Here is a 144,179-nt window from a genome sequence, read left to right on the forward strand (position 1 = left end):
ATGAAGACCAAAAGGCATAGTTACAAAGTGGAAGAGGCCTCGTTTAGGGATAGTAAATGCGGTTTTCTCTTTAGAATCTTCCTCTAACGGGATTTGAAAAAAAGCATCATTAAGGTCTAAAGTTGATAGATAACGTGCTCCTCCGAGACTATTTAAGATATGAGATATCAACGGTAGACTATAAGCGTCCCGCCGCGAGACCGCGTTGAGTTTTCTACTATCCAAGCAAAGTCTAAAAGAACCATTTTTCTTGGGCACTAAAACAATAGGATTATTCCACGAGCTATTGCTGGGTTTTACTACTCCCAGATTTAATAGTCTGTCAAGTTCTCTGTGAGCTTCCGGCAATAAATGAGGAGATATCGGATAAACACGTTGCTTAATAGGTTGACAATCACCCGTGTGAATGACATGTTTTTCAAGAGACGTTCTACCCAAACGATTTCCAGAAAAGGCTTCAAATTCATGTATAACGTTATTTAAGATTCATTGTTGAGATGAATCTAAATTCTCAAAGCTATCCAGTCCTCTTACCTCAGACACGCAACTTTTGTCAGAGTCAATAGTCATTAATTTAGTTAACTTGGGACAAATGTTAAAGACTTTCCAAAAGTCGCAACCAAGGATGATGTTAGATTTTATATCTGGCATAACTACAAAATTAAAAATTTTCTTAACGTTACCAAGAACTACCGGAACCGCAATTTTGTGAACGCACTCCACAGTATGACCCGTAGCAGAAGTGAGTGAAAATTTTTTCTTAAGATCAGAAAGATTTAACCCTAGTTTTAAAAATTGACGATGAAAAGTATTACCAATAATTGAGATATGCGAACCAGAGTCAAGAAGGCCAGAAAAGTTTGTACCCAGAACCTGGAAAATGATGTGTGGACGGCCATCCCTTTTAGCCGCACTCACCACCTTCGAAGTCCAAAGGTTCTCGAAGAAAGTTCTGGTTTCCGACAGCACAGCAAGCCGATGCCTGGCGGTGATGTCAGCGAACGGTGTCGACTTGCCGCTCGCAGACAAGACCCCCAGGACATCTAGTTTTTTGCCTACTGGCAGTTGCATGAAGGCGCCTTCACCCCAGGACGGCCACAGCGGAAACATCTCACCTCCCTAGAACTCATATTTGACGGGCTACGTTTATTGAAATCAAAAGATTGACGATGATTCCTGAAATTGGGATTATTCTGAGACATTCTGTTGTTCCCTCTGCTAAATGCATTATTTGAGGAGGAATGAGAAACATTATTATAATTAACAGTATTTGCATTTGGCGGGGAAGGTCTGGAATCAGACCGACTGTCTGCTAGTTCAATCATCTTTCCCAATCTTTTAAGACAATTAATGTCCGAGATGACAGAGAGCGATAATTTTTAATGTATCTCGGTAACATATTACATAGCAATATCTCCAGAATTTCGTCATCTGGTAATTTTGACGTCAATTGATTGTTTAAAGTCAAAACACGAGTTATGAATGAACCCAGGTTCTCTTTTTGATGCTGGTACGTGGCTCTGATCTGAGCAACTAAACGTCTTTCATGGTTCAGTAACTCAAATTCTTCCTTTAGAACATTTACAATATCCGTCCATGACTTAAATGAAGGACGGTTGACTCTAAACCAGTCTAGAGCATGACCTGTAAAAAGTTCCACCGCAGACGAAAAAAGAGAAGCTGTACTTACGTTCCGAGATATAGACAAATCGTTGACCCGTTCAATGAAATTATGTACGTTCCCAGTACCGTCGAAGGTTAAGTTCCATTTGTAAACCGGAACCGTGTTAGACGCGACCGCCGAATTTGCCGAAGTAGTGCCATCCTCTGGTTTAGACATGATTAACGCACGACTTCTTGTTAAAATGGTCGAATCCGTCATACCTAACTAACAGGGTAGGTAGAAAAAAATTATTAGAACATGCAAGCATACAACAACAACAATCGCCCCAAAACACAAAAAAAAATAACATAAAATAAGTGTGACGTCAGCGTACTAACGAACACGATAATGATAAGACGAAAAATGTCATGAGTTGTGCCGGATAACAAAGCTGCGTAAAATAAAAATTAATAAAAACCTCGGTGACACGATGTAAAATCGAACAACACCCGAACATCTACGATGCAACACGAAAGGTCTTTTCAAGGGATAATACAAGAAATTCATTAAAAAAATCAGACATCTCAATACAAGATTAAAACAAGGAAAGAAAAAAAATACTGCATTATTATTTAGTCAAAATTAGGTTCTCCCACAAGGGCTGCCATTTGTAACATTATTGCCAATGGATGCGTGATGAAAAGATTAATTGTATAAATTAATGATGAATCTAACGATTGTGACATTAATTAGTTTTTTTTTTTTTTTTTTATTTGTCTAAAGATTACATACAATATTATTTATACCCGCTAAGCTACTGCAAGTAGCTTGTCAGCAGGTGATTAGTTGCACCTATAATAATAGTATAGTACATAAAATTAAAATAATCATCAACGCTTTAGCGTAGTAATACATACATTTCTACAAAAAAACCAAAAAAAATATAAATAAAAAATTTTGTAATACCTTAAATTTGAAAATACAGAAACAGTGTTGTGGGGAAAAAAAACAGTTATTATTTTTCGGAATAACTTATTGAGTAAAAAATGGGTTAAAATTATTATTACTAATTTAAAATTATTATTACTAAATTATTACTAATTTCCTGGGTTCGAGTCCCAGATGTGACCGTTTCCTTTTCTGATTTTTCTGTTTCAGATTTTCGTTTGAAAAAATCACTAATATTGTCTTCAGTATTTAAATATTTAAAAAAAACAGTCTTAATACATGAGGTTACTCCTTAGTAGCCATGATTTTAATATTAAAGAGAATTTACTAATGGAGCAATTTTCTTTTAATTCATATGGCAATTTGTTAAAAATTAAAGGTATTGTGTATTCAAGAGTTCTTTGACCATATTTGTTTTGAAACACAGGTACTTTCATTCCTTTATTTTGTATGAAACGTGTATTGTGTACATGATCCACCATTGTTTTATACGGACTGTCAGATATATGCTGTAATACAATTTTTTGCCACATAAGGGCACGAATCGGTAATACATTTATTGATTTATACATAATACTAATGTCTCTCCTCTGGTTATAAACGGTTTTGCTTACTAACAACTTTACCATGGCATTTTGAATCATTTGTACATGTTTTATGTTGGTTTTGCACGATTGACCCCATGAAGTTATCCCATATCTTACGGTAGATTCTGCAAGAGACAGATAAATCAATTTCATAGTTTTTAAAGGCACAAAATATTTTATTTTATACAGTCTTCCTACAATAGACCGAAGGCGCTTACACAGTTTTGAAATGTGTACATCCCACTTCATGTTACAATCTACTGTAACTCCTAGATAGACATAGTGGTTAACCAGTTCGATATTTGTACACGCACAGGGCTGTGTGATATTGTTGTGAATGCAGTCAAAAGAGTGAGATATGATTAGAGGTGCCTCGCTATACTTGGCATGTGGTGATCTTATATGCATCAGTTTTGTTTTTTTAGAATTAATTAGTAAACCATAATCATGTGACCACCTTAATAAAGAAATAAAGTCTTGCTGCAACAATTTCATTGCAATAGATAAATTTTCATGGGATATGACAAGTGCAGTATCATCAGCGTATACATAATATTTAACAAACGAAAAAATTTTTGTCATAAGAGATACAAAGATAATATAAAATGTTGGTCCCAAAATTGACCCCTGTGGAACTCCAGTTTTGACATTTTTTATTTCACTAAATTTATCTGATATTTTTACCTTGATTTGGCGGTTGGTTAAAAAGTTTTTGAATAGTTTGAGTGTATTTCCTCTTACCCCTATTGCCTCCAAAATATTTAACAATTTCGTCGTATCTATAGTATCAAATGCCTTAGAATTGTCTATGAACAGTACCAAAACATGTCTTTTGTTATTCAATTCATTATTTATAAAATTAGTAAAATCCTGTAGTAACATTTCGGTACTTTTTTTTTTTTGGAAACCATATTGATTGGGATCTATTATAGAAAAGAAGTCCAAGTATTTAGTTAGTTTTAAAGATAAGTATTTTTCGAGAATCTTTTCTATAGCTGGTAGTATACTAATCGGTCTATAGTTTCCTATATCGGTATGTTTTCCACTTTTGTAAATAGGTCTGACAATACTACACTTCAGCTCATCCGGTATTACAGCCTGAGTTAAAATTATGTTAATTAGATGTGTTAATATAGGGCCTAGGATATCTATGTGTCTTTTTATGTCAAACATTCGTATGTTGTCTATGCCAGGAGACTTTGAATTTTTGAGGAGCTTCACTATGCTCACTATGTCTGCGAGTGACGCTCGTGGTATATATAAGCTATGTTGCAATTCTAGCGGGACGATATTTGATGCCCTAAAATCACATTTGTGTACCATTGAAGAAATGCTGTCTGAAAAATAGTTTACAAATTGGTTTGTCACAATTTCCACTGATTGATCTTTTAGCATATATCTAGATATAACATCATCACAGTTACTCTTTGTGTTACGTCCTAGAATTTTATTTATTTCATCCCAGGTTTTTTTGCTGTCTGTAAAATGATGCTTAAATCTATCATTATAAAATGCCGTTTTATTTTTGATTATTAATTTGGTGACATAATTACGAAATGATTTATATTGTTTTTCATAAATTGTATTTGTTGGTGAATTTTTCCATCGTTTAAATAAAAAATCTTTTTTTTTAATATGTGATAAAATATCTTCGGTCATCCATTCTTTTATTATCCAAGGTCGAGCTTTAGGTTTGACATCTATAATTAATCTACTATTTTCATACAATTCGTTAAAATTGGATTTTATTTGATTATATAAATTAGTGCAATCGTTTGTCTGTAGTAAAGCACTCCAGTTATAATTTCTAATAGAGCAATCTATACGTTTTTGGGATAAAATTGAGACCTGCCGTACTTCATTTACAATACGTTTATTCATTTTATAATATGGAATGCTCACACCTGTTGTAAAGTGATCAGCAATAATGAAGTCACATACACAAGCACGTAGCATGTCCGTGTCTTTGTGCTTATTAATATACCTAACAAATATATGATCCAGGCACGTACGTGTCACTTTACCTTTAGCTATGGCTTCCCTCATAACGTCACTGATACATTTAGTAAAATAATTATTTGAAAGAGTGTTTTCATAGTTGATCGTTATAGCGTCAATATAATTTAGCAAATCAATATTTATATCACCAAATATTAACATATTTTCATTACGGTTCGAATGTTTGGTTAGTAATGAAGAAAGCTCATTTATAAAAGATTGTTTACTAAGATTTGGTGGTCTATAAATAGCAAGAACATTAAGTGTTGTATTATTAGGTAATGTTATTAGGCATGAGATATTTTCGAAAAACATTGTTTCATATGTATTTTGTGTAAAAATTAAAGTATCCCGGATATATAAGCTTATAACCCCTCCCGATTTGGATGTGCGACAGTAACTGATGCTATTATAACCTGGAATTTCGAAAAGACAAGTTTGTTCACTTTTTATAGATGTTTCACATAACATTAATAAATCTATATTTTTCCAACAATTTTGGAGGTTAGCATGTAAAACATCCCAATATTTAGAGATTGATCGTATATTAACTTGCACACATATAAAACTTCCCACTTCACTGTTTTTTTCTACCATTTCTTCCGTCCATTGGTCTAACCTATTAGTTCTCTTAAAGTCAACATCATAGTCTTCATCTATGTAGTTAGACGCCATAGCTGATCGTGGAGAAATCCCTCGAAAGCGCTGCTAGGTATGCTGGGCAGTTCTCCCTGTCTCCGGTAGGATGAGTGGCGGGCTTTCCAAATCTGATGCAGGTGGCGCAAACTGCCTTCGCAGCAGTATTTGGGCAACTTTCGCGGGAGTGACCATCCTGGCCACAGTGACCACATCTTGTTTGATCTTTACAGAACTTGAAAGAGTGACCGATCATTTGGCACTTGGAACATACTGTGAGGCCAATAAAATCACCATACCAAATACAATAATCTAGTCATCTACGCACACGCACTGAACACAATGTATGTAGGTAGAGATGAGGTCTGATAAGGAAGTTAAATAATAGAAGGTTTTAAATAACAACAGACGCTAATTTATTAAATAACAATTATTAAAATACTTGATCAATAAAAATAAACATGAGACTCTAATAAACATCTTATCTCCGGGCGTGTCAAGAATGTACGTAAGTTTAACGCCATCTTGATAAAAATATGACTAAGAGCAGGTAACATTATTAATTTAAAACATTAACAATCTTGTAAGGAATGTCTGAGCGGGCGCCAGCGTAGTATAAAATAACTACCCAAGAAGTTAAATAAGTAATCCCTCTTAGAATGATAAGTTACATGATTAAAAAGTTAAAAGAGAAAAAGACCTTTCGTGACTTGCAAAGTAGTCCCTCATTGTTCCAGTGTCGCACGAACCACACCGTAGTCCCCTGAGTACAGCCAGCAACTGAGCTCGACTAAGTGCGCTCCGGACCAATAGCTCGAAACAGTAGTGCCAACCGGAGAAAATTGACCAATGTTTATTCTAATCGGGTAGGAACTGCGCCGCCCAGAATTAAGCACTGCTACAATTGATGCTGAAGCCTAGAGGCTGGCTGATTCCCGCTGGCCACCAATTGAACTGGCCACTGCTCCAGCAGTCGCCTACGCCATTTGCTGTATCGTATGGCGCGATGATGCACAACGTTAATTAATCTGAAACTATCGCTGAAAAAAATCCGATTGTCTCAGTTTTCTATCTGTGTTTTAAATCTCAGTTGTATTGAAGTATATATAACTATTTCTTTTGAATTGGGATGGCTGTAAAAAATAGGAAGTACCTATAAGCTACACCCCTTTGTACGTTCTGTATACCAGTACAATACTTGTAATTAAAATGTGAATTTTGATTTGAATCGTCTTTCTTTTATTATGGTTTGGATAGAACACCTCACGGTGTTTTACTTAAACATTACCCAGGTTGAGGACTGATGTGTGCCGGTGCTTATTATTTACAGTCTTTTCTTGTGCAGGCAAACACGTCCCGTACAGTTAGTGTGCGTTGATTGTTGGGTAATTTGTAGGATGGCGCTCGTGATTTCATGTTTGAGAAGGACTGTGATTGGAAGGATACACATAATTGAATAGATGTCCTTGACATGCGTGCCCCATGGAAGACCAAGAACATTTTTTAGAGCTCGGTTTTGGACCACCTGCAGGTCAGATATCAGTTTCTTCGATGCAAAGCCCCAGATATAGCAGAGATAGGATAGGTGTGAATATACCATAATAAATTTATTTTAATAACTTTATTTTTCTTAATCATTTTATGAGTTCAAATTTTTTTCACATAAATCCCTACAGGGCTATTTTTGCTTTGCTATTTACAGATATTCTTAATTTTATCTTTGGTTTTTTATATGTTAATAATAATTTCATTGGAAATCAAGTTTTTTATTTTGTAATATGTAGTCATATTCTCAATTTGAAACACATTTTACCTTTAAATACATTCCCTTGCATCTACTTTGTACGTCATCTTTATGTTAAGTAATTTACATATTATATTACATGCATACATTTTTAATCTCTGTACTAATTACAGGATAGCACTGTTAACTTTTTTATTTACATATGTAGGATCTCGGTAGTGTGAAAATGAAAGATAATGATGGTGTTGTGTCACAGTGTTTATTTTGAGTCAGTATAATTGCGCAGTTGGGAGATGGCTCTGTGAGACTGGTCTGCAGATGAGCGGGAGCGGGACGATGCCGCGGGGTCGAGGCGCAGACTAACGTTATGTCAAGTCAGACTTTTGAATGGAATGATGATATACTTAGGTCTTCCTCCGTTTATATAGGTACTGATTCCTTGGTTCTCGTCTTCCACGGGTTGGAGCAGCGTCTGGACATCGAACCCGCAGGACCGCTGACTGAGTTCATCGTATGAACGTTTTGCATCACCCTACATTCCTTCCATTCGCATTATCAGCAGTTTATGTATCAAATGTCGATATTTTAATTGATGTTTCGTAAGTCTGATTGTTGATTTAGCTTTTTTTTAGCAGCGGTGACGCGGCTGCTAAACATATATTTTGTTCTTAATTTGTATTTTCTATTATTTGCTGTTATACGCTCTCATAACAGCTGTTTATTACTTTTCAACTTGAAATATTTTACACCTACCTATAAGCATTTTTACTGTATACCTCATCTATCTTAAGTAAACTTATTTGTTTGATCCCAATATTGTATATTAGTTAAATATGATCTCAATTTGATTTGTTATTTATTCATGTTTCTCATACTATAATTATCATGTGTAAAAGCCAAAAGGCGTTAATTATATAAATGTGTTATTGTTAAACACATAAATGGGAAATCACATAAGACTTTCAAACTGCTCCTAACCATCTGGAGCCAGTGAGTACTGTGGGCCATACTTGGTTATTCGGTTATTCGGTTATTTGGTTATACCATACTTGGTTATTCGGATCTGGTCACCAAACACGGCCAAAGACATTTCAAGCAACGTTTAAATTCTAAATGGTGGTCTTAAACCAGGGCGATACCAACAGTATCTTCCAATGGAACGTGTCGCAACTATGCAATATATTATTCAAATGAGAAATTTGAGAAATAATACAATTAATCAAATAAAATCTACTCGGGCACGCCGAGATCTGAACCCGCATCCTATGGCTTGCTAGTCGAGAGCAGTAGTAGTTTTCTCCAAAGCACGTTTGTGCGGTGAGACCCGTATTTATTTAAGACAGACATTCATTATAATAGTATCAGCCAATTATAAACAGTGCGCCATCAAAATCCACGCGATTGAAAAATCCGGTCGAAGATCAACCCGATATTCCTATTTTGTGCCTTGTAGAATCACCACAAAATGCTTCTTAGAAAAAATCACAACAAAAAAAAATGCAAACATATGCCAAATTAACACTAGCCTATTACGCCACGACGTATAGCATTTAAGGCCACGTTACCTCTGGAGATTGACGGATGTCACCGAGATTGTCCAAGATCTGTCGTTCGCTGCGATGCGGCGCGGCCGGCCGGTCAGATTTTGCACGATACGGATGCAAGTTTTTTTTCTTTATTCAGTGTTTTTATTGATTTTTACAGTTTTTAGGTGTGTTAAAACTACCAAGCTAGGCACATGCCCGTGTTATGGTGGTTGATTAAATTTACAGTACAAAAAATAATACATCAAGTATGAAATAAAGAAGAAATTAAAATAATATAAAAAGGATACAATTTAAATAAAATAAAGAGTATAAAGCTTAAGATAGTGATATATTTGATAGATATATTTGTAAAAAACATTAAAATAATTTGAAGGAATGTATCAAAAGATTGAAATATAATAGAATATTTAAAAAAAGTATAGAATATTATACAGCACTATCGCCACCTTGGAAATTCAGTTGCGCCGGCCGGACCTGTGTTTCCCGCTCCTCCGACGTAAATAATTGTTTCTAGCACTTATTTAGTAAAAACAAAGTGTTATTCAAATTACTAAGCCGTATTTAGAAATAAGCGGAGAATGGAAATTTTACCAATATTATTACCGCCATCTTGTCTTTCCTGGGTCGTATACTAATGCATTCGGTATGAATGTAAACGCCCAATCTTTGCTTAGGCGCCAATTTGGGCTCAGGTGTCTGTCAATATGTGTTCAGGCGCCAATGTCTAATAGCCAATATGTGCTCTCACGCCAATCTGTACTCTGCTCAGGCGCCAAAATTTGCTCAGGCGTCACTTTGTGCCTAGGTGTCAATGTGAGCTCAGACACCAATTAAGGCTTAGGCACCAATATGTGCAAAAGTGGCAATTTGTGTTCAGGCGCCAATCTGTGGTCACAGCTCAGGAGGTATTTATTTTCTGCTCGGTTCCATGATAACTCAACACAGTGATTATTCAACACACATTTAAAAAGTGATATAAAGTCATTAAAAACGATGATTTTTTTAACCTAATCTAACCTAACCTACTTAACCCAGTTAAAAAAATTACCTTTTTTATTTTTGTTTTATCACTTTCCATGAGTTAATATAACTTTTTTTTAAATGTGATGAATTGTCATTTTGATGATTTATCCGGTCACCCTCTGCTCATGTGCATATGCCAATCTTTTCCTCTGTGATGATGAATTCAAGAGAATGCAGCGGAGATTTTGTTCGTCAGCAGCGTTCGCAAGTATTAGTGTTGCAATCTATGCAAATACCTATGACATTTATACAATAGTGAAATGTCAACATGAGGAAAGCCCTACTTCAAAAAATATTTTTTCATTTGCAAATGCTATGTGGAATTCGAATTTTTGGAATAAAAAAATAGGCTACAATAATTGTACATTCCTGTACTAAGGTATTATGTAACCAAGCGGGTAGGTAGGTACCTACATCAATAAACTTTTCCAAATTACTAATAGTACTTTTCTTTCTGTCCGACCCAATCTATTCAGAAAGGCTGCCCATGTGTTCATAGTTTTCAGATTTATTTAATTATTGTTCCAACTTCTCCGAACTGTTTTTACATTAAATTCTGTGGTTTTTAAGTTCATTGTAAAATGAGTTACGTAGTTCGCACGTAATCGTAGTTGTAATCCGCATTTGGTAGGGTAGGTACCTTCCTACCCGACACTCGCACCTAAGTATTGGCGGGAAAGCCAGAAAACCACAGAAATTCCCGCGCGAACATACATATTAAACCTGTTTATCATCCGGAACAAATTAAACTAAACGTGTGCTCCCATGAGTATACAAACACAACCCTCCCCCATCACCGCGTCTCATTACAGCCGTAATATTCGCTTTGATGTCCTCATCTTGGATTATTAAATTTCGGCAAACACGCGGCGCAAGGGCTGTTGTAATTCTGTTCAGGAGCGTGATTCTCGGAATGTTCTGCCGTGGATTGATGTACAAACATCTTCTGAATATGGAATAATACGAATTCAGTTGGGGACCTAACGAACCTTTCTCATAGTAATCGGTTTTCTTAGGTTTCAGAAGTAGGTACCTAAGGTGGAACGATAACGACAATGGATTTTTTTCTTAGTAAGGAACTCCAGTCCAAGTCAATTTTTATTATTTTGTAAGGGCGCCCGCAAACGAGAGACTTTAGTCGCGGCGACAGTTGGAAACTATAACGAAATTCACTCAATGTCTTCATACTCCTAGTGTCGCTCGTGTGCGCACCTCATGTACGAGTATAATGGATTTTCATGCCCGAAACTATTGCAACGCAATTGTCGCCGCGACTAAAATCTCTCGTCTACGGTCGCTCTAAATAATGACATTCTAACTTAAATACCAGTATTTTTAAAACTATAGAAGATACACATATTACCTAAACAAAATTTGCATATAAAATTCTTCATACAACTTCAGAATGGAAACCTCTGATTCAGTAATGCCAACCAAGCAGTGGTGCTTTATTATTTTTTAAAATTATTTACTTACCAATTTATAATTTATATTTTTGTAACCACCTCACTAGTCTGAGCCCGTTTCGAGGTGGCAGAAATATGAAATAATTCTATTATCTTAAGAAAAAATAGAATAAGAAGTTAAAAAAGATGAAAGAAATAAAATATAGACAAAACTAAATAAAAGAAAAGAAAAGGAAAGAAACGAGAGAAATAGATAAATCATTTATAAAAAAATCGATAATTCTACCAATAATAATATATTTAAAATTCAAAAACTAAATGCAGAATTGGCGTTGTTAATCTAACTATGTGAAGAATATTTTTTAAGCATTAATATTTTTCACTGGTGTTCCAGGAACTCACCAAAACGATATTTTCCAAATCAATCACTCTCATAACAATAAAGACACCCCCACCCCGCCACTTTTTAATAAGTGGGTATATATTTTGTTATTCTCCACATATGAGGCCCATTTCCCTCAGGGTCTATGTCGTCTTTGGGGATGCTGTCTGGAGGGTCTTTTTGAGGAATGGAAGGAATACACTTGGGTCTTGAAGAGCCCCATGTTGTTGGAGGGAGGAAACACAGAGGCTGGAAAATCATTCCACATACTCCATTTTCAATTTATAATTAGTCATCTTCACGGATGGCAGCCATTTTTCAGTACACACACGAATGTTATGAGTCGTATTGGCTTGTCTCGACTGTATGATACCCGATAGCAACTTGACGAATGTGAATATTTCTAAGCTTAAAAAGCAATTAAAATACCAGCCCTTAACGCAGGTAGGTAGGTACCTAACCCTAACCTTTCAATAAAATTGAAAATGTAAATAATGTTATAATTTTAAAAATTTGAAGAAAACATTTTACGCCGTACGTAGGGACGCAAATGCTCAAGCTGTTGAATTAGTTATCTAGGTACCTACGCTGATGTTCCCATGTGCGCAAGATTACGAACATAACGAATTAGGTTCCGAAAGGACCTTCCGTAACTAGATTTTTTGCCAGTTAAAACAAAACTCGAACCCTTTTTACAAATTGACGACTGAGCGAAATTGAAACGCGGCACCCATTCCGTTTCATTTGCGAAATTCAATAACGCCTAGCAATAATCACCATTTCGGCGGCAGCTGCTAAACAAAATTAGTAACAAACACGCCTGAACATTGAACTCCGTGACTCGGTGTGTACTATAATTTGGTTTACATTAAATTTAAGTGTGTACAGTCTGACATTTAATAGTAGACCAAAGTTGATGGCGCTGCGGTCCTTAAAAAAAATAAAATGGGAACAGCGGATATAGGATAATGAATGTGAGTTTAAAAAAACACAATGGTCCAAGTGCATATTTTGTTATATTAAATCATATAACCAAACTATGTTCAGAAATAGTGAGAGTAGACAGAGCCAGCCCTTAGCCAAATGGTACAATAAAATGTTGTCAAAGCCTCGGTAGGTGATCACTATAATAGCAGTACACCATCCTAGTACATCAAGAGGACAATTTCACTCTCGTTTATGTACCCGAACGTAAGAAGTCTAAAATAAACTTGAAAACATCGAGTCTACTCAAATTTACAAATTCAAACTTCAATATTATTCTGATGAGTGAGACTTGGCTTAAAGAAAGGGAAGTAAAGTACCTAAGTCTAGAAGGCTACCGATAGAAAGCATCCTGCCGCCCCCAGGGAGCTGGTGGTGGAGTTCAAAACTAGTGTTAACTCTCAAGACCTAACTTATTAGCGTATTTTAATTGCTTTTTAAGCTTAGAAATATTCACATTCGTCTAGTTGCTATCTGGTATTATACAGTCCAGAAAAGCCAATTCGACTAGAAGCACACAAAAGGTGTATAATCTTTGGAGATTTCAACATATATCTAATTGAATCAACAAATACACAAACACGTAAGTACACAGAAAAAATTTGATTAAATAATTATAGCATTGTGAACAAAATAAACAACGAACACCCGACACGCATCACAGAAAATACTAACACAATCATAGATCACGTACTCTCCGATATAACACTATCGTACCCATTAACAAACTGTGATAATGCAATATCAGAACACAATATACTACTTCTTAATGTCCTTTACACATATATCTATAATGTCTTCATACGATTACAAACATATTAATTTAAATAAACTAAAAAATTATATCCTCCAGGATACCTTTGATATCAACGTAAATGACGATTCGATATCAAATTCTAACAACTTTGTAAACTACCTCATAAGTAAAATAAAGTCTAATAGTACAAAACAACGAAAAATGAGCGTCATCCGTATTGGATAACCAAAGACCTTTTAAAACTAATTAAAAAAATACACCTTAAACTAAAGAAACAACCAACAATCTTATCATTGAAAACTAAATTCCTATGTAAACTACGAGTATAATAGTAGTAGATATATAATAACAGTAGTAATACTAAATCTGCCCATGTCTAGTTCTGTCCAAACTAGACATGGGCAGATTCATTCACAATAATGAATGAATTCAGTCTTTTTCACCTGGTCAATTGAACAAATTCGTTTAATTCATTCATTTAATTCTTTGATTCGACACTTCATTTTGGTTTTGTACCTAGATTGCTCACACTTAGGAACCTTTTAAGCTTTTTTTTTAGAAAGCAATAATAAAGCATTTTTTCGCATTCGCATTAACTGCCATTTCCCATGCAGCCTGTTCCAGCGCTCTAAATTGTGGAGCAATGAATCTCTCCATCTACTTCAGAAAAGTGACACCAAAGTTTGCTCCTTTTTCTGGAAAACATCTTGGCTATTCATTATGTTGCTTTTTCCTATAAAAAACGAAGGTAAAACATCATTAAACGATACCAAAAATAAAAAGTCCCACTCGGTTTTTCTTTTTTTGCATAGAAATGCTGGCAAACTGAATCCCTGAATGAAAATTATTACTATCTTTCTTCCTAAAACTATCTACATATTTACTACAAAAAGTAGGTACCTCAAGATAACCTTAACAGAAAAAAAATATTATTTTAGGGGCGATGAGATACGTTCTTAAAGCAATTATAAGAACTAAATTATTATTATCCCACTTTTGTATATCCGACCCGGTCACCTGGAATATGCTTCAACCACATATATATTATAATTATTTATTTTAATGTTTGTAGGTACTTACCTCAATGGTAATGTTAAATCCATGCGCCAAATAAAAACTGATTGAAAGTCTGAAATTGAGTGGCATACAATTCAGTACAAAAATACAGAAATCAAAACAAATTACTTGTTTTCATCACACACAATTCGACAGTCAACTGATCGCGTTTTACGTCTACAAGTAGGCAGGTACATAAAAAACATACTTAAAAGAACAATAACGTACACATCGTTTTGTTTCTAAGCGTATTGCATAATTTTCGCATCTGGAAGGGAGAAAAATACAGGAGATACTTTTTACTCGCTTTTTTAGTAGGATTCAAATTCCGAAGTAAAAAGTTTTCACCTGACTAGGTACTAAATCGAAGGTTTAGCCATGCGGGGACTAACGACGAACCGATTGACAGATGGCATAGTGCAATGAATTAGGAACTTCTGACTAGTAAGTGTGTTGTGTCTAGCTGCGGCATTAATGACTTGCGCTCTTGCAGACGGTGCGGACGGACCTGTAACTAGTAAGGAAAGGGACTCGATAACGAATAGGGAATTGGGAACTCTGTCTCGGGTGTCTATGTCTTTGTTCTATTTCACATATTTCCTGAGACTGAGATTGAGCGCTTGTCCGGACAGACTTGGTACATGGGACATAGGATTTGAGTCTACGACGCGTGACGTCACAACTGAATACGGAATCAATTCATTAATTCTTTGACTGGGGACTCAATGAAAAGAGTCTTTTGGATTACGGCGCGGGACGCGGGATACTAGATACGTGATTTAGTGCGACAGAGCACAGTACATATAAACTCCGTGGCGCGCCGCCATAGTACCGTAATAATATTTTATTAGATTTCTATGAAACACTAATATTTAAATCATTTAAAGTGCACATCATTATTAATTGTCACCTTATTATCATGAAATAATTTAACTGCAAAATATATTGAAAAATATGCCAAGGATAAGGAATGAAGATTCAATTCCTTTTGAAAATGAGAATAAGGTCAAGTGTGTTACAAGATTACCGAACTACTGGCTTTTCCAATATCAAAATTAATTAATCATTGCAATAGAGAGGGAACTTTTCCACATTGCTTTAAAATTGTGAAGGTAATACCAATTTTAAAATCTGAATCTAAAACAGATACCTCAAATTACCGGCCCGTTTCCATTTTACAAATGTTATCAAAAAATTTTGGACATGTGATTTCTGAAAGGCCAAAAAAACAGATATATGAAAAACAATACGGTTTCAGAAAAAAATCAAATACTCTTTTGGAAACGAATGACCTGTTAAATAAAATAAGAACCAGCAGAGACAATGGAAATTATGCTATAGCAAAACTCGTAAACCTACACAATATACTACTAAAATAATAGGTGTGACTGGTCCTACTCTCCAACTCATTAAATCGTATCTAAACAATAGAATGCAATATGTCTACTTAGATAAAAAAAAAGGTCAACACAATAACATAAACTATCGAATTCCTCAAGGATCCATATTAGTGCCACTCCTTTTTCAAATATATATACATATATATGTATTTGATATATGTCAATAAAACCTAAATTATGAAATTTTCTTATACGCGTATGATACTGCTATATTTTTCGTCAGCAAAATTTATAAAAATATTAGTAGAAAAATATATTTACAATTGATATTAAAAAAACGAGTTATATGATTTTAAGTTCACCAAAAAGAAAAACGCCATCTCATAAACCATTGCAAATAGAAGGAAAAAACCTACAAATTTCAGATGAAGAAAAATATCTTGGACTACATATCGATACATTTAAGAGGAATATGAAAGCCAAAAAATTTTTTTTTCTTTCAACTTCCAAAATAATAATCGAGCTACACATATCGTTAAGATTATCTGTGTTGTCTGCGCGAGGCAAGGAATTTTAAAATAATGAGAATCGAGTTGCAGTAAGTCCCTGCAATAGGTAGAAAGCTCCCGGCAGGATGTCCTTATGTTAATCCTGCCGCACGCTCGCTAAAACCCTTTTTAACTGGTGGACGCATACTAGCGGAGTTTTTGTGAGAACAGCAGTCGTGAACGCGCTGATTTTCAACTCTCGGGTCGCTTCTACGATTCGTCCTTAAGTTCGACAGCTCGGCTGTGGAACGAACTGCCGGCCTCTCTCCTACAACATGGGACTCTTCAAGACCCATGTTCACTCCTTCCTCTCCACAAAAAGACCCTCCACACAGTATCCCCAAAGATGTCATAGGCCCTGAGGGAAATTTTTTTCTTCAGAGCCTTCTGTATGGAGTTAATAAAAAAAAAAATAATTCTTCATTCTATCTATAAATTTGTGGATAGACACAAATTAATATATTTATTTTTTTAATTCAGGAAAAACTATATTATAAATCAAGGCTGCCCAACCTTTTTAACAGTTGGGCGAAATTGACGATTTCGAATCACTGGCGGGCCACTGCATACCTGACGGTTCCTATTTCCATGGGGGGGGGGTTGTTACGGAACTTCGCTGAGAAAAAATTCCGCGCACCCAAAAACATCATATGTGATTCCCCACAACAATTTTTCGATTTCCATGGGGGGGGGGGGGGTGGCTACAAGATTCAATTTCGGACGCAAAAAATATTATATCAAAAACCGGTGTATTTTTGTTTAAAAAATGAGTTCAACAGGTTAGATTTTTTCGTCGCTGATTCTCGTTCTTTTTCAAATTGGCGGGTTTTTTGAAAATGGTTCATGCGGGCCACTTATAATTAATTCGTTCGTGGGCCTGGGGTTGGGTAGCCTTGTTATAAATGAACTCTCACACTCTTCTCTGAGAAAAATTAAATTCGTAGTTTTTCTTCTATCTCTAATAGGTACCGAGATAAAGATGTAAAAATGCCAACATTTTAATTGCACGACTAGGTTTGGTTTTTCATGAATTTCAGTGCAACTTTATAAAAAAAATTACTAAAAAACTTTAGTAGAGCAGTAATTTTTTATCTTTTTTTACCAATGTTGAACCTATGAACCAAAATTAGGTTGAAAATTGAAACGGAGATAGGTACGTATAATGTTTAAAAGTTTCTTGGAATTTATTATTGTTTATAGAAATTTTATATCTTGAAATTAGAAGTGCGGGCGCAATAACAATATCGAAACAAATTTTGCCAGCTAAATTTCGTCTTATTAAATAAAAACTAAAAAAAAACCGTTAATTGGATTACACACCTATTGTACTGCTACAGATTTCCTGAGAATACTTTTTGGTTTTCTTAGGTTGCTTACATTTGGATATTTGTTTTGTTTTTACTCCCCATTTTCAAATATGGACCTATAAAAACTCATCATTAGTAATTATTAATACAAACGGAAAGCATTTTTCCATAAGAAATAAATCATTAACTCAGGTAAACACGTAATAAAAACATCGATTAAAAAGTAGTATTTTGAGATTTAAAAAATGAATTTGTACAAAACGAAGTTTTTTTGCTATAAATACATCTGTTTATATAGATAAATATATATCTAGATTTTACTAAATAATAAATCTTCCTCCCCAGGGACTGGAGTCAACCACGCTAGCAAATGAGTCAAATCCCTATCTGGTAGGACCGACATTTATTGCGTATATTAACTGTTGTGATATCATTCAATTTCAGATAAATGCGTATAAGTCCACTTCAATGGATTATCATCGACAACGAGTCTATCTGCCGAGTTTCAGCTAGATTGGATGTCAGGTAGTTCATACATACTTTGAAAAAACGAAAGTGAATTTCAAATAGATGTATTGAAAAGGTATGATATTTAGGTCATGAAAAATAATAATATCAGAAAAAAAACACAAAATTTCCCTCACGGTTTGAGAACTAAAAATGCCCCTAGCTAAAATTATGTCACCAGGAAAGAAACCGTTAAAAATACTGGCACAGATCTGACGTATGTTCGTTGCCGCTCTCCGCGGGCTTCTGAAGAAATAATAGAATTAAATACAATGTTTCACTCAAAAAACTATTACGTAAGCGCCAAAGTGGATTTTAATTTTCTGTGAATAATTTAATACAAACGGAAAAAAAGTTAATCTAGTCAAGTTGTTTCTTATACGAGTTCATACTAAACTCTTGAAAAAGAAATCTATTTAGTAGTTTACGCTTATATTTTTCATGACGTAATTATTTTTTTAATTTTAATTCTGATCAAGCCAAGCAATAGAAGAAGCTAAAATATATCCATGGTATATTTTTGGTATTGATAACCTATACCGATTTTTAGGAAAGATTAATCTAAATAGTGCTTTCACTTATAGCTTCACCTTAAGCAGCACACACAAAAACTAGAAAACTGTATCCCATTAATTGGTGTATTCGGTAGAATAGCCAATCTTCTAACATCACAAGTAAAAAAGGGATTATTCTTTAGTTTAATCCAGTCCCGTATAAATTATTTGATTGATATATTGGGAAACACTTACATTACATATTTAAACGACCTACAAATACCACAGAATAAAGTTATAAATTTAAAAAAAAGTATAACCCATAAACCCCCACCAAAAAAGTATACCAAGAAACGAAATTAATAAAAAATAGAAAACTGTACAAATATAACATACATTTATTGATGATTTATACACACTAACACAACACTTATAAAAACATTACAAGTAAATGAATATTAAATAAGACAACTTAATAAACCGTATACACAATATACACATTCAGCGTTTCTTTCATCACATAAAGTTAAAGACTTAATGTGGTAAAATAAACTACAACCTCCTTCCCAATAGCCTGATATTAAAAAAACTGTTTGCTCTTAAGATCAACGAGCAAAAGTAAAATGTACTTATGTAAGTTAGGTAGTTCACAATTATATATAAATGTTTATTTTTAATATGTACTTTCAAGTAAACAAAGTGAAATGTATATATACGTATCTTTTAACTTAAAATTTAAAAAAAATAATAATAATATATTTTTTTGAATTTTTGTGTAGAGCCGTTTTTATAAAAAATAATCTCAAGAGCAATGTGTTAGGACGGCGCACGGAGCGGACTTCTCTAATTGCACCCGTAAAGGACCGGCCCTGGCAGAAGACCTACTTTCCGAAAGGAGGTGATTCTACAACATAATCTCAAGGGTGATGTGTTCGGATAGCGCCGGGAGCGGACTGCTCCAATTCCACCAGCATAGGCCGGACCTGGTAGTAGACCTACTTTCCGAAAGGAGGTGATTTTACAACATAATCTCAAGGGTGATGTGTTAGGATGGCGCCGGGAGCGGACTGCTCCAATTCCGCCAGCAGAGGCCAGCCCTCGTAGTATACCTACTTTCCGAAAGGAGTTGTTGGAAATATTATGCCAGCCGAAATTATGTCTGATTAGTTCTCGTGCCCGACCACAACCGAAATGTAAACGTGATAAGATGAAAAAAATACCATTATGATGGTTTGGATAAGCGCAGTGATCGGGAGAATGTTTTACTCGCAAGTGAATGTGAGGTCGGGTTAAACAAGGTTAAGTTAAACAAATTATCGACTCGTTTCTTGTCAAAGGTGAAATAAAAAAAGAGTATATTTATTATTCATAATATATTTATTATATATTTATATAATATATTTATTTATTATTCATAATAGATATATTTTTTGATTCTCTCCCTCTATTTAAGAAAAACTTTTTTAGCACACTAAATTCGCCAACATAACACATACAACCACACACAGACACACACGCACACGTACACACGCACAAACACTCACACACACCTCTCTCCTTCCCCAGCACACTAATTAACTTAACTTGAAAATGTAACTTAACCGTAAATGTATAATATACCTCCTATGTATATATGTCAGCGACATGTCATTGGTACCAATTATTATACTAACTTTTATAACTTTGTAACTATTGTCATCTATGTAATTATGTACTGTTTGTTTCTGCAATAAACAAAAATAAAATAAAAATAAATAAATAAATAACTTTTTTTTAGGAATGCCCCCAAAAACCAATGCCGAAAGGCAAAAAGCTTACAGAGAAAGACTGAAAAAGGAAAAGCCAAATAAATATGAGGAAATCCGAATTAAGCTTTTAACAAAAGTTATAGAAAATATCAAAAATAAAAAAGAAATTCTTACAGAAGAAGAAAAAGAAGAGCTACGAGCAAAATGGAGACAAGCCAATGATAAAAGAGCTGAAAGAAAGAAAAAGGCTAATCCAACGACACAAGACAATAATACATTTGAACGTAGAAAAAATAATAATAAAATCCTAAAATATACATACAAAAAAGAAAGTGGTTTGTAAGGGCCTTATCTCTAAATCTCTATCACTAAATGACTATATTCATGCGCCAAAGCGGAGTGATAAACCAAAGACTGAAAAACTGACCAAATGTGTCTCGGAAAGATTTCAATTATTATAAAGATGAGGAAGAAATTTATAAAACGCTAATGGATAGTGATTCAAACTAAATAATTGTATGTTATTAAATTTTTAATAGTTTAAACAGTGCCTCTTCTTTAATTTCTTAAGATTTGTTGCATATTGTGTTAGGTACTTCTATTTGGGAGCTGATAATTTGATTAAAAAACATTTATTTATACTCCCTTGTTTTTTTTTAAACCCCTTTGGTATAACAAAATACAAATATTTGGGTCGTGAGTTTATGTATGTTTGTAGTATGTACAATAAATAAAAAAGTAAAGGATAATTACTTACATTTAAAAAAGACGACAACTAATTAAATTTAATAAATAATAAAAAAAAAGTAAAATAAAATTTGCCATTGTGTAAACAAGCCTTATGTTTACTATTTAGTTACGTCTTATGACTATTTCGTAACACTATTTCGTAACTAAATTTTCGTTACGTACATTTATTTTGAGAAATACTCATGAGTCAACTACCGCGCAAGTTTGTTTCTTCCTCTGTCTGATTGTCTCGTATATTTATTTGAATGTCCACCAAAACATGAAAGAAATAATTTTATTGAATATGAAATTTACTCAGAATTTAATGAAGAAGTTTTGTATAATATTGCAACAGCCAACGTTTAATGTATTGTGCTTCCTGCTATATATTTTAATTAGTCAGCAAAAGTGTGGGTGCCATCGACTGTAGACTGCGGAGTGTTACTGAAGGGCTGTAAGTCAACATTATATGCGGGAGATGAGTTCAGTGAGACTAATCGCGCTGTATAACTCGCGCCGGCAAATTGCAAATGCTGGCAAAATGACGAGAGATTAAACTCCGTGGAATAGGTCTGGCACTAAGCTTGTACGAAGAGTATATAGGGTACCTACCTATTTATGTGTCTTATAACTAGTTACCTACTTCCGCTATCAGAGTTTATTTAGCAAGAAATGTATAAATTAACTTATTCAGATCAACTTATCAGTTCTGGCTGTTGGTTTAGTATCTATAATGTTATTTATTTTATTTACCAGGTCGAAAACTATTTCGTATATTATGAACGAATTATCGATTGCACTGAAATAATAGAGCGTAAGATACTCGTGAGAGTATTCAGAATTGAAACGTTGCTTAAAATGGCTTGAAGTAACTATATCTAAATATCCAAGTAATCCCCCATCTTCCTCTCCCCCATATCTTTTCCCTCCCCATTATCTTCAACCTCATAGCATACCTCAATTGGGGATACTATAGTCTCACTGGCTCCAGATGGTTGGGAGCAGTAAAATTGTTGGCTATCGGGAATAAAATTTGTAAGTCACATCGTGATAAGTTTAACACTGTGTAAGTTTAATATTGAAATACTTTTATGGTTATTTCAAGAACCGGTTCCTACCTAAATTGCCATTTCCCTTGTTTTTATTCCATTTTCATAAAGGTCATACCTTCGAAAAAAGAAGCAAGAATATTTCAAAATAGAAGGAAAAAACAAATGTCTTTTGTCTGATTGATGTTATTTTCGTCGTTGCATATCGTTGTATAGTGATAAACACAATTTGTTCAATCTTATTTTCTTGTTAAAAATTACAGATCATTAGTCCAGTACCAATCGATTTGGTACGCACTATTTTTTGGTCCATCTCGCTGGTTGTAGAACAATCGGTTTTATAAGTAAGATTTTTGACCGGTCGGTGGCCGAGTTGACATCGCGCTTGGGTCCCACCCAGGCGTAGTGTGTTCAATTTCTCGACTGGCTAAGTCCTCCATCACAACACAAGTATTACCGCTTACTGTGGTGGTATTAGGAGATTTTCAAATATTGTCAGGTTATTCGCAACCCGGGAATGTCTGTCTTTCTTTTAAAAAAAAGATAACAATGGTGTTTTTAAAATCGCAACCCTGTTAACCCATTCCAGTCGTAAAATTGTTTCAATAAGCTTAAAATCATTAACCAATAAAATTTATTTCGCATCGGCCATTTTAAATTTCTTACAAGGTATAATTCGAATCGAATACGATCGAATCGAGTTTCGGTAAATTAGGTTTCTATTTACCATTCAGTATTTGGGTGTTCTACTGGTCAATTCGTTGGTACTTAGGTAGGTACCGTTCCAATTTATAATAGTTAGTGTCGGTAAGTTGGTATCTTCACATGAAAAATACTCACAATCCAAATCTCGTATAAGTAGGAATCTGTTTTGGTGAGTGGTTTATTTGTGCTGTTTTGTGTCGGTAATCAATCAGCTGTTCACCTGCAAACATTTTGAATATTCTGTTTCTTTACCAATTAAAGTGCCAAATCGTTTGTTAAATATTTTAATTCTACAATATTTTAATTTATTTAATACCTACGGTATAATATACCACACATACATACATATAATGGCGTAGAGAATGATAAAATATAAATTAGCATAGCTGGATATCGATCAATTATTATCGATGACTTGAGCAACTAAACAGTAAATAATAACTCGACTAATATTTCGTTAAGTTAAAATTGGAATTGAAATTTTCTGGAATTTCAACGGATTGGATAAATTATATCAATACATTTGACTCGTTATAATACATACAAATGCTACATTAAATCATGTTAAAAAATGCAGTCTTTAATTACTAGTCAAACATCTTCCGGTTTCGGAAAAGAAACATTTTCTTCGCTTACAAACTTTTAAATGAAAGATTTGAAAATACACGTCTCACTGTAGATATTCACGTAGAATTAATATAATCATGTCAACCTGTCGGAGCTCAGGATAATTAAAGACAATTTATTTCAATATGGAAAGAAAATATCGCAGCTTTGTTAACATTACATTTTCCAGTTCACGAATGGATTGTTACATGTTGTTTTACGCAAATTACCTATATATCTGCGTATTGATTTTGAAATACAACATAAATTGGAAAATATCCCAAAATTCAATCAAATATAGAAGTACATAATTGAAAGGGACAGTGTTTGGCTAAAAATAAGGCGTTGAGCGTGTTCTTTCTAAAATTGTGCGAATAATAATAAAATTGATTCCTTTGTATCAGATGTCGAAGTTAAATACCTTGCTTGTAAATCGTCACATTCTCTGCATAAATGTGAGAAATTTCTACCGTTTTTCTCCGAAGGGCATTTTGGTTTGTTAAAGAACATAATCTATATTTAAATTGTGTCACCAGTGAACACCATTCTAAAAATTGTAATTCTTTTGCAAGGAGTGCCATGCAAGACATCACACCCTTCTGCATTTTCCAAAGAAAATGTCGAAAAAGCTCAAGCAAGTTCGTCGGAACTAATTGCGTTGACAACATTATAGGTATAATAAATAATAATAATCGGTGTTTTTCTGCCGTCGCGTCGTAACTAAAAACGCAGTAATTACCAAAATTAGCAAAATTGAGTGGAGTACGGGTAGTTATTAAGTATGGAATTTTTTATGTTTTACCAACAATTTTTTTTTTTAATTTCTTGGATATTGTTGTTAAAAAAGATGAAATTGTTTTTGATGTTATCGCAATTTTACCTCTCTTGGTAGGCAAAGACTTTAGACAAATTACTGCTTCATTCAAATCACCAAAACCACCAAATACACAACACTACTACAACCAGCACCATAACCGCCAAAAAACTACCACCACAACATCACCACAATAACCACCACCATAACCACCACCACATCGCCAAACATCTACCACTACAACTAGCACCACTACCACCACTACCACCAAACAATCACAAAACCACAATAACCACCACAATAACCACCACCATAACCACCACCACAACAACCACATAAACCACAACAACCACCACAACAATTACATAAAATAAAATGTATGAGCACGCTATTAAATTAAACAGACGAAATTGAAACGTTGCTTGAAATGTCTTTAGACGTGTTTGGTGGCTAGATCTGAATAGTGAGGCACTTTGCAAAGTTCTCGTTCCATCTCCTTCCCCTCCCCACTCCTTTTACCCTACAAAATACCCCAATCGGGGATGCCATAGTATTACTGGCTCAGAGTAGTTGTGACTCTAGTGACGTATTCACTTTATACTGCCCTTTCACTTAGAGGCACTACCGTTGGTAATTAAAAACAGAAAATCGAATATTTTCAACTAATATATTATATTATATTTTACAAAATTTTTAAAACAAATAATATAGAACAAGTTTCTACAAGCGTTTCCAAAAATCAGTTCATTAGGCCAAGTATAAGTTTAAAGACGCGCATTCTCGACGATATTTTCTGTATTTGGACTGAGACAGAGCGGCAACTAACTAAATTCCTTCTTCTTATAAATTCATTCCATAAAAATATCCAATTCACTTGTATCGAACATGAAAACACGAATGTATTGCATTTAATATTATAAAATTTACGAGTTGAAAAATGCACCACAATAATCTGTTCCTAGGCGAATCGGGCCGGAGAAAAATCAAAATATTGACAAACCAGTCGCTGTGCGAAATTATTATTCTCACCTAAAAACACCTGCGTCTGAAACGAAAACAAGTTGTGGTAAAAATATTGACGTCACACGAGGGCTTACTAGAGAAATTATAAATAGCTAAAAACACTACAATATTCAGCAGTCAAATTTCAAAAATTAACACGAGTGGCCGGAAACCTCCAGTTAAAACGCGATCTGTTAACTATAATTATAAATTCCTGAGTGTCAACTGAAATCTGTAGTCGCTTCTGTTCCTCCATCACGGCACAATCATTTTAAAGATTACAACTATTTCTAACGAGCTGTTTACGGCCGGCACTTTATCAGTTGAGTCAGACGCATCTGTCATAATTACAAGAATGGGGCGTCTCCGTGTGCCGGCTCTTATAATCAAACGACTGAATTGCCCACTGCCGGTGATCACCTCGAGGCTGGCCAATCTCGCTGCATTGATGCTGACAACCTAAAGGCTGACGAAAACCTGCTGGCTACCGACTGAACTGCCCACTGCCAGTGATCGCCTTGAGGCTGGCCAATCCCTGCTGCATTGATGCTGACAACCTAGAAGCCGGCCAATTCTTCCAGGCTACCAACTGAATTGGCCATTGATGCTGATAACCTAGAGGCTGACCAATTCTTCCTGGCTACCAACTGAATTGGCCATTGATGTTGAAAACCTAGAAGCCGGCCAATTCTTCCTGGCTACCAACTAAATTAGCCATTGATGCTGAAAACCTAGAAGCCAGCCAATTCATCCTGGCTACCAATTGAATTAACCATTGATGCTGAAAACCTAGAAACCGGCCAATTCTTCCTAGCTACCGACTGAATTAGCCATTGATGCTGAAAACCTAGAAGCCGGCCAATTCTTCCTGGCTACCAATTGAATTAACCATTGATGCTGAAAACCTAGAAACCGGCCAATTCTTCCTAGCTACCGACTGAATTAGCCATTGATGCTGAAATCCTAGAAGCCGGCCAATTCTTCCTGGCTACCAACTGAATTAGCCATTGATGCTGAAAACCTAGAAGCCGGCCAATCCTTTCTGGCTATCGACTGAATTAGTCATTGATGCTGAAAACCTAGAGGCTGGCCAATTCTTCCTGGCTACCAACTGAATTAGCCATTGATGCTGAACACCTAGAGGCTGGCCAATTCTTCCTGGCTACCGACTAAATTAGCCATTGATGCTGACAACCTAGAAGCTGGCCGATTCCTGTTGGCTACCAATTGAACTGACCACTGCTGCAGCAATCGCCCATGCCATTTACTGTATCGGATGGCGCGATGATGCACAATGTGTTTCAATCTGAAATTATCGCTGAAAGGATTCCGGTTGTATCAGTTTTCTATCTGTGTTTTAAATCCCAGTTGTATTGAAATACATATAACAATTTCGTGTGAATTGGGCTGGCTGTAAAAAATAGGAAGTACCTATAATCTACACCCCTTTGTACGTTCTGTATACCAATACAATACTTGTAATTAAAATGTGAATTTTGATTCGAATCGTCTTTCTTTTATAATGGTTTGGATATAACACCTCACGGTGTTTTACTTAAATCATTACCCAGGTTGAGGACTGATGTGTGCCGGTGCTTATTATTTACAGTCTTTTCTTGTGCAGGAAAACACGTCCCGTACATCACTTTAGAGATAGGCAGTAATGCATCGATTAATTTTTTAGATTTAACGCTAACTTCAGTAAATAATAGAATTGAATTTAACATTTATCGTAAATCAACATACACGGATACAACCAAACCATCCGGTAACACATAAACATTCTGCCTATCGTTCGATGGTACGCCAACTACTAAAAATCCCCTTATCATCTGTTAATATCACAATTGAATCTAAAATTAAACAAATTGCTCTTAATAATGTTAATCCATACACTAAATTGATACAATCCTGAATAAAAAACTTAAACTCATTTCAACAAATATTTTTTTTATTTGCTACACCCGAAACTAATAATAAAATCACAAATCCATAGGATCTTATATAAATATCCAATTTTTCTTCAGTTAGTACAAAAAAATTGCCTTCCCACATTAAGCCCGCGTTCTATACTGAAAACACCTTAGGTAAATTATTAAAAAACACTAAAGATAAAGATCATAAATTGAGCCACTCAGGCATTTACCAACTATTTTGCAATGATTGTCCATCATTCTACATAGGTAAGACAACCAGAAATATAAATATTAGAATCACGGAACATTTAAGATGTTTAAATAAAAATAATTTTTCCGAGTTTTCCAATCATCTTATTTTCACCAACCATACTTTTAATAAGGACGCAGGGGTTAGAATTCTTCACCGTAATAATAAAAGCAAAAAATTAGATAACTTAGGAGCACTTAAAATCAAAAAATCCCTAAATATTGAATAACCAAATTAATCTATCGTTTAGTCCCATTCTAGATATATTTCCAGTCAACCGCTCTGTTATTGCCGAAATTCCCGTAATTCCCGCAATTACCCCTCCCAATTTGTTAACCTCCCACTCCAACACCTAAATTATATGTTTTTTATATATATCTGTCAATATTTTGTATCAAAGGTTAGTTTTAATATTCTCCTGACGAAGGAAGGGTGCTTCCGAAACCGGTAGAGTGTAATTAAAATTAAAGTGGTCTAAAACAAATTTATATATTTTTATTGTGTATTATTTTTTAAATTGAATTTTCAAATAAACATAAATTGCTCATACTTTTAGAGAGCCATTGAATGCACCTATATTTGACCCCTTATCCCATATTTTTAGAATTCATAAAAAAACGTTATACCTATTTATAAATGCGTTAATTCTGCATATTATTTACTTTAAAATTGCCGTTTGTGGTACCTACTTGGAGCTATATTAAGTATTCCGACTTCTGTGTGATGGATGTGGCCTGGTAGATAATCACATATATAAATTTAAATTCGATCATGCATTTTTAAATATGTAAACACATGATTTGTTGGTAAAATATTTTAATATTTTTTTTCCTGAAACGTCAATAACAAGTAATTCAGAAGATATGCGCGACTTTTCTTGTTCAAGTGTGAAAATACTCAGTTAGCTTTGTGATTAATCGCTAAAACTTTTGAAATAATTCCAATATATGTTTTCAAATTGGCCGGACCATCGCAAGTATTTTCAAATTGGCCGAAATGTGGCCAAAAACGCTCCAGTGGCTAACTGCAAGCATAAAGTTATAACAATGAAAACATTGCGTTAATCGGTTGCAGTCCTCAATGTTTACCGAGTGCTAGAAGATTTTATCGTATTTTGCCACTAGTTTTCTTAAGTTTATTAGTTTTTTGTCTTTTTATTATCACTTTTCAATTTCTTCCGCCTTTGCAGCATTTTTGGTTGATGATACGAGGATAGAGAACTTCTTTTATTTTCGAGTAATAACATTATTTGTTGATGAAACCTGGGCACAAGATAGTGCCATCGCATTTATTTCAATGATTATTTCGATCTTATTTTTGCAAAAAAACACTACAAAGTGTTGCGGTTTGAGCATACGCTAAGCCAGTGGACATGATTTCACATGATCTCAGTTCACTTTTATGTCATTTGACACGATTCGAGATGTAGTTTGACATGATTTCGACACGATCTGATATTATTACACATTATATTTGACATAATCTGATTGATTTTTCATATCATTTGATTTGATTTAACATGATCTGATCTGATTTGTCAATGTGATTGTATTTGACGTTCTGACGTGCAGTGACGTGTGCCTTTCTGACTTACTATTGGCAGACCAAATGAACATCAACATGACCAAATTAAATTAATCGATTTGAAGTTATCTTTGTGCTGTATGTTATTTTGGAGCGAAGCATGCTACTACTTACTACACCGGAATTCGATATTATGAAATTACTCAGCTGTGGGTCGCATTCTTTTTGCAAATTTGTATGACACGCATTATCTAGCAGTAACAATCACACTGAATATTACCCAATATTGTAATAAGTATGTATAAAACCAGTTGTAAAAGAATGAGAGAAATGTATTAAAAAAATTGTAATTTATTTTTTCTGTCAATTTTTATTCCACCTTTATTGTGGCCCAACTAGTTATATAATACTCATGTGAGTGCAGCAGGTTTATGCACCAATTAACATACTGAACGAAACCCTGGCGGGCTTGTTACGATAAACACTATGGTCATCAACATATTGTGCCGTCTCGTTTATGTAAATTCCTCTTGTTTACCTTTAACAGCCAAATAAACACCAGTATATTGGCTTGCATGATGGTCACTGTATAGTGTGTTTACGTGTCTCTAAATCAGTTATGGGATACCAATTTTTATGGAACTACAAATATAATATGCATATTTTTAGAATGACAATTTTTTCTCCCTAATAATAATGGTGGGTTAAGACGGTAAGGTAAATGAAATCCTGATACATTGGCTTTCGCATACACAGTATATTTTATTACAAACGATAGGGTAGATATATTAAAATGTACATAAAGTACCTATATACCTATTACGTGTGTCCATACAATGAGAATACTTCTTTATCTTGACTAATGAATTTGTCGGGGCGAGTAAAAAAATATCTACATGTTCGGCATAACACACCTTCAAGATTGTTATATTGCTTTCATGCCTTCTGTGCGTGCGTGCTTAGAGTTGGTATGACTACGGTCATATATGCGAAATTTGATCAGGATCATTTGATCATTTGCTTTCCGGTTATTGTAGTATGAAAATGTCCATTCGCTAATTATTGGAAAAAACATTTTTTTTTCAGAAAAACGGTGCTTTACAAATTATCCGACTTTTATTATTGTACATGAAAATAGTTGTAAGTTCAAATAAACATGCGTGTGTCGAGTTGTGGCGTTTCTTTGTTTGAGGATGTTTTAGGATTTTTGTCTGATGAACAAATTTTCTGCCAAATTTTTTTATTATATTTTATCACATAATCAATTTATTTCTGATCCATCGCTGTGTGATTACCTCTTCCACCCCACGTTTACAGAATGGTGGGTCTTCGGAGCTAAATCAGACATTTCTTTATCTCATTACAAAAAAGAACTCCTGTTCAGTATTTCCCAAGTGTAAGGTTACTTTAAAACGAACTCAAAGAATAATTTTATTGAATAGTTTCACAGAGTTTTTTTTTAAATATGAGTTGAGAAGCTTCAAGAGAGGCACGTACAGCATAATTGCGTTGCTTGGAAGTGCTCAGGTTTGTGTACAAGTGCGCTACACGCACAATACTTTACACGGCCCCCTCAGTGGAGCACCGCCTTTTATGTGAAACTATTTTTTAAGTTAAGCATTTTTTTTGGTGCTGTATTTTTATTCAGAGGAAACAACAAGTAAAATATTAGACGCATTTGGAAGTGTGGAGGCCCCCCTTTACCAACCAGCGCAAGCGCTACACCATTTTACACCCTGTCCAGTTTTAATTTACACAAAATAATAACAATGCTGCAAAAATGAAATAAGCGAGTTTAATAATAAGGTGGTCAGTGGTCATATTATGTATAATAACAATCAAAGCGTATTTAAATCAACATTTTTCTTTTTTTTTTGCATTAACTCCACGTAGGAAGCCCTGAGAAAATGGATGTCATCTTTGAGGGTGCTGTGTGGTGGGTCCTTTTGAAAATAGGAAAGAGTGGACATGGGTCTTAAAGATACCCTTGTTGTAGGAGGGAGGAAACACAGAATCCGGAAGCAACTTGTGCATGAGTCCGTCTATCCAAACGGTGTCGAATGCCCTTCTCAAGATATAGGAGCGCAGCGGCGGTGAAGCGGTATTCGTTGAATTTTCTGGGCTGGGGCTCGGACTGCTGTTGGGCGGGGACGGAGCCTCCGGCTTCATGAGCCTGCATGCTGGGGGCCCTGTTGTGTAGGGCGTTGGGACTGTCTGGGTCGCTGCTGGATTGAGGCCACGTATGCTACCCGCTTTGGGCAGCCTCTGTAATTGGCCGGATATGGGCCTTCGCAGTTGCAGTATGCGGCGGGCTCGTCTTTTGTCGTTTTCGAGCATTCTGCCAAAGCAGATTCACCTGGACTTCAGGTATTGGAGAGGGTACATATAATTATTGTTGTATTTAGGTTAGCCTTGCCTGAAGGATGTATCATGATCGACTATGCGGACGATAAAATGTTTCTTGTCTCTGGGGACAGTAGAAGAGAAGTTGAACGTAAGGCTGGTGAAGGTTTGGACACCCTCCTTAAATGGGGGGAGAGGAATAAAATGACCTTCGCTCCCCAGAAGACAATGGGTCTCCTGATGAAGGGTTCTTTCAGTAAGGAAAGAAACCCTACCATCCGTATGGGAGACACTAATATCAAATTTGTGGATAAAGTCAAATACTTAGGTGTCACTCTAGATCGATCGTCCTCCTTTCTGGCTCATGTCAAAGATGTATCCAGCAGGGCTCAGGCGCTTTTCCTGAAGCTAAGAAGAATCTCCACGGCTGAGTGGGGACTTCGCAGACCGGCTCTGCACGCTCTCTACAGGGGGGTATATGTTGCGCAAGTCTCATATGCTGCCTCTGTTTGGGAGCACCGCCTGGATAACTGCTTAATACTTCTAGCTCTCAATAGGGGTCAACGCACTCCCCTGCTGGCACTATCTGGGGCATATCGAGCCGTCGCCTCGGACGCTTTGCCAATTTTGGCTGGTGTACTACCAATTGATCTAGAGATTAGGGAAGTGTTAGCGAAGCAGCGATTAATCCGAGGATCCCCGGCAAACCACCTTGGTGTCGTTCTGACACCGGGTGGACCAGGAACTCTCCCAGGACTGCTCCGAACGATGAGGGACCTGTCGCTCAAAGAGTGGCAGGTCCGTTGGGATAGGTCGAGCAAGGGAAGATGGACCTTCTCCTTCTTCCCTTCAGTTAAACTCAGAATGGAAGGGGCCTTCCTCAAACTGGACCATCACGTTACGCAGCTCCTTTCAGGACATGGGGAATTCAGGGGAAGGCTTCACAGCCTTGCCCTGTCCACCCACCCCAATTGCGCTTGTGGCAATAATTACCAGTCGGCCGAGCACATTCTGTGGCACTGTGAGATTTTGAAGGATGCCAGAGACGAAATGATAGAAGGTCTGAATGTCCCCATTAGACCGGTGTGGAACACCGATCTTGTTTCTAACACTGTGAATTTCAAATGTTTGAGGAAGTTTACTAGGATCTGGGTTGAGAGATGGCCTGTGCTTAGAGTCGTTGACTAGTGATATAATTGGGAACCCCCGGTGTACTGCTCCTGCTCCATGACTTATTCTTTTACAACTCTTTCATTATTGTATATGCTATTCAGTTTTTCTTATTTTACTATTCTTATCTTATTTCTTTTTCTTACTGTACCAGCTGTTGCAGATGATTTCCATTCGTTTATATTTTGTTTTTTGTTTTTTTTTAATTAACTTAATTTTAATTCTTATTTTCTGTTTTCTTTTCATATGTTTCTTTTTCCCTGTCTAAGGATAACACACTGTTTTTCTTTTTACAGACACTGTAAGCACTCTTATATATTTGTGTTTACTAATTATCTCTCTTACTTCTTATTCTTATTCAATACTTACTGTCCTCTCTACAGACCATGCAGATCTTATTTTTACACCTTTACTTTTGTTTTTACTTATTTACCGTTGCCCTTATGTGGCACTTTTTGGATTGATTATTGTTTTTCATTTTTCCTCTTATTTTCTCTTCTCTTTGCATGTATTTTTTCCGGTTTTCTTTTCTTTTTTTTTAGTAACAGCAACGAGTTTACAGGCGAGAACTGAACTCCGTTGTCTGTTTTGTTTTGTTTATTTTCCCCATTAGGGGTTGGATAACGGGCCTCGTCCCCGCATGCACGACTGAAGCTTCTTATTATTCTTTCTTACCGGGGGACTCCGCCAATCACCTGCGCCACCCCTGATGAGCGTTGGTGGTCAGAGGGGTGACTGTGCGGGCTGGGGTAACCTCCACCCTGCCTTCGACCTCCTGACGCTTCTTTCCCCTAGGTTCTTTAGGGTTTTATCCCTCTTTTTCCAATACTTATCTTCAGGGCACCACCGGGTGGTCGGCTAAGGGGTGTGGAAGTCCTGACCTGCACCAGTCGCCCCAACCACCACCAATTTCTCAACAGGACTGCCAGTCGTGGTTCGGCGAAACTCCCCCGTCACTCTATTGTTTTCTTTACTTTTATGTGTTTACAGGTACTGGAGTGTGGGTCCCCTCCACTAACTATCTGCCTGACACTTGAACTTGATTGTTTTGTTGTTTATTTTTCTGTGTTGTCCTTAGTTTAGTACTTGTAAGCGCTTGCATACCGCTTCATAACACTGTATGCGGGGACATTGAAGGCCTAGCTTCATTTATATAAATTGTAGAGCCGTTTATTCAAAAAAATTAGATTCATGCGAGAGCTCCGAAGGGGTGACCATAAGTCACCTATACCGGGGTGGGACAGGGTGGGTGTACCTTCAATGTTGTATTTATAACCGAGGTACATAAAACATTTATCATGTATGCGCTCTATATTATTGACACAATAAACATATTTTTTTTTTTTTTCGGTTAGTTTATAATTTCCTTGTATTTTAAATAAGTACCTCAATGACTGTGTTCTTAACCTCCACGTATTTATAATGTGCAGTAATCTTGTAGGTGCTTATTCAAATACACAACAAATGGCCTAGTCTATTTTGATAAAATACTTCAAAAATAGAACTTTTTGCCATCGTGCTTTCGGTGTTCTATTGTGTCTTATGTCGTTGTTTTGGTTAATTTGGCATCTGCAATTCCGAATAATTACCATAATTTCTTCTCCTCACCACCAAATATCAAATTGATTGATGTGCCACCTGATATGAGAATAATCTGTTGCCTATATTGCATGGGCCAGACGAAGCCTTACTTTTGCAGTAGGTTATGCCTTAGGTTAGTGCAATTTTTTTTCTTATACGTTTAGGCAATTCTTGACCATTCTTTGAGGTGAGAACGCCGTTTAATAATTTATCATTTGTTATATTTTCTTAGGTATTAAGCCCTCCTTTGTTGGGGCTATTTACACGCTACAACAAAAGATGAAATCAAAAAAGTTATCCTTCAAAACCAACTCGAAATGTGTTGTCGATTCACAAGTTTCCGCTTATACTACGAGTTTCCCTACACCGTGTATTATATTACGTATATTTTCATGTACAGGGTGTCCTGGGGTAAAGCACACAAACTTTGGAAAGTGAGTCTACACGATGGAAGAAGTAAAAAAGGTGAATTTTTTTTTCTAAATTTCAACGTTTTAAGGTTTTCATTTCCAAAAATGTAGAATTGTTTGTATAAGAAAAATAATATTCTTCTATGGAAACTATTTTTGTATTGGAAAAAGAACAACGGTATTTCAAAAAAAGGTAATTTATCTTTTTTACTTCTACCATCGTGGGTATTAATTATTTATATATGTAGATGTTTGTAATTTCCAAACCAAACCTTGACGTATGAACAGTTACTTTGTTTGGGATTTTTGCAGCTAGAACGCTCTTTGGCGGATCTTTGCTGAAATTTGCGTAGGAATAGTACTGAGTCGAAGTGTAGACCTGGTTTCAAACTTAAAAAATAGAAATAGAGAGATCGATTTTTTTGGATTGTCTATGTGATGAAGATTCCACAGTTTCCGTTTTTAATACTATTTTTCAGACACCGTGATTATTATACATTATGGGGAGGTCATAGACATTGCGTAGAACATACACTAGTTTGTGAACAAAGCTTTCATTTCACAAATTGTTTATATCACTCAAAATCGGAAAAAAATCCTAATGGTGATGATTAGTAACCAAAAATAACAATTACCTGTAATGGCTAAATAACAGGTGTTTGGTCTTGTGAGATATGAGAATATGCTTGGTTCCTACCGGCATGTAATTGATACAGTTCGTACCTCTCCGTTACCATAACTTTGCTGAAAAATTAAAAAAAAAACTGGGTGTGTCAAGCCTACGCAAGACAGAAGTGAAACTTCTAGTATTCCTCTCTCTCTATTTTCATTTCATCATCTCTATTTTTTCTCTTAGGTTAGTTTGAAAATTAGAGGTTAAATAATTCAACGACGAAGCATGGATTTGCTTTTTCTAATATTTTCTTATAGATGAATGACGTTCGATTAATGTATAGTTCCAAAAATTTTCAATTTATTCACAAGTATACAATATTACATAAATAACAATATTACAATTAAAAATTACAAAGAAATTACAATGACAATTTACCAATCATGTGCCATTTTCATTGTCAATTTCATGAATATCATTTCCTAATGTCGTGATAATTGGGTTATGGTAACTAAAGTGCGAGATATATACATGAGCACTTAAATCCTTAATGAATCGTGCAAAAACTGCATCGATTGTTGTCCCGTGTCTAGTCGTGCTAGTGTTCCTATCATTAACAATATCCAAATTGAGGGTGTTTTTGAAAAAGTTCAATAACTCTACAGATTCTTCCCTCGCAAAATTAACATTAAAATCTCCCGAAATGATCATAGGAATTTCGTGATAATTCTTATTCAATAGCCTCGAACCACCCTCTGTGTATGGCAGAAGCACATGGTGGATAAAATCTTTGATATCAGTAATCGATTTACCTGGTGAGATATAAATTGACACCATAATAATTTTTTCCCCATTAGCCAGAGAGCATTCTGCAGCACACAAATCCCCAACGGAGGATGTATGACTAGAAACGAATTCATGGTTACGGGCATGAACGTCATTATGTTTTACCACAACATGTTGGAGTCTATTTACATTTTGATATATACCGACACCACCCGCTCTAACACTGGGTCTCTTGTATTGTACAATGCAATCAAAATTTTCAACATTAACATGCCTGTCATCGTCAAGCCAAGTTTCGGAAAGCATCAATATGTCCGAATTTTTTAGAACATTACCTCGTAAATCTGTTGCATGTTTGTTAATACTTTGACAATTGAATGAGAATATCGTCATATCTCCTTTCTCAATATTTTCTAACAGTACTAGATCGAGAGTTTTTAAACGAACCGTAGAAAGTCTGTCAAATTCTCTTCTCAATTGAGCTACTGATGTGTCTTCGCGTCGTCCGTGATGGAATAAAACCTGATTTTCTGCAGGCACAATATAGAGACCTTGAGGACTTGTAACTCTTGATAAAGCTACATAAACCAAGGATTGCAAATGTTTCTTGCTATACGTATACACAACACTATCGTACGTTCCTCCTTGCGACTTGTGAATAGTCATTGCGCATGCTGGCTTAAGTGGAAAATGGTTTCTCTTTGCTTGGATTTTACTGTGTGATTTAGTTTTGTATAATGGGAAAGTCGCTGACCTACGACTTATCGGAGTTGCGTCATTACTTATTCCTAGTCGAGTAGCATATTGAGCTGTTTTACTACGTGTCCGTCTTCCTACACCTTTTGGAAAAATTAGCCAAACTCTGATAATTTTGTGGCTTTGATCATCTAACTCAACATAGACCAATTTACCGACTGCTCCATTTGCTAATCCATCTGTTACATCGATATTCGTTGTGATTAAATATGGTTTGTTCAAAGCAAAAACGATTTGGTACGGGAGGCCACCAGTATCAATTGATGACAGTTGATGTAGTTTGAGTCTTGCATCTCGTTCTTTTTGAAAATCATTACCCCAACCGATTATTTCGTCGTCAGCGATAGAATCTTTCTTATTCTCACATGAGTTCAATACAGAAAGATTGTAAGTATCGGCAGAATAATTATCATAGTATAATCTAACTCCATTGGGACAAAGATTATGGGCATCCTCATTCGTAACGAACCTTGATTCAATGAGTTCCAGTTGTTGTCTGGTCAAAATTTCCCCGTTACCAATTTTCGTTAAGGCTGATGAGAAACATTCATTTTCTTGTCTCATAACCTCTGTCAGTTCATAAAATTTAATACTCCTCCATAACTGATTACCACCTATTCTTTGTATTTTTTGCTTATAAATAGGAGTTGCTCTCACTGGTGGCAATTGTCTCAAATCTCCGATAAAGATCATATTCATACCACCGAATAAGGAATCATAATGACCTGTTATCTCTCTCAGTCTTAAATCTATTCGTTCTAACATCTCAGCACCAATCATACTCACTTCATCGATAACTATTACTTTCACGTACTTGAAAAGTGTTCGATATAAAAATTTCAGTTCATTTGATAGTGGAATTCGATTCGCCGGTGATATTTTGAAAGCCGTATGAACTGTTGTGCCCCCAATAGCTACTGCTGCCTTTCCTGTTGATGCGCAAGCAATATAAGCGTTTAAATACCCATCAGTATTAGAAAATCGGTTGAAAATCTCCATTAATAATTTGATGGTGAATGTTTTTCCACATCCTGCTGGCCCGGTTAAGAATAAGTGTAAGGGTAATGCGTTTTCTGTTTGATTTAAATGTATACAGTGTTGTAACAATTCGAATTGCTTCTCATTTGTTAATCTCATTAAATCATTAAACTTGTCATTCTCCATAATGTTATCTTTTTTCCTGGCAATTGCACCAAGTTTGTTCAATGATGCTTGCCGCAAATCAAGATTGGCAATTGAATGGGGATCATTCAGGAGTTGTTCATACGGATCAGGCTCTTGATGGACATTCACTTGATTTCGGTCGTCATCATAAAGAAGTTCTTCACGACATAACTGAGCGCATATTTCCATAGTTTTAGCAATGTCTAAATTTGACTCGAATTCTTTTCTACGTTCCATTATTAATGCCTCATTCTGTTCAAATAATTGTAGAAATTGCATGTCTGCTAAAACATCTGTTTCTTCAACTCTAAACTTGAGGTGTAAAGTAACCATCTCCCTCTTATAGTCTGCCAAGTCTTTTCCCATGTCGTAATTTCTATACCTAATTATTCGTGGTATTCTCCTTTCAGAAATTTTTCCTTTAGGACCTACATTATATTTCGAAACAAATTGTGCTAACGTTACGTCTTCGAGTTCTTCCGGCCTCTTCTCATATTTGTCAAACCAATTTTGTTTCCAAATGTCAGTGCAATCGTAACCAAGTTCTTCAAGTTCTTTATTTGTTTTCCTAATTCGTTCACGCTCTTGTGGCCAGAGTGTTGGTATGTAAACGACTGCTACTGACGTTTTAGACATTGGCAACCGCAATAAAAACCAAGCGGCCTCTTGACTTGTCATTTCAACACTATTGAGCACGTTAACACTAAGTTTTCTGAGTGCCTCAACGATATCAAAGTCCGGATTTTCGTCAATAACCTCTACAATTTGTCGCTGCAAATTGCTGATGCCTCTATTAGTTTTGTTGACATATTCTACAACGTATTGTGCGCACGAATACTCTTCAATAATATATTGAAAGTCCATGTTAGATCCTAATACATTTAACAAGAAAGGATTGAAGAAATTATACCATTTTTCCGAAGGAAGTCGTTTAACAAATACTCGTGGTCTCATTATGCCGGCTCGTATAATGTTAATGTACTCTTCATCCGAAGTAATTAAGTTGCAGTCATAAAAATGATTAATGCTGTCATAATCAATGTCTTCTAGATTTTTCCTGATTAATTTATAACGATTCTTTAGCTCTCGAATTTGTGGATGATCTATCTCCAATGGTGTGAGAATGACAGTTTTACGCATGGGCATAAAAGGTGCATCAAAGCGGCAAGTGGGAGAGTGATTCGGTTGGTTATTTTTGTAGCACGTAAATGTATGTTTGTGAGTTTGAAGTCTAATATTTTCTGAAGCTTCAGCTGGAGAGACTGAGATTAGAGTATCTATGAGGGATACAGTAGCCTCGTAATCTGCGCCTAGTGGATCGTTCGGAGCATTGTCTAACCATATAAGTGAATGAACATGTGGACTACCTCGGTGCTGAAATTCGATGCGCTTGAAGAAATTGATGACTCTATATTTTCCAAATGGACTACATTTTTTCGATTGTAAAATTGAAAAGATAACGTTAATTAATTTATCGAAATGGAGTGCGCAACTAACTGCATCTTCATTAATCAAAGTTGTTTTATCAAAGTAATTTAAATTTTCTAGTTGCTCTTCTGTCAATTTTACACGTTCTTTCAAGAAATGCAAAGTCTGTAACAATTTTTTCCAACCGATTTCATTTGCACTCATTGTTAAAAACATTGTAGGTCTCCCTAACTGACGCATCATTGCAAATAGATTCCGCTTGCGCTCAGACCAATATGCAGCTGAATTTGGAATCGGTTTTAAAAAAGCTAAGTTCTTATCTAAGCAGTTGTTAATGTAGTCCGGAGACATAATAGTCTCTTTACTTATATTTGTATTTGTCCCAATGTGTTTGAAAGTAATCTTTAGAGACTCGCTGACCCTCAAACGCATAATTTTTGCCGCAACGTAAAGAAGTTTATTAGGCGTAACTCCTCTCCTGTCAGAACGCCGTAATTCACTCGTGGCAATCATGAAAGGCGTAACACTAATCTCTGGGTTGAACTCTCTAAATTGTCCGAGGTAGATCGAAGGGAAAGAAAGTTCTTCTGCGTGTTTATCGAATAACAAACTTTTCGGTACGTTTCTTTCACCCGGTGCGATTTGTAAGAATTTGTCTTCGTTCCAGAGCAAAGTATGCTGCTGCGCGACAAGACTTTCTTCGATTGGGATATGTTCGCTCAATTCCTCAATGTTAACCACTTGAGGAGCATTCCTATGATCAAACATCTGAGGAGAGACATTCTCATCACTGTTAAACGTTGTATTGCTAGATTCTCGTACAGGCGTGTAGTCTATTTGAATATCTTGCTCAATATTCCCGAGAAAAGAGTTATTTATGGATATTTTATAAAATTTATACATTGGTTGATCAACTAGATACCGTAACCAAGCTTTAATTTCACCTTTTTTCACCAACCCTTGCAAATAACTCGACTTATGGATTAATTTCTTTTTAATGTGTACGTTGATGCAAAAATCGTCATCCACATGTCTTGGCAAAACGCTCACCATATTATCTACCGAGACAGGAACATTGATGATCTGGCCACTTATGCAGAACTGACCGTTAACGTGTCTTATTCGCCGTATTTGCATGAATGGTAGTCTAGGCGAAATTAATCTTTCAGCAATGAGGTTGAGTTGAGGCAAATAGGCTGGTCTTTCCGGATATTTGAAGCCATTGAAGGTCGCTAGCGTTGGAATTTTCTTATTCTGCATACTCCTTTTGCATGTAGTACATAGTTTTGCATCAGCAATGTTCGCAAGAGCCTGGAAAATATGTTAACCATTAATTTCAAACATTGATTAGAGTTACGACATTAAGAAAATTATGATAATATCCACATTATGCTTTAAACATACCGTTATTTTTTTAAGCATCGTTTCATCAGCGGATGTCGCCTTTTTTAAATCCTTTTCGAACCAAAGCCGATCGCAAACGCTACAAGCATAGCCGAAAGGATTTTCCACAAACATTTTTTGAAATTGTTTATGTGCAAATTTGTGATTCACATAGCCACTATAGGGAGGCACAAAGTCATTATCAAATTCTATCGGTGGCCCATCGAAATGCTCTCCAATATCCATGTCGGAATCAACATCACTCAGTGATTCTCTATTCGGGAGTTCATGGTCATCGTGTACATTCTGTTAACAGAAAATATAATTTACTGGAAAACTCATTCGAAATCAATTTTTTCATCTATAATGCAATTTTTCAGAAATTGATACGTACAATATTGGCATTATTCGCATCATCATCATTCGGTTGTGTAGTTATGGCTTCTTGGACAGGAGCCTCTTGTATCTCATCAAAATCCTGGAAAAATTAATACATATACTGTCTTACTCATGAAAAATCGCTAAATCGCCGTTCCAGCGTTGTACTAGCTATACTGGAGTTGGGGCCTAAACCGCTGATTTAATATATTATACCCATAGAGAGATTAGATGGATTATTTGTTATGGTTTTTTTAGAGTGGCAACACTCTGATTTATTTCGCATTCCGCGGCGTGCAACCAACTTCACGTTTATTTATATGTCAGATTCTGTCATCGAATGCCGGGCAATATGATTAAAACCGAATTGAAAATTAGAAGGAAGCGGAATAAAAATTGGGGTGATGTTGAAAAGGTTTGTTTTTAACCTCTTATCTTGGCTGTAATGTTTTATTTATTTGAAATTAGTGTTTAATGATTGTTTTCCGTGTAGGCGTTATTAAAGGATTGCATGGCTGATCACATTAAAGTGGTGGAGAATAAAAATTCTAATACAAATACCCTAATTTCTGGAAAGGAAAGGAGATTCTACTTCCACGTCTGTTGTCGCTGACATGCAAGTCTGGCCGTACTAGATCAATTATTCGTCTCATATTGATTTTGGTGAATCTATATTTGCATCGAAAATCTAATTCTGAGAGAGCTTCAAACGGATCGTATCGCTTATTGTAGGTTTTACGTACGCGCGGTTGACGTACAATTCGTATAAGATCGATGTTTTCCAAACCCGACCGCAAAATGTCGAGATTATCAAAAAAGTTTTCCATTTCGAGAGAGTTTGGTACGCAAGTTGACGCGAGTTTAGTCTATAAACCTAGGGGACCCGCGATCTAAAATCTGACAGGTCGATAATCTGCTGTATTACCCACCCGCGCATGCGCGCGGCCGTGAGTAAGAATTTGGAATAATCCGTTCATTTATGTGTACATTTATTTTCATGAGTAAGACTGATTGAATGTAAATTTCCAAATTTAATTCAATGTTAATTAATAAATAAATTTATTCGAACAATGTAATCATGGCATATCAACTTACAATTTCGGAGGCATTAGTTTTTTTTTGCAAATTTTTATTTTGCTGCTGCCTTATTGAATTCTGGTGAATATTGTCGGGTTTTGGCATGGAATGTTGGTTATGTATTTGTGCTGCATGTAGGACGTATTTTGGACCATCATTGGGACTCAATAAATTCGCAGTACACGTAGAATTTAGAACGATTTTCCGTTTTTTTGATGGAACTGGAGCAGGTGTTATAGCTTCAGCTACCGCAGATTGCCGAAGTTTTTGACGGTCTCTGTGTGCTTTACAACGTTCTGCTCCCGTTTTAGCTTGAGGTTTGGGAGGCTTTAATTCTTTTTTCCGCTGTCTGTACCGCCTGTTGGCCATTGCTTTGATTGTAACGACATTCCTACATCATATTTCACTGTTAATATAATCTCGCCAATATATTAAACAATCCTATTCCAACAATACAACTATATTGTGAAATATTTATCAACTCTTATAGGCTATATTTACCTTATGTTAATGTCATCACTGTGTGAATCAGACTCTCCTCTTCTTTGGTGATTCTCAGGGGATATTTCCTCTTGTGCCACTGATGTGTTCATCACCTCTATCTCGTCACTACTCATTTTTAACACTGAAATTCTGTACCAAACCGTATGAACCACAATCAATTACGTATTTCACTCGTATTACACTCACGACGCAGTATACTAACCAAGCAGCTGATGCTTTGCGTGGCGCAGTTCGCTGGTGTCTGAGAGAGAGGAAAGAAGAGAAGAAAGAGAACGTTCGTGAGCGGCTCCCCCACCTCAACAAGGTTTCACTTCAAAAATGCCACAGCCGAGAATCGAACCTCGCTTAACTGATTGAAAGCCAACCACGCTGAGCACCAACTGTAAGCAAAGCCGCATAAATTGATTATATTATGTAGGTTCTGAAAATATGAGAGCTTGTTATGTTTTATAATGTTACCTACATCACACCCAAAATATAATATATTTTTAAAAATAATGTACAATGTACAGAAATAGAATCCCACACAAGATCGCGTAGTGCGCTCTAGCGAACGGATATTTTATCAGAGGGAGATAGTTTTAATTTTTTTTTCTGTAAATTATTACATATTATCAAAATAAATAAATTAATTAAATAAATGTAATACAATTATCATAATATACGGATTAGATAATAATTTTAATCCAACACAATAACGCAAAGCGCGCTCTAGCGGAGTAATGTTTTATCACAGTGAGATAAGTGTTTTTATTATTTTGCAATATTATTTTCTTTTAAAAAATGTTCTGACCTACTAAAAAATAAGATATTGAATGAAAAAGGCGTTAAAAACAAAAAAATAATGTGCGATGGCCGAGAATCGAACTCGGATCAACTGCTTGGAAGGCAACTATGCTGACCATTACACCACCAACGCCAGTTGTCGGGATGAGCTAAGAAGCATTTATATGTTACTTCAAAACTTTGAAAATTATTACATATTATCAAAATAAATAAATTAATTAAATAAATGTAATACAATTATCATAATATACGGATTAGATAATAATTTTAATCCAACACAATAACGCAAAGCGCGCTCTAGCGGAGTAATGTTTTATCACAGTGAGATAAGTGTTTTTATTATTTTGCAATATTATTTTCTTTTAAAAAATGTTCTGACCTACTAAAAAATAAGATATTGAATGAAAAAGGCGTTAAAAACAAAAAAATAATGTGCGATGGCCGAGAATCGAACTCGGATCAACTGCTTGGAAGGCAACTATGCTGACCATTACACCACCAACGCCAGTTGTCGGGATGAGCTAAGAAGCATTTATATGTTACTTCAAAACTTTGACTAGATCAAATGAACTTTAATCGGTGGTGGGGGTACCCGCATTTTCGTTTCGATCGTGACTCGGTTTTACTCCGTCCCCGAAAATTCATTACGCGCCTAAAGAAGTTTCACTTCAAAAAAAAACCAAACAAAAAAATTGAACCATGCAATTTTATGTTTACTTCTTCAAAACAATATTAAATTACTATACCGTAACTTTAATGTTTACATTACAACTTGCTTGTTGATTAATGAGTTTATTCCTATACTTACCTCATTTTAACATTATTTATTTGTAAGTAAAATGTATGTACTCATGTGTAAAAAATATATATATATGTTGTGAGAAAATATATATGTATTCTCCTTACACTAATTTCTTCGTTCATCTGCTCAACGTGCTCAAACCGTCTAAGTGTCCTTTTCTTAATCTTACTCATTACGCTTATATTAGCCTTGCAATCGTTGTGAATCTCCAAAATGTTCGTACATTGTTTTACCACTCATGTCTTTAAAAACATAAAACAAAATTATTCCCACAGGAAGTGGCTGTGCCGATACTTTTTACGTAAAGCTGTTCCGTTTTCTAAAATGTTGTCATCATCAGTTAAATAGTAAGTATTCGATAAAATTGTATTTTATGGCTTTTGTCAAAATGATTTATCAAATAACTTCTATCTCCCAAGTTAGATGTTTATAATTGGTTAGTATTTAGTTATGGTCAGTTATGGCCGGAAACTTAGCGTATACACCATATAGGTTATAGGTGTTACATAATTCATCACTTCCGGTCAAAGGCTTCCATCAATTCAGTAACCGGATGCGGAAACTTCTCGGGACTTCCGGAACAATCTTGTTGAATGTTCCCGGCTACACCGGTGTCGGATAGACAAATTAACGAAGCATGATAATTATAATAATAGTAATGTGTAATTTCTATCACCTAAGAAATTCTAAAAACGCCCTGGAAAGAATCTCAGACTAGTGATGTCCCGAAAGAAACCATTCATCTGTTCTGAATGCAATTACTATGTTATCCAAATTGACCCTGGTAATAGATTACATATTTGCGATTCTTTCAAGGATAAAGAAACCATCCTGTCACTTTGAATGCAATCAACAATGTTCTCAAAATTGGTTTTGGCAGCATCGCCATTCCATTGTAAGAATATTATGTACTAAATACACAATTTGGCTGTCCTGAAACGGGAATCCTTCCCAGTTGGACAGACAAAGGTTCATTTTGTTTGTAATTTTTATATTTATCAAATAAAATAAATAAATAAAATGAACTGTTAAAAATGACATTTTTAAGTTTCCAATTCAATTTAGTGCTTAACACAAAATATCTACTATACAATTAAGTTAAACATTTATCACTCATCACCTGTTACTGATCATAAAATCTGCCCTTAGTGATTTAATTAGATTCAGTGTCGCCCTGGTGAAAGATTTCCATTCAGAATCGTAACATTGCTTTAAATGCCCTCAAAACAGTCCTTCCTAGTGATGTGGACTGTGAACATTTTGAATTCATACTTACATCATCTACAAATTTTTTCAAAGAAACTAATAAAAAATTAAATAGTTTTAAGTTATTTAGATATAAAAATTCAAGTTATTTAGTATTGAAACGGTTTTGGATAATACCTACCATTTTTCCATCATATACTATCATACGTACTATCCATTTCCTTCCTTAAAAATGGCCTTACCCACATTGGAAAGAAGAAGATGATTTGTTGCATTGTATATTGTCGCAAGTCGGTATTCGTATTTGTATCGTATGGCAAGCAGGTGCATCGTCGTGTCCTCGTTAATTGGAGTCGTATATTCACATGCTTTGTGATCTGTTTGCAATTATTAAAATAAGATGAAATATTATCTCGTTTTGGAGGAAATTTCACCCTATGTACAGTGCCAGTTCGTCGAGAGCCCTACTGTCGGGATTCGTGGGAATTCAAGGTAGGCTGTTTCCTTCATTCCACATTTCCCGTCATTTTCAAACCCAATTGAATGTGCTTTATAGTGTCGTAATCTTGTAATAAAACACGTTACACAGGTACTTCCCAGCGATCCTCTTCCCCATCTCTATCCATTTCCCTCTCCCTTCAGCCACATAACACATAGCAATTAACAATGCAAATAGTTGTCCCACTGACTTCGGGTAGTTGGAACTCTTATACGGTATTCACATTAAAAAAACTATTTCATTAATTTGACACGTAATTAAATATTCTAAGCATTGAAAATAATCCTGTTGTTGCATCCGAAACTGCGAATGAAGTATAGCTTCAGATGTACTTGAAAATGTACTGCTAATAATTTAGAACAAATGATATGCAATGGTGTTTGCTGAAATTGGTGATAGTATGTGTAGGAATGAACAAATAATGGAAGCAAGGAAAACGGGATGACCAATCACTTAACACTGTATCTTTGCGAAGAAGCACACAACATAATTACAATATAGTGAGTTCCACCGCGATACCTCTAGGTAATTATCACCACGACAAAACGAATAAGTACACAAAACGACATTATACTGCCAAGATTCCATTAAATCTTCCATTAAACTTCCTTTTTTTTAATTTTCGACGAGATTATATACACGATAAACACCAACAAGTTGCTTCCAAGATAGTCCCAATCCTTCTGTTTTCAAAAAACAATCGCATCAGAATTAGTACTATTTACTTTCAAGTGTTATGTTATAATAATTCAAGTTTTTGAAGTGAAACTTCTTTAGGCGCGTAATGAATTTTCGGGGACGGAGTAAAACCGAGTCACGATCGAAACGAAAATGCGGGTACCCCCACCACCGATTAAAGTTCATTTGATCTAGTCAAAGTTTTGAAGTAACATATAAATGCTTCTTAGCTCATCCCGACAACTGGCGTTGGTGGTGTAATGGTCAGCATAGTTGCCTTCCAAGCAGTTGATCCGAGTTCGATTCTCGGCCATCGCACATTATTTTTTTGTTTTTAACGCCTTTTTCATTCAATATATTATTTTTTAGTAGGTCAGAACATTTTTTAAAAGAAAATAATATTGCAAAATAATAAAAACACTTATCTCACTGTGATAAAACATTACTCCGCTAGAGCGCGCTTTGCGTTATTGTGTTGGATTAAAATTATTATCTAATCCGTATATTATGATAATTGTATTACATTTATTTAATTAATTTATTTATTTTGATAATATGTAATAATTTTCAAAGTTTTGAAGTAACATATAAATGCTTCTTAGCTCATCCCGACAACTGGCGTTGGTGGTGTAATGGTCAGCATAGTTGCCTTCCAAGCAGTTGATCCGAGTTCGATTCTCGGCCATCGCACATTATTTTTTTGTTTTTAACGCCTTTTTCATTCAATATCTTACTTTTTAGTAGGTCAGAACATTTTTTAAAAGAAAATAATATTGCAAAATAATAAAAACACTTATCTCACTGTGATAAAACATTACTCCGCTAGAGCGCGCTTTGCGTTATTGTGTTGGATTAAAATTATTATCTAATCCGTATATTATGATAATTGTATTACATTTATTTAATTAATTTATTTATTTTGATAATATGTAATAATTTACAGAAAAAAAAATTAAAACTATCTCCCTCTGATAAAATATCCGTTCGCTAGAGCGCACTACGCGATCTTGTGTGGGATTCTATTTCTGTACATTGTACATTATTTTTAAAAATATATTATATTTTGGGTGTGATGTAGGTAACATTATAAAACATAACAAGCTCTCATATTTTCAGAACCTACATAATATAATCAATTTATGCGGCTTTGCTTACAGTTGGTGCTCAGCGTGGTTGGCTTTCAATCAGTTAAGCGAGGTTCGATTCTCGGCTGTGGCATTTTTGAAGTGAAACCTTGTTGAGGTGGGGGAGCCGCTCACGAACGTTCTCTCTCTTCTCTTCTTTCCTCTCTCTCAGACACCAGCGAACTGCGCCACGCAAAGCATCAGCTGCTTGGTTAGTATACTGCGTCGTGAGTGTAATACGAGTGAAATACGTAATTGATTGTGGTTCATACGGTTTGGTACAGAATTTCAGTGTTAAAAATGAGTAGTGACGAGATAGAGGTGATGAACACATCAGTGGCACAAGAGGAAATATCTCCTGAGAATCACCAAAGAAGAGGAGAGTCTGATTCACACAGTGATGACATTAACATAAGGTAAATATAACCTATAAGAGTTGATAAATATTTCACAATATAGTAGTATTGTTGGAATAGGATTGTTTAATATATTGGCGAGATTATATTAACAGTGAAATATGATGTAGGAATGTCGTTACAATCAAAGCAATGGCCAACAGGCGGTACAGACAGCGGAAAAAAGAATTAAAGCCTCCCAAACCTCAAGCTAAAACGGGAGCAGAACGTTGTAAAGCACACAGAGACCGTCAAAAACTTCGGCAATCTGCGGTAGCTGAAGCTATAACACCTGCTCCAGTTCCATCAAAAAAACGGAAAATCGTTCTAAATTCTACGTGTACTGCGAATTTATTGAGTCCCAATGATGGTCCAAAATACGTCCTACATGCAGCACAAATACATAACCAACATTCCATGCCAAAACCCGACAATATTCACCAGAATTCAATAAGGCAGCAGCAAAATAAAAATTTGCAAAAAAAAACTAATGCCTCCGAAATTGTAAGTTGATATGCCATGATTACATTGTTCGAATAAATTTATTTATTAATTAACATTGAATTAAATTTGGAAATTTACATTCAATCAGTCTTACTCATGAAAATAAATGTACACATAAATGAACGGATTATTCCAAATTCTTACTCACGGCCGCGCGCATGCGCGGGTGGGTAATACAGCAGATTATCGACCTGTCAGATTTTAGATCGCGGGTCCCCTAGGTTTATAGACTAAACTCGCGTCAACTTGCGTACCAAACTCTCTCGAAATGGAAAACTTTTTTGATAATCTCGACATTTTGCGGTCGGGTTTGGAAAACATCGATCTTATACGAATTGTACGTCAACCGCGCGTACGTAAAACCTACAATAAGCGATACGATCCGTTTGAAGCTCTCTCAGAATTAGATTTTCGATGCAAATATAGATTCACCAAAATCAATATGAGACGAATAATTGATCTAGTACGGCCAGACTTGCATGTCAGCGACAACAGACGTGGAAGTAGAATCTCCTTTCCTTTCCAGAAATTAGGGTATTTGTATTAGAATTTTTATTCTCCACCACTTTAATGTGATCAGCCATGCAATCCTTTAATAACGCCTACACGGAAAACAATCATTAAACACTAATTTCAAATAAATAAAACATTACAGCCAAGATAAGAGGTTAAAAACAAACCTTTTCAACATCACCCCAATTTTTATTCCGCTTCCTTCTAATTTTCAATTCGGTTTTAATCATATTGCCCGGCATTCGATGACAGAATCTGACATATAAATAAACGTGAAGTTGGTTGCACGCCGCGGAATGCGAAATAAATCAGAGTGTTGCCACTCTAAAAAAACCATAACAAATAATCCATCTAATCTCTCTATGGGTATAATATATTAAATCAGCGGTTTAGGCCCCAACTCCAGTATAGCTAGTACAACGCTGGAACGGCGATTTAGCGATTTTTCATGAGTAAGACAGTATATGTATTAATTTTTCCAGGATTTTGATGAGATACAAGAGGCTCCTGTCCAAGAAGCCATAACTACACAACCGAATGATGATGATGCGAATAATGCCAATATTGTACGTATCAATTTCTGAAAAATTGCATTATAGATGAAAAAATTGATTTCGAATGAGTTTTCCAGTAAATTATATTTTCTGTTAACAGAATGTACACGATGACCATGAACTCCCGAATAGAGAATCACTGAGTGATGTTGATTCCGACATGGATATTGGAGAGCATTTCGATGGGCCACCGATAGAATTTGATAATGACTTTGTGCCTCCCTATAGTGGCTATGTGAATCACAAATTTGCACATAAACAATTTCAAAAAATGTTTGTGGAAAATCCTTTCGGCTATGCTTGTAGCGTTTGCGATCGGCTTTGGTTCGAAAAGGATTTAAAAAAGGCGACATCCGCTGATGAAACGATGCTTAAAAAAATAACGGTATGTTTAAAGCATAATGTGGATATTATCATAATTTTCTTAATGTCGTAACTCTAATCAATGTTTGAAATTAATGGTTAACATATTTTCCAGGCTCTTGCGAACATTGCTGATGCAAAACTATGTACTACATGCAAAAGGAGTATGCAGAATAAGAAAATTCCAACGCTAGCGACCTTCAATGGCTTCAAATATCCGGAAAGACCAGCCTATTTGCCTCAACTCAACCTCATTGCTGAAAGATTAATTTCGCCTAGACTACCATTCATGCAAATACGGCGAATAAGACACGTTAACGGTCAGTTCTGCATAAGTGGCCAGATCATCAATGTTCCTGTCTCGGTAGATAATATGGTGAGCGTTTTGCCAAGACATGTGGATGACGATTTTTGCATCAACGTACACATTAAAAAGAAATTAATCCATAAGTCGAGTTATTTGCAAGGGTTGGTGAAAAAAGGTGAAATTAAAGCTTGGTTACGGTATCTAGTTGATCAACCAATGTATAAATTTTATAAAATATCCATAAATAACTCTTTTCTCGGGAATATTGAGCAAGATATTCAAATAAACTACACGCCTGTACGAGAATCTAGCAATACAACGTTTAACAGTGATGAGAATGTCTCTCCTCAGATGTTTGATCATAGGAATGCTCCTCAAGTGGTTAACATTGAGGAATTGAGCGAACATATCCCAATCGAAGAAAGTCTTGTCGCGCAGCAGCATACTTTGCTCTGGAACGAAGACAAATTCTTACAAATCGCACCGGGTGAAAGAAACGTACCGAAAAGTTTGTTATTCGATAAACACGCAGAAGAACTTTCTTTCCCTTCGATCTACCTCGGACAATTTAGAGAGTTCAACCCAGAGATTAGTGTTACGCCTTTCATGATTGCCACGAGTGAATTACGGCGTTCTGACAGGAGAGGAGTTACGCCTAATAAACTTCTTTACGTTGCGGCAAAAATTATGCGTTTGAGGGTCAGCGAGTCTCTAAAGATTACTTTCAAACACATTGGGACAAATACAAATATAAGTAAAGAGACTATTATGTCTCCGGACTACATTAACAACTGCTTAGATAAGAACTTAGCTTTTTTAAAACCGATTCCAAATTCAGCTGCATATTGGTCTGAGCGCAAGCGGAATCTATTTGCAATGATGCGTCAGTTAGGGAGACCTACAATGTTTTTAACAATGAGTGCAAATGAAATCGGTTGGAAAAAATTGTTACAGACTTTGCATTTCTTGAAAGAACGTGTAAAATTGACAGAAGAGCAACTAGAAAATTTAAATTACTTTGATAAAACAACTTTGATTAATGAAGATGCAGTTAGTTGCGCACTCCATTTCGATAAATTAATTAACGTTATCTTTTCAATTTTACAATCGAAAAAATGTAGTCCATTTGGAAAATATAGAGTCATCAATTTCTTCAAGCGCATCGAATTTCAGCACCGAGGTAGTCCACATGTTCATTCACTTATATGGTTAGACAATGCTCCGAACGATCCACTAGGCGCAGATTACGAGGCTACTGTATCCCTCATAGATACTCTAATCTCAGTCTCTCCAGCTGAAGCTTCAGAAAATATTAGACTTCAAACTCACAAACATACATTTACGTGCTACAAAAATAACCAACCGAATCACTCTCCCACTTGCCGCTTTGATGCACCTTTTATGCCCATGCGTAAAACTGTCATTCTCACACCATTGGAGATAGATCATCCACAAATTCGAGAGCTAAAGAATCGTTATAAATTAATCAGGAAAAATCTAGAAGACATTGATTATGACAGCATTAATCATTTTTATGACTGCAACTTAATTACTTCGGATGAAGAGTACATTAACATTATACGAGCCGGCATAATGAGACCACGAGTATTTGTTAAACGACTTCCTTCGGAAAAATGGTATAATTTCTTCAATCCTTTCTTGTTAAATGTATTAGGATCTAACATGGACTTTCAATATATTATTGAAGAGTATTCGTGCGCACAATACGTTGTAGAATATGTCAACAAAACTAATAGAGGCATCAGCAATTTGCAGCGACAAATTGTAGAGGTTATTGACGAAAATCCGGACTTTGATATCGTTGAGGCACTCAGAAAACTTAGTGTTAACGTGCTCAATAGTGTTGAAATGACAAGTCAAGAGGCCGCTTGGTTTTTATTGCGGTTGCCAATGTCTAAAACGTCAGTAGCAGTCGTTTACATACCAACACTCTGGCCACAAGAGCGTGAACGAATTAGGAAAACAAATAAAGAACTTGAAGAACTTGGTTACGATTGCACTGACATTTGGAAACAAAATTGGTTTGACAAATATGAGAAGAGGCCGGAAGAACTCGAAGACGTAACGTTAGCACAATTTGTTTCGAAATATAATGTAGGTCCTAAAGGAAAAATTTCTGAAAGGAGAATACCACGAATAATTAGGTATAGAAATTACGACATGGGAAAAGACTTGGCAGACTATAAGAGGGAGATGGTTACTTTACACCTCAAGTTTAGAGTTGAAGAAACAGATGTTTTAGCAGACATGCAATTTCTACAATTATTTGAACAGAATGAGGCATTAATAATGGAACGTAGAAAAGAATTCGAGTCAAATTTAGACATTGCTAAAACTATGGAAATATGCGCTCAGTTATGTCGTGAAGAACTTCTTTATGATGACGACCGAAATCAAGTGAATGTCCATCAAGAGCCTGATCCGTATGAACAACTCCTGAATGATCCCCATTCAATTGCCAATCTTGATTTGCGGCAAGCATCATTGAACAAACTTGGTGCAATTGCCAGGAAAAAAGATAACATTATGGAGAATGACAAGTTTAATGATTTAATGAGATTAACAAATGAGAAGCAATTCGAATTGTTACAACACTGTATACATTTAAATCAAACAGAAAACGCATTACCCTTACACTTATTCTTAACCGGGCCAGCAGGATGTGGAAAAACATTCACCATCAAATTATTAATGGAGATTTTCAACCGATTTTCTAATACTGATGGGTATTTAAACGCTTATATTGCTTGCGCATCAACAGGAAAGGCAGCAGTAGCTATTGGGGGCACAACAGTTCATACGGCTTTCAAAATATCACCGGCGAATCGAATTCCACTATCAAATGAACTGAAATTTTTATATCGAACACTTTTCAAGTACGTGAAAGTAATAGTTATCGATGAAGTGAGTATGATTGGTGCTGAGATGTTAGAACGAATAGATTTAAGACTGAGAGAGATAACAGGTCATTATGATTCCTTATTCGGTGGTATGAATATGATCTTTATCGGAGATTTGAGACAATTGCCACCAGTGAGAGCAACTCCTATTTATAAGCAAAAAATACAAAGAATAGGTGGTAATCAGTTATGGAGGAGTATTAAATTTTATGAACTGACAGAGGTTATGAGACAAGAAAATGAATGTTTCTCATCAGCCTTAACGAAAATTGGTAACGGGGAAATTTTGACCAGACAACAACTGGAACTCATTGAATCAAGGTTCGTTACGAATGAGGATGCCCATAATCTTTGTCCCAATGGAGTTAGATTATACTATGATAATTATTCTGCCGATACTTACAATCTTTCTGTATTGAACTCATGTGAGAATAAGAAAGATTCTATCGCTGACGACGAAATAATCGGTTGGGGTAATGATTTTCAAAAAGAACGAGATGCAAGACTCAAACTACATCAACTGTCATCAATTGATACTGGTGGCCTCCCGTACCAAATCGTTTTTGCTTTGAACAAACCATATTTAATCACAACGAATATCGATGTAACAGATGGATTAGCAAATGGAGCAGTCGGTAAATTGGTCTATGTTGAGTTAGATGATCAAAGCCACAAAATTATCAGAGTTTGGCTAATTTTTCCAAAAGGTGTAGGAAGACGGACACGTAGTAAAACAGCTCAATATGCTACTCGACTAGGAATAAGTAATGACGCAACTCCGATAAGTCGTAGGTCAGCGACTTTCCCATTATACAAAACTAAATCACACAGTAAAATCCAAGCAAAGAGAAACCATTTTCCACTTAAGCCAGCATGCGCAATGACTATTCACAAGTCGCAAGGAGGAACGTACGATAGTGTTGTGTATACGTATAGCAAGAAACATTCGCAATCCTTGGTTTATGTAGCTTTATCAAGAGTTACAAGTCCTCAAGGTCTCTATATTGTGCCTGCAGAAAATCAGGTTTTATTCCATCACGGACGACGCGAAGACACATCAGTAGCTCAATTGAGAAGAGAATTTGACAGACTTTCTACGGTTCGTTTAAAAACTCTCGATCTAGTACTGTTAGAAAATATTGAGAAAGGAGATATGACGATATTCTCATTCAATTGTCAAAGTATTAACAAACATGCAACAGATTTACGAGGTAATGTTCTAAAAAATTCGGACATATTGATGCTTTCCGAAACTTGGCTTGACGATGACAGGCATGTTAATGTTGAAAATTTTGATTGCATTGTACAATACAAGAGACCCAGTGTTAGAGCGGGTGGTGTCGGTATATATCAAAATGTAAATAGACTCCAACATGTTGTGGTAAAACATAATGACGTTCATGCCCGTAACCATGAATTCGTTTCTAGTCATACATCCTCCGTTGGGGATTTGTGTGCTGCAGAATGCTCTCTGGCTAATGGGGAAAAAATTATTATGGTGTCAATTTATATCTCACCAGGTAAATCGATTACTGATATCAAAGATTTTATCCACCATGTGCTTCTGCCATACACAGAGGGTGGTTCGAGGCTATTGAATAAGAATTATCACGAAATTCCTATGATCATTTCGGGAGATTTTAATGTTAATTTTGCGAGGGAAGAATCTGTAGAGTTATTGAACTTTTTCAAAAACACCCTCAATTTGGATATTGTTAATGATAGGAACACTAGCACGACTAGACACGGGACAACAATCGATGCAGTTTTTGCACGATTCATTAAGGATTTAAGTGCTCATGTATATATCTCGCACTTTAGTTACCATAACCCAATTATCACGACATTAGGAAATGATATTCATGAAATTGACAATGAAAATGGCACATGATTGGTAAATTGTCATTGTAATTTCTTTGTAATTTTTAATTGTAATATTGTTATTTATGTAATATTGTATACTTGTGAATAAATTGAAAATTTTTGGAACTATACATTAATCGAACGTCATTCATCTATAAGAAAATATTAGAAAAAGCAAATCCATGCTTCGTCGTTGAATTATTTAACCTCTAATTTTCAAACTAACCTAAGAGAGAAAATAGAGATGATGAAATGAAAATAGAGAGAGAGGAATACTAGAAGTTTCACTTCTGTCTTGCGTAGGCTTGACACACCCAGTTTTTCTTATTTAAAAATAATACAATAACATGAAGAGGCATGAAAATACTTTTAATTTTGAATTTATGGTAATGCTGTAGGTAGTGAAAGATGAAACATTTACCTGAACAGTTTTTCAACATCTAAATTGTACAGCCATAATTTTATTTTTTTACGTAGTATGATATTTTATTAGCGTTTAAAAAAATAGTTTTAGTAGAAGAAAACTGTTTGGATTAATTTGATATTGATTTGGGGGTCTAAAATTCATTGAGTTGATTTTGCACAAAAACAGCGTTATACATATCATCCAAATATTATTATTGGCTTATTGTATTTTCAATACATATGTCATGGTTTGCAGGATAAATAATGTATGAAAAGTAAATATTTTAGTTTCTTTGTATAAAATTCTCCAGTCTCCATCTTCTATTTTCGTGTCACCTGTTCCTATACTTCATTTTACTTAACTTAACTTCACTCTATTTTTGTAATATTTATATTTTCTGTAATACCTGCATCAACTGTAAAGCGCCCCTTAGGTGATCTCTCACAAAAGCGGCGCTATAAAAATTATTCAATAAAAAAAAAATAAAAAAAAGTCAGTCGAAAGTTTTCTATTTCTATTATATGTGTTATATGCCAATTCTGCATATCATTAGTGTAGGTAGCTTCCTGGGTTGGTCACACAATGCGGTGAGTCTTAAACTGTATTGATTGGTTTTGTAATAAGTGTATAATTTTTAATTTTTACCCAGACATACTGAATACGTTGTTGTATTGTTTCTTAAAGACATATGTTGGTTTGATTTTTACTATTAGTACCCAGCCTACCATCTTGTATCAAGGATTGCAAGTTAAGCAGTGCTCATGAGCCCTAACTAGACACTCATGCTCCTACCTTTAGAAGGTGGCATACGAGAAGCTCCCGTGAACATAATTCTAGGTTTCCCTCTTGGAATTTTAGAAGGTGGCATACGAGAAACTCCCGTGAACATAATTCTAGGTTTCCTTCTTAGAATTTTAGAAGGTGGCATACGAGAATCTCCCGTGAACATAATTCTAGGTTTCCTCTCGGAATTTTAGAAGGTGGCATACGAGAAGCTCCCGTGAACATAATTCTAGGTTTTCCTCTTGGAATTTTAAAAAGTGGCATACGAGAAGCTCTCGTGAAAATAATTCTAGGTTTTCTTCTTGGAATTTTAGAAGGTGGCATACGAGAAGCTCCCGTAAACATAATTCTAGGTTTCCCTCTTGGAATTTTGGCGCATTACGACTTTCGTAATAAAGTTCACGGGCTCTTGTGGTGACGCCGCTTTCATGTCAAGTATTTTCCCCGTCCAGCGATTCCAGCGAGTCCTGGAAAGTGATGAAGGCTACGTTAGGTTAGGTTTAATATAAGGCTAGGTTAGGTTAGGTTTAATTATTTTTTTTTGATCGTCTCTAATGACTTTATATCACTTTTTAAAACTGTGTTGAATTGTTATTGTGTTGAGTTATCATGGAACCGTTTTTTTATTCGTATTTTTGAGCTTTGTAATATAAAACGTAGGTACCTAAATCGACAAAAAAACTTAATGTTCCACTAATTTATCATATCGATTTAGCTAACATGTTATATTTTAAACGCGGGTTTTAGAATTTTAATATGTTTTAGACATTTAAAAGTCCGCGATGAAAATACCAAACCACGTACATCATTTGAATTAATACCACTACTATACGAGTTATTAATTTATTTACGTGGGAACACCTAAACTTTTAAATATAATTATAATTATTTAAATGTCAACAAGGGCGTACATCATAAATCTTCTAGATCACAAGGCAGGGACGAGGAATCAAATCGGTCTCCTAATTCTTAAACCAGCGCCATCTGTTGGACGTAAAAGCAATATGCGCTATTGTTTCTATATCTGTACAGACAGACTAAGACATAGAAACGCGTGGCGGGGTACAGCTATTTGATAAATAAATATGTTCAATATGTTGATTCTACGAAAGATACTGTCACAACCTCGTTCCGTTTCCTTCCAAGTTATTCTCGGTTCCGTCTATCACTGGTCATCTTAAGAGTAGTTTTATGATTTGGCAAAGCATAATGCAGTAGATAAAGGTGTTCAAGAAACGGCTACATAGAAAAAAAAAACATTTGTCGAAAGCCTTCCGTTAAAATGTATCCGCTAGGAAAATTAAATGCCTTATTAAGTTTTATTCTTTCCACGACAAACTGGGTGATATTTTATTTATTTATTCCACTGTTTATTTAATGTTGGTGGGCGATTCTCTTGTAGCATAAATATAGCCTTAGGGTTTTGAAAATAACGGTTTCCACAAACGGGTCAGCGTGCACTCACAAGAGTGTTTTTATAAAACATTTTTTGCTTGAATGATTTATTTCGCCCTTGATATAAATAATTGAATCACTCGGAACTACAAATACCTTTATCAATCGGTTTCGTTTCCTGTAAACAGAAAGTTATTTCTTACAAAAATCGATGAAACACGACTAAGGAATTGAAAAGTTGGGACGAGATACGCTTCCTGGTAATTTGTTAAACCCACGAAGGTGCAGGTTGAAATGGACCAGATAAAAATCTGTTTTTGGATTTAAGATGTTTTTAAGTACAAAACAAAATACGTTGAGTGCCCAGAAGGTATGCAATAGTTAATTGCTAAATTAGCTCCACTCCCGACTTTGCCCGGGTAAAGACAGTCTTATTATAAATATATATATTGAGTGGGCATAGCGCTTGGGTCTCACCCGAGCGTCGCGTGTTCGATTCCTCGGCTGGCTAAGTCCTCCATCACAACACAAGCAACATTTTCGGCTTTCTGTGGTGGTAGTAGGAGATTTTCAAACATTGTTGGGTTATTCGTAACCCGGGAATGTTTTTCTTTCTTTTTTAAAAATTAATTTAAAAAAAAATAATAATGTGTATTTCGAAGAATTGAAAAAACTCGAACAATTATGTCTAATTATTTGAGAGTAATCTAATCTAATTATTTGTAATGCTGTAATTCTAAATTGACATGTAATTGTCTAGGTTCTGATACCACTTCAAAAAATATATAATAATTTGATAGTGAGTTTGGCATAGAAAGAGACAGAGAGAGAGAAGAGATGATATTTTCTATAATGTCAGTAGAATTTAGAGAAATGCCAGAGACATGAAGTCATGTAAAGATATCACAGAATAGAAGAATCGAGGCATTAAACTCGGCTAAAGCCACTTCAAGTGGTGTCAAGATGAAAGTACACCAATATTAATTCCACTGCCAGAATAACATAAGGATGATATTACGTAGTGAGAATTACAATAAAATATACTTCATAAGTAGTGTCCTAAATAAAAAATAAAAGAAAACAGTAGTTAAGTTTGATGGTAAACCTGTCTAATTTAGTATTTTTGCGCATATTAAACATTAAAACAGTTGGGGCATTTTTTGATTGGAGAGTACTTTTTGAGTTAGTTTCAAACGTCACGTGCTTTAATGTGTTTTGTGTTTATTTTTTCTTCAAATGGTAACATTGTTTACATTTCAAATTTTAACCTACCTAGGATTGGCCTGTGTTAAAGTTAATAATTTTATGAAATGATAAAAAATGACACAAAATAATATATTGAAAGAACAATATTGTTGCATTAATGTTTATTTCAAAAGGATAAATACTTCTAAGCTTGGGGACGAAGCTACCAAGCTGTGTGATACTATATATTTCCAAATGTATATGTGTGATACTTTACTTAAATTTTTTTTTCAAATTTTAGACAAGGCACATTTCAGTTGAGTACAATTACTGAATAATTATATTTTCTTTAAATGTACACAGACAATATATCATTATACAGAGTTATCGGGGTGTTCCTATATGATAGTACAATTAAAAAAGGTAAATAACTTTTTTTGAAATTCAAAAGGATTTAAGGCAATTTTTATGTGAAGAAGTTAAATTTTTTGTACGGAAAATAAACATTGGTACGCCAAAAAATTTACTCGTATCATTATTTTTACTTTTACCATCATGTAGAATCACCTCCCGAAATATTCGCAATTCAACCCCGGACATCCTGTATACATCAATTTTTTTTATTGTTTTTCTCATTTTATCCAATTATTTAATTTATTTAACACTTTGCAATTACAATTTTCAATCTAAAATTTAACATAATAAACAAAAAATGACTGAATATATATATATATGAGTATATATTATTTTTGAAGAAATATGTAAACTTGTAAGGGATGGCGATTGTTGTGTCCAATGAAGAAATAAAGGACTAGAGGTGTTTCGCGTTGTTCGTGTACCCGAAATAATTCTTGTGAAAAGGATGAAAAACCGAATTACTTCATTATAATTATTCGCATTGGCACGTTTGGGGCAGATGAATTTGTGGCGTCAGTTTTCTTTTAAATTGGTAATGATGACCCTTCTTGGGATCTTCTGTTCAGTGTTGAATGTGAACTATAAGTTTTAGCCTAATTTTTTGTACGCTTTCTAGTTTTCTTAGGTTGGGTGTTTCAACCACTGTCACATAATGTGTCGGACGTTTCATCAATAATGTAACGGAATTCATATGTTAGATGTTAAATAGGCTAGAACCAATGCATGTGCTAAGACAATGACGACATTGGTTTCTATATGGGAAGCTTTTTGTATTATTTTTTTTCATTATTCTGTGATTTAAAATAATTCGAAATGCTTTTTTTAGAGGATTTATCAATTATCGGAAGGTGGATTCGGGAGACATGAAATTAAACTATTTTATCTAACTTGGTCAATGACTTGGTCAATCGTATATTTTCAGCTGGCTACATTACTTCCATCATGCTCTAGGGAACTTTGAAATATTAATCCTTGTCAAATACTACAGACATGAGTAGAATTTTTACTTAAATACGAGTATAATATAACGTAGGTTTACTTGTAAAATACGTAAACTCTAATGTTTCTGTTTTGGGAAAACACGCATTTAGGTTTAATACACCCATACTGATAGAATATTTATACACAAACAGCAGGTATATTAAACCCGCTGTAATTTATTGCATGTTTGATAAAGATTATCATCTTTATAATTTTGAAAATTATCACTAGCTGGAGTAATAGAGAAAGACCTGTCAGTCTAACAAAGATCATCGTTATCTCCTCCAGGGTGATTTTCATTGCTCTACAAGTTGTCCAATTATTATTATTATTATTAATAAACACGGTATCAACTTGTTATTGCTACTACTTCTTTACTTGTATTTTTAGCATTTCCATTTACTTTTCTTGGTCTACATCTGCAATCTCTATAATCTCGTATGCTGTATGTTGGTGAATCGGTTATTCACCCATAATAAAATAAATTTTCTTCAAAATTCTCCTGCACCCTCGGAAATTCCGAAATCCAAGGAAAGTTTTCCAAACATCATTAGTACCTCTCCTGGATCATTTGCCAGTGCCAGCCGGGATTTTTTAAACTGAATACAGAATATATTTACATGGCATTACAGCTAATCAAATAATAATATGATGTTACTGAAGGAAACTTTGTAACCTACGCACAATGAATAATCACTATAAATAACAAGAGATTACATATTATAACTAATTTATAATGTTTAATCTCAGTTTAAGTCAATAATAAGACGATGTTGCCGAAGGATGCTTTGTAACCTACGCGCAATGTAAAGTGTAAAGAAATAGAGATTAGATATTATAACTCATTTACCTATAATATGTAATCTCAGTGTAAATAAATAATAACACGATGTTGCCGAAGGATGCTTTGTAACCCACGCACTATCACTAAGAAGAACGAGAGATTACACAGAACTAAGAAGAAGAACTAACTAAGAAAGAAGAACTAAGAAGAACGAGAGATTACACAGTGCAAATCAATCTATTTGGTCGTGGAGGGACCACTCAAATGAGTCTTGGAAAAAGAAGGAGCCCAAAAGTATACATATTTTTTAAGTTTTAATTCTTCGTCTGGTCTCATTTCCTATCGGAGGTTGGCCGTTATCAGAGTAATCTTCACCAGATCGTCTTCTAATTAGAAGTATTATAATTTACCTATATATAAATATAAAGAATAGTATCTGTGGTGGACGCCAGGCGGGCGTTTTATTCCGAAAATGACGAAATTTTTTATACTTGACCTTCAAAACAAGATGAACGTAACTGTTTAAATAATATTTAGAAAAACTCTACGCAAAGCCTTGACAAAGCCGGGTAAGCAGCTACTAAACTTATATTTTTGTTGTTGTGTTTTCTCTCAGTTAAATGATAATTTTCGATATTTATTGAGAAATTAACTAACATAATTAAGACTCTGAAACCTGTGAAAGTGGAATGTCGAGAAAGCTGATTTGACAAAAACTTACCACAAGTAAAATATAACCAAAGCATAAAATCTTGCCTTGAATTAAAAATGCCTTTGTTATTTACCTTAACTCACATTTTCACACGTAAGTAATAAACAATCTAGGCGCCTAAATTCGCGCCTACTCTTTTAATAATATGAAAGCGGTATCGTATAGTAAGAAAAATGCCACCAAACCAGTAAATAAGAAAATTCCTACATTTTGTGCCGCCATTAAAGATTGTGTTTTTTAAAGAAACTATTATCGTTGTTAAATCGTCTGTGTAGTGATATTTATTTCTGGTGACAACTACCATCGACATACTTACGTGGTCTGGTTTCACAAAGGAAGTTTTAAGGTCCAGAGTAGTTCCCCCTTTTTATTGCCACTTGTGAAATAATGACATTGCTTAATGTTCCGTGTTCCGTGTATTGTGTGTCGATTTAGTGATCGGCACACATAACCTCTTGGGCAAGAGGAAAATATGTATCAGATCTTAGTACAAGCAATAAAATTTGATTTCACTTTTTGTACGTCGTTACCGAAAATTAAGAGTTCGTAACCCATCATTTCGATAAAGCACTTTTATTAGGCTTGCCATTTCTCGTTTTTAACATTGAATATTTTATAAGATGGAAGTTTATAATCATGACTATCATGGGCGCTATCACCTTTTAAGTCCCGAAAGTTTTAAGAAACACCTCTTTTCCTGCTGGTCATTTGCTGTCTCTATCCAGTAAATCTCTATTTGTAAATCATTCATCATAGCGTCAAAACAAAGGCGACGCGCGACGTTTTGAATCTGACAGCTCTCGGTCAAAAGTCTACTCAGAATATATAAAAAAATGGATAAATTAAATTACATTATTAAGTGACCAGAAAAATAAGAGCAAGTAAGTACCTACCAATAAAAGTAAATCGATATCAACGTTTTGATTTATGGACGAATATAGATTTTTGACATATTTGGAACAAGAGAAAATTAGACAAAACCTTTAGATGCTGGTAATAAATATTTCTGTGTTTTAAGTACACTACTTTTTACTAAAATCCTCTAATCCGGTAGTTCTGGAAAATAATGACCTAGATAATATTGCGTCTAGAATCATTTTTTGAGATTTCATAGCTCAAGTTCTCAAAATATGAGTTTACAACTCTGAGATTTAATGAGAGCTGAAAGTTTTATTTATACACCCTGCACCATCCCTGAACGTGACGTGAGCTGTAAGTATTTGAAACCCCAAGGTGGAAAAAACGCTCCAATGAGGTGTCGAACGAAAAGCTTTTAGGGCTTTAGGTTTTTTTGTTTTCAATTTAACTTTTAACAAGATTTGTTTCGGCGGTTGTACAATGTAAAAGTTACGCATTCACAAAACGATATATTTACGTTACAGGGAGCTTCGTGTCTCCACGATGACTAGGGACTGGGGACCCGGGACCTGGGTATCTTGTCTTGTCTCTAAAGGATTATTGGATGTATGTATAGTGCTCAATCCGAACTCGAAATTCAAAAATTGTTGCTTCGATGTATGTTTAAGTAAGTAAATTCGGCCTGGTTTAGTAAGTTTATTTGTATTTAGATTTTATTAGGTAATGTAATTAAATGGGCTTAGGAGTATGTTTATGTTAAATAGGTCAGTTTATACCTATGTATGTGTTGTATGTACCTAATATGAAAAATGTATTTTTTTTTAACATACACTTGAAACGAAAAATCGTGTGAACCTACATAAAAAACATTATCATTTTGAAGGATACAAATAATTATTAGTGACGATTGGGAGTTAACATTGTTTACTTTAAAAATGAAACAATAGAAGAAAACAAGTATAATCGATAGCTTAAATATAAATCTTCTCATGTTTTGATAACTGTTTTAAAGTTCGAAAGCTTATGACTGGAAGGGCGAAATGAGATAAAACGTATTGACTTGTTTGTCAAAACAAATAGAAGAAATTGGGGTAGGTACTTGCTTGAAAGATTTCCCCCTAAGGTTTTTGTATTCTATTTAGGTTTATCAGGGAAACACGGGTTTTGGAGAAATCTGGGTAATTTGTAGAAAGTTAAAGGTTATGGGAGAAATAAACGCAATAACTGGATGCCGTATAAGACTTATAGTTTTAATCAAATTAACCGAGAGAACGCAACAATTCATTTTGTTTTTTTTTATTTGTGCAATACTGACATCATTTTTTGATCAACTCCTGTTCGTTTAATCCGTTTAGAAGCTTTCCCTTGTTGAGAAATTGCTGAAAAATGTTCAACATAAGTGTTTGACGTAATGTTAACCTCAACACAGGCTTGTCCTAGTTAGGTTAAAAATTATAACGTAAAAAGATACAGTGCAAAGAAACCATAAAGAAATAAGTAATACTCTGGTTAAAATAACAAATATATTTGTACAACGCCCTTGACGTGATTTTGCACAAAAAACGACGCAATACAAATCTTCATTATTATTTCTTTTCCGACTTTATCTCCGAGTTAAATCTTCCCCACAGGAAAATCTAAACCCTTCCATACACTTTTCCACAAATGATCATCTAGTCAATCCACATTATGCAAGTGCATTATATAAGCATAATAAATACAAACAATACAAGAACAACACGTCAACTCACCAGAGATCAAATGGGAAAAAATAATTCACCGACTCCAGATATTTCAGAGGGATTTGTAAAGCGTCAAAGATTTGTATAGCGTCGTTTTTGTGCAAAATTACGTCAAGGGCGTTGTAAAAATATATTGGTTTTTTTAACAAGAGTATTACTTATTTCTTTATTGTTTCTTTGCACTGTATCTTTTTTACGTTATAATTTTTAACCTCACTAGGACAAGCCAATGTTGAGGTTAATAATTGTTAAAAATAATAAAAATTAAAAATAGCACAAATATTATATTTTAAGAGTACAATATTGTTACATTAACGTTTCTACAAATTGGGTACCTACATACATGGTAATTATTATTCTAATTACAGCCATTTCATTACAGCATAATGTAGTAAACATGTAGGGTGACCATGATATACATTGATATTTAATTGCAAGATAAAATATAGTAAACTATTATTTTAAAAAGGAGAGAAGAAAGAAAGAGAAAAAAATATACATATGCAAAAAATTATGCCACAAATTAAAAGGACGAAGATTAAAAAATATGTTGGAAATCCTTCGATAGAACAAATAATTAAACATTCTTTTTAAATGTACACAAGGAATTTGACGACTTAATGTCATCTGAAAAGCTATTAAATAGAAGTGGAGCCTGGTACAAATAATGTCTTTGCCCAAATGAGGATTTAGGGTGAATTGCCATAAAGTTCAAGAGACCAGGTTTGCTGACGACGAACGACGATGTCGTCACGGTAGTGTTCATCACTGGTGAAGAAATTGAGTCTTCCTGATGCTCCAGTGTGATGAGGCCCGAACCTAGAACTGAACCGAGTACCCTGGTAGGTACCTCGGTAGGAGTGCACGATCCACGGCACGGGGCGCGGAAAGGAACGGCCGCTTATTTTTTAACTGTACATTCGAAAGTGTAGGCGGTCGCTTACCCAAGACTCACTTAGTGAATGCTCTGTAGTTATTTATGACTGATTGCCCTAGGTACCGCAATGTCGTCGTCGTGTTTATACAGGTACCACTCGTTGGGGAACAAACCGACCAATCGCGAGTAGGTAGGTTGAGAGCTTCGCTATTATTCTAGATAAGTAGATGCAGCGCACTTAAGGCAATGCACTACGTAGTAATGCAAAATTATGTGTTTTTGGTTTAAAAATTCGGTCTCTTAGAAATGTTTCAGATGCTTTAAACAAATACCGCGAGTATAATATATCTTGGCCTTTGAAATAATCGAGTATTTTTACGCAAGTTTTTTATAAGCCCAGAAAAAAAATAATTTATAAGGCCTATGAAAACTGTTTAAAGTTCAAAATTTCCTACTTACGAACCCATTTTCGGTTATGGTTTTATTGTATAATGTGGAAAATTAAGTTATTTATAAAATGGTCGGAAAACATTTTAATATTTATGCCTGAACATCCACAAAATAAAATAAAAGGCACTTTTTGGCCATGTTTTTTTCTTGCCTAAATCAAAACAGCTGGATGGTGATAAGCGGGAATTTAAGCCTTATCGCCATCAGAGATGTGCTTTATTTCAAATAAATCCATTTCAAATGGAAATGCAAAATGCAAAATGGGTATTTTCCATTTTGCATTTTAAATGCTTTTCTAAAAACCATTTTGCATTTTGCATTTTAAATGCTTTTCTCAATGCATTTTCCATTTTAAATGCTTTTTTGCAACATTCTTCCTACTATCTCCACTCATCTTTTTTTCAAAAGCCCCAAATATCAGTCGGTCCTCAACCTCGCTATGAGAGATAATTTACATTTGTCAAGTTGCTCCCTGGTAGGAGCCCTGGCAATTGAGTGATACCATTACAAAAAATACTGATTCAAATACTGAACATGGGGCCATGACGCTATAATATTAAATGTTAGATAGCAGTTTCTATGTTTTTACGTTGGCAACATTATAGTCCAAGCGATGACCGTAAAAATCACATCCCATAGGCCACATGAACCAAATTAGTATTGGGCTTTAACCCCAAATAAGATTAGTTAAAAAACGCATTCATCCAGATTTCGGCCCGGGAGGAGTCCTGGAAAGCGACGACTTCCGGTGTCATTTTTGGGATGAAAATATCTGACGTGCCACATTACCAAAACTAACGGCAAAAGTTGATTGCAAATTTGTTATGAAAAAAAAAATCGTTCGGCCAACTTTTGTGTGGGGAGAAGTACCTAACAAATGACATTGTAGGTATCCTCCAGATGCGGCAAAATATCTCATCGGCCACACGAATGCAATCGATGTCAGAATTTAGATAAAAATTCCCTGTTTACAAATGCGTTTTTTTAACTAATCTTATTTGGGGTTAAAGCCCAGTACTAATTTGGTTCATGTGGCCTATGGGATGGGATTTTTACGGTCATCGCTTGGACTATTAGTCCCGCGCAAATTTTTTGTGGTTTCATAATCTGTAGTTGTGGTGTTTTTGGATTTACCATCATGTAATATGTTTGTTCTACATTGATGTCCATTATTAAATCACAAAATTGTTTAAAAATTCTATAATTATTTTAATTGTTTCACCTGAGAAACCATTTTGCATTTTCAATGCATTTTGAAAATAGGTATTTTGCATTCGAAATGCTTTTCTAAAAACCATTTTGCATTTTGCATTTTCAAATGGAAAAGTTTTGACCCAATCCCATTTTGCATTTCAAATGGTTTTGGGTATCCATTTTGCATATCTCTGATCGCCATCTACGTAAGGAGTGTTATTGATGGCAGCTCGATTCAAAATACTCGTATTACAAGATGAATGGCATCGCCTTAAGCGTATTGAGGATCTATGCACTATTTTACAGCTCTGAGGAAAAAATAAGTACCTATATGCTTCTTCTTTTGAGACTGGACTGGAGTTAATGATTTTAATTATATATTAGAAAATGTTTTCACCCGAAGGAAGATAAAATTGATCTTCATGTACACAACAGATACCGCTTAAGCGTGCTTCAATAAACACAATAAGCAGTTAAACATAAATACACTAGGTAGATTCTTTCATTATAAATCTAATGGAAAATTATCACCGAGATAATAAACGAGCCTAAAAAAATTTGTTCAGAAACATAAATAAGTACCGACCTTGAGTTTAATACCAAATCGATAGAATTCTCGAAGCTACCATAGACAAACTGTAAAATGAAGCATAGAGTTCATAGTGATGTGACAGTAGTGGGAACTAGGAATTAGAACATACCCGTGAAAGCGCCGGCGTTCTCCCGCCAATATATCACCGCAAAAAGTTGAAATAAGCGAGAAAGTCTGTTCATAAATCGAACGATAGTTTTCCGAGCGGGCAGCTCACTTCCGGTCGCAGGAACGGACACACAAATCACCGCCATTTAGAGCGATGGATGCCCAGTGGAGTTACGGCTGTTGATGTGTTTTATTAGGTATGCCTAATGCTATGTTAATATAATCAAATATTTAACATCAGAAAAAGGTACGGTCGCATCTAAGACTTGAACTCAGGAATCCATTCCTGAGTAGGAACCTGTTTCAAATATTCGTTTAAAAATCGTAAATATTGTCTTCAATAAATAAATATTTTAGAATTTAAAGATTTTAAAATTAAGTTATTCCAAAAATAAATATAATATAACCATTTGATATGGGTACAGACCGAGTTGGTACGCACAGGCCAGGGTAGACCAAAACAGAATTTGTAGGTTTATAAAGAATTTGTGGAGTTGTTAATCACAAAATGCGATTCTAAAAGATAAAAGAAAACAAAAAAGTTTATAAGCATTAAGTTCTTTTAAAAGAATTAAAAGTCTTGTCTTATTAAGATTCTTACGGCCGATTTTTAGGAACGTCATTCGTTTGGTTATAGTTATCAGTTTGATTTGGTTGTGAGCAGTGGCGGTTTTCTCTAAAGTGCGTTTGTGCGGCGAACCCCCATTAAAAATATGAGAAAATAAAACATCCTTGTTTTATAATAATATAAGCACATTATAGAGCACGCTATTAAAATTTCGCCTTCAAAACCCGCGCCACCGAAAAATACGATGCCTATTCCAAATTTGTGCGAGTTAAAATCCGCGCCAAACTCTCCATACAAAATAATCTTAGCCGGTACAGACCCTATGACGGTGATATATACAAAATTTGGTCTTTCTTTGCAAAAATAAGACAAATTGTGTGCGCCGAACACGCGTTGTGATATCACGTGACCTCCGAACATTGACGAATGTAACCGAAGAAACCCGAGAACTTCGCGGCCGACGTTTAACCTTTGAACCATAGGGATGCAAGTTAAGTGTTATTTTTTTATGTTATATTATGGTATTTAACTTTGTAGTCATTTTTGTACATATTTTTGTTTTCTTGTTTCTGCATTTCTCCAACCGTTTGCTTATGGCATTTGTAAATCTACTACCTATTTTTAAATTTATTTCGTGCCACCTTTATTTGTTTTTTTTGATGTTTTAAAATATCTATTATATATTCTACGAAATTATTCTTCTCTAAAAAACAATAATAATTAGCAACGTACCTACATTGAGTGCTATAAAAACATTAAACAATTTAATTGAAGTCGCGTTTTATAACCGCTCAATTAAAATGTCAACGAATTGCGCCTGTCGAGTTATTATTAACGAATTATTAACATTCGTACAAAATAAAGTGGATGTTCTTGATGAAGTGAGCATTGTACAAATATGTTCCACAAGCTTCCAAGAGGAAGAAATTGAAAGTGCTAAATGCCTCCTGTTAGAATCCGTCCCTGGCCGTCGTATCACGAGAAAAGGCGATGGTAAAATAACGAAAACATTGCAAGATATCATAAAGATCATGAAGGAAACCGATCCAGACCAACTTCCTACGTTTGTCGCCCGTGATCTCAACAAGTTACCACCAGTTACTTTTGACCACGTCGACGTTACAAGACTTCTTAAAGATTTAATATTACTGAAAACCGAAATTGCCGCAAAGGCAACAATATTAGATATGAATGCCTTGAAGCAGGAACTTAGTCAAATCAAAGAAACCGTCAGCCATATCACACATGAACGCTCAAATTCTAATGCACAACCAAAAATTGTGAGTCCTTCCATAAACTCTCTTGACATTTCAAACGAAAACAATGCAAATCACGAGAATACGCAAATATTGTCGCAACCTACAGCCGCTCACGACGGCAAATCTAAACGAAATGCTCGTACTTATGCTAGTGTTAGTGAGAAAGCCCGAAGAGAGCCGGAAAAAACCGAAGCAGCCCGAAGCAGTTCACTGTCAAACGCGTCAAACGTAAACAATGGTTTTACGGTTGTTATGAATAAACATCGCAAGAAGCGATTCTTAAATAATCGTGGAACAGGAAGTAATGAAAGAAAATTTAAAAATAGCAAACCTTTCAATAGGGCTATATGTATCTCGTTTCGCACTTGAAACAAACACAGAAGATGTAAAATTATTTTGCGAAAATAAAGGTTTAAAAGTAATTAATGTTGAAATCCTAAAACCTTTCAAAGAAACTCCATTCAGGACATTTAAAATCATGATCCAGCAAAGCGACATTAAAACTGTGATAAATCACGATTTCTGGCCCCAAGGCATCGTATTTAGAAAATACAGAGAAGCTATCGAGCGAACCACGAAAGGAACACAACAAAATGAATAAGTTAAACATCACTTCGATCAATTGCCGATCTGTAAAAAGAGTAGAAAAATTTATTTCTGATCTGTGTATTACAAACGATATCATTCTGTTGCAAGAGACATGGCTTATACCAACTGATTTAGATTTTCTTAGCGAAATTCACCCTGAATTCATGAGCTATGGTACCTCAGCGGTAGATGTCTCTAATGGCCCACTACGAGGACGACCATATGGCGGACTAGCTATACTATGGAGGAAATCATTCAAGGCAGTGACAATCGACTGTGAAACTCCCAGGATAATAGCGATTGATATCACACTCAACACTGGCACATTACTTGTCATGAGTGTATACATGCCAGTGGACAACACTGATAATTTACCGGAATATTTATCCTGTCTATCGAAAATGCACACGATAATTGAGGAAAGAGACAACCCTAATTGTATTATTCTGGGAGACTTTAATGCCGACATGAATTCGCCATTTGGACGTGAGCTTAAATCATTCTGCTCCGAATATAACCTACAAATTGCGGATGTTGACATACTCCCGCTCGACTCCTACACATACGTAAGCGATGCACATAATACCACGAAGTGGCTCGACCACTGTCTAGTGACTCAGGCAGTACTCAATACAATAGAAAATATGTATATTGACTACAAGTCCGACTGGTCTGATCATAGACCAATGCACGCCACTCTAAGAACTAATGGGTTACCCACATATACCGCAAGTCACACAAAAGTAGAGGATCCGTGTCGATGGCGGCCCAAAAGTCATGTAGAAGTGCAGTCCTACTCCAGGTATGCCCAATTTGCAATAGGTCAACTTCAGATAATTTATGGAACCAACACAGAAACTTATGACAGCACCACGATGAATGTAGCCCAAATCGATGACCTATACAAAAAAATTGTACAAGCATTGAGTAACTCAGCTATATCTGCGTTTAACACAGGGAGAAGGCCAAAAAATGGGAGAAAATGGAAGGCTACAGCGGGTTGGAATGAGCAGGTTGCCTTATATTATGAAGCGTCTAGAAATGCACACATAAATTGGCTGCAGAATGGACGACCTACTGAAGGTCCCATCATGGAAGCTAGAAAAGAAACCAGATTGCTTTTTAAGAAAAAATATAAGAATTGTCAAAGAAGCTTTGAGCAGAACAAAATGGACAAAATAGCGAACAGCTTTGAATGCAAGAATTTTTCATCTTTCTGGAATAAAACCAATGCCGTATTGAAAGCGAAATACACCGCACCGAGCCAGATTGATGGAAAATCTGTAAATAAAGATATTGCTGAAGTTTTCAGAAATACATTCTGCTCCGCACCAGATCAACCGCAAATAATGGTTAAAGAGATTGAGACAAAAACGCATCAACCAGAACAACAGCCGTCCATCGTCATATTACCTGAGATGATCCAGCGAGCAATACGCAACATGGCAGGAGGTAAATCTGCAGGTCACGATGGACTAGTGATAGAACATGTAAAGCATGCGGGGGAGTATTTAACAATACTGCTTGCCTCTCTCTTCACTGCCATGATCGGCCTCGGACACATTCCGAAAGAGCTGTCCAAAACAATAATAATACCGATCCCAAAAAGCCGCCAGTTGAACTTGACATCATCTGTTAATTACAGACCCATATCTCTTGCCACAATAATTGCAAGAATCTTCGAAAAGGTCATCTTAAATTTAACGGAAGACAAGCTCAATACAGAGGACTCTCAAATGGGCTTCAAAGCTGGATGCTCTACTGATACGGCCATATATAGCATGAAACAAACAATCGAATACTATAAAGCCAGAAAAACAACGGTGTACGCATGCTTCCTAGACTTAAGCAAAGCCTTTGACAGGGTTTGTCATAATGCGTTGTGGAAAAAACTGACCGAACGACAAGTTCCACCACAAATTGTTAATATATTGAGAACATGGTACAACCAACAGGAAAACTTTGTCAGATGGAATGAAAGCCTATCAGAAGCAGCCAAATTAAAGTGCGGCGTTAGACAAGGAGGCTCAATGTCCCCAGTGCTTTTCAACGTGTATATGGATGAACTTAGTAAAACACTAAATACGACAAGAATCGGATGCCATATTGCCGGGGTATGTATGAACAATATTAGCTATGCAGACGACATGGTCATACTAGCTCCATCGATAAGAGCGATGAGAAAACTTCTGGCAATATGCGAAGCTTACGTTGACAGTCATGGGCTGATGTACAATGCTAAAAAGTCATCCCTGCTGATATTTAAAGCAAATACTGGTCCCACTGTCATTCCACCCATACGTCTCGGCGGGGCCAACCTGACAATTTGCAGCGAAATCAAATATTTGGGGCATGTCATCACCGATGACCTAAATGATAAAAAAGACATAGAACGTCAAAGAAGAGTACTGAGTGTGAGAGCTAACATGCTTGCCAGGAGATTCAACAAATGCAGTCCTCCGGTGAAGAAGCAACTTTTCCAAACATATTGTATGAGCTTCTACACTAGCGAGCTATGGACGACATACACACAAGGCGTCATGAACACACTCCGAGTACAGTACAACCACGCATACAGAGCCCTATTTGGCCTCCCCTGGCGATGCAGCGCTTCACAGATGTTCACCGAAGGAAGGGTGCATGGGTTCGCTGCTTTGATGCGCCACAGAATAGCCGGGACGAGTCAGCGCTACCAGAGATCGGACAACACTCTTGTCCAGGCCGTTGCCCAGTGGCAGGGAGCGCCTCTACACCGGAGATGGAGAATTTCACTCAAGCCACCATAAAGTCCTAATGTGCACATCAATGTATTGATTTTTTATTTATTATTTTTATTTATATCTTTATTCATTTTATTTTTATGTATCAACTTAAATGTAAACTTTTATGGCGGGCAGAGCATTGCACACACCTCTCTGTCCAGCTGAAATAAACATTATTATTATTATTATTATTAATTCCTATAAAACTTTTCTCATTATCTAATAATTGTGTCTAGGTAAAGTGATTTAAAAACAATAATATGTAGGTACCCCTCCCACTAACTTTATTTAAGTTGTGTGACTGCTGCCGTATTCGACTATTTAACGTAGGACAACAGTAAGTAAATTTTAATTAGATATGTTTATCTTCTCTTGAATTTCTGAACCCCCTGTTAAAAAGACCACGAACCGCCACTGGTTGTGAGGATTTCCACCCAATAGCATTTCTTTTTAAAATTCAAGACTTAGAGGGTACCTAAATATGGTTTTTGTGATATTTCACCCTCCATGCTGAACGTAAATTTTTCGCCAAACTTGAAAAGCAACTGAAATACCGGTCCATCGTAGGACGAAACTTCTATGCGCGAATAATAATGTAGGTAACTGGCATATTTATTGGAAACCCATTTATTAGTCTTTTATGGCGTGTCAATGAGATTTTCAATGGAAGGGAAACTCTGAAAGTAAAGTGAGTAGTAGGTACATGGGTTTTTTTATCAATAAGACAACAGTAAGTAAGTGTGTTGTTAGGATTTTTATTGGAATGCTAAGTCTAGATCTGGATGCTAATATATTTCAATGGTATATTCTAATCAGTAAGAAAACTGTAAGTGTACTACTATGATACGTAATTAATTCTTTTGAAAGGAAGGCAAACTTCGAAATTAAAGGGTAATTACATGGGATAATGTACTTTATCGGAAACAACGTAAGCCTACAAGTTGAGAGTGTTATGCAGATTTTTATTGGATTGCAAACTCAAGGTCTGATATTGAAGTGTGTTATCTAGGATTCTGAATGATAATATAATAACTGTTTTCCCAATCTTCCAATTGGAACGAAAACTAAACAAATTTGCAAATTTTTGAATAGTGTCTTTGGTATTGCCAAGCTCAGTTATTTTGTATACTTATTCTGATCTTATGTGATGTTGACTATCATCGGGGAAATATTAACAATGCAGGAAGTATTCCAGAACAGATCATCGAAACGGCACTCTTACTAGTAACATCGATATCTTATGTCACATCTAAATATTACGTTAATGTTTTCCAGAATAATCAATTTAACCAATTTTTACATTCGAAAAATATTAATTCACTGGGATTAACAAACCAAGTCGACTAGGTTTTAAATCACACCCGCATCGAGCGCGCAGTAAGTTGTAGTGCTGATAAGAACATATATTTTAGTCTAACGGTAGTCACAATAGACACATAAGTGATTCAAGATTTAATCGAATGTGATTTACCTACCAAAAAAATATATGCATGGAGTGCACTACTTCAACATTATTTGTTTGAAATTACTTAAAGAGAATCAAAGAATTTATCATATTCATTATGAACTAGAGACTAGAGTACTGGAGAAAAGCCTCAAGGTGGAAACACATTATTAAAACCCGACGCGACCCGATGAAACGCGATGCGTGTTGAGTCGAATCAAATGTATTGTTTTCTTATGACCAGAAACACACTATGAACATCCGACATGGCGTCGCGTCGGATGTTCATAGTGTGATTCTGGTCATAAGAAAACAATACATTTGATTCGACTCAACACGCATCGCGTTTCATCGGGTCGCGTCGGGTTTTAATAATGTGTTTCCACCTTAAATGTCTTATCACTATGGTCTGTGTTAGAATATTCGAAGCATCTACTATATAAATATAATTTCCTATCAGTAACATTTAAATGGAATGCTAGGACTAGATCGTCTAGACCTAGACGTTAGGAGGAAATTGTAATGTTGTTAGTTACCCATAAGCTGCTCAATGGCCACATTTGCAATCCTGATGTTCTGGTACGTATTACGCTTTATGTCTCCGATAACTTCACCAGAGCTAGGCAGCACATACTTTTTATTTTGCCAAGAGGCAGGACCAACATACCAAAGATCATGCCTTTTTGGAGAATGACTACAATCTTAAACCACCTTTACGATATACATTTTTCTGTTAAACTTTGATGACTTTCGGTGATTACAAAAAAAAAATTAACGCAAGTAATTTTTTTCATATAATTAATGTTATATTATTAATTGCAAAATTACAATTAATAATGTAATATTATTAGTTGTAAAATTAATAATATTACATAAAAGATTTTGTGAAATGTATTGGACTTGCTGTTTTTCACAATTCATAAATAATTAATAATACACCAATAACATCAAAATTGAATGAAATACAAATGATAAAGTTCCTAGGAATAATTAATTATTGATCAACACCTAAACTGGAACTGCCAAGTTAAAAATATATTTTTTCAAAACATTAAGGACGGGTTGTTTCGGAGAATTTGAACAATTCATCAAATTTCAATGTTCATTTGCGAGTTCTGTGAATGTCATATTCATGTTCTGTTATTATATCATTATAGGCCAGTTACTTGACAAAACTGAAATAATAACAGAACTTGAAAAGAACCTTCACGGAACTTGAAAATTGACTTTGAAATTTGAAAAATTGTTCAAATTTTCTGAAACAACCCGTCCTAAGAAACATTTTAGGTAAAGAACGACAAATTAAAATTTATTACGCCTTAGGCCAATCTTGCCTACAATATGGTCTAATCGGATGGGGAATGGGGAGTTCATGCTATTCCAGTCCAAAACCAGTCCTAGCAGCACCAAAGGCAAATTTGAAAATTATACTTTGAGTCCCCATCATCCTTACACACTATATTTTTAATTCCCTGAATGTTACGTCTCTGAAACAATTATATTCAAAAGATATTTTAATTTATGCATCCAAAAACCACGATAACTTTGCACACACAAACTGAGTCGATTCACGAGATCCTCATTACAACATACATTTCACCAACCTACAACTAAAACGACTTTTGGGCAAAGAAATTTTCAATTTTTTTCTATATAATTATTTAATATCCTCCCTCTTGTAATAAAAAACATTAAAAAATAACCGACTTCTTTTGAAGTATTAAGATATGGAATACGGACACGGGAAGGAAGAATATAGATAAAATATTGCAATCTAACAAAGATTAAAGTTATGTTGTTTTTATCTTCTGTATGTTTTTCCACTATACATTTTTTTTATAATGTTATGTTTTTCTTCTATTATTTCGCTTTATAATTTACCTCTTGTATATTTGGAACGTTTGCAAAAATTATATAAAAAAAAATTAACGTACTAAAAAACTTAACCAAATTTATAATTTACACAAATTACCATGCACAATGTGACCTTAGAACGGGGTACGGTCACAATTAAATTAAAAAAAAACGAAATCAATTACTGTCTATCACCCATCCTGTGCTGAATGAAGGCTCCCCGAAGCTGCTCACTAAAGATTTTAGAAAGGAGATGGGAGATATAAAAATAAAGTTTAGTACCATTTTTTGTTGTCAGTTATATAACATAAACATACTAATAAAGTGCACCTACTTACAGCTACACAAAGTTTGTTTTTAAAGTATTTCCTAGGTTTACATTAAATGCAAATCCCAGTTATTAGGTATGTGTCCCATTCTCCGCTGTCGAATACTAACTTGTCAAATTAAGCCAAGTCAACCACAGCACACACATAAGTGCATTGCTTGCATACATCAAGTATAAAAATTGTTTTCGACGATGAAAGAAAGTTCCCTCGAAATGAAAATAGTTAGTTTTTTTATGAAATTTGGCAACCATGACAAAATGTTTTGCTGCAATAATTTCGAATGCGTGTTTGCGAGTGCATGAATTGTAGTAAGTATTTCTCTCAGGGCATATGTCATATTTCGGAGTGATAGAGTCAAGAAAGAGTCATAGAAACCCATTCTCAAGTGACAATGTAAAGTGTATGTAAATGTAATGTAAAGAGAAACAACCTTCAATAACTTGGTCACATTCTATAAAAGGAGCGAAAAATAACCTAAATTTTAATATTTTTTGCTGAAAGACATTTCGAAGTTTTCGAAAGAAACAAGTTGTCACAGGCTGCAGTCTGCATGATAAAGATTATCCTGAAGATAACCAGCCTTCCATAAGATAGTGTACATTAATAATAAGGATCAACGCTACCAAAAATAACTACGTGGGCTTAAATTAATAAATTCTCGAATTCTTAAGAATCGTGGCTTCTGGATTTTTTATCGTATAAATGATTCTCACAATCGTTTTCAACAAACGACAATGGATGTCTGGGAGAGCAGAAACGCGTGGGGGATATATTGATTGCGGGATATATTGAGGCCGTAACACCGGTTCAAGTAGATTAATGCGGTGCTTAGCGGTATCAAGTTCTTCACGAGAGACACTCCGAATATGCTACGTTTCCTGCGCTCCTGTCTCTTTTCCTGAATGTCTGGGATTAGCAGCGCCCATGACGTAGTCAACGTATTTCATAAGCCTATATTACTGTTGGATTGAAAGAATGTGTGGTATGGGAATATTTGTCATTTATGGTCATGCCGCTGAAAGCTCCGTTCTTACCTCTACCCCTTTGTTATAAACAACGCATTACAGAATAAAAAAATGCTCTCTTTTCGTTCCTGTCGTATCGTTTAAACATTAATTTACTCGTCCGCATAGTTCTTCGAATTTATATAATGTTAATGATGGTGAAATTTAAAAAATAAGCCATTTTCTTCACTGTGACCTGATATACTACTTTTTTTCTTCCACTGTGGCTCATCAGCGGCTTTGCACATTGATACATTTGTAGATTATTGTAACGAGTTTGATTATATCAATTTTGATGAGATCATGTGTTCATAAGACTTAACCTGTCCGTCGAGGATCCCAAAATTTTTAGCCTTTTGTTAAGGTATTTGGCATTTTTAATACCCAGAATTATTATAATCCACAAGTGCCAGAAAAGGCTGTAGGAAGAATACGTGAAAAAATTGAGAATAAATTTGATGTCACCAAAGGTGACACACAAAAAAAACGGGAGAGGCTTAATAGTTTTTAGAAATTGAAAACTTAGTCGGAGAAAAAAGCATATTTCGTGGGCTGTGTAGCACAAGTGTTACAATAGAGTGTTGTCGTGAAAGTACAAGTATCAAAAAAAAGATCAAAGCACATGATATATGTGGGCTTACTGAAGACGGGATAGACATCAACACGTTGATGAATGCTTTAAGCCTCAAAAAAACACATTCAAGAGATGGATAAATTGAAACACGTTGTTCTCGTATTAACGACGGTGAAAAAACTCATCAAAGAATTGCCAAGCAAACTAAAGCTGTGGAGAATTTAAAAAATGGCAAACAATTAGGCGATATTTCAAATCGTCCTTTTCACTGACACCCACTGATACCCTCTGATATCCAACAACCTTGGTTACAAACCAATTTCTTTAAAAAATTTTACATTTTCTTCTTTTCATTTCAAAAGATAGATGTAAAAAATATGGGAAAAATTTGTTGCAAAATGATATTGTTAATACTGACTTTCAAATATGAGATCGACAAATATGATTATTTTTTTAATGATATACCTACTTATGTTTATAAGACAACGTTTTATGCATAGCATAAAGGATAACAAATAATTATAAGCAACAATTAGTCACCTGAAATTATCAATACATATTGAAAATATCTCCCGAGTAAAAATAAATGCCGCCTATCACAACATCCAACATGGTGCCAAGTTTGGGTGCCAAGTTCAGGTTGGCAAGTTAAGAGTCCATGTTTATATATGATAGTGCATTGGTGGCATTTGTCTTGAATATCATTGAAGAAGAAGATGATACTAAAAAGTCTAAACAAAACATGAAACAGAACAAGACAAATACAAATAAAAAGATAACGGTCGCAACTAGGAATCAAATCCAGGATATCTTGTCTGACAGAGACAAGCGCTTTACCCAACATTGGGACCTATTTATTAAACATCATATTTGTCACAAATAGTTATAAGCAACAATTAGTCACCTGAAATTATCAATACATATTGAAAATATCTCTCGAGTAAAAATAAATGCCGCCAAAGGGAAAAAAATATAACAAGCATTAATTATTGATTGAGGTACACGTAAGTATGTAAGGCTAACCATGATATTATTGTGGCTTACGTAAATTAAACCAATACTTATTTTTCTAGCAAACTTATTATCAGAACAACCTGTGACTATCTCTTTAATTATTATTATCAATATTGAGGCACGAAAAGTTCATTGTCTAACGTAATATAACTTTTCCAGAAGGTAAAATTGATAAAAGGATTTTTTTAATTTTACGATAAGAACTGCTAGCATAACATTTGACTATGTTTCCTAGAAATTGATGATTCACATTAGACCTCCTAGTTTTTAAATGATTTATTAATTTGTTAATATTATTTTATAAACAAACTTAGAGCTGTATCTAATGCTATATTTGTTGGCGACTTTGAGTTTAAGTAGAATATTTGAGAATAAAAAATTATAACTTTGCAACTTTTCGGTTCTGACAAAGCTTTTCAAACTATTTATTTCCTGTGGTTTTTATTGATAAATACATTTTTTATCGTAAATGAATTCATTGCGTAGGTATGGTAGGTATATGAGCGTGTTATGGAATACCTTCCATTCATGTCCGTACATGAAATTGTCTCAAACATTAAAATTATCTGGCTCAGGTATTAGATTTTTTCAATCGTAGAATAGATTTCTGGGACAGGATTCCCCGATTTATTACATATCAAGTGGTTAATAGCCGAGTGGAAAATTGCGTTGGGATCCCACCCAAATGTGTGGGCTCATTCCTCTGCTAGCTAAGTCTTCCATAATTACGTAATCAACATTTTCGGCGAATGATGATGGAAGTAGGAAGAAATAAATATTGAATAAAACAAAATAACTTTGTTTAAAACACTATGTTATATTAAATATTTTGATAGTGCAATAACTTTTTGAGTAAAACTTCGAATTATAATATTAAATCATTGAAGACAATAATAACCACTCTCAGACGGAAAAATGTGAAACATAAGAGTCAGAAAAAGATACTGGGAATTCTGGAAATTGAGAACGGATCTTTTCTGTTTAATATTTTTCGTTTAAGAATGGTTATTATTGTCTTCGGTGATTACAGTGATATCGTTTCATTTTATTATAATGGACAGCCCCAAAATGATGCTACAGTCGAAAGTAACTAAAATATCGTTGGGTTTTTGTAACCCAGGATTGTTCGTCTTTCTTTATAAGAACGATAATTTTTTTATCAATTCACTTGACTACCACACTCTATTTCTGACCGACAATATACAGACGTGATTCTTGAGCAGACTGAATATTGCGGGGGCATTTAGAGGTAAGGACCTCAGTCTATATGGGCTATGCGGCCTCTAAACCCTATATGGCTATGAACTATAATATGGAGTATTGAGTATGGAGGCTTATAGGCCAGGCCTACGGGGCTACGGGAGGCGGGAGGTAAGTATCAGGCGTAGGGAATCAGATGCGAGGTGGATCTGGGAGCTTAATAGAGTGTGGCACATGAACTCTTGAACTTATCCAATTATTGGGTTCGGGGAAATGGTTGTAACTCCTAATTAGTTATCCACCGTGTTAGGTGATAATATTGGCTTGATATTTAGTAGTCGCTTTGCTAAGTATTAATACTAGGTTTCCATGAAAACAATATTAATAATCGAAAACATGTCGACAGTATTATTTCATGTTGTAAGTAAATAAGAATAAAATAATTTTACTAACGATGTATTGTTGACACTGTGTAAGTTGATTACGGAAGATTTAAAACAAATTTGTATAACGCAGATGTCTCAAAAAATATGCATTCGAAGACTGATAAAGTTAAAAGAATATTCTATAACGCTTTTGGTTATGTAAAACCAATATCTTCTACTAAGTTCTATTACACATTTTTATTATCTACCTATACCAGCACCGGTTGTCAGCCAGCTTTCTGCCCACTTGAAGCCTGCTTGCATGAAAATAAGCGATTCCCACAGCCAATTCAATATTTAATTTGAGTTTTCTACTCTCTCTCTCTCTCTAGGTAAACAATGGGCCGCTATCATTAGCAGCAATGGCATTGTCAAAGGTTACAGCTTTTTAAATAACCTAAAGCTGTGTATTATAGTTGTAATAGTTCTTATAACTTTTGAGTATATTAAACGATTTTTTTTTGATCTAGTAAGTGACTTTTAGCCAGAAGTTTCCAGCTTTCAATTTATTAGATAACACATATGCCATAGGCCACCCCAAGTGGTTCGCTAGGTTTGGTGGCTTAGCAAAGGTGCTCGGGTTTATTGGGTGAGGTGTGTCCGGGTCTTGGCGGTAGATACGGTGCGTCCGCATCCGTTTTCTCTCGTCCGCATGCGTCGGATCGAGAAAGAACGGTTGAGAGAGATCTTTTGACCTCTCTAGCGTCCGTCACTCTTGGACATACTGACCCCCAGATTCCTTCCCAACCACACATTTTTGCTAATGTAAAAAATCATTCTAATTGTGCCATATTAAAATATAGGCACAGAGCCAAAAGTTATATTGAATCTAACGTGACTGAAAGAATGATACCCCAAAAAAACTTCCATACCTTGATTCCCATATACTCTTAATAGCATACGTAATACTAGTTACACCTAATGGAACCTTATCTACTTCGTATGGTTAGCATCAGCCATCATAATCATTATCTCGCCTGATGTTAAAAATCATTATGGCTCCAAAATAGAATCTCGAATTAATATTTTGGGTATTGAAGACAATATTAGTGATTTTTAAACGCAAATCTGAAACAGAAAAATCAGAAAAGGAAACGGTCACATCTGGGACTCGAACCCAGGACCCTTGTCTTTCCGGGACAATGCTCTACCAACTGCGCTAATGGGACCCTATCCTCATCGGTCACTTTTAACTGTATCATACTTCGAATAAGAACTAACGAAGACAACGTTGGTAGTTCTTATTCGAAGTATGATACAGTTAAAAGTGACCGATGAGGATAGGGTCCCATTAACGAAGACAACGTTGGTAGTTCTTATTCGAAGTATGATACAGTTAAAAGTGACCGATGAGGATAGGGTCCCATTAGCGCAGTTGGTAGAGCATTGTCCCGGAAAGACAAGGGTCCTGGGTTCGAGTCCCAGATGTGACCGTTTCCTTTTCTGATTTTTCTGTTTCAGATTTGCGTTTAAAAATCACTAATATTGTCTTCAATATTTAAATATTATAATTTGAGGTTTTACTCAATAAGTTATTCCGAAAAATAATAATATTTTGGGTTATTAAAATGACTTAGGTATTAATGTTAACTATTAGTAGAATGTTATGAAAATAATTACTTTTGTTTTATAAATAATTATTTTTCTAACTAATGCTAGTAATGTTTCATATTACCCCGGGTAGATTGCAGTCAGTTAATTATAATTGACTGGCTATCAACAGTTGCACCTTTTTTCCCTGAATAGTTTAAGATTTGAACTACAGAGGGTTATTGGTCGTTCGGGTCACTTCTTGGAAACGCGCCGACAGGCCACGGCACGTTTCCGACTGGTCACCAAAATATGGATTATTTATTAATAAAGTGTAACGGATCGGTGTGCTATTTAACAGTATTATGTGATCGTTAAGTTAACAGCCGGTGGTGGTGCGACCGCGCTGATTTTATTGTTATATCGGGTTAATTCCCATTCGGAATTCCTGTTATAACGGTGGGCGGTGATACCGTCCATGTAACATTCATATCCGCTGGATATTAGAGTCATCCGACTACGTTTGAGCTGCACAGCGGCTGAATAAACGACACATCACACTATCGTATCTTCGTGTCTGCTTATTTGTGGAATTTGGGGATTCCACCGACCTCATGTCGAGGGTCACCGGGACTAGGTGGTCTGAATCCACGCGCACTCCAGCCAGAGGGAGGAAAGAGCTACCAGACCAGACGCTGATGCCATGAGGAGGGAGTTGGAGGGCTTCTCAGGCCCGTGGAGTCTCCATCCCGTTTCCAGGAACCCGAATCGTCGCATCGAGTGTTCTTAGGTTCTAGATAGATAGCTCAGGTGTAGAATTGGTCCACAGGTACGTGTTTAAACCCAGGTATATATAATTAATAAATCTTTAATATCAACCCACGTCTATTTTATTTATTATGATTCCAATGCTCTAGTAAATGTAAAAAACAGTGCCCATCCCTGATGATGATTCTCAGACTCTACCACACAGTTCAGCATACTTTTTATTCACTGGCATAGTTTGGCGTCCAAGTTTCCGTCACCGGAAATGAAGCTGTTCACTGTGAAAATTGATTCCATCTATGTACCATATATTTTATTACCTACAACGGGTATATTACCTACCCCACAATAGTACAAATTGCGTAGCAATTGGCGCCCTAACTACCATAGCAACCCCATTCCACCATAGCAAGGTACCTACCTCTCGTTTGTTAAATTTAGTTTTAGAGGTTCACGTTAAATTTTATCAATGAACTAACCCCCTTTCAATGGCAAAACCGCAGATTTCTCGGTTTTGAACCCAAAGTTCGTAACTTAGAGACTTGATAGCGTAAACAAATTGTATTTACATGCATTATTTAAAAAAAAAAAAATTATTAAAATATTCTGTAAATACGCGTATGTTAACCTTATTTCAGAGTGGAAGATATTTTAAGTGTCGCCCTGGCAGGAGAAGTTTGAATCTGATTTAGCTTTATTTACTGACCAGGACCCAATTTTCATTTCAGTAGACAACTGATTGCATGCGATAATTATCTACGTAGTCTATGGTTTTTCTATCATCGAGTAATTATCTACTAATTTTCGATAGAAAGCGTATTTTGGAATTTCTAATAGATAATTATCTATTACAAAGCAGTAGATAATTGGACTATTGGTTTTAGTAGTAGTTCAACTGTCAAAAAGTGTTACTTGTACAGTTTGCGTGTATCGTATTTTTGTTAATTATTATAAAAATGGTGAGTTTTGAAGATTCGACGCAGATACAAGCGATCAAAGACATGGAACAGGCCGAATATTTAACTGAAAGGCCACCAAGAAATTTTTTTTCAAGAAATGATGCATTTAGTCTGAGTAATGAACTGTTCATAAAAAATGTTCGACTATCTGAACAATTGGTGATCAAATTAATTGATCTATTGTCGCCTTTGATGAAAGAACCGTATAAAATCAAGTCTGTAGATGTTAAAACGAAGGTAAGAACGATTAATGATCCCCGTTATATGCAAACAAATCATTTTTTGTACTCATTCAGTGATATGATAAAAAAACATTGTTTTTTTTCAGATTTTAATTGCGTTGAATTTTTTTGGCACAGGATCTTACCAACATCCTGTTGGGTCAAATTTAAATATGGCAGTATCGTAATCTACTGTATCAAAATCTAAAATTTTTTTGAAAAACACGCAAGAGTAAACAACTACTTCTTCAACGAACAACAAAGTGAATTGAAAATTGACAGTCGTAAACAGATGTATATAGAAAAATGTATCAAATCTATGGAGTTAAATACACTGGTAACCATGTAAAAAAATAAAATTGGTACATTTTTATGTTGGTATTAATATCGGTTGTTTTACATTATCTACGACGGTCGAAAATACGCATTTATCGAAACAGTAGATAATTTATCGTGCGCGATCCTCGCATGCGAGCAATTGTCTACTGAAATGAAAACTGGGTCCCAGATCAGAATAGCTATAGACTTACAAACTGCCATTTATTTTTTGTTTTCCTACCCACATTTACGGCAGTTTCACATCATTCCCCAAACAAGGATTAGTCATTATCCTTAACCATTGAAATATGGAGAGATGGAAATGCTGACAGAGACGTTGAAAGAAGGGTAAATGCAGGTAACTCCATTAATGGAGGACTGAACGCAGTTGGCGCTAACAAAAAATTGTCCAAAGAAGCGAAGTTAGCAGTCCACAATGGAGTGCTGGTACCTACCTTGATGTATGGAAGTGAGACATGGAACTGGCAAAGAAAGGATGAAAGTAGATTGAATGCTGTTGAAATGAGATCCCTGGGGCGTATGTATGGTAAAACCATGAATGATCGTGTGAGGAATGTGAAGATCCGCAAAGAGTGCAAGGCGGATGTAAGCGTAATGAGTAAGATTAAGAAAGGGACGCTTAGATGGTTTGGGCATACAGAGCGAATGAGTGAAAAAAGGAGTGTAAGGAGGATATATGATGCAAATGCGAATGGTAGCAGAAGTCAGGAACGCCCGAGGAAGACATGGCACGATCGAGTGAATCAGATACTCGAGTCGGGCTATGTCAAGAGTCAGAATAATAGAAGAGTATGTATGAGACGATGTATGAATGTGAATGAGGCAAGAAGTGTGTGCCAAGACCGAGTTGTTTGGCGGTCCGTCCTCTCTGCCTACCCCTGCGAGGAAACGGCGTGATGGTTAGTTAGTTAGTTATTGAAATGATAAAGGGAAAAAAAACTGTTGAATTATTTTGGTGTTGCAAATCCGTTATTATATACAGCCGCTATATAGTTTCAGGATAATCATATCGCTCGTCCCATGTTTGTAGTACAGAAAGTCCTGAAATATTTCGGACCAAGTAAGCACCCTGAATGTTTATTTTGTAGGCCCTTTAGGGAGGTAAGAAGATTTCACCGGAGACATGATTGTGTTTAGAAGTATCGAGCATTATTTATTCTCCTCTCGAACCACGAGTTGGTCCAATAAAGTGAGCTCGGTATCATAATGCGATAAAACACAAAACGTTTTAGTGTTTTTAATACGAAATAAAATACATGGCGCAGTCTCGCATAATTTTTTTATGGCCTGAACCGACAAGCTAGTCGTAAATGTTTCAGTAAACTCACATATTCCGGTCTGTAAATATTGTTCGAAGGATACGAGCTCAGAATACTTAGACAGTTACTAAAAAACTTTGAATCGTTTCTGAAATGGAAACTTTTGCCATGAAATATTTTTTCAATGGTACCGATTTAAAGGATGGTACGTACTTAACTCTTTTTTATTATTATTTATTGCTGAATTATTTTAAAATGCGTAAGCGAAGTGTAGGAAGAGCACTGTGGCAGAGATGCTACAAGCCTTGACACTGGGCTAGTGGTTTTGGGTTCAACTCTTGGTGAATTCCCGAAGTGATGAGCTAATGATTAGAGCTCCATTGAAACCTGAATTAAGTTACCTTCTCAGATGATGGGCATAATGTTTAGAGCTTGAATATTTCTGGGGCTCCTGAAAAAGCTACATACTTGCAACAACGGGCCGTATGATCTATTTTCCCAACCAAAAGGACTAAGGCTAATCCTTTGAAACATAGATAGAAACAGATGGCGAAGCTATATTTGTGCTAATAGTATTGCAATGAAAGGTGCTGCAAAGAATTAAAGCTTTTGATCTCGTCGGCACCGGCGCCGGCCGGCAATGCGGGCTGGCGATAGATATTATGTCAAACATGAGCCCGATATTCTAACTTCCTGGGTTTTATGTTTCCTCGTTTTTATAACATAGGTCTCTTCAAAACCCTGGTTCACTCTTTCTTTCCTTTAAAAAAATCCCCCAAGCAGCATCGCCGATTAATACATAAAACCTTACCAAAATTTCTTGTGAAAATCATATTTATAAATTCACCGTCTGCATCTTCCAATTCGGTTTAGTTAGATAACGGTCTAAAGAACTTCTTCTAAATAGCTTAAGGAATAAAACAAAACCTGAGAACTGTATTTGTAACAGTAAAACATTGCTGAAGTCTCCAGCATTGTTCGGGATTTATGCAAAGTTTTTGGAGATCAGACGTAGAGGGTAATTTTCCTCTTATTTAAAACATCAGATGTGCCACAAGAGCTATAAAAATCCGCTTTAAGAGGGAAAAGGAGATGTGGGTAGTTTTTGTTAAATCTCGTGTGGACATTCTGGAGGAGGCCCACCACTTCCCCGCCCTGTTTTAGGTACTGATGGTACCCCTTCAGAGCTCTCGCAAGGACGCTAATTTTTTTGATATAACGAGTCTACATTTAAAATTTCAAAACAAGACCTCCAAAATGTCCATGCATACAATGTTATTCGCAGTATGCAAGTGCTGCGTATTAGTAACTTGTTAGTAAAATCTACTCTATTTGGTTAGTTTAACAGGTCATATGTACAAGGTATCAACAATAACAGGTAAAAATAATAATTTAATTTAAAGAGACAAAAGAAAATGGTGAAATGTACACCTCATTTTTTGTGAGGGGGTCGTCACCCGCTCCCAGGCAGTCCTAGGGGGAGAAAGCAGGACATTGGATAGGTTTCACGAGGATCAGGTTCCGCGCCCCTAAGCCAGGAATCTCGTGTGGACAATCACCTTTCGCTTGTTTTAAAGGTTAAGTATTAAAAATTTCATCAATCTCGGAATAAAACTGAAGATTTATATTAAAAAGCCACGCCGCCCTTGAAACTCTTCTTTATATATTATTTAGATGGATACACTCAGAGTCGGGAAACTTTAAGCACAAGTGGGAAACTGGTGAATCTACAACACTTTTAGAGTTGATTTTGTGGTACCTAAAGGCAATTTTATTATGATTTGAGCCATCATTTCCGATTAAATCGAATTCAATGTTGGGACTTTTTAGATCATCTTAAAAATAATCAATCGCTAGGGGGCTAATATTAGGTGTTTATTTTTTTAAATGCGTGGAAGTGTAGTCTCAGCTCCAATATTCTTTTTAACCATCAACATTAAAAAAATTGAAATGCTCAGATTGAAAAAAATATTATATATATTGGATTTTCCGTGTATTGTAGATTCACCAGTTTTCCGCTTGTACTACGAGATTCCAGACACCGTGCATAGATAAATAAGATAACTATGTTTCTGCATCACGACTTTCTGAGATTCATTTTTAAACATCATTAAAGCTTGCACAGGTGTATTCCCGTAACACCTTTCAACTTTATCGCAAACAAGTGAAATGTTGTGATATATTTTTCCGTTTTAACGACACGGCGACGACAAACGTGTTATATTTAATCTTTATGCTGAGGCGGGTACTCCTCCGCTGATAACACAATAATACTATGTTGCCTCACTTTTACTTCCAGAAAGAAGACAGGAAGACATCAACAAGTTTTTGTAACGAATGGCTGCGCGGAATTTTTCATTCAAAACTTAATTTTGGATTTGAGCCGAAAATACTCAACCAAACGGTATGTCAAATATCTAGTACGGATTTATGTGGGTTTTAAATTATAAAACATTTATTTTTCTATAAATGTATACATGAATATATATATTTATTTGTAAGAAACAAACAGCTTTCACATAATATACAATGATAAATATACAAGTTAACTGAAGTCAAGCCACAGAAGTTTCTTATGCTAAAGTTCATTGGAAATTAAGTTTTAATATCTATGAATAAAAAAATAAATAATCATATTGCACTGAAATAAGTCAGTACCTTTATGTTCATCATCTTAGAGGCTGAGCTTGCGATAGTTTTAGCACACAAAAATAGCGTATTGTTTTATGTAATTCAGAATAAAATGGCATTTTTTACAGCAAATAAATTAAATAAAGGAGAGTGTCTGTATGTTTGTGGCAAACGGGCAAGCGGCGTGGATTTGATGTCTATACAAATATACAGTTTTATTCCGCGGTTGATGAAAAATTGCACACAAAGTAGAGGAAAGTAACCGTTGAAAATCACCCCCAACCCATTTTGATAAATAAATAAGAGAAAATTACCGTCTACATCTGATTTCAAAAAACTTTGCATAATGGGTAACGTCAGGGACTTCAGCTAGTAGGCTTTACAACAATTCGATTTCTCATGATTTTAGAGGCAACATTTACAGTACCTACGAAACATAGTTTTCATCATAAGCCGTGAAGCTTTAAATATCCAGCTAACCGTTAAAAAACCATTGGCCATCACATTAAAAAAACGAGCTTTTAAACACGAGAAACTTCGGAATTAAAATCACCTAATTAATAACGGATCAATCAAAATAATATTAATTTCATTATTTTATTAACACTGTGTATAATATAATGCTGATTTGTTGAAAATCTTCTACTGCTAAAAATACTTTACCATTCTCATTCAAATTTAACAAAGCATTTATGTTTTTTTGTTTTGTTTGCCTCTCCAAAGAGTATTGATCTTCAAACCATGTATTTCTCATCCATATAGCTACCAAGAAATCATCAAATTGCCTATGAATAACTCTAAAACGTTCAGAGAATCGCGAAACTGAAAGTTTGCAGGTCTCTAGACGAGGAGAAGAAAAGGAATAAGAAATCCACTCAAAATAGTCACGATATATCATGAATAAGATAAAAAGTATTACGCCAGCAACTCGCAGATAGATATTACGGCTATCACCGTTTCACTGTTGCTTACTCTTCCGAAAAGAGACGTGATTGCAATCGAAATATTTATAAATACAGTAAAAAAACCTAAAATAACCTACCTAACTAACGCGACTTACACAGCGCCCTTGAGGTGATTTTACACAAAAACGGCGCTATACAAATCATCCATTATTATTATTATTATCGCACATATTCATATTGCACTGAAGTAATTTGGTACCTATATGTTCATCATCTTAGAAGCTGAGCCTGCGATAGTTGTAGGACACAAAATAGCGTATTTATTTATAAAATTCAGAACAAAGTGACATTTTTTAGAGCAAAATATTTATATATACAATTAACAGTTCAAAAATACCTTTAGGAACACAGTTCAAGTGTATATGATCCATATATTCAAACAACAATGTAATGTTGTAATAACAATTAACAATTGTAATGTTAGATTAGTGTTAGCATGCAATAGAATAGTATTTTTGCGGTTACGTAATGAATGCGGCATATAATATGATGTTTCAATAAATAAGAACAGTTTATTTCTTAAATTGGATAGATAACTTATTAAGTTATTATGCAACTAGCATTACATAGGTACACGTTATATAATTAAAAGAGCGCAGAATTGCAAGAGCTTATAATGAATAAAGATATTTCAATTTGGGAGGCGTGTATGGGTACCGCTGTCTTGGAAATTATTTATTAGATAACCAACAACTCTGTCATAGGTCACCCCAAGTTGCAAGCTACGGCCGGTGACTTAGCAGGGGTGACGGGTTCATGAGGTAAGGTCCGGATTTCGGTGGCAGTAGATAGTAGCCTGCCTGATAGTAGACTGGTTGAGGTAAACCTTTTGACCTCTCTGGCAGGACTCTCTTAGAACATCGTCCTGCATCGCAGTGCTAGGGATGGATTCATCACTCCTGAACACACTGACCCCTAGATTCCTACATTTTCCTTCACAAAACTTCCTCCCTTTCCTTTCCCAAAAATACCCTCCACACAACATCTCCTAAGATGACATAGGACCTGAGGGAAATTATTTTCCACAGAGCCTACTGTGTGGAGCTAATATAAAAAATGGTATGGTGGAGCGTCAAACATAATATAATGCAGTAGGTACTTCACACATTCTTAGTAACTTCAAATACCAGGCCAATTTCTACATACCCTCGTAGCTCCTTCTGTGTTCCGATACAAAACGTAAAGTAACTGAAATAAAAATTCGCACGAACTCAAGCATATAATGCTAACGTGGTCAAACAAATAGGTAGTGTTTGTTCAGTTGTAACATTTCTCGATTATTTATATTAAATATTTGTTTGAATCGAGTTGGGTTTGTTCGTTTTGAGTTGTATTTGTTTGAGTTGCTTTCAGCCATTTTCAAAACGATTTATGCTGTGTTTTTTCCAACTTTGTATTGAAGCTGTTATTTTATGGAATATTGAACATTAAAACTGAACATTAACACTACTATTAAAAACATATAACTTATTTGAAAGTCAGCAATAGATAAAACACTATCTTGCCAAACTGCTTCGTAGTCCTGATGTACCTTTGTCCTGTCATTTAACGGTTTTGAGTCTATCGCAAGAAATTTAACTTTGTACTTCAAGTAGATAGCATACCCCAGTATAAATACATATTAACTAAATTAAATTAATCATATTATAAATTAATTCACACCTAAACGGGGATACACAAATATGCTCTCTAAATATAACGTCTCCTCTCTTACTAACCGGCGAACATACCTCGACCTAATGACCTTGTACAAAATCTGTAACAACTTTATCGACTGTCCTGGCTTACTCAATCTAATAAACTTTAAAATACCACCCAGAACGACGAGGATTAACGACTTATTCCATATTAGCCATAATGCTGGTGTCAGGGATCCAATCAGAAGAATGTGCGAATTGTATAATAAAAACAAAAACCTGAAGGATTCCGACATATTTTTTTATACATATGGTACTTTTGGTAGGAAATTGAAGTTTTTTTTCCTACAAAAAAAGAAAATTTGTACATATTTCATTCACTACACTGTTTAAGTACCTTTTTTATACAAACTACTGTCCAATATTAATTATGATTTATCTCTAAACTTGTATTAAAACATATTTGTACACTTTTATTTGACACTAAACATTGTCTATATACAAAATAATTTTCTTATATTATACTTGTTCCTTATGAGTAGGATATAAGTCACAGAATTTGCAATCCTCTCTTGATTTCGTTCATTTCGCGATGTTGACATGTTCCCCCCTTTGAAAATATCTTAACAAACGATAGCTCTCTTTCATCTTGTTATAATCATGCTATCCATTAAAAATGTTGATTTAATATTTTTTAAATCTTATAATCATGATAATTATTACAGAATTTTCTTGTCTAAGAATTTTTGTATCTTGTGATAGTCACATTACCCATTTAAACATGTTAAAAATCAAATTAGTTTCCAAATCATTCCCCCATTAAAATTGTCACAAATAATCCATTTCTAGTAATAATAATACAACCATTGATACTTAATACAACCCATTAAAAAATCTTTAAAAAAATTTTTTTTTTCAAAAAAAATCACACATGTCTTAAAGAATAATAATATTTTTTGTTGGTGTGTCGAGTGAAACCATTAGATCAAGGGAGTTTGTATTGTAAATACTTGAGAATTACAAACAAATACGGCGACTTTTTAACTAAATGGGACAAAAGTTCAATATTACTTTGCAAAAGCTAATATCGAGCAGAATTACAGCCTCCGCCTCCGTTCCTCCATCTTCTATTGCATTAAATCTTCCACGTTTTTCCTTTGCCAATTTCACGCTTCGCAGACATAAGTGTAAGAAAAAACAATGCTGGAACTTAACAACTCGGGGGCGCTGGGAAGATGCTTCTCTAGCTTCCAGAATAGGGGCTGGGAAATGTGAAAACATCTTAAGGGATTAAATGTTAACAATATATTTTTATTGGCCGTGACGAATTATATTTTTCCTGTCGAAATCGACAAAAATCTTATATTTTTCCAGCAACGTCTAGATTTCAAAGTTCCACCGACTATAACATTTTGGGAACACATTAATGGTGATATTTTCAAAACACTAAATTAAAGATGATTGTAGCCGTAGAAGTTTTAAGTTGTGGAAGGGGATTCGCGCAGGTTTCATTATTTAATTACCAAACTAAAAATACTAAACTAAAGATGATTGTAGTCGTAGAAGTTTCAAGTTATGGAAGGGGATTAGCGCAGGTTTCATTATTTAATTACCAAAATAAAAATACTAAACTAAAGATGATTGAAGTCGTAGTAGTTTTAAGTTTTGGAAGGGGATTTGCGCAGGTTTCATTATTTAATTACCAAAATAAAAACTTACATTAAATAAAATCTTCCGTCTCATAGACATCAAAACCATGATATGTGGTATTTAATTTGTGCACTAAATTGTTGATGAATCGATTGAATTAATAAGCCACGAGGAAATTTCTTTTTCAGCCTTCCTCCATAAAAGTCCGACATTAGCACACATATCCGACACTCGCCTTCGTTATTCAAGTATAATTGCAAACGCTCAAAAGATAACTTTTTTAATTTACCATCCACATTTAGTAAATATTATAATGGTCACCTAGCACCTGGTACCTGGTTCAGAGTAGAGATACTGATTCAGGACTTTCAAGCATCCATGTTATATTTTGTAAAAGATTGATTTTAAAATAAATCTTTCCCAATATTAAAATACAAGAACATTCATGTGGTGTCTATCATCTATTTAGTGGTGTAACGGACGTTGTTGGCCACATTATTTAATTTCATAAAAATATGTTTTACATTTATAAAATGTGCCTACCCCACGCCACTGGCGAAATCACCACTCCCCGCCACTGGTCATTTGGTTCCCATTTTCGGCCAAGGCGGCCTGAAAACTTTGTCTCCGAACGGCATCGATACCGCATCGCGCGTCTATCTCTGCCAAGCGGATCGATGTTCAACTTTTTACTATGTAAAATTTACTAGGAAAAATCAATTTTTAAATCAAAGTTCCAACATTTAAAAACTTATTTATAAAAAATTCAATTATACAAATTATAAAAGAAAAAGATAAATACGCATTCATAACTGAAAATCGTACTAGACTTAAACATGTATTTGTGTGCCCCAAATTAAACACTTCTTTTGCACAACACCATTATACTCACCAAGGAAAATTCTTTTTCAATAACCTACCAATAGAAATCAGAAGCATTAGGAACAAAATTCAATTGTTGAACTCCATCAAAAAGTATTTTAGAGAATGTCACACTAAAAATCTTACTTGTTTTTCTTCTTACTGAATACATATATGTTTACATATTTTAGTTGACGGGTCTGATTGCCATGTGTCTATATTACCTACACATACATATATATTGAAATACATGAGTATAGTAAATAGTAATTATAATTATATGAAATGTATTAACTGTATTAACTGCATTGTATTAACTGTACACGTGACTTTATTTGTACATAATATGTGAAATGTTAACTCTTCTTCCATCCACAAGCTAAGGCTTTTAATGGAAGACCAATAAAAAAAAAAAAAAAAAATAAAAAAAAAAAAAAAAAAAAATTAAAATAAAAAAAAAGTTGCAAATGTCTATATTTTATTTGTACATCTCCTCGGCGGTAGTTAAAAAAACACTATTTGCTATGTGTTACCACTGAGGAGATATTAAAAATGCTGTTTTTCACATATATGTTTAACCATTTTTGTATAATAATTTTTACCTTTTTTACGTGTACAAAAATCCAGGAACCTCGTAGCATAGTGAATCTTATTTCTTTCTGAGCGCTATGTTACGGGGAACCTGAGAAAAATACTAACTTAACGACATTTTATAAATTTGATCGCGTCAAGATCATTTTTACACTTTTATTTACAAACATTTCTTATTTTTTGTCGTATCTTGGCAAACTGAAAATCTAGTTGTCAAGATACACGTTCTTATAACTACTATGCATTTAAACTATGTAATTGTTATTCATGTAACCCTTCAAAATCTTCTCAAACTCGCAAATTTAAGCGACTACCTTCGGCTATGCTACCGGCAAAATGAATATGCGACATTTTGCCGGGGCATATAAACACATTACTGGCGCGGATAGAATCCCCCACCACTTTTTGACTCACAGCCCAATGTCGGGTGCGAGTCATGCTTATTGCATATAAGCAGCCACACAAAAAATAAAAATCAGTTCATCTTTACCACCGAAACCAAGCGTTTTATTATCTACAAGTGACTCCTGCCCACCATCTGCCTCACCTCGCCAAGTCTTCTGCTCCAAACCTTCTGGCGTTACCTCCTCAAGATCAGCCGGCCCTACTCTGGAAAACCGCCAACGCCAGGAGCGAGCAGAGACGAAAGCACACCCAGTACCCAACATTCACCAAGAACTGGGTGCGGGAGGCAGATTTTTCATCAATTTACACTACTATCATCATCATCGGCCGTAAAGGAGCATTTTCATCGGTTGAAGACACGGTTTGGAGCAGGCGCCCAAATCTAGTTTTTCAGTCTTGTGCGGACTCCCGTCCAGTACAAGTGGCATAAAATTATTTTTGTAATCTTTACAAAAGTTACATGCGCACGATTACTTTCAACGATTACTAATAATCTTAGTTTTTGTTTAATTTTTTAATAAATTTTTAATTATATAATAAACATAGTTTTTTGTCACATCTTTGGAGAAAGGTAATGCAAAATCATACGTTAATTTTGGTGATTAAAAAAGTGTTCAATTTTCATTTCCAAGGGATTATAATGTGTTAATAAATTCCCTCGGGGCCATCATTGGGGAATATGAAGCGAGTTTTTTTGAGGAGAGGAAAAGTGAACATGGGTCTTCAAGAGACCCATGCTATCGGAGGGAGAAAATACAGAGAACTTGTGATGAAAGGCTTTAAATCACAGTGAAAAAAAACAGATAAACCATAGCTGCAAAAAAATATGCAAATTATTTATGAAAACGGACATGCTTACGACATCTGGCGGAGAAAGAATTGATCCAGCTTGCTTGCAGTAGACACCTGTAATAGTTGAAATTAAATCAAGGTTCCGGGACTTAAGCAGAGAGGTCGTAAAATCGTCTAGGACGACTGGTACTTCCCCTTTCCTAGGCCTAAAAATAAATATTGAATTTTGTCAACCAATAGATCTGAACAAAGAGCTATAAAATTTTGAGTAACCAATCAGTGAGCGGAGGGGAGTGTGTCTACGACAGACAAAGGAATAAACTTTGGATCGGGCAATGAAATAGATAATTAATGGCTTCTTCTTTCCCACAGAAATTAGAGGTGAACGCACTTTAGGGTCAACATCGACTTTCAAGATGACAAACTCCTGGGAATATTTACAATGACTGAGACATTTATGGGGTATCGAACCGTTGAAATCGAGTGCGTTGAAGATTTTACAAATTGAAAAACACACACACGAAAATGCAATGGAAAAACTATAAACGTGATAGTATAAAAAAGGACGGGAAAAGCGAAGGAAAATCACTGGCAGAATTTTCAACTGTAGTACAATTATTTATGATAGAAGGAGGGTGTCATGTTCGATAAAAATCGTACTAAAGAGAGGAGTGAGTGTTGGAAACAATGGAAATTAATCGTTATCAATTTAAGATGAAACGGACATATTGGTAAATCAATTTTGAATGGAAAATCTCGCAAAAAAAATACACATTTTAGAAAAGTGCGGCGATCGAATGGAAGGATAATACAGAGATTTTGGACTGCTACGAAGGTCCTAGGGACGTGAAAATCGAGTATCAGAAGAAGACAGTAAAACTAAACATATAGCGATAGATTAGATTCAGGAAAAGTAGACATTTTTCATGATTATTAGGTTAGATATATATTAGAGTTACCCAATATTACGGAGGGATCGAAACAAGATAAAAGGTTGGCGGTCTCATGTATATTTTGAAGGATAAACAATCAAAATCCGAACATGATTTTTATTTACGTTAAGGTAATAAACGATTAGAAAAGCGATTAACTTTAACGTGGACCTTATGGAAGTATTTAGATTAGACAAAAGAGATTAAAATTAATAGGTTTGAAATTAAATTAAATTTACGAGTCTAGTACCAAAATTTTAAACGTAAACAGGTGTCCAGACATATAATTTATGTGAAATCTTGTAAGTGAGGGATGGAGGATGGGGCGGAGATTGGATCAGGCAATAAAAGTGACAGATATCCCAGAGTCAAATTAGGTATATCTCCCATAGAAGTGTGGAAAACTATATATTAATTAATAATAGATGAAGTATGAAATTTTCCTGGAGACCACACACATCGGGAAAAGTGGAGAAAAGATAAAAGGAAGGGTAAAGAACGGAGATAAAGAATAATCCAAGTGGAAAAAAGTGATACAATTCAAATTTATCCGTGAAATAAATAAATACGACTTGGAAAATGAGTAATTATAAGAGTTATGAGAAATGACATAAGAATCAAGAAGAAATTGTGCAAGAAAACGTCGCGGATAAAAATAAAATTCAAAGATAAAGGAAAAACTCAAATCTGCGTCATGGAGATAGAAAGTACGGGTGGAAATGGAAAAGCTCATATAAGTAACAATAAAATTAAGTAGAATTTAAACAAATCGAAATTCAAAAATGCGTAGTAAAGATTTCGACATGGATTTAAACAATTTTCGCACGAGATGCATAAAATTGAGATCTGTATATATGTTATTGAGGACGGACCTATTGCGAATTGAGAAAAAAAAGGAACGCAAAATCATGAGATTTTAACTACATTTTTGTATGAACAGAGGACAAAGGGAGCTTGGGCGATTAACACAGACTCACCCGATTCGGACCCTATTAAGTTAGCGACGTGAGATAAAAATTGACCGCCACCCAAAGCCGGACAACAGAAGATCGTATGTAGGAACGATCGATATTGATGGAAGGGGTGTTTGGATTTACGAGTTGATAGGAGATAGAATTAAGCATCAAGAGAAATTCAGATACGTCTTTTGGAACCTGAGAGGGGTATAAAAGATGGAACACATCAGTCAGGAGACAGTCGCGCCGAGGATTCGAAAAGTTGTTACGTGGCAGTACTACGCCTTTGGTAGGATTAACAGTGAAAAATCTTTAAGTGTTAAATTTTAAATAAGCCCTGGACTTAGGAAAATTTTGTGAAAAATACAAGTGCTAGAGTCAGTGAAATTTAATAAGTCAGTTAAATTAAATCAAACAGTGAAAATAAATACAGTTTAAACTCAGTGCTTTAAAAGTAAAGTGAGAAGTGCTAAAAAGTGAATTGTGAATTAATTAAAAATTTAAAAATAATTATTTCATTCAAAGTGAAAACATTCAAATTAAATTTAAGAGTTTGTTATCGTTAATCTAAAGTGAACGTGATCGCGTATTGATATTTAAAAATAGATTATAATTTAACGTCAATTTGGTTAAAAAATAATAATAATAGTAATAAATACTTCATCTTAGGTTAAAAGAAACACAAAAACAAAAAAAAAGGATTCGATAATAATAAACGTTTAAATCTTTGTTCTAAAATTAACAGTTAGAAAAAATTTAATTTATTAATAGTCGAGTAAATTAAAAGTTTGCACAATTTGGAATAAATTTTCTTATCAATTTATATAAAAAGAAATTTAGAATTAATAAATTGTTCAATTAAAATCCATCGTGCGTATAGCGACAGTGTTAAAAGTGTTTGTCGTTTTAACCGGAATTTTAATCATCAGTCTATCATTTCGAAAAAGAATTTGAAACAGCTATCATTCAAAAGCCTAAACTAGAAAGGTGTTATTAAATCAACGGGTTTTCTGGATTAGGATTTCGTTCGGAAGAAAAATTAAATATCAGCTAATTTATACGATTCAAGCGAGAATAAAATATTAAATAGGAATAAATAGTCGAAGGGATTTATTTTGAAATTAGTTGAAAAATACAATTAATTAGGTAGGATTTCTTCATCAAGGTTGTTGTGTACTACCCGACCGGAAATACCTTGACGTGGGTGAGTTTTCCTTTTATAAATAATTTTCAGGTCCCAGGAGACACAGAAGGGCTGTGAAGTGGGAGTATATCAATTGAATATTAAATTAAAACAACAAAACAAAGAATTACACATTAATATATGTATATTGTATATTTGTATATATATTTATCTATATAGAAGTAAAGTAAAGTATTGTATATAAAGAATATATATATGAGTAATGTAATTATATATATGTATTTTATTTATTAATCGAAACATCGAAATGGTAGCGATTTTTAATACCTACCCGAGGACATATCTATATTATTGAAAAAGAAAATATGTATTTATTAATATTCAAGACCATGTAGAATCATATACCTTATATTTATTTATTAATATATGTAATCTTATTTAACGTATTTTGACAATCGAGATATGTGTACATATATATATATTTATATTATTTTCACCTAACTTCTAGTAAGTTTACTAAATTCGGAAAATGAAAAATAGTTTAACTTCAATAAAGGATTTAAAAATATTTTAATTAATAGTGCACAATAAAAGTAAAGAGGCACAAATGACTTCTAAGGAATTTTAAAATAAACAAATCTCACATTTAGGTTAGTGTGTCAGGAGATGTTTATATTATTTGTTTACAAAACAAAGGATCACTGGAGAATTGGGTCAACCGCATAGTTTGAAAACGACCTTGGCCATAATTAGTTAGTCACAAAGGATTTTATTAATTACCCGAAACAGCTGGAAGATGCGTGTTCTCAAATACTTATCAATCACAAACGACAATTGAAAAATCACGGGTTAGCCAGATTTATATCAAAAAATTACATGAAACATTTGAATACCATTGATTAGATAATCGCACAGTTTTTATTAGTTACCTGAAACAGCTGGAAGCTGCGTGCTTACAAATACTTATCATTCACAATCGACAATTGAAAAATCACGGGTTAGCCAGATTTATATCGAATAATTATACGAAACATTTGAATATTATTGATTGGGTGCTCATACAAAACCCCATCAGTTGCCTGAGATATTTGAGGGTCGAGTACTCTCTAATGTGGCAATCAACCACTTGAAACAATTGGAAAATCACGGGATAGGATGAACAAAAATTAATGTTGAACCCTGGAGGTAAAATTTAAAACAAATACAGTTCATCAATAGGAGGCAGTGGTCGCTCCTATAACAAGACCATTAACCAAATCCAATAGAGATGGCGATTCTCTTAAATAAAAACGTCAAAACCAAACAAACAAAAGCCTGGAGTTCGATAGCTCTCCAAAACAAACTATCAAATATGACCTTATTCTACTAGTATTTATTAGTATCACCTTATTAGTACGTATATATTCGGTTACCAGACCTAGAGCTTCGCAGAGTTCTTGGCGCGAGATCCGAGCTCGGGATGCGAGGTAGATAGCCTCGTATTGCGAGTTATAAACCTTTCCCAAACTGTATGTATACATATATTTATTCGTATGTACTGTTTACTGGAGAATGCGGACCTGCATACAGCTTGCATTTTAGGTCTTATAGACCACTCTCGCATTTTCTTTTAAACGTGGAATGAGGATTCACGACCCGTAAGTCCACACCAACCGTGAGTATATGATTGTATATAGGACGAAACCGGTTCGCCCTAAGTAAATTGTAGTCCAAGGAGGGGTCGGAATTTGGGGGTATCGAGACCCGAGGGGAAACTTGAATGCAGTACATGATGACGTGGAAGGCTCTTTCGGACGCGATAACTTAGGTATCAATCAAAGAGCCGTGTCAAAGGATTGTGCAAATTTCTTGTTGACTCACGATCATCTCGTTTACTTGCAGGAGGATTTGGAGCCAAATTATGCCAGCAAATGGGCTATTCCGAGTTCGTCAAATATGCAATTAACTAATTACATTAACCTACTAAATCAATCTTTACATGTACCTTATAGCAGCAGAATCATAAAGGAGTGGCGCCAGACAGACACAAGAGTTTACCAAAATCAAATTTACTAACAATTAACCATTTGAGTTATATTTAATTACCTGTCCAAATAAACATGTATAATATCTTTTATCAGCGTTTAACTACGACTTTGTTAGGGTGCAGGGAATCAGAATAATTACATTAGGAAAGTTAGCTCATTCAGGGAATTCATTTAAGTCTAGGTTTGCAATGGAAAGACCAATTAAATTGTGAAACTCAACACCTCGATCAGAACCAAGGGGGTTACCACAAAAATGAATGTAATTAAAATCCTATATCATAAATCAAAAAAATTACACAACGTTTGATGGAATTTAATTACAATATAAATACGGAAATATTTGCGTTCAAGTTCGTAAATAACGTATTAATTAGTTGAGTACATATGTCTATGAAGATTTATAGTACAAGAGAGCTTTAAGTAGCTTTCTGTAGATATCAAAGAAAAGGGTCCAATTTTCATGGAGGCTTATGTGTTGTAGGGGAGGAATTTTCCATCCCTGCGAACACATATGCAAAGCCTTAGAGGAAAAATTAAATATCGGTCATAGCCAAGAGAGAAGAAAATTTTATATTGTTTTAAACAAATAAAAATAAAAGAAAATGGTGAAAAGGCGAAAACATTACAAACTACAAATTTTTCTACAGCCGAGCTTTTGAGCTCATAAAAGATTCGTAGAAATGACCCGTTCTCATGTGGAAAATGTCAAATGTCAAGTGCCCAATTTTTCTTTATAAATCCATAATCACACATCCATAATTAGGGGGTTCAAATTTTTGGAGGTAGCTATGGTATCACTCATTTAAAGACAATAAGTAGCTGACAGTTGGACTGTAGCAACCGATTTTTTCAAATTTAACTTTAAGGGCGAGTTGTTTCGGAAAAACTGAACAATTATTCAGATTCCCTAGTTCTATTCTTCACGTAAGAAAATCTTCACGTCGATTTTATTCAAATAAAAATTTGGGTTGTTTCAACTCCGAAAAAGCTTCCGTTATATTTGAATAATCCGTTCCAGTGTTCCCCGCCGAATCGGGCAATTATTGCAGAGAATAATTTTTTTGCGAGACAGGAATTATTTTTACGCTGGCAACACCTCGTATTTTTATTAATCTGTCAAAACTTTTTCCCGCCGTCACTTCGTTGGATTGCTTGTTTTGTGTGATTGTTTATTGTTCATTTAGGCATCTCAATTTTTGACAACTTATAATGGATCCCAACTTACTGTAAGTATTGTAAAAACCTTATTGCCATAATAAATATGAACCTTATTAATAAATAATACACGTTTAGAACCGTATAGATACGTAAGTGAGCATTTTATTTTCGTAAAGCTTGATAATATTTTGTGGAATTTCGTCTTCTAAACGAGATAAACGATCATTATGAAAACATTTGCGATACGTGTATATACTTATCGTTAGTAAAATTACTTGAACTTTTTGAGAATGAACTTTCTAAAAGCATTGCGTTTTATTTTTTGAATGTTCTGCCATGGAATGGTGGCAAATCTTTTTGTTTATTTTTATATATTATTTTGCATTCTGCCACACTTTTAATGCTTTACCGAGGAATATTATAGTGCTTTCATGTGTAATAAAATATCTATAAGAAACTATAAAATATCTAAATTTATTTTGAACCTAATAAATATAATATTTGCCGTGCATATTTAATTTTATATCAGCAATTCCTTGTACGATCTTGTTACTTATAAAAATATGAAATGTGTTTTCAGGAAACGATGCAATGTTGGTGAGGAAGTATAGCCATATTTTCACCAATAAAAAGACCGACGCAGTCATCTTCAAACAACGAGAGGCGACATGGCTTACTCTTGTATCCGATTTCAATGGCGATGGATTCTGTCAATCAGCTCCGAGCTCGGTTTGAAAATATGAAGCGTCGGGCAAGGCAGGTTGGAATATATTTCTTAATTGGTATTAATCTTAACGCCATAATGCTGTTAAATGAACTGTTATATTTAGTAATTGGTTGCCCTGATGCTTTATTTAATTCATGCAGGTATATATGTTTATTAATTGACTTTTAATAATGCTTCAAGGACGGTAGCAGAGAAATTCAGGAGAGGACTGGCGGTGGACACAAATTTTATGCGGAGCATAGTGGCTACTTCGATAAACGGACTCCCTAGCGTGTTTGACGATGACATCAGTACTTTGGTGCTGCAGGAGCTATCCTGGTGGTGGAAGAAGGTGGGAGTTTGGTTAGCGCCACAGCTGAGGTTTATTATGGTGTTGACGGCAGTTTACTAACTACTTGTAAAAACTTACAATGTTTCCTAGTTTTATATCAGTTCTTCATTTAAGATAATCTGGTTAATGTATTCTAATGTTGTTAATGCATCCAAATCCAACCGTTTAGATAGCAGCGCCCCAGAAACCTCAATCCTAAAAGCAATTTCATCTCCTTTAAATGTAAACGAATTTGTTGACTGACTTAATACAAGTTTTCAAACAAACTGTTAGTAGATTTGAGTACAAAATATTTGTATTTCACTATCGTTGCTTTATTTAAGATAATAATCTTATTAGTTAATGTATTCTCATGTTGTTGAAGCATCCAAATCCAACCCTTTTGACAGGAGTGCCCCCTATTATATATACCGATTTCCGGTTTAAAAAAATTGGATTATTGAGACAAGAACGAGTAATATCGGAGTCATGCTAAATCTAAACTTAGATGAAAGCAGTTTATTCCCCTCTGTTCACTATCTACTGGGTGAATTCTTTAATATACTAATATTAATTTTAATATTTTTTCTCTTTTTTATGTACACAATTCTTAAGAAGTATTTTCTGGCTTCACAATTACCTGAGATTAACAAAGTTATTTCACATCGTCAACATGGTTTCATGGCAAAAAGATCTACTTTTACAAATTTGATGATCTATCAGGAATACCTATTTAATACAATGCAAAAGCGTCTTCAAACAGACGTAGTGTATACTGACTTTAGTAAGGCATTCGACAAAGTCTCACATAAAATTCTCATACATAAACTTAGTGCCCTTGGAATAACAGGGAATATTTTGAGATGGTTTGAGAGTTATCTGCATAAAAGAAAAATATGTGTTAAACTCAACTCACACTATTCACACCAGTTCGAAGTCTTTACCGGCGTCCCACAGGGGTCTCATTTAGGACCAGTACTATTTTTATTGTTTATCAATGATATAACTACGGTTTTTGATGGAGTCATGATTCTCTTATTTGCAGATGATCTCAAAATTTATAAAACCATTACAAATATTCATGACTGTTACGTACTACAATTTAATCTTGTGAGGCTACAAGAGTGGTGCACCCACAATGAACTATTTCTCAATATTGATAAATGTCAAACGATAACTTTTGCCCGAATCAAAAATCCCATTACGCATCAATATAGCATCAACAACATTTTCCTAAAAAGAGTTGAGAATATTAAGGATCTTGGTATTATTTTTGACAGGCAACTAACATTTGTTCCTCATATAAACGAAATAACCAACAAGGCCATGAAATTTTTGGGTTTTATATTAAGGACAGCGAAAGATTTTAAATTAATAAATTCCTTCAAACTGCTATTCACTGGTTTAGTTAGAAGTAATCTAGAGTATAACTCAACAATCTGGTCTCCATTTTATAAGATTCACCAATTAAAAATTGAAAGAGTGCAACATAAATTTCTGCGATTTATTAATTATAAATTAGAAATTCCAAACGAATATCTTAATTACACTTTCCTCATGAACTTACTAAATTTAACCGATTTATCATTGAGACGCACAGTGTGCGACTTAGTATCTCTTTTCAAAATTTCGAATGGCAGACTGGACGCCATTGATTTGACGAGTCTTATATCGCTCCGTGTACCTACGCGCGACACTCGACAGACCGCTCTATATAATGTTCCCATATCTGCTAACAATTATTTTCAAAACTCACCTATTCAAAGACTTCACATACTCGGTAATAAGTATAGCTCAATTGATGTTTATCATCACCAATCAGTATACAAACTAAAATACAGTATACTAGAATGTTTGTAACAGATTCATAATTTTTTTTTTCAAACGCATATTTTATTGTTTCATTAACTAAGCTTTGTTTTGTAAAATTCCCAATCGGGCAAAATAAAGATTGATGATTACAAAGATGGTTTACAACAAACTGTAGTGTTTATCTTTATAATAATAATAACAAACTTACTTGTCTTGTGTGTATTACCTACTTACATTATTGTACTCTTGTAACTACACTATATTTATATAAACTTATCGAACTCATTGTCCAAATTCCAATAACACCGTAACTATATACTTGAATTGTATCTACTTAACTACCTACCTATATCTGTTATATTTTTCTCAAGTTTATGTATTAGTTTAACCTATGTTCTGTAAAATATTCAACCGACGTACTTTGTACAATAAACTTTGCTTGCTTATGTTTATAAAATAATAACACCATAACAATAACCCTACACATTGTTATGTAAGTTCATACTCAATTTATTATGCTATGTAATTAAAATATTTTATAATGCTACTGAACAACAAAACCCATAACATGTATATGTAAAAGCCTTCTAGGCGTTAATAAAATGAAATAAATAAATTATATAACATGATAATACTAACAAATGTACATTGTGTACTTACGACGGGGTACTCCAGTAAGACCGCATTTTTCTTTTCTTTCCTTTTAAGACTGTAAATTAAAAAAATGCATTTTATGCAATATTATGCATGGCATGTCCAGGTTTTTATATTATGCATATTTTTAATGCTGTGTGACCTTTACTTTAAGGGCCGTATAATCTTTTGTGTTCTTTCTAATGTTTGTCAATTATTGTTAGAACAAGATGAATGAATTCATTCGCACACAATTAACAAGTCCATTATATTATGTTCTTAAATGTTTCTTTCTTATTGTATAAGTATGTATTTTTGCTGTAAATTATTCTTTCTTCCGAGAGATTATTCTGGTATAATTTTACTTTTTTCAGGGCATTAATAAAAAATAAATAATCACAATCGCTAATCAATCGCTAATCAAGTCGCTACAGCGACCTTGATGTGATTTTCTATGTAATACATTTCTAGAATGATCTATGTTATTACTAACTATATATGGAGATAATATACAGTACCATACTTACCTGGTAGATAAGTATGGTACTGTAGACGGTATGGTACGGTACACTTAAGATTAATACTTAATTAACATTAACTAATTGCTAATACAGGATTTAGGACATAATTGGAAAATACCATAAACATTATTTTAAACCTTTATTTTCTTATTTTTAACTGAATTTATATCAACAAATTATTATAATCAATAAATATTAGTCTGAAACACCCATACATATTTAAAAATAAATAAACTCTGAGAAAAAATAAATGCCGCTGATAGAAATTGAACCCGCAACCTTCCGATTTATTCATTTTTTTTCTAATTGTCCATTTATCTTTTTTTTTTTAATTTCTACAGTGTAGGTAGGTGCCTTACTTATTTCCTCTTTTATTTTAATTTGTTATATTATTTTGATATATTTTGTTCCTCACTTATGTAAAATACAAATAAAAGAATATACTACATCTTGGTACTCTATTTATTTTATGAAATTAGGTAGGAGTATGCAGTTACACTTAAGTTATTCACATTCAATAACGATCCAATGCATATTACATAATATATGTATATGTGAGATAGTTGTTCAAAACATTTATAATAGTATGTATTCTCTATTATTAAGCAAAGTAATTTACTAAGTTTATAAACATTAAAGTATAAAATAAATAGAAGATTTATCGTTACATTAATTATTTTGTACATGTTAACTATCTATCTCTGAATATATATAAATGTAAATGGTCGTTTGTTGAAAATCTCTGAAAGTTCTTCACTTATTGCTTTGAAATTTAGACACAATGTTGCATTCAAATATGCGTGTGTTTTTATATACCTACATTATTTAGATGACACCTGTTACAGGTAAAACAGACTGAGCCACAGAAACACGTGGCGGGGTACAGCTATTTTTGAATAAAGACATTATTATTTTGAAATTCAAAAGACTTTTATTATCTTCGCTCATGTACCAAGAGATTGTACACATGTGTTCGAGTCTCCAGGCGGAAGATGTTACAAAAAGTGTTGCCCCATGGGTTGGTAAAGAATCAATATAAACCAAGTTCTGCACAGAGAAGTAAAGTAAGAAAACAGTTTATAAGGCGGTCTACTGTGGAACCTCTCTTGCAATGCAGGGTTTTACAGCACTCGGCTTATGTGGATTCCTTACCGACACGTGGGACGACAGGCTTAATGGTACAGAAGGAGGTAAGATAGGGCTTTTTGTGCTGGGTAATATTTTACTATTTATTAGTCCATCAATCTGGCAAAATATGAGTTAATGAGGGTTTGACGAACGTGGTCATCTCCCCTGTTAAAGATTGGTGCTTGCACCAGTACATCGTTAACCTCGTCCAAGGGGTCTATGAATACAGGTGGTTGATCTTGTTACAATGATCCCTTGTACCTACCTGCATTTTAATTTATGAAGAAAGGACTGGAAGCCGTCTTTTAACAACTCCAAAAGTTCTTTCAATAACATTTCTGGTCCTGATCTGACTTTCTTTATATAAATGATGTTCTCGAGAAACGGAATTCCTTAAGGGTGTTAGTAAATATGGCTTTATTCCATAACCACCATCTCCAACAATCACTTCATCTCCAAACTCACCGCATTCCAACCTTACTTTGATGCTGCTTCTATTAAAAATATGGGTATCTCCAGGCTACCTGGCTACTATGTTGGTCATAATTTGTGATATATTGGTCGACAAAAGAAACAAACTTGTAGTTTTTCAATATTTTTAATGTATTTTTACCAGTTTTTTCGTCATTTTAAATCACGGAAACCAACGATATAAAAACGAATTTCGACAATATTTTATGTAGAAAAGGTATCTAAACTTCTTCCCACAAAACCTTTAACTTCATAAATTTTAATCGTTGGGTTTTCTTTGCGTTATTTGCCAAAATAGTGAGGGTCGTTATCACCAGTAATTGGTTTATTGTAGTACATACGATATGTCAGATCGCAATTGTGACGTTTGCGCATGCGTCAATCTTTTTCAAAATGGCGGATCGCGTTAACCGGCCGATTTCGGCTGATCACATTTTCATGAATATTTCGTTGAATTTTCTCTTGACGGACGATGAAACAACCCAATTTATGGAAAATTGAGTGGATTGACGTTGTGATGACTTTCTCACACGTGATTTTTTCCGAAACAACTCGCCCTAAATCACCTTCAAACTAGATTTTCTCGAAATTGAAAAATCAAATAAAGAAAAGTTATACCTGTCACTAGATTCCGGAAACCGGGTAAATAATATTTTATTTTATTTATTTAATAACGCCCAGAGGGCTTTTACATGGTTGGTAGTATAATTTTAATTTGACAGATACTTTGAAATATAAAAAATAAGAATAAAATTACATTTGATAAAAGCTATGCAATAATTCATACAAACACAAGAAACAAAAACAGAAAATTACAGCTATTTGTAGGTTTACATGATTTGTTTAGGAGTATTGTTGAAATAAATGTTTTAAATGATCCACAAAACTTGCCAAGTTGGTATTGAATATGTTAACATCACCCAAGTAATGATTTCCCATGGTGTGAAGTCGTTGTATCGGAGAGTGGTCAATGTAGTTACGCTTATGTGTGCTGCTGTAGAATATTATATTTTGTCGTGTTGTTACTGTGGGTGTATGTATTGTATTATGATACACATTTAAGATGAAGATTAAGAAAGGGACGCTCAAATGGTTTGGGCATGTAGAGCGAATGAACAAAGAAAAGAGTGTGAGGAGAATATATAACGTGAATTTAAATGGTAGAAGAAGTTGGGGACGCCCGAGGAAGACATGGCACGATTAAGTGAATCAGATACTTGAGGTGGGCCATGTAAAGAGTTCAATAATAGAAGTGTATTTATTGTATATATTAGTTAGCCAAAAGCCGTATAGTCTGCACCTATTAGACATCGATTTAAACTTATTTGTTTAAAGTTTCCACGAAGTTAAGATAAGAGAGCTTAACCTGATTTACTTAAGTTCTGGCATAGGTTAGAGAAAATAATCGTTAGCAGACACTTTTTGAGCAAAACTAATTTTGTATTATTACAAATGTTATTCGATGGAAAAGGGTTTTAGAAAACTTTAGTTTGTAATACAACTAGTAGTTGCTGATGTGGGATGGAAGATTGATGGAAGAAGTAGTGTAATAGAAGGGAAAACCCTTAACTCCATGGCTTCCAAACCTACGTTACTTTGAGTGCACTTCGTTATACAATTTATGTCGAAAACTTTGAATCAGTTTACCTAAAGAAATGAAACGTTAAATTAAGAAAAAAAACCCAAGCTTTTTTAAATTTATCCTGAAATGTGAAATTTTTAAATGTGGTTGGTAAAAAAATGATTATTTTTGCATTTTGTAAACCAAATTATGATTGCTATTAGTCGAAAATCAACCCCAAAATATTGCACTGCGTAATAACCATAAATAACAAATGACTGTTTTGGGAACATAATTTAGAAGGATGAGCCTTGCGGTATGGACTTAATTGATCAATTTATAATTGAATTTTGCATATCTACTAAAATATGTTTGTATCGAGTATTTCTGAAAACAATTTGTCACATGTTCAATAACAAACTAATATTATCACATTAATTGAAGCGGATTAAATACGAAATTACGGTCGAACAAGAATATAAAAACTTATTTAAACGGAATCGTTCATAGTTAATCTTAGTCCAAAGTGCTCCAAGAAATAAACTAAATAAAAAATGGAAATTTTCCTTTGAGATGGAAAAGCTCATTTAATTTTCATTTTGAAAGAAATGGGACTCTTCAAAAATTGAGGGCGTACCTATTCCACGGTTATTCGTTTAATCCGGAAAACTTGTAATAAAAAATAAATAAATGCGTAAAATAAACAGTTTTCAAAAACATTTAACCCTCGAAAGGCGAGCAAAGAAAAGAAACTGAATAATATTTTTATTGTTTGGTATCTTTCAAATCAGGATGTATTTATGTCCAGTTTTTGGATAATGATTTAGAATTCAACTTTTAAGGCGACAAAAGACTGCAATAACGGGGGTTTGATCTGTATATATGAATATATTTTTTTAGAGCGATCCATATGGATGATTTAAATTTAATTTTAATAAAAATAGTACCTTACCATTCAATATTTTATGTGAAATTTATATAGAACGTTTTTCAACTATATAATTAAGGGTAATCACCAGTTTTTATTTTTCTATACGATGAATTAGTAACTTCCTGAGGAATTCCTCTAGAAGCATTTGGGATTGTAGTAATACGTTCATCAGAAATAATTAAAATAAACCCCACGGAAAGATCAATTTTCTTGGACTGGTTGGGCAAATTCAACTGTAGGTCCGTCCATTACGTCAGGCCGCGCGCCGAATATTGTTTTTACACGACTTCATCACTTATGTCCTTAGGATTCCCATTTTTTTAGGAAAAATTCAACCGAAGGTCTGCCCAATAAACCAGGGCCGCGCTTAGATTATTTTTGGGCATGGCTTCCTTTAACTTACGTTTTTAAGATTCCCACTTTAATTTAGGATATTTTCTTGTCTAATCAAATAAGTTGATGAATATTTCTCATACAAACGCCATGAGAGTATTACAGGGCGGAGGGGCTTTAGTAAATATATACTGCCAGTTTATTGTGAGATAATCTTGGTTTCTAACCAGAGCCATTATATTTTAATTTTGGAAATGCAAATATAAATTTCATGGCAGGAAACAAAAAATGCAGTTAAAGTATACAATCTAGATAGTAGATAGAATTTACCATGGATGATGAAAGACAAAAACTGCAGAGAAACGTCGTTCCAGATTTTTTTTCCGCGTGCCAACCTGAGAGATTTGAATCATTCAGACTTCGAAATAGATAGTAGTGCCAACTTACACTCAAATTATAGGCTTTTCTTATCGTATTAAATGAATTTGCTTGCTGTTGAAGATTAGTAGTGTGATCGCATGACAAACGCCCGCGTCACTTATGTTCAAATGCACATTATTATTGGCAATGACTACTACCGCACGCACGCACGCATCGCAAGCCAAGCAACCAATCATCTTATTGCGATAAAAAGCTGTTGAAAACTATCTAAATTAAGCCTTTCCACCTTCTTTAGCCAACTTTTCAGACAGAGTTAAAGTGTCCACCACTAGGCCCGATGTGATGGACACTGAAACGCTGTCCGAAACGTTGGATAAATAATAAAAAAGCGCAACACGGCATAATACTCCAAAAATAAATCATGATAATACTTTTGACCGTGAACATCTCAAATTATGTCAGAATTACAATAATCCAGAAAGTAGCTTATTATAAGGTACATTACATTAACTTTCATTAAACACACGAGTAAGTGAAAAAAGTGACGAGATGTGGTCCATCCAAGTCGAGTCACAAATGCAGTTTTTTTTTGTGTAGCCAAGAGGGTCTTGTAAATAATGTTCTCGTTTCACAGGGATTCACGCACAATTAATAGGTTATAAACAAATAAATCTGAGTTCCAAACTTTCCCGTAGGTCACTGGCAGGTTGAAGGAAGAGTTGGGTTGCCAGCGAGAGCGCACTCCCTAGGGGTAGAGCTATTAGCGTCGTTTGTTGGCGCCTATTTTGTAGCAAGCTTCAAGTTTTGTTTGAAAAATTCGCATTCATAAATTTGGGGAGATATTGCTTGGAACACGCGCGTCAAGCCGTAGTCTTTCGAGAATGGGGAGCTTTATGACATTGGGGCAGGACCGTTGCGAGGGGTGTGAAAAAATGCCGCCCTTAATAAGAAAACTAATGCTTCTGGGTATCTTATATATCCATGAGTGAGACAGCTTTCTCAAGGCCGATGGCCACTGTGGAGAAGTAGTAAACTTTTTGTCTACGTTTATATTTGCAGCTCGTTCTAGAGTTGTAGATTCTTTCAGGAGAAAATCCGCCTTTTAGAATCCAAACGTAGATTGAAATGGCTTTCGACGTATTTAGTGTCCCCTTGTGCATAACCATAAACTTTCAAATCTTTATATTCACTCTCTCTTCCTCATCCATACTTTATTCAGCCTATATATGTGTATTTGCGTAAGCCATTTTCGAAAGAGTAATTTGCAATAGGCAATATAATATATAAGGGCCATTTTGTATGTGTGACGTTTCGCGTCGATTATGTCGAAATTGGAATGGTGAGTTGTTGTTTAGCTTCGATCCGACACTACTGTTGGTGATGATAGTGATCGATTGATTCGATGGTCGGTTAGTTGCTTGCTTGCCGGCTTAGGCACGTTCGCCTCAGATGCGTCTCGTCAGCTGAATGTCCTTGGACATAATGGTGACGCGCATGACGTGGATCGCGCAAAGATTGGTGTCTTCGAAGAGGTCGAACAGGTAAACTTCTCTCGCCTCCTGCAGGGCCATCATAGCGGAGCTCTGGAAGCGCGGGTCGGTCTTGAAGTTCTTAGCGATCTCGCGTACCAGTTGGAAGGCAGATTGCGGATCAGCAGCTCGGTGTTCTTTTGGTAGCGGCAGATCTCACGAAGGGCAACTGTGCCGGGTCTGTAGTGATGGGGTTTTTTTACTCCTCCGGTGGTAAAATGGTTTTAGAATAAGTAACCTCAATTTTTTCAGTCTGAATATTGTTTAAATTAAAACAAAAAAATCCTTGCATTAATTTGCACAATTTATCTGAAATTGACAGTATAGTAATATCTTCCTCTCATCCTTCTCACGCACGTCCGCTCTTCCTTCAGTCTCAGAATGTGTCCATAAATGGAGTTGTCATAATCCAAAGAATTAAAAAATAAAATAATAAAAAGGAATCAATCCGTCATGCAGACTACCAAATCAAGAACAGACGGTGTCAGTTCGTTATTTGTGTGCGCCACCCGAGTGCACATAAATAATAGCATATGAGAGATGCGGCGCCCCTGTACGTACTCAAGTCGCACGTGGACACTCGGACAGGTGTCATTTGATAGCATCAAACGCCGGAAATCTTCAAGTGAAAACGACAACGTTGATGCCATATGATAATTTTTGCCCGGCGAGAAACGACGTAGGTACTTATGTAAAAAATCAGGAAAATTACTAGTTTTGACATGGATGAGGAAACCAAATTTTTTCGTCTACTTATCTGCAAAAATTAAAAATAACTTCTTAGGTGTTTGACATGATTTTAATCAAATGTATGTTACTAGACCCAATGAAGTTGATGAATTACCAATATCGGATCGATAGAATTAACTTCCGACGACTTTATATCAATATACTGAGTACGATTGCGCTGTCGATACCCGAACGGTTAATGACACCGAATATAATAGGAAATTGTAACATGATGGTATTCCTAAACGTCAAAGTTAAAATACAAATAAATTGACAAATGTAGAATTGAAATACTAACTATAATTGGCAGTCCGCAAGTACATTTTGGACATAAAAGGGTGTTAGTTAGTTCTTGAGGTCTTTAAGCTAAAAACTTTTGTTTTACTTTTGAAATTGATCGCGTTTTAGATGAATTAATTTCAAGTCCATGAATCGTGTACATAATTTCTTTCAATTCTAAGAGCTTAGGTAGTACACCTTCATTTATTAATAAGCCAGTTATTTTGCATAACGAACCACATTATCTAAAAAAATGTGCAATTGACAGCTAATTTGACAACTTAGAGGGCGTGCTAAAATCACTTTGTCTACGGACTGACGGAATCATATTCTGACCGTGCTCGCAGATATCGCAAACTGACCATAGATGACTGATTTCACCACTATCGTCATATGGGTTTTATCGATCTATCGACCGGTCGGTGGCCGAATTGACATCGCGTTTGGGTCCCACCTGTGTGTTCAATTCCTCTGCTGGCTAAGTCCTCCATCACAACACAAGCAACATTTTCAGCTTATTGTGGTGGTAGTAGGAGATTTTCAAATATTGTCAGGTTATTCGTAACCCGGGAATGTTTGTCTTTCTAAAAAAAAAAAAAAAACGTACCTACATTCAAACGGTGCGTGTACGCTAAAAATTGCTCTGCGATAATATAATATATATTCATAGTTTATACACTGAAATAATCAAAAAATATTGGTGAATATATAACTGTGGAACAGTGGTAAATTTTCTACTGCTTACTTAAGTGATTTAAAATCTGTGTGGTGCTCAGTGAAATTGTTGTCGCATTTAAAGAGCAAACAGAATACTGTACTGTCTGGCTGACAGCACATAATAGACTAATATTATAAGGGTTGCTGATAAATAGGCAATGGCCTAGAGCAAGGCTGCCCAACCTCAGGCCCGCGGGCCATGTTGTGGCCCGCGAACGAATTATAAGTGGCCCGCGTGAACCGTTTTCAAAAAACCCGCCAATTTGAAAAAGTGTCGCGCGCCCGCGGTAAAACAAACAATGCAGCTTGCGCACGGTCACGTGTTTAGCTATTCCGCTCGGAAAGTGACAGACCATAGATATCAGAAATCAGAAAATATTATATGACAGACATAGAGAGACTAAAATTAGAAGCTTATTACAGTTGTTTGAAAGCAGATTCCAGGACTTTGAATTAAAAAATAATATTTTTTTTTTGTTAATCCTTTCACAATCAGTTTGACTGAAATAATTAGTTATCCTGCCAATATCCAGTTGCAAAATCATTCTAAACTAAAAAATCTTTTTGCAGAAAAAAAATAATTTCAAAGTCACAAAGTTCTCCAGAAGAATTTGAAGATTTCTGGAAATTGGTGCCAAGGGAAGACTTTCCCGCAATAACTGACCTGGCCTTTCAATTTTTAAGTAGTTTTTAATCAACGTATGTTTGTGGAAAGTTTTTTTTCTAATCTAAATTTTGTAAAAAAAAAATTCTGAACACCTCTAACTGAAAAACATATGTCTGAGTTGTTGCTACTGACAACATCTGAACTGACTCCTAACATAGGAGAATTTAAAAAAAAAAACAATGTCAGAAATCGCATTGATTGTACCAATTAATTGGATTTAGATTTTTGCTACACAAAATCTTGTTTCGTTTTTTGGCAGTAGATGCTATTTATTTTATTATTTAGATAAACGGCAATAAAATATCAATATGTTTACTTGTTTTTTTTTTGTATAAAACAAGACTTTAAAAAGCTTAGGTAACAAAAATAGGAACCGTCAGTATTCAGTGGCCCGCCAGTGAGAATTAAATCTTTAATTTTGTTAAAAAGGTTGGTCAGCCTTGGCCTAGAGGATAGCCTAGTGTAACGCCATCTAGTAAATTTCATCAAACACATTAAAATGAACAAACAAAAGAAAACCACTAAAAAAGCACCATCTAACGACTTTGATGATGACTGCAACACAAATAAAATATTTGCATTCTTGGAAACGAATTTCGAAGATTTATCGGAACAATTGATAAAATTTTTTAGAGAACAAATTTAAAATGAACTAAGGGACTTCCATTGCAATAAAATTGAAGAATTTGAAGAAAGCAATAAAAATAATGATACACTTATTGAACAACTGCAATAGGAAAACAATGAAATAAAACTACAAATAAAAAATTGGAACAAATTCATAAACAAAATAACATCAAAATACAAGAAGTTCCATTTCAAGAAAATGAAAATTTATCAAAAATAGTGAACAATATAATGGACACCATCAAATGCGAAACGGAATCATCAAAAATAACAAATATTTATCGAATCAAAAACAGAAACCCTTTAAACGAATATCCAGCCGTAGTTGTATCATTCCAAAATAAAGAAACTAAGGACAAAATCATCGAAAAAAATAAATTATGGTGTTTTGTTAACAAAAATATTAATTTTCCGGAAGATAACAAAGTTTGCATAAACGAACAATTAACACAACAAAATAAACACCTACTGTTCCTGGCGAAATCCTCAAGTCTCGGCCACAAATTCATCTGGGCGAAAAATGGTCAGGTGATTATTAAGAAAAGAAGAAACAGCCCCAATCATACAAATAAGGCAGCCGAATGACATTCTTTCAGAATAAAGTACAAACTAACCGCATTGCACGTGATTTTTTTTTCCTAATATTGTTATTTTTATTATAACCTGCCAGGATATTTATAAAACATGTCTTAAAAAAAATGTCTTAAAAAAAATGTCTTTGAAATTCTAGACTTTAAAACAGCTTATGCAATTAAATTAACATTTACCCACAGTAATTGTACTTATCTGATATTAGCTATCTAAAGATCACCTTCATTAAATGAATCTCTCTTTATTATTGAACTTAATTTGCTTTTAAAAATTAAAAACAGAAATAACTTTAACTTTGCAATATTAACTGGTGATATCAATGTAAACATAGTAACTACTTGCCGCTGAACGAATTACCTACGTCAATACAATTGCGAGTTTGACAAGGTACATTACGCGCAACCGATAGAAAATTCTATGCAACTGCCTAGACATAATTTCAACGTCATCGTAACATCGAGAATCAGCGAGTAGCCAACAATTTACCAGCGTTTTCGCGAAGTTACTACCACTGTCGCGTAGGCGGTAGTAACTTCGCGAGAACGTTGGCTTTATAAATAGGCCCGACGCAGCGAGTAAGTCAGTCAGTCATTAGTCAGTCAACAATTCGCAGTATTGCGAGTGACTTACCTGTGCGCTTCCGCCGTGCACCGGACCTCCGTACATACATCCCGACTCTGCATGTTTCATCCATGGACTCCTACAGGATTATCACAGTGCCCTGGCTTCAGCATACCAGGCCAGCGCTACATCCACGCGCCAAGACCCCGCGGCATCCTCGCCGGTCTGCGCATCGGCCCGTGACATCCTGGCTGGCTTGCATATCCCGCTCAACCGCTCACCAGATCCTTCGTATCTGTGGCTACCTTGTTCAGCATTGGAACACCCAGAAGACCCATGATCTTCACCAGTTTCTGACACATACACGAGTCCGGCGCTCTTAACGCGCCGTCACCAACTACCGCCTAGACCACTTCATCGCCTGCATCCGGTTTCATCGCCATCGGTCCCGAAGTCATCTCCCATGCTGCATCATGACTTGATAAAAACACTGTAACCTTCAACAACCTCTTTCATCGTGTCTCCTCACCAGATCCCTAAAAATTTCTTAATAAATGAAGTAGATCAAGTACTTGAATCTTCTATTAAAATTGATAATACAACACCCGTAGACTCATCTTTACACTTAAAACGATTCAATTAACTCCTTAAAATATTTTTACCCATCACAAAAAATGAGATTGATAAACACATTGACGGTCTAAAATCAAAAAAATTCTACAGGAGTTGATGGTTTATTAGGTAACACGCTAAAAAAATAAAACATTACATTTTAACTTCATTGCTATATATTTTTAATATATCCTTAAAAGAGGGACATTTTTAAAATCTCCATCATAATACCAATTCACAAATTGTGAGAAACGCACATAAAAGACGATTACAGACCTAACTTTTTAGTTTCAAACCTCTCAAAAATATTTGAAAAATGTATCATAAATAGAATAATGAATTACCTAGAACAAATCAAAATTCTGTCCCGAAATCAATATGGCTTCAGAACTGAACTAAGCACTGAAGATGCAATATTCGATCTGACTACAAAATTATACACATCTGTTGATCAAAAAGTTGAACTATATTTCTAGACTTGAAAAAAGCATTTAATACTTTAAATCACAGTCTGCTTATAAAAAAATGAATCAAATAGGTTTCATAAATGACACGCTTAAAATTCTTACTAACTGTGTCAAAGATAGAAAAAAAAACAGAAATGGGGAATTTTTATTGTACTGAAACATGAATCAAAAATAGAATACCACAGGGAACTGTGCTTGGCCCAATTCACTTTCTAATATATATACAAATTATTTAAGTGATGTTTAGATCCCTGGTAAAATTGCAAATTACGCTGATGATACAGCAATAATAGTGAATGGAATATCCTGGCCTGAAACTTTTTTGAAGGCAACAATGTATGACATATGTCTCATCATGGCTAAAAAGTAATAGACTATTCTTAAACTATAATAAAACATTTTATCTTACCTTTTATAAAAATAGTTTTAAAAAAACCCCAACAACCTTAAAATTAGAATACATAAAACAAACTGTAATTAAGAAATATGCTTATCTTGCTTTGAACTTGAAAAAATTGTAAAGATCAAATATTTGGGTATATATATTGATACAAAATTAATTTGGCAATCACAAATTAATAACACCGTCCGTAAATCAAGATATCTTACGTACAAATTTTACAGACTAAAAAAAGTGCTCAATATTGACAAAATGAAAATTATTTATTTATCTTTGGTACAATCTTCACTCATATACGGAATAATAAGATGGGGTGGTGCGCTTCATGCACATATTGCATCTTTACAAATAACTCAAAATTATACTATCAAAGTTATGTATCATTGGAAAAGAACATTTTCAACAGATAAGTTATACAAAGAATCTAAACTATTCTGTCTCCGTAAACTATTTATTTTGCAAAATATAAAATACGAGTATATCTTTAAAAACAAAAATAAATTCGAAATAAATGAAAACAGAATCAACATTTGTTATGAAACGAACTTTCTTAAAATTAAAACATTCAACCCCGTAATATTTTCTTAAAATCAAGTACTTTTTATTTTTAAATTCTTTCATATGGTAACCCCGTGGCTGCGTTTAAAGTGGGTGTGACCATTACCGGGGGGGCGGGGGGAAGCCGCGGATCCCCAAAGGTCCAGGCGGGTAGACTTTTCTTTGATTTTAGCTTTCGTAACGAGAGGTTCTTACGCTCTCCGCTTTAAATCCGAGACTTGCTTTGCTAAACGGTTTTTTGAAAGTGTTAGTCAACTAATTACTAGTATATTTCGATTCATTTTTTCTACAGTGTTTGTCAATTAATTACTAGTATATTTCGATTCATTTTTTCTACTGCCTGCCCCCTGGACGTCTACAAAAATACCTGCGGTATCGTTCCATGCTTTATTATATTAATTTCTATCTCTGTTTTCTTCCCATTAATTTAACATCATTTTTTATTGTTTTAACCATACACAAAGAGATTTAAGCTTTTCCTACGCGTAGATTCCAGTGCTGTAATATAGGTCTTCTTAGAGGCATTTAAAAGCACCGCAATAATAGTGTTTTATTTCCAAGAAATCCCTTTGTTCTGTCCACTCCTAGAAGGCGTCTGATCTCTCTTAACTCAAACGAACTAAAAACACGGTACCTGCTTGAGCTAGCCAGGTATTCTTGAATATATATTACATTTCTATACGCGGTTTGATTCCGTGGCTAAACTTCATCAATATTTAAAAGAGTTTAAATTACGGTTTTTCAATACATCAGTTGAAAGTTTTTTTTTTAATTAATTGTATCACTTTATGTTTCTCACAAACTATTTTACTTCATTTTTCAATTCAATTTAAAAACATTACTAAGTGATTAATTTGAATGTGTTTTTTAAAAGAATTCTTACATTTATATTACACCAAACACTTATAACTTCACTATAAACTTTTGTAAACACTTTTTATACAAACCGCTTAGACAAATTGTAATCTTGTTTTTATTTTATATGCCCACAGTTTATTTCTTTCGAGGTACAATAATATAATGTATTTATCTATATTACCCACGCACTGGCTGCGCCTAAGTGGGTTCCCATTATTTTTTTTTTAATATTTAAAATATTGTATGTATTTATTGTAAAAATTGGGAAACATTAAAGTATTCAAAAAACGTACTAGATACCTTGGAAACACTTTCACAATGATTCCATGATAGCTCAACATCTAAACTTTACCCACGTAACATATTTATTTAACCTTGTATTTATTTCATCACTTTTCGTGACTTTAAACCACTGTTTAAAGGTGTGTTGCATTGTCATTTTGAGTTATCCGGTAACTATGTCCGCAATACTTGCTTTGCTCATAGTTCACCTATTAGTCCGATGGGAAATGTGATGGGCATTTAAATTTTCAAAAGTGATTCTTATTTATATAATATCTATTCGTAAACGGACGCAATACTACCATTGTTATGCATTAACGAAGCACGATTTTCGTTATGCCCTAAAAACCACGCAGGTCGTATATATATATTTATCAGGTTTATATATACTATACAACTCGGATGTATCGAATGGAGCTATTGCCGAAGAGTTTGCGTTTAGTTGGCAAAATAAATAAAAAATGAATACAAAAACTTCAAGGACTGTCCCGTATGGCCTAAACAAGACATCGTATATGAGCGGGTATTCGGTGGTTTTTTATTACATAGTAATGTAATGCTGAACATAGTAATGCTCAGTGCACACCCAACACAATGCTGGAAAATATATATACATATATGTATATTTTTGTTCATTATTTTTTTTAATGAAAATTTAAGTCTAGTATGACCGTCGCGCATATAGAAAAACTGTTGACAGAATTGTAAACTTTACATATTTTTCATGGACGATGCGTGAAACTGAAATACAGGTCACAACGGATCTCTCAGCAGTATAACTAATCGTGTTACACTCAACCCCGTTACGGAGTGATATATTGTTTATGTACAATGTTTTTTTCAGGGTTTTATGCCCATATCCGAGGCAGTCATCCAAGCGAGCAGTAATTCAGGCAATAAATAGAAATAAGGTTTGAGGCGGTGAAGGAAGTATGTGGAAGTGGAGGTCCTTGAGAAGAACGACGCCATAAAAATGCCGTCACAGATGTGTCAATAGTATAAGCTACGTTTATTTTTATTTAAATTGACAAAATTACTGCGTATGGTATTGCGTACGGCAAAATTGCAACAACATTTTACTAGCTATCAGAAAAGATTAGGTACTTTTAGAAGTTAACCATATTTTTTAATCGATTGTGTAATAAAACAAAAATAAGTGTTAATATAATCGAAGATCAATGGTGTGGGGTAGGAGAAGGGAGTGGCCGGAAGTACCTGGGTATTCAGATCTAGACACTGAATGTAGCTAAAACCAGCAACGTTAAGATTCTGATTCGTGAAATATCTGACTAGACGATTCAACAAATGCACAACATTTTTATATGTGAACCCATAGAAAAGTACATTTTTAGTGGCTCACATCGGGAATGAACCTTCAACCTCTGATCCAGAGCCAAGCATCTTGCCATTTTGTAACGGAAGTCGTTCATTTTTGTTCAAAGTGAAAAAAATGAACTCCAGACCATTTTACATTTTATTTTTATTGATACTGTAGCTTAAACACATGTGTATCGAACGTCATCATCATCATAAATATAACATGTTAATCAAATATAACAAATACAACAAATTGCCGTTATATTTACCACTGTCGAAAACTATGTAAAACCTTCCATAAAACTAATGTTGATAAACCTGTCCTACATATAGGTAACTCATGTTTAAAAACCTGCCCTGCCGGTTAAAGGTAAATTTTATCACGCCAAATCGAAGAACAGTTATCTCTCTTTAACGCAAGCAACTATTTTTCTCTCGCGAAGCAAACGTTCATTGGCTGAAAAAGGCCCGCTCTCCTGGCAACAGGCAATGAGAGATTTAGAAAAATACTAGAATTTGCAATCCTTTTCTGTAATAAAAGGAGACAATGTTAACCAGATAGTTTTATACAAAGATACTTACATGTTAATTAAATAAACTCCAATAGAAATAAAATGCTAAAATGTTATGTGTGGTCGGTCTTGTTGTATGGATGTGAAACATGGACCTTGAAAGTAAATACCATGAACAGTTTAGAGGCTTTTGAAATATGGCTTCGCCGGAGAATACTCAAAGTCCCATGGACCGACATGATCACCAGCACAGACATTCTCAGGCGGGCTAGAGCAGAGAGAAAACTGCTTAGATTAATAAAAATCAGGAAAATTTCATATCTGGGTCATGTACTTCGAGGGGAGAAGTATCACTTGCTCCAGTTAATATTGAAAGGCAAGATAGAGGGTCACAGAGGGCCTGGTAGGAGACAAATGTCTTGGTTGCGAAATATACGAGAGTGGACCGGCATTAGAAGTGTGGAGGAGCTATTCCGGGCAGCGCAAGACAAAGAGACATTTTCTAAAGTGATCGCCAACGTCGGGGGGACCTGATACGGCACATAAAAAAGAAAGAAGAAGAAGAAGAAATAAAATATGTTACACGTAAAATAATTATGTACTTAGCAAAACTCTGAAAATGTTACAGAGATTTGACCACTTACCTTGTAGAATATGTCTTATTATAACAAAATAAAAAAATATTGCGGCAGCGTGGTTTTGACAGAACGGCAGTGGTAGATAAAGACAGATATTATAAAATATTCTCTTATTTCTGAGATAAACAGAAATCATTCCACAACGTGGCGAGCTTCATAGCAAAAAATGCAAAGCTCGTTACGGTAATTTATATTACAAACAGAGGTCGGTGACGCGGTCCTAAAGTATCTTAAAAATACACCAAAAAAATCGGTACCTGCTCTCATTCGATTCAAGCCTAGGATCGGGCAAAACCTACCGCTGCCTGCTCTACCTATACTTGCTTCACTACCTGGGAACCAACTCGCTGTGTTTGATTTCAACCGGGATCCCTCCCCCGCTCCACTTCCGCTGCCTACTCAGCCTGCCTGCCAGCCAGCCCCGGAGAGCATTACCGACTGAGCTTTCCTGCCAGCTAGCCTCGGAGAGGGGATCTACCATTGCCTACTGAGCCTGCCTGTTCACTGGCCCCGATGTCGCAGAGTGATTACAGACTGAGCCAGGATGGATACAAGAAGTTGCACCCGCAATAAAAACCAACCGTCTTTATAAAGGCGTTCTTTTAAAAATGCATATTACAAATGTCGAATATATCGTCTTTCTCAAGATGCATTCGTTTATGCAAACATATTACAAGAGTTGATATTCCCTGCATTTTTATGGTATTTTAAATAACTCTGTAACGATTCAAATGAAATACATCAAGTGCTTTATTTGAATCATTACAAGCACAAGGCAAACACGTCCCGTACAACATGCATGAATTTTTATTGTTGGTTTTGATAGTTAAAATAATTTTCTAAGCTTTAATTTTTCAATGGCCGCTAAAACGACCGTGACGTCGTAAGGAGCCAAGAAACGTCACAATAAGCTTACTTTTTATATCATGCTGTTTCATGTGAGATATATGATTTAAGCAGTGTTGGAAAGAAATAACACCACGCTTTGTATTCGAATCTAAATAATCACCATAAACTTCCAACAAATTACAATACACTTACAAATTGTATATGTTTGTTGAAGGATTTGTCGAATTTTTTTCAATTATTATTATAGAAAACGAAAAAAATTAGATTACAGTAACCTTTATTTATTTAGTTATTTTTTACATTGTATCTTTTTAACGGTAAATTTTTTAACCTCACTAGGACAAGCCTGTATTGAGGTTAATAATTTTACAAAATAAAAAATATCACCAAGATTATATATAAAGAGAACAATATTGTTAAATTGACGTTTCTACGGTTTGGGTACCTACATGGTACCTATTCGCCAATTCATTACAGTATAATGTAGTAAACATGTAGAGTGACCATGATACACATTGATATTTAATTGCAAATGTAATCAACTATTATTTTAAAAAGGAGAGAAGAAAGAAAGACATAAAAAAATACTATAAAATGAAAAGGATACAAAAATATATACACACAAAATCATGAAAATGTGAATAATTACAGACCCATAGCTTTACTCAGTACTCTCTTAAAAATAATAGAAAGACTGGTTAAGTCAAGATAAGTATAATTCTTATAAAAATACAAAATACTCTCTGACAACCAATTCGATTTTGGAGAAAACAGAGGTATGAGTGATGCTGTATTAAAAATATGGACCAAAGTTATAAACGCACTGGACTATGGCAACAAAGCTTTAGCGGTATTTTCGGACATATCAAAGGCCCTTGATACCTTGATACGGCCCTTGATAAATTCGATATAAATCAAATTTGTTTCAAAAGTCAGCAAATTCGTACTGCAAGAATTGGTCCTGGTCTGAACTTTATGGCAATTCATCCTAAATCCTCATTTGAGCAAAGACATTATTTGTACCATCCAATTCTATTTAATAGCCTTTCAGACCAAATTAAGTCGTCAAATTCCTTGTGTACATTTAAAAAGAATATTAAATTATTTGTGCTTTCCGAGGTTTTCCAACATATTTTTTCATGTTTGTCCTTTTAAATTGTTACAACAATGCAACAATTTATAAAATTCAATTGAAAAGAGGTACCTATAATCTTGGCATTTTACAGTGAGAAAGAAATATGCCATTCTTAAAACTAAAATTAACAATATGAGTTATAGGACTAGCCAACTCATAAACATGCTGTTTAGATACTTAAGTCATCAATACCACAGAAAAAATACATTTATAGCTTAAGTAACCTCATAAATGCTAGTAGTTTTAAATTCAAAACTATCTCCTGTATCTTGAGTACCAGGTATAAAATTGTTAACAGGGCATATTTCGTTGGTTTTATTTGCACTGCACAAGTTTTTTGCGAATCTAGGACCAATATCACTGAAGAAGTTATTGACATGGTTGGTAATTATATGTCAATCCTTATCTCCTCCAATCCAAAGAGATAATTTTGTTATTGATTTCCAATTTTTTTATAGACACTTGCTCCTTTTGAATATTTATGGCTTCCATTATAAACTTCCACTGTTGCTTGGTATTACCATAGTATGTAATAAGCTTGCTTTTTGTACTCTATAATTTTTGTACACCAGTTTCTATATCTCTTATAATAAGCCAGCAGACAAAACTCTTGTAGGTGAAATTATAATTGGCTTTAAACCGTGAAAAGCCTAAAGTGAGAGGTATTTTTAAGTTTTTATATTACTCAAATCCAAAATATTAATATTTATTGTGCCTACATAAAATCATTTCCTTATTTTGTATAGATGTAGAATCAAGCAGGACACTCAGTGATTCAAGGAAACTATCTTTATGACTCTGGGACGATGATCTGTAAATGGCTGTTAAAAATAAAATATTCGATAACTGCATTCTTAAGCAGTTTGCTCCAGGGAAAACAATTTCCTCAACAGTCGACTGAACATTTTGTTTCACGTAGACAAATACACCATCGTTTTGCAAATAGTTATTATTTGTGTTGAAAACTGTGTATCCGGGGATGCTAGGTGTATTGATAAATTTTTTTGGCCGAGCTTCTGTAAAAACTAACACATCAGGACGGTGTTCTATGCAATCAAGCAAAGTTATAATTTCATCAAAGTTTTTACTTAAACTTCTAATGTTCGAACAAAGTAAACAAAAGTTTGAATGTTTAAAAAAATTGTTACTTTTTAAATAAATTGTTCAATTAGGTTCTGTTTTGTCATCCAAATCATTTTTTTCCTCAATCAATATACATTTTTAATGCATTAAGTATTGTCGGTGCCTTTTACCATTCAACTTTTATATTCTATTGAGGTCATCTTCGTGTTTCATTTCTCTGATTTTATTTCCTTCATCTTCTTTTATTATAATGGATCCATTTTTAAACCAAATATATTTGTATTTTAATTCTCTTTTCTTTATTTTGGCTTTCCAAAGCAGTTCCTTAAAATAAGGAGATAGGGATTTTCCTAAGAATATCATTTTCTCGCGACTTGAGATCATCTTTTTGTTCGCCAATAATTTTTATCTTGTTTCTGGATTTCTAATTTTTTAGAATTTTTTTTTCCGAAGACCTATGTTTCTGTCATATTGTCTTATTTCTGATTGAAGTTTTATAGCAGTTGCTTTGGGATGTTCACTTGTATTTTCCCCAATTCCTGTTATTTCAATACAGTCATCGAGGTTCGACTGTTCTAAACGTGCCAGTATAGTTTTTAAATGTTTAATAATTTTACTTTTATTTGTCAAATCGTGTTTAAAGCTTTCGACTTTTCCTTTAACTTCATTCACGGAGTCCAAACGAATAATTATGTCATCATACTTTTGACAAATAAATTCGGTAGTTTTTTAAAATTCCGAAAATTTTTTTTCAATGTTTTTGAGTATTTGAGTTTTTAATATCTTTAGCTTTATGTCTACAAAATATGCAAATTTAGTAAAATCATCTTCTTCTGGGGTAGTGTCTTCGGGTGCAGTGTTCATTTTGTTTTTGGATCTTGTAAATGTATTTACATTTTCGTCGGGCGTCCCAGACTTTTTCCACCTTTCTCTACTGTACACCTTATTGTTGTTGTTGACTTAATATAATTCCGGGCGTCCCCAACTTCTTCTACCATTTGCTACTTATTACCACATTTTGGTTGTAAACAAAACATCACTTTAATTTAAATCGACTCGTATGAACAAATAAAAGTGTAAGGAAATTAATTTGCACATACCAAAAAAAAATTATGCATACTGACCTAGTTAAAAGTGAAAGAAATCGTTCCTGTCGTCGAGAAGAGAAAATATTGATCAAAGTCGTAATAACTATTCCCTATTCACTATCCTTTCCCTTAATTATTTTATTTTGGAATTTTGGAAAAGAGGAAAGTATTCTAGTGGTTGGTTAACTTTGTCGCTTGAATAAAATCAGTATTTTCTTCCATTCATTAAATTATTATTAACAGGATTAAAACGAGTAAAATCATGAATTTTTAATTTTACTTTAATGTCACAATAAAGTTTTTGATAATTGAAATGAACTTGAAAAGTTCCCATCTAGATGATTTGTACAAACCGCCGATGATAATTTCAAGGATGCGCCAAAATGCTAATAAAGAATGTCAGTAATATATTAAAAAAAAAAGTTCACCTTCTAACTTATATACCAGTAGGTACATCTATTTTTTTAGTTGAAATAATTTTCAAAGTTTGCATTTTTAAAATCCGCCAAAACGATCGAATTCTGATAGAGTATGCGTGACGTCATACGTACCCTAGTTTTGTGGTTAAGGAAAATCCCACTCGGGTCGGTATGAAATCAACAAATCCAAATTTAAACATTTAACAAGATTTAAAAAAACGTGAAAACCAGGGTATTAATAACTAGTGACGGGGCCTTTATGTCTCTAACGATTATAAATAAGGATTTATTAATTCTACGTATAATTATATATAATAAAACTCACATGTTCAGAACCAGCGTTTGTTGATCTAAATGAATACATATTTTTAAGCCATACTATTTTTCAGTCATCTTCCATATTGCAGGTGTTGGAGTTACAACGATCAAACGAACTTACATTTTTTCGTATACAAAACTTATTTAGCACACTACTTAAAAAATCTAAAAAAAGGGTGTAATTTTGTCATTTTAGTGAATGTAATGTTTTTCCCGTGAAAATTTTTCCATTCGTAATTATGTCCATGTGTTATTTTGATAGGTGAAATATTCGACTGTGTAATGTCACCAGTCATCATGTAAATGGTTGATACATAATATCTTAAAGATAATTTCAAATTGCCAAAATACTAATTTTTAAACAAATTTTATATTGTTGCTCCTGTTGGATGTGCGCTTCAAGGTTTCATTAACTCAAGAAATAACCACAAAACATTTATATTGCTCTTATAAACAATTTCCTCAATATATACACATTTTTAGATCAATTCGGGAGGCGGGAATGGGTACTGTCATCCCGGGAATCATTCATTGGATAACCAACACCTTTGCCATGGCTAACCTCAAGTTACACTACTTTTGGTGACTTAGCAGGGGTGCCTCGGATCATGGGTGAGGTGTGTCCAGGTCGGTAGTGGGAATTGTCTGCCCACCATCTGCAAGGCGGGCAGGATCGGGAGAGGACGGTTGATGGAGACCCTTTGACTTCTCCAGCCGAACGCTCACAATCCAACACCTAGCACCGCAATGGAAGGGGTGGATTCATACGTCACTCATGAACACTGACTCCGAGATTCCTACCCTTCCCTGATACATTTTTGCTTTCTCGAACTTCCTCTTCATCCTTTACTCAAACACACACAAAGATGAGTGTCTAAAGTTTACCGAAATTCCCAAAGTCGTGAGAAAATGTCTTCAGGGTCTGTCGTGTGAAATTAATGCAAAAAAAAATCGGCGTGTAAATTTTTGCCAGAGGGATCGAACTCAACTTATAAAATACGTAACAATAGGTCAAACATGAAGTTTCCTAGTTCAAACCGCTAATTTTTGGTATTTAAATGTGAACGAAGAACAAGATTAAATTTATAAATTCGCGCTTTAAAGAAAACAAACCAATTAATCTTGCAGCCATAATTTATTATGTAAAATATGTCAAATGAATGGGCACGCACGAGTTAACCATCAACTTGAATATGGGGGCGATTTTAACCCCTCCCATATTTTAACATCGTATTAAATTGTCAACGCAATATTTTTCCTTCATGTAACGTTTCAAATTTGGTTATGTTAATTTTATATATTGCGCGATGCCGGTCTAAATTAAATCATAGAGCCATAATACAGTGGATATCGCAAGCATTCGCCATTAAAATATTAAGGATTTTTTGTCATTTATTTTATTGTTCTTGAATACACCCAGTAGTACAAAAAACGTTGGTATAATATAAATTTATGAAATGCTACAACAAATTTACACTGATCATATATTTTTTAAGAGTAACAAATGCATTAGGTACATATCTTACAAAAAGTAAAAGCCCAAAAATTCGCTTCAGTGATACCCTTCCTATCCGGTTTCAACATTTTAGTCTGTAATTTCTTGGTTAACGCTACTTTTTTCGGCTCTCAAAGTAATTTTAATCACAAGCATTGAGCTTTGTTATCAAAAAATAAATGCTCAAACATTGAAATTAAAATTTTCAGTGTTTTTTAATATAAAATCCATTTCAAGAAAAAATTATATAAAATAAAAATACAGATCATGGGTGAAGCTTGAAAATATTTCAACCATTGCCTTGTGGAGGTGGTTTCATGATCCAAATATTTGTCCAATCGGGTTTTAAATTTCTTACACAAAGCTACGAAATTAACGTTTACGAAATTCAAATGGGATTGAGATCTACGGTGTCAGTCGAGTGTAACTAAAACAGAGCGCTGAATGGATCCTGTCAAATTTGTGTGGTAGGCACTAGTTTTCTTCTTGACTAGATTTCTATGATTTCCACAAAGCACAACAAAATGTATTTAAATTATCAGTTCTGACAGGTCTGAGTGTTATCACGTTGATTGTCTTCTTACCCTGGAAAAATGCTACTAAAGCTGTCATAAAGAACGTTGAAAAATATAAAAATGAATTTGAAGAGATGTTTGATGTAGAAACTTGCCCGGGAACATTTAATAATAACTAAGGGAATCCACTTTCCTTCTAATATATCTGAAACTTTGAGTGTACTATCGGTCTGGTAATCTTATTCTTTGGCACGCAAGGTTCTTACATTACAAGGGAAGTTTTACATTTTAGTTAAACAGATCTCGAAGTTTTCAGGTCCCATTGTGCAGTTTATTTACTACATTTATGGAGACTACATCATAAATAACCATTAATATTTGGCTAATTTTCAGGGTCATTTAATTAAATACCTCGATGGCGGGTTACAAAGATAAAAAATAATCTCACGACAATAGTAATTGTGCTTGAATAGATTGCAATGTTTTCAGGCTCCATTATGTAGTCTTTCTGGTTCCTTTCTTCTCTAATATTTACAAGAATCAATTACACACTTTTGCTTTTCCGACTCTTGACATGACCCGATACATATTTCCATAGTTTGATAGTGCTTTGACTTTCTGGGACATTCCGGAACGCTTCTATTACCCTTTTTACGTCCATTCACTCTCCATGTCCAAATCATTTAACCATTCTTTTACACTTACAACGCCGTGCAGTTTTTTGGATCTGCGGTATCGTAAAGCCTTCTTTTCTATTACATTAGTTTACTTTTACCGTACCTGCCAGCAATGGTTTGCAGTGAAATTCATTTAAATAATATGCAAAGAAGTACCTAACCCAGGCAAATTTGTTCGCTTTTGGGAACAACTCATATTGTGTAACAGAAAACGTTGTAACTTCCTTACTGCTGTGGTGAAAAATATGATCTAAACCATGGGTGACCAACCTTTTTAGCAGCCGGACCAGATTTTAGAAATGAGATTTCCTACCGGTCCGTACAACAAAATTTGTTTTATTATTCAAAGCAAACAAGAAATTTATTGTTTTTTTAAGAAGATATATCAAAAATGAGAATAAAACATATTTATTAGATTAGAGTAATTAATTAGGCAATACAAAAAATAATAATAAAAATAAACAAAATATAATAAATTTTAGTGAGACGTCTGATTTTGTCATCGTCAGAACTAAGTGCACAAAAATTGATTGAACGATTGATTTTGTTGCTCCACGAGAACAGTTTTCCAAATGCTCATCAGTGATCCATGTTCTCATTTGAGATTTAATGATCTTCGTTCGACTAAAAAGCTGTTCACACGTTTAAGTGTTTCCACATAGTGAAATCATTGATGGAGCGTGTTTGTAAAATGCAGGATATTTATTTCTCCTTGTCCAAATATGTTTTGTAAAACTCTTCCAAACCAACCTGATTGAATTTTTTCTTTAACTGTGCACAGTTCACAATGTTCAATTTGTAAAATTCCTGGCAATAAATTTACGTCCATGGAGAATGGCGTTGCAAATGCAGCAAAAAGCACACGATGCCTATTTTTAAATCTTGAAATCGGTTTTCGAATTCCAGGTTCAAGTCAGATGTCAACGAAGCGTTTTTACCTGCCGCCATTTGTATGAAGTCTGGCTGCAATAACAATGTTATAAAGTGAGTGAAGATTTTTGTCCTTAACTGTTGTTCCCAATTCCCAACTTTCATTTGGAATGCGGATATAAGATCATACATATTATTAATTAGTTGATCTTCCTCTTGTAGACGAGTATTAACAACATTTAGGTGGCTAACTATATCGACCAGAAATGAAAAGTCGCTAACCCACTCCTTGTCTTCTAATTTTGGGATACTTTTTGACTTGTTTGCGAAAAATTATTGAATTTCTTGCGTCAAATCAAACACTCTTTTCAACATTTTGGCAAGGGTCAGCCATCTTACTTCTGCATAAAATGTAACAAATCATTATACTGTTAATCCAAAGACTTGAGAAACTCTTAGAAATGACGGTAAAGAGGTTGACCCTTTGACTTAATAAAGTTCACTGTTTTGATGACCACCTTCATGACATTAACCATTTTAAGGGACTTGGAACATAAATTCTACTGATGAATAATGCAATGAAAATGTAGCATCGAACTTTACTTACCAACTTTGCAGTGTTGGCCTTATTTTCAATCAATTTTACTAAATCTTCCTGTTTTCCAACCATTAAGCCCATCTGTTTGTTAAGCCCGATAGGTTGTTGAGTTGTAACAAAAAGCGATTCAATGTTGATTTAACAGATCCTAACAAATCTCGTCAGCAAGTAGTGTCCTTAAGTGCATACAGTGCCGCTATTTATTCTATTTTGTTAAAAAGGACATGAAAATCGCCACTCGGGCGGTATCTGTTAGGTCTGTTGCTGTGAAACATAAAATATGTACTTGGATGCTTGATTTTTCAAATTATCTTCAATATTTTTTTCAATATAGTCGGCAATAGTTTGATAAGACAGGCTAATTTTTGAGAAATCCGTTTTCTTTTAATCAGTTTAACGTTGTGATTGTTTGATAACACGAATATACCATAAAAGAAATTGTCGCGATAGTTGAATCAATGTACTGAGATACTTCCATATATGATATATGATACGAACTACGCACGTTGGAATGTTCTTTTGGTGTTTCAAGTACACTAAAATAATAAAAAAATATGTGTGCAAATGCTCTGCGGGCCACACGTAAGGCCGCGGGTTGGCTAAATTTGATCTAAACGGTGTTAGAAAGAAAAAAACCACATGCTTTATATTCAAACTCATTAGTTAACCACAGAAGAATTAAAATGTGCACTTTTGTGAAACCAAAGGTAGCGACATCAATTTGAAAAAAACCTACGAGTCTTTGTGAAGTTTTTAATAAATATTTTTATATGAGACGACAAAAAAGCGAGGTGACAGTTACGTTTATAATAAAATCTAGTCTAATAAATAAATGTGTTTTTTAAATATTTTTTCGTGTTCAGTAATTTATGTTACAAAAAGTTAGCAATTTAAATGTGTTTCGCCACAATATTTCCTAAGATCTACGAGGTTTCGAAAATGTTGTTAATTGTTAGTATCGGTGGATTTTAACTGAATTTTGAAGAAATCTGAATTAAGCTGAAGGATTTAAGAAAAGTTCGGTAGATTTCCTGTGAATATCGGCAGATCGGTAGATTTTTACCGAAATCCGTAGATCAATGGCATCACTGCTAACACGAGTAACAATACAAACAGTTGATTAAAAGGTGTACGATTACTGGATTGGTCAATGCTCAGACTATCACCGTGTCACTCTCATTATTGTGTTGCCGGCTCCACACGTTCGCTGAGTGTGGGAGCCGGCATAAGCTTTACAAGTACCTAGTGCTCGGACTCTCGATTGGGGTTTTTGACTATTTGATTTATATACTTGAAATCTCCAGGCACGAATTAGTGATAAGTTTTATATTTTCATATTATTATTATATAACTCGTTCAAATGCATCTTCCACTTGTTTGCCCTTGGCGCGTCATAAAAAATTAACGTGTTTAACCGGCGCTATCTCGCTCTCCACTATGCAGGCGCCTATGTGTGTCTCCTACACTCACCTCCCACTTCCAAATCAGGTCAGTTGAATTCGATCTTTCGAGAAATGTGCGGAAAATATATACTACTTGGAATTGATCGCGAAAATAAATTCCTAGTGCGGCTATGCCTGACACCTTTCAAGCAATAAATCAAAACCCCCAGCCCAAATCAAAAACATAGCAACCTGAAAACTTAATTTTGCGCGGCAAAAACTTCAATTGGGCGGCATACGCGATCCACGGGCCACAGATTGGGCATGCCTGTCCTAAGGTACCCTAAGAGACCCAGCTAAAATATTAAATATGAACATTTATTAAAACATTTTTAGTGTCAAACGTCTGAACTGTTTAAGTAAAGCTTTTTCTTTTATATGACAAATAATTTATTTGATCACCTCTCTTGTGCATTTTGGCTAACATCAAAAACGGGCTAATTTTATGTAGGCTCATCAAAAAGTATATATATATAAAATAACGCAAGATACTCTGTAATGGCGGGTTGTTTCACAAAATTTGAACAATTCACTGAATTTCAAAGATAATATTCAAGTTCTGCAAATATTCCATTCAAGTTTTGTTATTATATCATCGTGGGCCGGTTGTTTCATAGTACTTGGTTGGTAACAACTCTTGAATAGGACTTTTACAGAACATGAATATATTGAATATGTACTTGTAAATTATTCAAATTCTGTGAAGTGCCCGTCTTAAGAACCAACTTGTTCGAAATCGGAACAAAATATTGCGTAAAATGTCTTCAAGTATTTTTAGTGACCATATTATATGAAAAGGCACGTAGGTAATTTCCTGCCTTCGTATTCCCATGTTCTTCCTTTTTCGTTTCCTTCCGCCTCACACAATTTCCCCGTTTGGGCCTTATTATAATTTTCACTTGCCCCGGGCAGCGGGGACCCTTTTTTTACATTAAATCCACATCGGAAGCCCTGAGAAAAAAAAATTCCCTCAGTGCTTATGTAATCTTTGGGGATGCTGTGTGGAGGGTCATTTTTAGGAGAGGAAGTCTTTTGCTGTATACAGAGTGTTAAGAGACAGAATGTAGATGGACTCCGGTGATATTATTGATGTAATTGGATTTAAAGCTGACGCATATGTCAATCTTTCATTTTTTATTTTCAGCATTTCTTTCATCATTTTATTTTGTTTCTTTAGTTTTGCAAAATTTACCGCCATATAGTATATTTGCTTCTATTCTCATCAAAATTGGCAATTTATCTTTTTTACATGAAGAATATAACATAATAATTTAGGAATCTATGAACATGACACGTTGGACGCCAATGCTACTTAAGATTTAAGATTATTATGTGTAGCAATTAAAATAATGGCATAACAAAAACCACGTTGGGCGCCAATTTAGCTTAAAATTTAATGCTACTTAAGTGTAAAAAATAAGGATGCTAATCTTAAATAAAAGATCCATAAAAAAAAGAGTCTAATTTACTGTACACCATTATAATTGTGATGATCATTATTAAAAATACTGGTTTGGTATAATTTCATATATAAAAGGGAAACCATTCATGATGATTTTATGTTAGGTTGAAATTGTAGGTAATCATACAATGATTTTAATATTGCCTATCATTAAGAGGAGCCAAACTCGGAACAGCCTGCTGTTCATCAGTGTGGCCAGTCATAAGGCGTCCACTCCAAATAGTCAAAATAACGGGGTACTTGATTTATCCCGTTACCAGGTGAATTTTTAATTTGTGATATATTTTTCTTTGTGAATAATATGAATCGAACTGTTTAATTTAATAAAAATATATAAATACTTGTTATTTTCATCTTGATTTTCTTCAATAAACATCAATTTCGATGATACGCCAGGCGTCTCATGACTTTTTTTTAAATTTTTTAAATTTTTTATTTATTTCACTAGTCAATATTATTGATCACAATAAATCAAAAGCCAATACATATTGATTTTTAATTGAAAAAATATTTTAAGTACCTACGTCTCTTAACACCATATTTCATCAAATAAGAAAAAAGTGTATTGAAAATTATTAAATTTAATTTTTATTGGGGTTGTTGTAAGCCATGCTCAGAAAGTCTCTGTGATATGTCCGACAAATACATGTACCCACCCACAGCACCCTGTTCCCCTGTATTATAAATTTATAGCAAAAAAATGTAAACACTTTAAAAATTACCATTTAATAAATAAACGTTTGAGTTAAAAAAATCTATTTCATAAATAATTATTTAATAATTCCCCTAGCGTGCCTTTGAAAAACTCGTATAAAACGATATTAATTAAAGTCACTTCGGACATGATAAACAAATTGTTGTCACACAAAGCTATTCGTAACTGGAAGTTAATGATACGTGAAATTTATCTGAACGGACTCTCGAACGCTAGGCGACCAATTAGGAAAATTAGCTGAATGTTCAAGCTTCTATTAAGGGTCATATTTTAAACAGTGTGTTTAATTCAAAAATAAAACTTGATACGACACTCTTAGATGTTATCAAAATATCGTATCTTCTCAGTAAGGAGAATAATACCAACGTTTTTCTTTCAGGCAGCATTTTTTAACAACAAAACTTGTCACAAAGTTATCACGAAAGTTAAAAAAACACATCGGATATGATAAAATTACTTTACCACTGACTAACCAATTATTATTGATTCCATTTTCTCACAGATCTAGATCTGATTCCAATCGAGCAATATAGGCTTTATGAGTATGTCTAGAAATTTTCTTTGTCTTTTGCGAAGTATTGAGAAAGATTGGTAATCTAGAAGATTCTTGTATCGTTTCTAGGCACGAAAAAACTTTAATTTTTCTTTAGTTATATTAATTAAAGCCGCCGAACACCATGTTAGGAATTTGGTTGATTTGGTTACTTTTTTTGAAACCAGATCATCTATTAGGGCATCATCAATATGCGTCTACTTGTTGATTCCTTCAAGATCTTATTCCTTCAACAAGAAACAATACGTCGAAAAGCGCCACATACAGAGAGGTTTGTGACAATCGTTTGCCGCACAGTCTGAGAACATCAGCTAAACTCTTTCACCATATTGGCGTTCCTTGTTTTCTATATTATAATACTGAATATTTAAGACTTTTTTTAGATTCTATCACGTAATGTAACTACTATGTATCTAATGCAAAATTAAACATTTGATTAACACTAATTATTAACAAAACTGGTCCTATGACAATTCCCTGGAGATTCCAAATTCTAAAGTTTCAGCTTTGCTTAATGTTTTATTTGATTTAACATGTCTATTTTTTACGTTCTGTCACACATGATAACTAGCAGTATACAATAAAATATAAATTAATCTGTAATAATGTAGGTTTTTCATGATAATTTGTAAAGGCAACAAGAATATCCAAATCTATCTTTGCATTTTCGCTGTTTTTCATCTACTTAACACTGGCAACTAAACGAACAATCCACTTCAGCATGATTTTAACATGCTATTTGAATAGGACCCGCAGTGCTAAAAAAAGGGCTTGCCCCCTGACCCTGTATAATCCCACAGATCCGATAAGGAACTTTCTATGGTGAAAAACACACCATAAATTATGTAAATTCTCCCCTTTCCGGCGTCCTTATAAACGGGAAAAGGGAATGTTGACTGTTGAACAAGAGATTAAGGACTGTGAAAGAGGGGTAGGTATTTATTAGCATCGTGGGGAAGTTTACACTTAGATCTGGGCACTTTAAAGTGCATTTCATTATACGGATAGGATTCTTATTGAAATAAATAATACCTGACGTTATATTACAATATTATGCATATTCTTAGTTGACTTGAGATTCCGAAAAAAAAAATTGTGGATTGAACTTTTTTTTTCGATATTCACAATAAGAGGCGCCATTGCGTACTTATATATCGTCAAAATTTTTTCCACCTTTAGAACGCTATAAGCAGTGCGCGTAAACCGGATTCGGTAGTTTTAGTTAGAGCATTGGAAGCGTTGCAGTTCAATTGGAGGTAAAAATATAGAACCTATTTTTTAACTTCATGTTTTCTCTAAAATCATACATAACGCCGTTTCCCCGCAAATATATAGGATGGACCGTTAAAGAACTATTTCTTGGCACACATTCCTTGCTCTAATCTTTAGCTTTTGACTAAAAAATAAAATGAAAATTAAAATTCATGCATCCTTACTCTTAACATGACCCGACTCTAGTATTTGGTTCACTTGATCGTATCATGTCTTCTTCGTGCTTCTCCAACATTTTCTACCATTTACATTCACGTCATATATTCTTCTTGCACTTCTTTCTTGGTTCATTCACTATACACATCAAAACAATCTAAGCGTACCTATCTTAATCTAACTCATTACGCTTATCGAATCTCGGTAAGCGAATCTCTAATTTCTCACACGATCATACATGTTTTACCAAACATTCGCTTTAGGGGTGTATTTTTTACGGAATTCCTTCTACTCTCATCATTTATCTGTTATGTCCAAGTGTCACTGCCATACATACATAGGTACCAGCACTTATTATTATTGTGGACTGCTAGCTTGGTTTCTTTGGACAATTTTATGTAAGCACCGACCACATTCAGTCTTCCATTAATAGAGGTTTCTGCATTCACCCTTTTTTCAATGTCTATATCAGCTTTTAATTTATATTCTCTCGTAAAGATACTTCTCACGTCAACAAACCTTCCATCTGCTCAACGTATTTATCACAACTATATTGCATAAAGTTTTCGTACCCTCCCTAGACTTATTAACTTATTAATCATACATATTTCTTTCATCCTAGATATGAAAGACTGTAGATCTTCTCACACCTTCTAACACCTCACCGTTACAACAGGCAAAATGCTTTTTTATATTTAAAAACGTAAATAATATCCGAAGAGTCAGCGGTACCTATTAAAAGGCATATGATTGTTATTTTAGAAGGCTTATTAAAAACATTACAAAATTGGGCTTCTACCGAAATATTGTAAAGTTATTTCGTTCAGTGTTTTAACTTTTAACAGGCAAGGGTACGTTAAATTTCTGTTTGAATAATATAATTTCATGGACCTAATAAATGAATATACAATGGAATATCTAAACAACAGATTTTGATGCCAACGTTATTATGGTAATATTTATAAACAAATGGTTTTCATTGGAAAATTGTATGTTTATGGTTAATTTACTCATATTGCATTTGCATAATAAAAACAATAAAATAAAGTGATTTATTACGCTTAAGTAATTTAACCAACATTAACCTCATTTATGTAATCATATTCAATAACAATTCCTCGCCAGACTTGCAAATTAAAAAAAAAAACAAGTCAGACGCCGAAATAATGTGTGCTGATATGAAAAGAGGTATAATTTTGTACGCGAAGCGTGTAGCTTACTTTTTTACCAAACGTCTAATGCCAGATAATTGAAATAAATATTATGGTTAGCGAAAAAGTTGTGCAATGTCCCTTCAATAGTTTTCACACGAGGATTAATATTTTAGTTTCTGGTCGCATGTCATATATATAAATTATAGATCTATTACACTAGATATTAAGAGTACAAATCAATAATGACATTTAGTTTATTCCATCAAGATTGATTTCATATATAGATTTGCGGGGATCTTATCTACAGTGTAGAAAATATTGGTTAATAATAAATAATACTTAAAAACTCTCTGTCAAGAATTTCTAGGCAAGTAAAAATACGGCCAGTGGCGTCATTTTAATGATGAACTATGGGTTTTCTTCTTCTTCTGATGTCTTATCGTATCCGAAGTTTAATTAGGGTAATCTCCACCCCAACTCGCACCAGTTATGATGTTTAAGCCATAGTATGCGATGTTTTCACCTGCTACGTCTAACACCAATCACTTCTGAATTTTCATTTAAGCAATCTTATATTGCCGTTTCTTGTAATATATATATTTTTTTAAATTAGTGGCATTTAACTTTGAACATATAAATCAGGAGGCATCACTTTTGTAGATGTTTTCAGTATTTTTTTTGGCACGGTCATAATTTATGTTTCAGTAATAGAAACGTTAATTGAAGATCACTGATGCGATTTGTTTTAGCTATTATCAACTACTATTCATCCGATTTAAGTCTCGATGTTAGATTAGGACTTAGTCACTTGTTCCCTCAATTAATCTGGATTAACAGTCGGGAAGACGGCCGCCAGATGGCTGGACTGTTAACCAGATGGTCATTATTAATCAGGAAATGTCCTTCAATCGATTTTTCAGAAAAAAAGAATGGATATAGAAATGGTGACTCAGATATTACTGGGGTATTGAAGATATTTTAATATTTCAGAAGAAAATCAATAAAATAATATGATTAATTCAAAAAACGAATACAAATTACAATTCATGCTGATATTCCGAAAAGCCTGTTTAAATTTGTTGAATTGAAATAATCATTAAATATACATCCGTTTGAAGCATAAACATAATAATTTAAAGTTAAAAATAGTTTTATTTTAACTGTCGGAAATTTAAAGACGAGTTATAAGCTTAGTATGATTACTGATACTTATAGACTTTTGATGAAATATTTTAAAAGATCCTTATTTATTGCCCGCCCATAGGAGGGGGAGCCTTTCGCCACGGATTCGATTATTTACGGTGAGAATGATAATCTCTGAAAATACTCGTATAAAAATGACATCCCATGAATTCTTCAGAACGATGAAACATATTGACGATGAAACGCCAGGGGAGATAGGACCTACTTACCATTGACATTCCAGACAGGTTGGGAAATTTATTTTACATGTATAGGGAGTAAACCCGGTAAAAGTTATGCGAATGAAGGCTCAACTTATTGTTAATGTCTGAACTTTCAAAGGATATTCTGTTGTTTTTGGTTTTGTTTTTTTTTTGTGTTTGTTTTTATTCTATTACTGGCAAAAACTGAATTTAATACTGAATAAAACACTTGAAAATATTTCTTGGAGACTTGGAGATGGTTTTTCAGGAGAAAGGATTCTCTTTCAGAAGTAGTTGTTGAACTGACTTTGTATGGAATTCGATTCTCTATTTATAGAACGTTTTCAAATCGGGCCCTCTTGGAGGAGTTTTTTCCTCTTTAGTGAGGGGTAAATTGGTAAGGTATTTTTCCTCTCCGCAATAAGCTTGTTTAGAGGAAAGTTATATTTTAATATTATACCTTTAACTGAGTCAGTTTAATCTACCAAAACCATCTCCCAAAGTCTCGTTTATTTATTTTATAATAAATTATACAAATTTTCATATTGGGTTTGAAGTTAAATATCTTTGGTTTGAACATTTCATTTTTGGAGTAACAAATATTTATTTATTTATTTATTTATTTATTTATTTATTGTTTGTTTGTAAATATTACATAATACAATTAATGAACTTAAAATGTCCAACTAGGCGATTGCCCGTTTTAGGACATTCCAGTATGATAAAGTTTTTACATGTAATATATGGTACATTATAGTGTTGACTATTCTGTTGTTAAAAAAAAAATACATATGTATATTCATATTCTAGAATACTTCCAGTTATATCACGACATATTTTACTATTATTTAGCTGACATAATAACTGAATTAACATAACATAAGCTGAATTAATAGATAAAAACAAGAAAATGAATTTGAAAATGAAACTGAATTGAAGAAATTCTGTTGGTAAGGTAATACAAATGTATATTCATTTTTTTTTTTTACTATTGTTTAGCTGAAATATTAAACTAAAGAAATATTAATATATAAAACAAGGAAATGAAAAATAACAAAAAATAAAAAATGAAAGTAAAGAAGGAACTTTTCCTTTAAGGAAAAATATCACGAAGAATTGAACAATTTTCGAACTTTCTTTATGTAAAAATACAGTTCCTGTAATGCTAATATAATACCAATATAAGTTAAAATGTAAAGAAGAATGTAAAGAAAAACAAAATTTACAATTTAATTACTGTTTTTTAGCATATTCTCGCATTCAACTCTCCCCAAGACCAGAAGCCAATTGTTTACCTGCATACGCAGAATATTAGTACTCTTTGCCTTCCATGCATCAGGTATGAGATTGAGCAGTTTAGGGCCTAAGTATGAGAATTGTCTCTGTGCTAAAGATGAGGAAGTGGTGGGCGGAACTGTTGGGTTTTTTTTTGCATGTCTTGTATTATGACAGTGGTTTACGGAAGCTAAGTAGTGCCTCTGTTTTTGAGTATGTAAAATGATTTTCCTCATGTATAATTGTCTTACATCAAGAACACGAAACTCTGCGAACAATGAATCGCTGGGGTACCTGAAAGGTTTTTTCAGTATGACTCTTATAAGCGATTTCTGGGATTTAGCTAAGGGATCGAGTATGGTTTTGGCACAACCTCCCCAACCTAAGGAAGCATAGTCTAGTATGGAATTGCACATTGCAAAGTAAATTCGTTTCAAATCATTTAGACATAGAATATTTCTTATTGCTATAAACAGATGTGTAAGTTTCCTGACCTTTGTGGAAGTAAAGGCTATGTGTTTGTCCCATCTCAGAAATTTATCAATGATAATTCCTAGGTATCTTATATTGTCCACACATTCTAAGGTATTGCATTTACATGTAATAGTGTCGTAACAATGGTGTATTCTAATGTTAATAATTTCTTGTGGTTGACCCGCTTGAGTTGAACTGAAGCAGATGAATTTCGTTTTATCCGAGTTTAGAGTGAGGAGATTACTATCTAGCCACTGTTTAACTTTGTTTATGCCAAATTCAGCTTTAATGCAAGACTCATTCCAGGTTTTGCCTTCGAATAAAAGTACTGTATCGTCAGCAAATGTAATAATGTGGTCTGCAAATGAAGTATTACATAAGTCATTTATATAAACATTAAACAATATGGGACCTAGTGTACTTCCTTGCGGTACGCCATATTTAATATTGGCTGGATCACTTAGAGTACCGTTAATATCCACTCTTTGGCTCCTGTTTTCTAGGTAACTAACAAACCACTTGAAAATTTGACCCTGTATCCCAATTCGCTGTAGTTTATTCAGCAGAATTTTGTGCGAGATAGTGTCGAACGCTTTAGCTAGATCTAAAAAAAGTGCAATGCATTTACTACCTTTATCTAGATTGTTAGAGATGATTTTTGTCAAATTAGCGATGGCGTTTTCAGTGCTTAAACCTTTGCGAAAGCCGAATTGTCTACTAGAAAGGATGTTGTTATTTTCGAGATAAAGGATGAGACGGTTCTTTACAATTTTCTCCATAATTTTAGAGACAGAGTTGAGCAAGGAAACAGGCCGGTAATTATGTATCAGTGATTTGTCCCCACTTTTATGTAGTAAAATGACGATTGACTGTTTTAAATGGTTAGGGAATTTCCCTGAATTAAAGCTTAGATTCGCAATGAACGCAATCGGTATGGCTATGTATACTTTAATGATTTTTAGAAGATTTGATGAAATCTTATCGGGACCACATGCTTTTGATGATTTAAGGTCGTCAATTATCTTCATGACTTCGTAAGTTGAAGTTGTGATTGAGTCTATTTTGTGACCGATCCTAGGGATAGTTAAATTGGCGAGAGCGGTTTCTGATTTCTTACACTTATCGAGAATTTTTTTCGCAAGTGTGTCACCCACAGATGAAAAGTAACTATTTGCAAAGTTTGCCATATCTTTGGGGACTTCAGAGTTTGATGTGTTAATGTATAGCGATTTTATTTCAGAAGATTTATTGATTTTGGATTTGGTTATGTTGCGAAAGGTATCCCAAAAACGTTTTGGATTGCAGTTGTTTTCGTAAATGAGTTTTTTATAATAATTTTCTTTCGCCGATGTAATTAATTTCTTACACAAATTCCTATATTTTTTATAATAACATTGTAATACCAAATTCTCAGGATATATTTTTGCCTTTTCATGAAGATGATTTCTTCTGTGAATCGATTTAACTAGCCCCAGGGTGATCCATGGTGTGAATTTAATTTGTTTATTAGATACGGTTATATTACTTGTATGTTTTGATATATACTCGTGTAGTTTGATAATAAATTCTTTCATTGCTAAGTCAGTATCTGATTTATCTAGAACATTTAGCCAGTTTTCTGCGCTCAAGTCCTCAATTAACTTGTTGAAATTAGTTTTAGCAACGTATTTAATTTTCGAAGAAGTGGGAGGCTTGTTTTTAAGACAAAGAGATGTTGTATAGTGGTCTGAAATAGTTGAGTGTATAACAAAAGTGTCAATAAAGTTAATATTTTTTACATTGATGTGATCAAGACAGGATTTACTCGAGCCCTGTTCACGAGTAAAGCTGTTAATAGTCTGTGTGAAACCATTTTCCGCGAGTAGACATAGATAATCGATTGATTGACGGTGGTAGTCAGGGATAGTGTTAATGTTTAAATCTCCCATTATAATTTGCTGTTCAAATTTTTTCGCATTGTTTAAAATTTCTTGCAATGAAGAAAGGAAGGGGTCAATATTGATGAAGGAAGGAGATCTGTAAATGGCAAATATGCATATGTTATTATTCAATACTATTTTCATACAGTTTGATTGTGCTAAAGTAATTTCCTCTACATGAGCTTTAATTCCGTCCTTGATGTAGATAACAATTCCACTGGATTTGTTGAGGTTGGTTGTGGTGTGATATTCAGAGTAATTGTGGATTGATTTTACGGTGTAGTATTTATTTAACCAGCATTCGGTTAATATTATAACATCGAAAGATGAATTAAATTGATCAAGAAAAATTGTAAAGTCATCGAGATTTGATATGCTTCTAATATTCTGGTGTATGATTTTTAGACTATATGAGTCCCAGTTATAGTTGTTTAAATTCTCCAGATCTCGAATTATATTCATATTAATGCTAATTACAGAATCATTGTAATTATCCGAAGGTAACTGAAACATAATTATGATTAAATTTACTATGATGTGTGGTGGTGCACCCGTAGTTCTTTTGCGAAAAGTCTGCAAACAAAAAGTTAAAAACGAAAGTGTAAATTACTGTGTTGTTAATCGGTGTTTTATTAATATATTGTATAGTAGAATGTGAGTTCTGATTATTCGAGTATGATGCGTATTTTACTTCGAGATGAAAGTTGAATCCAATAATTATATTAGATGTAAAAGATGTTATAAAAGATGATGGTGTTGGTATGTTTCGTATAGAGCAATCTAAGCAGTTGATGATTATGTAGATATCTGTCATGAAGGCTGCAAATACAAAAAATATGAAAACAATAAAATCAATAAAATGGCCAAATGCAAAGTATGTGCTGATTCTGTAGAGGAGTTGATGCGAAAAAAAAATGCCAAAAAACAATAATTAAATACCATAACATGCGAAAAATGCAAAGAAGAACCAATACTAGGACATATTTATGTAAATTAAGATTTTTTCCAGATTTACATAGATTTGTTGGGAACATAATCTTACAAAGACTCTCGCTGCTTGTGATACGTACATATGAGTTTGATTGAAGCACAGAGAGAGGGAATAGAGAGAGTGCATTATTATGAGATAATGAGAGAATATTATATAACATGAATGATAATGTTGATACATAGTATTCCCACTTAAAATATATTTTAACTGTAAAGTGCATACTATAGTGTATAATGCTTCTGATTGTAATTGTTAGGTGTGATAAAGGACAATAATTAAATTTAGTAACATGTGAAAAATGCAAAAGTATGATTAAAAATGTGCGAATAAAATATGTAAATAAAACAGTAGTAAAGGTTTTTGAGAAATACAAAAACATTATTTTGACAGAGCTCGAGCATTTGTAGTTAATGTAAATTCTGTAAATACAAGTGAATATAATAAAAGTTAGCCAAAATAAAAAGATTATTGAAGAAAATAAGAGCATCATATAGTGAGTAAATAAGATATTACTACTCTGATTCCTACGAGAACATG

General features: G+C 34.5%; 2 protein-coding genes and 1 pseudogene across 2 annotated transcripts; 1 reads left to right on the top strand and 2 right to left on the bottom strand.

The window, feature by feature from the left end:
* Positions 1–37,783: 37,783 nt before the first annotated feature.
* On the bottom strand, positions 37,784–41,779 carry LOC149425804 (uncharacterized). Its single transcript, XM_089643547.1, has 6 exons — positions 41,439–41,779; positions 41,239–41,322; positions 40,866–41,150; positions 40,284–40,772; positions 38,499–40,187; positions 37,784–37,798 (listed from the first exon to the last, which is right to left on the bottom strand). Exons 3-6 carry the CDS (start codon positions 41,088–41,090, stop codon positions 37,784–37,786), a joined length of 2,418 nt encoding a protein of 805 aa, XP_089499673.1. The 5' UTR covers positions 41,091–41,150; positions 41,239–41,322; positions 41,439–41,779.
* Positions 41,780–49,335: 7,556 nt separating this feature from the next.
* LOC149425805 (uncharacterized) lies at positions 49,336–111,202 on the top strand. The gene is made up of 7 exons (XM_089643559.1): positions 49,336–49,676; positions 49,793–49,876; positions 49,965–50,249; positions 50,343–50,831; positions 50,928–52,621; positions 102,553–102,703; positions 111,149–111,202. The coding sequence occupies exons 3-7, from the start codon at positions 50,025–50,027 to the stop codon at positions 111,200–111,202; spliced, it is 2,613 nt and encodes an 870-aa protein (XP_089499685.1). The 5' UTR covers positions 49,336–49,676; positions 49,793–49,876; positions 49,965–50,024.
* A 681-nt stretch (positions 111,203–111,883) lies between these two features.
* LOC149425806 (histone H3-like) lies at positions 111,884–116,399 on the bottom strand (annotated as a pseudogene).
* Positions 116,400–144,179: the final 27,780 nt, after the last annotated feature.

This window comes from Hesperophylax consimilis, chromosome 2 (assembly GCF_061612785.1).
Source record: "Hesperophylax consimilis isolate HC1 chromosome 2, BYU_Hcon_1.0, whole genome shotgun sequence".
NCBI lineage: Eukaryota > Metazoa > Arthropoda > Insecta > Trichoptera > Limnephilidae > Hesperophylax > Hesperophylax consimilis.

What these genes read in the sequence shown, in the direction of transcription:
- LOC149425804 (XM_089643547.1), bottom strand. Translation starts at nt 41,090, where the DNA reads ATGGATATTGGAGAGCATTTCGATGGGCCACCGATAGAATTTGATAAT. An exon ending in CGATGCTTAAAAAAATAACG is followed by an intron (nt 40,773 to 40,865) that starts GTATGTTTAAAG and finishes CATATTTTCCAG; the next exon opens with GCTCTTGCGAACATTGCTGA. An exon ending in TTCAAATAGACTACACGCCT is followed by an intron (nt 40,188 to 40,283) that starts GTACGAGAATCT and finishes GTTAACATTGAG; the next exon opens with GAATTGAGCGAACATATCCC.
- LOC149425805 (XM_089643559.1), top strand. Translation starts at nt 50,025, where the DNA reads ATGGATATTGGAGAGCATTTCGATGGGCCACCGATAGAATTTGATAAT. An exon ending in CGATGCTTAAAAAAATAACG is followed by an intron (nt 50,250 to 50,342) that starts GTATGTTTAAAG and finishes CATATTTTCCAG; the next exon opens with GCTCTTGCGAACATTGCTGA. An exon ending in TTCAAATAAACTACACGCCT is followed by an intron (nt 50,832 to 50,927) that starts GTACGAGAATCT and finishes GTTAACATTGAG; the next exon opens with GAATTGAGCGAACATATCCC.